Source organism: Gobio gobio (genome assembly GCF_949357685.1).
Source record: "Gobio gobio genome assembly, chromosome: 15".
Taxonomy (NCBI): Eukaryota; Metazoa; Chordata; class Actinopteri; order Cypriniformes; family Gobionidae; genus Gobio; species Gobio gobio.
Window position 1 is genome coordinate 24,569,677 of NC_137108.1, and position 121,190 is coordinate 24,690,866.

The 121,190-nt window shown below is 38.6% G+C and overlaps 4 protein-coding genes across 12 annotated transcripts; 1 reads left to right on the top strand and 3 right to left on the bottom strand.

The window, feature by feature from the left end:
- Positions 1-12,607: 12,607 nt before the first annotated feature.
- Positions 12,608-31,260, bottom strand: znf574 (zinc finger protein 574). Of its 2 annotated transcripts, none has more exons than XM_079836060.1 (7): positions 31,213-31,260; positions 28,048-28,214; positions 21,643-23,053; positions 19,766-20,213; positions 16,874-16,968; positions 14,340-14,770; positions 12,608-13,416 (listed from the first exon to the last, which is right to left on the bottom strand). In XM_079836060.1, exons 2-7 carry the CDS (start codon positions 28,207-28,209, stop codon positions 12,892-12,894), a joined length of 3,072 nt encoding a protein of 1,023 aa, XP_079692186.1. In that variant the 5' UTR covers positions 28,210-28,214; positions 31,213-31,260; the 3' UTR covers positions 12,608-12,891. The 2 variants fall into 2 exon arrangements, with proteins under 2 accessions (XP_079692186.1, XP_079692187.1); XM_079836061.1 differs by having other exon boundaries at positions 19,766-20,207; positions 31,213-31,250.
- Positions 31,261-33,197: 1,937 nt separating this feature from the next.
- gsk3ab (glycogen synthase kinase 3 alpha b) lies at positions 33,198-58,092 on the bottom strand. Its single transcript, XM_079837329.1, has 10 exons — positions 57,110-58,092; positions 51,860-52,047; positions 49,936-50,019; positions 49,689-49,799; positions 49,425-49,555; positions 39,089-39,293; positions 38,910-39,005; positions 38,270-38,456; positions 35,045-35,122; positions 33,198-34,926 (listed from the first exon to the last, which is right to left on the bottom strand). The coding sequence occupies exons 1-10, from the start codon at positions 57,282-57,284 to the stop codon at positions 34,862-34,864; spliced, it is 1,320 nt and encodes a 439-aa protein (XP_079693455.1). The 5' UTR covers positions 57,285-58,092; the 3' UTR covers positions 33,198-34,861.
- On the top strand, positions 58,037-73,369 carry znf526 (zinc finger protein 526). Of its 7 annotated transcripts, none has more exons than XM_079837322.1 (8): positions 58,037-58,439; positions 59,261-59,666; positions 59,770-59,930; positions 67,430-67,537; positions 68,921-69,711; positions 69,813-69,939; positions 70,866-72,461; positions 72,540-73,369. In XM_079837322.1, the coding sequence occupies exons 2-8, from the start codon at positions 59,411-59,413 to the stop codon at positions 72,699-72,701; spliced, it is 3,201 nt and encodes a 1,066-aa protein (XP_079693448.1). In that variant the 5' UTR covers positions 58,037-58,439; positions 59,261-59,410; the 3' UTR covers positions 72,702-73,369. The 7 variants fall into 7 exon arrangements, with proteins under 7 accessions (XP_079693448.1, XP_079693452.1, XP_079693450.1 ...); XM_079837326.1 differs by having other exon boundaries at positions 58,077-58,439; positions 68,936-69,711; XM_079837324.1 differs by having other exon boundaries at positions 58,077-58,439; positions 59,359-59,666.
- A 1,499-nt stretch (positions 73,370-74,868) lies between these two features.
- cicb (capicua transcriptional repressor b) lies at positions 74,869-117,685 on the bottom strand. 2 transcript variants are annotated; one of them, XM_079837635.1, is made up of 21 exons: positions 117,465-117,685; positions 106,850-110,684; positions 94,837-94,986; positions 94,397-94,556; positions 93,335-93,443; positions 92,730-92,912; positions 92,497-92,629; positions 89,234-89,421; positions 89,027-89,159; positions 88,760-88,857; positions 86,586-87,438; positions 84,598-84,737; positions 84,302-84,462; positions 83,929-84,110; positions 83,280-83,735; positions 82,320-82,642; positions 81,988-82,142; positions 79,905-80,056; positions 79,625-79,783; positions 79,411-79,536; positions 74,869-76,844 (listed from the first exon to the last, which is right to left on the bottom strand). In XM_079837635.1, the coding sequence occupies exons 2-21, from the start codon at positions 110,586-110,588 to the stop codon at positions 76,558-76,560; spliced, it is 7,887 nt and encodes a 2,628-aa protein (XP_079693761.1). In that variant the 5' UTR covers positions 110,589-110,684; positions 117,465-117,685; the 3' UTR covers positions 74,869-76,557. The 2 variants fall into 2 exon arrangements, with proteins under 2 accessions (XP_079693761.1, XP_079693762.1); XM_079837636.1 differs by lacking the exons at positions 106,850-110,684; positions 117,465-117,685 and adding an exon at positions 95,594-98,121.
- Between the last annotated feature and the right edge of the window lie 3,505 nt (positions 117,686-121,190).

The following is a 121,190-nucleotide window of genomic DNA, read 5'->3' on the forward strand; positions in this document are numbered from 1 at the left end:
GGTTTGGCATCTAACTCACTGTTCATGATCCAATCATTTGCCATTAGAAACTAATTTTTTTTTAAATTTGCTAATAATAAACAAACAACCATGCAACAGACTAAGGATTTGTAGCAGATTTGAGCGGACCTGGTCATGGGTTAATAATTGCCGGTGGTCATGTCACATAACAGCCTCACCAGAGCATCAAACTCTCTTGCGAGATGGACCGTTCTATGAATATGAAAGGAGCGGGTAATTAAAGGTGGATTCCAGGCGTGAAGCTGTTCTATCCAGATTCTTATTTCCATACAATTCTCCATGTCATGCTTTGATTAGGGTACCTCTCTCATCAGCTGGACTGATATGAAGCGGGGGAGAGGGAGAGGAGAGGGGTAAAGGGAGAGGAAAAAAAGAGTGTTGAAAGATGGGAGAGGAAGCGACATGGACTGTGGCAGAGTGAGAATGAGACGTTAAAAAAGGACTGCATTAAAAAGATGTGCTCAGTTAGAGAAAAAAAAGGACAGGAGAGGTCACAGAGAGGTGTAGAGACAAAGAGGAAGAGACAGACATAGACAGAGGGACAGTGAGACAAGGGTAGAGACAGAATAAGAGAATAACTAATGGAGAGGTCAGTTATGCAGCTCTTGCAGCAGAATTCATATTTGAGCAGCACACCCTCAGAAACCAATTACAGCTTCATGCCTTAAAGGGCAGGAACATAAAGAAAACTGATATTTGCTCAAACATTGGGACTCAAAATAATGTGATTTCATTTTTTCTTCACAATGTATATATGTTATTTTTAGATAAAGATGAGTTGTTTACACAAAGTAACTTTACCCAAGTATTTGCAAGGACCATTTTTCAATACTTTTGAATTTAATTTTATTCAATTCAAGCCCACTCACTATTTTTATTTTATTTCTCACTTTTACAAATAGGGGCTTGTTCGTTTTAATCCCCTGTACCTAGTGTGTAACTCGTTCCACATCATTGAATAATACCCCAACTCTTTCTGCTTGTTGAGAATTATGTGCTATAGCTGATCAGAACCAAAATATTGTACACCTGGTTTCACAGACCAGGCTTAAGCTAAATTGCATGTTTGAGGTGTCTTAACTGAAAGCTTATAATGTCAGTGCCATTCTCTTGTCTCAAGATCCAGACAAGTAATGTTTTTTTTCTAAGGCACATTTACAAAAACTATAAACGTCCTAATTTAACTAAGGCCTACCTCTGGTTTAATCTAAGCCTTATCTGTGAAACCAGGCCATAGTGTCTTAAGGTGCGGTCACATTAGCAGAAATTTGTGGGCAAAAATGTACATTGTCTATTGTCAAGAGTTTAGTGATGTAGCACATCGCACAGAAGTCAACTATACACTAAGCAGATTTCTGTTGGTCATGCGGTGAAGCCAAGTGACCAACTTGTCGAAATCTACATGAAGAAATCTTTAACCTCACATGATATTCCCCATTCTTGTGGATTACTATTGAAATAACTGGATTTTGCTATTGAAAACTCGCCGAACAACAGGAAATGTGACCCCAACTTTATTGTTGGGTTCTTTTGATTTGGCTAGGAGCAGCCAGCTAGCAACCACCCAGAGCTCCCTAGCAAACGCAGAGCAATATGCCAAGCCAACACCCATTTAAAACATTTTAGCAACAAAGCAATACCCTGAGGTCATTTTAACAAGGGAAAGCAACACATTGGGGCCTTCCTGAGGAGTCATGCACAGGTGTATCCCTCGCATCCAAAGGGGTGGAGCTAAGACATGAGGCAAAGAAGCGAAGGAAGGAAATGAGGATGCACAAACAATAATTTTGTTTTAAATAATATTTTTTCTGCTTGTTTTTTGTATTGATGCTTTGGCTTAAATTACACTATTCCACTGAATTAAATTAGTTTACACAATTTAAATTGACAGCTTAAACAAAAATAACTCATGAAAGAATTATAGAAGTGAAGAGGCAGAAAGAGCGAAGGGAAGTGAGAGGGCATCACTGTGAAAGCTTTCAGTCCTGACATCAGTGTCACTCTTGCTTATCACACATGTCACTCTCAGGAGCGACTTACTCAAATCTGTCTCTTTTCTTCTCCATTTCATCCCTTGCCCCTATTGCTTGGACCATCCATCCCCTCAGCTCTCCTGTTCTCTCACTCCTTCTACCAACACAGACAAGTCATTCTTCAAACTCACACACCTATACGCAAAAGGCTAAAGGCCCGCTGACTCACAAACCCTGTAAAACGGTTAATAAGGCTAGAAGGGGGTGAAATGCAGAAGAAGATGGACACTAAAATATGACCAGGCCTGAACTGTGACCTTTTAAAGCTCTCTAAAATGCTATAGATCAATACACCACCATCCACACACAGATAATCCCATGGGAGCATTTAGCATGTTAGCACACTGTCACTTGTGTGAAAGTGAGGAGGTGAGATCTGGTGTGTGTGTGTATCAGGTGGGAAGACACAGAGACTAAAGGGTAGAAATCTGGATCGATGTAATGTGAGAAATCCACATCTGAGGCACCAGACATGAGCTGCCATGTTCTCTTCACACACACACAGAGAAGTGCAGAAAATGTGAAAAAGAGCTACATGTGAGTGAGCTGGATCTGACTGTTAACAGTGAGCAACAGTGTCCACCACACAGATATAACAGAGAGATACACAAACAGCAGTGCCAATTTTATTTATTACTTGCTTCTGTTTATTATTTTGGGCCTTGGGTCTTCCTGACAATTCGTACATCCATTTTCTGTTACTTTGGAAATATGAATTCAATTGACTTATATTCATGTTAACTTTCTTTATATTAATAAAACATTTATTTTTGGATTTATTGGTTTAATTTTATTTTTGGTTTGATGACTGGGCAGGGGAGTCACATTTTTATTTATTTATTTATTTATTATGGTCTAACCCTAGACGGATCGTAATAGTGCAACAGGAAAGATTTCTGCATTCACCCTGAATATAAACAAAGTATGGAAAAAAAACTTCTTAATCATAATCAGATCAGTAGACCTGAGAAAAAAAACTTTCTTGAATTAAATGTATATTTCTTGCCCCATCGGTCCCATGTTGTAAGCATGAATAAAACTAGAAGAAATACAGAATAAATGTAACTATGTAATGAGGTTTATGCATAAAACAAAATTTACTTAATTCAAGACATTCTCTGAAAACAAATCTATTATCAAACAAATAATTATTTGAAATAAAATGTATCGTTTTAAGTATGTTTAGATATTTACTGAAATACAAAACAACAAATTACAAAACAAGTTTTTTTTTTTGCATTTATTTGTTGTTGCTTTAAGCATAAATCTTTCAAATAAATTGAAGTTTAGGTTAAAAACAAGAAAAACTAAATGGCAATGGGGTAAAGAAACCCACTTCAAAATACATTTTTCTTCTTGTTTTAAGGTTGTTTGAATAGTTTTCCTGGAATCCCAGGAAAAATACTGATTAAGAAAATGATTATTTCCAGTGTACAAATGAGGAAAGAATCAGGATAGTATAAAGAAGAGGAGAGAGCCAACCAACACTACCAAATTCCCTCAAAATGTGGGGAAGAGAAGAAGGCAACCAGCTCTCTCTGACTCAGACTAGAGGATGGAAGAAGAATAAAAAACAGGGAGATCAGGAAACAGGGGAAGAGGGGAGAAAATCTGAACGGTACACTGAGATTTAACGAAACAGCAAATGAGAAATTCATCAAGAGTGATGCCAGAGGACATCTATGACAGGGAGATGAAGCAAAAAGAGAGAACTTCAGAGAGATCTAGAGAAAAAGCAGAGGGCTAGAGAGCGTGAGAGGCTGTTGAAAACTCACCCCTGTGTGAGAGTGGTCCTCCTCAGGTTAACACAATCCCGGCTCTGTGGAGCCATTCTGAGCAGAGCCTGTTTGGAGCACTGCACACTGTCTACAGAATACCAATCACACGCCGGCAACACACACACACAGTCAGTCAGTCAGTCAGCGGCATGACATACTCTTTCACTCAGTATTTTAAAAGCAAGGCACCACAACACCGTAGTTGTGCTTTATGAGCTGTGAATAATACAGTCATAATGGGATAAGCTGTGATCTGACACAAACACGCACACACACACACACACACACACACAGAGATACCCACGGTGAGACACAGTTCCAATGACGACCCCAGTGATGAGGGACAACAGACCGATCTGCTCAGGAACTGAAGATGAGAAGATCGTGTGAAGCTCCTTCGGTGCACCTCCTCTTTTCCTTCTGTCTTCTCACACACTCTCTTCAGCGTCGAGCATCAAGAGGCTCTGCAATGTTTCTGTCCTTTTCTCCTTTGCTTTCCTTTCTTTTTTAAGTCCCTGACAATGTTCATAGCTGTAATTCCAACGCACAGCAGTGCAAGCTGCATTCACTCTGACTCCAAACCCCCTCCCTTCCTCATATGAGCCATCTCTCTCTCTCTCTCTCTCTCTCTCTCTCAGCTCATTGTATCCCCATACCTCCTCTGCTCTCCCTCCAATCCAATCAGCTCCTACTCCTTCCTACAGCCCATTTCTCCTTTTCTCTCTCCTCCTCCTCCTTTTTCAAAGACAAATATCAGCCAGATCACTATCTTCTCAGTCAAGTACTGAAATAAGTGAAGAAAACCGCCACAAACGTAAAACACTTGACGCAGCACAGGTAGTAGACGTCACAATGCCAACTCAGACTACACATATACTGATAGCTTTTGAATATACAGAACAGGCTGACTAACTATGGAGATACCCAACAGGTTATACATTTTCTAAAACTCATTGAAAACTAGTGATTTCTCTCATTAAACTTAATAGAATAATAATTATTATTAATTAAAGTATATTTCTTTATCATTTTAAAAGTTTAGATGTTTTATTGTTATTTAATTTCATTCAATATACACACATATATACACATACATTTGTATATTATATATCATATTTTTATAATAACCTATATAATATTTTATTTTACCTTTATTCTTATACAAAAAAAGACTCGTTTATTTGAGAAAAAAACCCTAATTCGTTTACATTCTAATTCCACGAGCACATTATTGACAATACTGACCCAAACTATTGACTTCTGACTATCTGCTAAACATCTTTTGCGTGTTGTGTCTCTTTAAGGGTTGTCATGTGCACCTGTTGTTAAGCAGGAGTCCCCCTCACTGCACCCGTTTGTCTACACACAGGAGATTCATCCCGCCCTTTCCCTCTCTCACTTTCCCTGAAACGGCTAAATATGCATTCAACAGCTGTCTCTCCACCTCTGCTCTGCTCCGCAGCCTCATCAGCACAGAATCCCCTTTTGATGCAAGCGAACACAGACTCTCCAATAAGACACGAGGCACAAATCTGCGCAGGGATGACAGCGTTTCAAAGCCTTGTGTTCTATACCTGTAACCGGTGGTAAATCCTTGAATACAGCCCTCATTTCCATAAGATTTCCTTGTTATTCTTACAGAGACAAGCAGAAACCCAAGGGTACAAGGCTGAGAGGGAGAGAGAGGAGGCACTGAATGGGAAGGGAAGGAGAGACAGAGACGGAAAGGGAAAAGGAAGAGGAATGATGGAGTGAATTGGAAGAGGGATGAGGGACTGGAGGAGGGATAGGGAGACGGAGGGAATGGGAAAAGGGAAGAGAGAGAGAGAGAATTGACATTCAGCCTGTGCACTGTGCCTCACTGGTGGAATAATGATTAGCTACTCAGTATTCCAGTCACACAGCCTCTACAATAAATGGGGGGAAAGAGGGGGAGTGAGAGAGAGAGAGAGAGAGAGAGAGGTGGTATAGCGATGTAACGAGAAGGACCGGCAGACACAGAGCGCATGTAAGAGAGAACGAAAGAGAAATAGAGCCGACTAGACCAGATAAGCATGACAAACCTTTCAACAGGAGGCTGTGCAGACATGTAGCCATTTCAAAAACACACATGGGCATAATATGGCATTTCCCAGCGCTGCTGAAGCCGGCATATGATAGCTCTCTTAGCATACCCCCACCTCGTTCATCATATTTAGCCCCTCTCTTGCTCTCAAACACACAAAGACAAAGGGTCATAAGAATCCACGAGGGCCAAAGCATCGTTTCCACATACAAACAAGCTCATGCGTCTCTTTTGCGAATATACACTGCAGCTCGGGCAGCATCACACATACACACACTGCGGTACGGATATAGCACACACACATACACAGAGGGGCAACACACAAGGGGGAACACTTTGTCAAAGTCACAGTAGGTACAGCTACCTCAGCAAAGAGACAGACGCAGAGAGAGGGAGGACTTATATACACACCACGAAAAATATGCATCATCATCGAAATATCTTTATCATTTAAACACAAAACAAACCTCATCGCAACAAAGTCGCTCACTGAACAAGTAAAACTGCTGTAGTGGAATCAGGGTCAGACGTTTGCGGTCCGTCTATACCAGACACTCGTAGTCTTTACTCACTGGTGTATTGTAAGGTCAGCAGGTTTCAGCTCAACACTGAATATGCAGCTTCACAGCTTGTACTCATGGGCTGATATTTATAGAATTTACAAAAACAAGGATAAAAGCGACCAAAATGGTTTTATTTTTTGGAAGCTTGATTTGGACCGAGCAAACTACACAGGTTGTTTTTTTTTGTTGTTGTTGATAATATTTGATCATTCATCTTCATTGCATGATTCCTAAAATGTTCTTGTATAAAACATTAGGTTTTTAAGACAAACATTAGGTAGCAAACTTTAAAGGAATATTAAAGGTTCAGTACAGGTTAAGCTGAATCAACAGCATTTGTGCCATAATGTTGATTACCACAATCTTCTTTTTTTTCTTTAAAAGAAAAATTCAAAACTCAAGGTTACGGTGAGGCACTTACAGAGGAAGTATATAGGCTTTTTTAAGGATTTTGTCAGAAAGCTTATCATTTTAATAAATACTTAACTTGTAATATTTGAGCCGTAAAGTTGTTCTCGTCATTTTTACGGTCGTTTAACATATGGCAAAAAAAAGTTTACTTTACACAACAAAGGTAAATTTTTCACAGTATATCATGTTAACACATATTATTTATGTCCTGAGCAGGGCTTGAAATTTACTTTTTCACTCACTAGACAATTTGGCAACAAAATGTTTTATTTACTGGCCATTCAGAACTTTTTAGCCAAAACAAACACATCAGGAATAAACCAGACTGTAATCCAGAAATCCCTTCTTTTTAAATATATCTATTATTACATCTGATTATGAATTCCATAAAAATAAAATGAAATTAAAAAAGTATTCTCGTCACTTCATAATAGGGGTGTAACAATATATCGTTAATCGATATATCGCGATATAAAAATGCGACGATATGTATAGCTACATGATGTAAACATCATGATTTGTGATATAGAGTTGTTTTATCCAAGGCTCAATTTGCTGTATTTGTAAGGTATAATTCACCCAAAATGTTTAACTCTATCATCATGTACTCACCCTCAAGTTGTTTCTTTAAACTTCTAAACACAAATGAAGATATTCTTTATAAAACCTGAGAGATTTCTGTTCCTCCATTTAAAGTCCATTCCTCACAAACTTAAAAGATCCAATAAATGTCATAAAGGCATCGTATAAATAACTAATCGAGTATCTAATCCAAATCCAATTCTTCTGAAGAGACACAATGGCTTTATATGATGAACAGATTTACCACAACGCGTATAATAAACACAGCCGTTCAAATGATTGCGTGTCGCGTAGGAGTGTAACGGTACACAAAACTGACGGTTCGGTATGTACCTCGGTTTTTAAGTCACGGTTCGGTACGGGTTCGGTACAGCAGTTTTACAAAATTGCTTTTTATTTATTTTTTATTAAACAGTGGTTTACTGAAGAAAAAAGTGTCTGTCCTTAAATGAATTCAATTATAACAAGGTTTATTGAAGATATTGCAGTAAACTATAAAGGGAGCCCTTACTTGCACTAAAGGTTAACAACAGAGCCAAGACTATTAGCCTAAATTCAGTTGCTATTTATTTTTAGGTATAATAATCAACACTCATAAGCTTCACATAAGGCTGTTTTTGCATTCATTTCTAAATCTAATTTATAAAATTGTTTTTTTCTCCAATTCGTTGCTGAAATATAATCATTTATACACAGTGGCTGTCATTTTCATGACAGGTTTATTTAAACATATATGAAATAATCAAGACATCACTAACAGGTTAAGTAGAATATAATGAATATATAGGCTAATATAGTGCATATATTTAGTGAAAGAGTTGATTTATCTAGTGAATAACAGCTGTGGACACTGAATGACTGCCTGGGGTAAATGTGATGCAACAAGACATTGTTTACAAGCTGTTTTAATATTGACGTCTTTCCGCGGTTAAAACACTGATTGAGCGATTACACCACATATGATACATTTCAGTGTTAATGTATCCTCAACATACCTTAATATATTAATTCATGTTTATTCTTTAGGAAGAGATGATCGGCCGCTTGAACTGACGTGTCTAGTGATCAGCGTCACATTAGCGTCAAAATGGCATTTATCGTTTGAATTACGTGATAAAATGGACAGAATACTTATTATGTTCGTGTGGGAACTAGGTCTCAAGTGTGTTCCGCGCTTAAAACAAGCCGACTGTTAACTGTTAAAGATTGCATTCGTAACCGTTCGGTACACACGCGCACTGAACCGAAAGCCCTGTATCGAAATGGTTCGGTACGAATACGTGTACTGTTACACCCCTAGTGTCGCACGAAAACAACATGAGAGTGAGAAAATTAAGAATTACAATTTCTGGATGAGCTAAACATTTATAGTTTTTGACAACATTTATTGCAACATTTACATGTTATTTATTTATTGTTAGGATGACAAAAAGGTTTAAAAGTTACATTTTTAGTCGGGTCTGCCTCAGGTCTAACGGCGCTCACCAATGTCAAAATGATTGAGATGGCCAATCAAATCAAAGTAGGTGGGGTTTACGTTCTCTTTTGGCTCGTGCACAGTCTTAACACACAGACGAGCGAGTCAATCTATCACTTAATGGCGTTGCGGACTCTATTCTTTCTGGTGAAATCACAAAACAAAATGCACACAAACGTGCAAATCTTGGATTTTAGTGAAGAAGAAAAAACTATAGGGTGGATTAGAACCCGGAACCTTTGAGAAGACCATTCTACAACCAGACCACTAGGAAATACGAATATTAGTAGCGGATCTATACATTTATTCACTAACGTGAAGAATCTCGGGACTAATCATGTATTTGGCGCTAATAAATGCAAATATTATTTGCAAATAGTCCCAAAATGATTATTTCCCAACTAGAATTAGACCTAGAATTTCATTCACCTTTCTATTTCATTATGCTTTATAAAAATAAAAAATTGTGGGGACTATATATAATGTTGAATATAATATATAATGATGCAATGGGGGAATATTTGTGGGTCCTTATAATAATACAATAATAAAAATATATTAAAAATAAAGAAAGCTATCAGATTTCATTAAAAATATCTTAATTTGTGTTCCGAAGATGAATGAAGGTCTTACAGGTTTGGAACGACATGACGGTGAGTAATGATAGAAATGTAATTTTTGGGAGAACTATCCCCTTTAATGCTTAAGGATTAGCCCCATTCACTCCCACTTTATGTGGCCAGAATTTGTATTTATATTTTTTTGAAAAATGTCAAAAGTCTACATTAATTTTTGTGGTAATCAACATCATGCCACAAATGCTGTTAATTGAGCTTAACTTGTACTGAACCCAGAATATATCCTAGTCAAAGAGGCGTCTCTCACAAATCTTTTATGTCCTGACCTATTGTTGATCTTGCTGAATCTGCCTTTCCAAAAAAACTAAATCATGTTAGGTTCATACCCCCCTTCCTCATCTTTACACAGTCTCCTCTAAAATAATAACTTCCATTATAGCCCATTCTGCATGGCTCAAAAAGCAACTGTTATTATGAACTATGTTGTTAACAGAAGGTAGATTCAATCAAAAGCATTTTGTATAAACCGATTGTCTTATTTATTTGTCCACCAAAGCAGTTCAACGGCAAAAAAAAAAACTCCTGGTGCATCTTAAATTGCATATTTACATGAAGGTCACGCAGTAATTGCTAGACAAAGTCTGTAAATTAATGAGCTGGGGAAGATATCTATCAAATAGTTCTGGGAATTCAGAGCAGGGAAGGAGAATGCTGTTATGATATCACTGTCTATCATTTATGGAACTAATCATAATGATGCAGCAGCTTTATGGGGGAGGAGTTCAACGGGCCCGGAGTAAATTGAGGGAGCAAAGAACCGAGTGCAGGCAAACGCTATGAGCTTCAGTAATGGCTCTACTTAGCCTCAATCTCTCAATGAGCTAAGGTAATGGAGCTCAACTCAAACCTCATTCAACTAGTGAAAATTCATGACGAGATTTGCAGTTAGAGCCCAAAGTGCTGGTTTCACTGCAGTCATCACTTACATCTAAAACTGCAGGATCATTTATTATGTTTGGACTCAGGGGAGCTGGTTTAGTGAATGTGATAAGAAAAATAGACATTTAAAACACACACGAAAATACACCTGATTCTCAACACACTAACAGGCTGGACAAATGCTGCCTCTTTCCTGCAGGTATCTGGTGGCCATTGTTCCGAGGAGTCGCACACCTGGGACCGCACATTCTATATCAGTGTGCCATATCTCTATGTTGCTTAGCAACCGTAATTAGCCTACAGTTAGGATAGTGAACTACACAGCTGAATAACTGCTTATTCTCATTATTATTATTATTATTATACTTTCAGCTTTTTATTGAATACCGCCTTGTTGCAGTTTCATGACAACAATACAGTAATTAAGGTGGTTTCTGTTTGTGTTTTCAACCCCTAGGAATAAAGGGCAGTGCAAACTATATTACTACCAGAAGCAAACCCTTTTAGCCAACTTATAACAGTGTGTGTTTACATTTACAGTTTTCCCTCAGTATTTGGTGTGCTGTCCCGAACCCAGAATGGAGGTAAATCTGCTGTGTATATACACCTCTTATCGTTGATTAAATTGATTAACTTAAAGTGCTCCACTCCACTGTATAATTAGGTTTAATTATCTGAACATGCTTCTCCCGAAATGTGTTAATAAAACATCAATAAATGCTAACTAGTTGTCATAAACCGTCAAGCATATTTTCTATTAGATTTTGTTTGTTTGTTTGTTTTGTAAATGCGTCCTGAATTGATGAATTGCGAAGGTGAATTTTGAATTTCAGTTTTAATATTTAGTCCATTGATTGCTATCAGGGTGTAGAGTTTCAAGTAGTATTTTAAAAAGTGTTTATAAAACAAAGTGCCTACCCTACCTTTGCTTTAAATTGAATTTCACTTACTTTCACGCAAGGTTTGATAAATCTTTCTTGAACGTCCGCCATCTTTAACGTTAACTTACCTGGTAAGCAGAAAATCACGAAACTCTATCCGTTTTCAAGCTCTCAGCTCTCTTCAACGATGAAAAGTTTGAGCGATACTTACACACACTAGTCTTGTTTCTTTCTCTCTTTATTTAACTACTACATGTAATGCTTTGGAAGACGTCGCAAGAAGGCGCGAACACTTCGCACGCTTCAAATATGGACTTCCAGGCCAGCTGTGAAAGCGTCAATCGACTCAAAAGCCTTCTAATTGGCTAAACATGCACTCACATTTTTTTTTTTTTTTACTGTAAAAGAGACTACGGCTGTCAAAGACATGAGCCTGATATTTCATGGCAGTTATTTCAGTGATGGCAGGATCCTGATAATTTAAATACTCAAACAGTAGGGTTAGCATACTGTTTTAAAATTATAGCACCTTTAAACCCTTGTGAAAAACAAGCAGGCTACACTTTAGCAGTACGTATTAAGGGAATTAGACTTTAAAGTAATATACTCTAGAACAAACAAAATGCAGTGTTTTCATACACTTAATTGTGTCCATGTTGTTTACAATTAAATGGAAAACTATTATAGTTTAAATGTATATTACATGCAATTAGTTGGTCCAGCTTAAGTAGGGATAATTTGCAATTTGTTTTTGAAATGTGGTTAGTGTGCTGCCAAATGTACACAATCATTTTTGGCAAACTAAAATATACTTTACTGTAATTTCTATTGAAACATGTATGTCATGTACTTAAATATAGTTTGAATTACACATTTGTAATGATGAATTTGCGATAATTATTTAGTACATGTAAAAATGTATTAACTTTTTATAATTCAAATTATAATCAAATGCTTTACTTGTGCTTCAGTGTTAATCAACACTTCAAAATAAGCAGGGGTTTTTTTAACAAGGGAGTGGCCTCTTTAATTCTGAATTAGGAATGTTTGTGGTGCAAGAATCAATAACAATCTTGGTGTAGAATAGAACTAAATTATAAATTTTTTTGACACCTTCAATTCGTTCAAAATGATCAGCAAAAATAATTTTTCCCTGATTGGGCAAAAGCTTCATGCGCAGTCATCAGTGAGCTGACAAGAAAACTTCTACTTTCTCAGCGATTGTATTCCAGTTTGCACGAGTAAAAATCACTTTAAATGAAACATTAACAGACACCAGCAAGCTCAAGCTTTTTATTAAAATTTAACCACATATTATGGTCCACTTTTTGTATTAAAGGCAAATAAAAGTCTCAAATGAAAAGATAAAATCAAAGCGTAATTACAGTGGCAAATTTAATTACAAAAGGCTTTGTGATTTTGTTTTCTCCAAGGTAAAGATGCTGAAACGTTGTATATCAAGATCGTCTCTCACAAATCTTTTGTTATGTCCTGACCTATTGTTGATGTTGCTGCCTTTCCAAAAAAACTAAATCATGTTATGTTCATACCCCCTCATCTTCTTTACACGGTCTCCTCTAAAATAACCTCAATAGTGTGAGGCACATCCTGCCCTGCCACTACAGAGATGTTGGGAACATTTATAGAGGGCACAGTGATGGTGGGCATGCTAAGGTTGGGGTGAAGGAAGACCACAGAGGAGCTGCCTTCCTCTGCCACCAACATGCCCTCCTGGATCACAGGCATGGCGGACGAGGAAGAGGATGGTGAAGATGAGGCAGACTCCTGTACTAAGAGGATGGTCTGTACTGCAGCATCATCATCCAGCGGTGCATTAGGATCCACGGGGTCGTTGGCGTGCAGACGCATGTGTTTGTCGAGGTTGGGTCGCGAGCGGAAGGCGGTGGGACACCGAGGGCAGACGTACGGCCGTTCGCCGCTGTGCACACGGGCGTGCTCCGTTAGCCTCGCTGCCACACTGAAGCTTTTACCGCACACCCAGCATGTGAACGGCCGCTCACCGCTATGAATGCGCTCGTGATCCTGCAGGTGCGGAAGTTGCCGGAAACGCTTCCCACAATGAGTGCACTAAAACAGATGTGAAAAAGTGTGAAAATATTTGTTGATGAAAGATTTTCTGATCTCGGCAATGATAATGTTGACAAGACGAAAAATATATGAATACATGATTCTAATTACAAAGATCTGTCAAAATTATTATGACAAGATTTTTTTTTTATAACAATGTAACTAGAAGTTTGCAACATGAAAATGTAAATAAATAAGTATAAAAGCAAATACATACGCTTTCATATTTTATGCTGATAAATGTGTACTGATTATGTTTAAAATTCTTAAATGTTTATAAAAAATGTTTGAAATATTTGTCTCTCAAGTCTCTTATGCTCACCAAGGCTACATATATTTGATCACAAATACAGTAAAAACAGTAATATTATGAAATATATTTTTAAAAAATATATATTTTAAAACGTTAAAAATGTAAATCTATTCCTGTGATGGCAAAGCAGAATTTTCAGCATTATTACTCCAGTCTTCAGTGTAACATGGTCCTTCAGAAATAATTTTAATATGCTGCTTTGTGCTAAAAAAAACCAAATCATCATTATTATGAATGTTGGAAACAGTTGAGCTGCTTAATATTTATGTGGAAATGGTGATACTTTTTTCAGGATTCTTTGATTAATAGAAAGTTCAATGAACAGAAATATTTTGTTCAGAAATCTTTACTGTTACTTTAATGCATCCTTTCTTAATAAAAGTATGAATTTCTTTCAACAAATAGAAACATTTATTAATGGCATGTACTTGAACAGTAATATCTGATGAATTATTAAAATGGACTAAAACTAATGAATGACATGACAAAATGTTTAAATTAAAGGACTTATTTCATGACAAAAACTAAACAAAAGATTGAAATAAACATGAACACTGGAACAGCACATATTTAAGCCATTCAGGTTCTCCCTTTCCTGAAAGAAACATACCTCAAAGGGTCTTTCGTTGGTGTGCGTTCTCATGTGAACGGTGAAGGTGGACGCATAGGCAAACTCCTTCCCGCAGAACTCACAGGTGAAGCGGCGTGGGGCATTTCTTTTGCCTAATGCGCCACAGCAGTGGGCCACGAGGTGCTCCCCTAAAGCAGCACTGGAGGCGAAGCGCCGTCTGCAGGGGGTGAGCGGGCACCGCAGGGGTGTCTGACCCGTGTGAGAGAGGCGATGCAGGTCGAGACCATCCTGAGTCACACAGCGATGACCGCACATATCGCATTCCAGTTGACCTCCCACCTTGCCTCTTCCCTGACCTTTATATTTGCGACGGCCCGCCTCCTCCCCCGTGCAGCGCTGCAGGTGTGTGTCCAGCACTGTCTGATTCAGGAACTGAGAGCCGCAGTTAGGACATATCTTTGGTTCTTTATCTACAAACAAAGACAGAGGGATAAGATGGGGAAAGATGTGTCACTAGAGTTGCGAATTTAACAGTGTTCAAGAAAACAAAATCAGTGCTTTCTGGGAAACTGGTGCAGATTTTCAATAATAAAATGGAAGTTGCTGCAAACGGGGAAGCCACTGTAGCAATTTTGTCTAATATAAACAAACTATTTTCACCTCAGTGCGCACAGAGGAAACAAACAATGTCATGATATCTTTCGCTCGGAGGCGGATGCCTGATGAGTGGGAACACAATTGTGTGAGAGTTCTGGGAGGTAATTATCCCAAATCATTTTGATAACAGACTTAGGATCAGACTAAAACAACACAGGAAATGCTGTGCAATGAGATTGGTCTGCTGGTTAGTCCAGTTATCCAATCATATGATCTGTTGAGAAAACAGATCTTTTTTTGTTGCACATCAAGCAAGTTATTCAGTAAATGTGTTTCCATTGTAGATTATGCACGTCTTCTTAATGGATGCAACAAATGATCTGCCACAATTGATATAAAATGCAGGAAAAGTTTTTTTGTTTTGTTATTTTAACAGTCCAGCTATCCCAAAATATGCATAAAAATACTACCACTAGCTACTGTCCAAACTTTTTCTTTTCACATATTTAGAAAGGGCCCATCAAATACAGCAGCTTGACTAAGAGATGAAAGGAGGGGGGGTGGATCTTAAGTCTTTTTTCTTTTCTTTTTTGCAGGTAAAAATGTATTTTATATAAAAGCAAGTTTATCTTTATCCATGTCTAAAAACATGTTTTAATGAAATACCAATGCATTAAAACATTTAAAAAATGTGATTATTAAATTAACAATTTTATCCAAAATGGTAGCTTTGGGGATAAGTGTGTTAGATGCTTCAGGGTAAGCTGTGCCAGTGGCTCATCTAACAAATACTATTGAAATATGAATCATTGATATTACCTAACAATTCGACATACCCCTTCACATGACATATTTTACCTCACTAATGTGGGGAAAATTGTGCCAATGGACCTTTTATCCTGAGAATTCAAATATGTAGGGCTGGGCGATATGGCAAAAAAAATTATGATTGACCGATTCATGATTTAATTTTTATTTTTACGACTTCACGCTTTTTTTTAAATGCGTAACTAGTCAACTTAAAAACGGCTGATAAACAGACAATTCACAGAATGCACAGCGCACACGCAGAAATAACATAGTACTTACTGGGGGGTCACGGGTGATGTGATGTTTAGATGCAGAGCATTCAAACTGTCAGGCTGTGACTCAGCTTCACTGACCTTTACAGGCTTTTAAAAGCTTCTACTAAGCAACACTGCACTCCCTTGTTTACACCTATATAAAAAAAAATCTATCTTGCTTCATTCTCTGCCTCTACTTAGCTGAAGTGAGGAACATCTGCAGCAGAGGACTGATACGTGTAAGAGGCTCTGATCAGAGGTGATAGTGATCAGCAGCTGATCTTATCAATACACACACAACCCATCCTGATCAATGTGACCTCTGACCCCATCTATTTACTGGGAAGGAATCGATGCAAGCTCATTCATCCGACAGGTCTGTCATAGAGTTGGTGTGTGTGTGTGTGGTCAGATACACAAACATTAACCCAGAGAAAACTGATTGAGTGAGTTTGTGAGTGTATTATGGATGTCCATGTTCATTTACTGCAATTAATATATAATATATATTGAATAACCATTAAAAAAGTAGCTTTAGAAGCCTATATACTGTCTGTATAAAAAATTATTACTACAATACTGTTTTAGTCAATCAAAAATTAAACAATAAATTACATTTTACAAACACACAATCACACACTATATTGACAAACGTTTTGGGACGTTTGCTACTTGTTGTAATGTCTATTCAATGCTTATGATATAATGCCTTTGAATCTTCATTTGGAGCCTTTTGTCAGCAAATATTGATATGCACTTAATTTAATTAATCTGTATATTGTTTAATTCATTTGATTACATTTTTTAAATCAAATGACCGCCCTGATCCTAACGCATGAACGCAAGAAATAGTGTGCGAATGAGAGCTCGTAAGGACAAAAGGCTGAATGTAATTGTTTCCTGTAGGCTGACCTTGGTGGATGAGAGAGTGGAGGTCCAGCTCCTTGCGTCGTATAAATGCCTCCCCGCACACATTGCAAGGGAAGGGATGGCTGGTGTGTAGGAGTCTAGAACAGGGAAAACAGAGAGAAGGTGAATAAGAAAGACTGCATCATGCAATCCCTGGAGCCAATCCAGAAACAACTGCTATGTGAGAAAAGCCACGTTTGAACTACCCACATTTCATAAGGCACACAGTCATGCACTCGCGTAAAGGTGTAATTAACATCACTGACAAATAATGCAGCTTCAACTTTGAGCTGAAAAAATTTCATTAAACTGAGGCGTGCAGGAGAGTTGCAGCCTCTATAATGTCTTAAACCCCACTCGCATGGATTTCAAATCACCAGGGTTCTTAGTAATTATTTCTGACATCAATAATTACTGCTCATATTTACTTCTCAGTCCCATGGCAATGCCATCTTTAACCAGTGCCCTCAGTAAAATGACTGAGGAAAAAAAAAAAAAAATCATCTAATTTCTTTTAATTATTGACATTTCAATTAAGTATGCAATTTCATGAAAATTACTGACATATGCTTATTAGCTGAACAGTTTATCTGCATTCTGCTCTTATAAGCTGTATCAGTGCTCTGGAAAATCAAGAAACGTTGATGTTACAGAGATAATAGCTCTGTACTAATGCAGCATTGTTTTTTACTCCTGTGCCACAGAGCATTATGAGAAATTCAGTAATGAAAGCCCCTCTGTGAATAGTTTAAAATAATTAGATAAGCATTATAATCTTACATAATGCATTATAAAAAGGCATTCTGCAATTCTGGTAATTTAACTTGTTTAGAATTCAACTTCTACCAGGGTAATGCTGATGACAACACCAAGAAAATAACAGCAATCGTGTAAAGGAAGGAGTCACATCTCACACTACTAGACCTATATAAGGTTTTCAGTAGAAAAAAGCATTCACACTGTTGATTTTTTTAATCTGCAGCTCCCTAAGTGTTCAACTATGTGAAAAATGAAATCTGATTTTTTTTTATTTTTTTTTTATTCAAATTATATATTAATTTACGGCTAAACAGCAGAAAAACTAAACACGGAACCATAACAAAAATGTATATGAAAAACTATTATTGGTGTCAAAACATCAACAACGGCTTACACAGATGAACTACTCTCAAATATAACAGCATGATGTTTAGCAACATTTCTGTACTAGGAACAGTCATTATTTTAACTCAGCCCTCATCAATTTCTATACTCATTTCTCAGTTTGTAAAAACACAGGAAAAATGTATGTACAATAATAATTTTTTTATTTTTATTAATTGAGACATTTTTGTACCAAGGTTAGGTTTGAGGCAATGCTCAAATATGTACCGTAATTTATACAGAATTTTTATTAAAACAATTGAAAATAATTGTAAATATAATTACTTCCCGTGATGGCAAAACTGAATTTTTTAGCGTCACTACTTCAGTCTGTGGTGTCACATGATCCTTCAGAAATCATTCTGATTTAGTGCTCACAAAACATTTCTTATTATTACCAGTTGAAAACAGTTGTGCTGTTTAATATTTTTGTGGAAACCATGTTACCATGGGTTTTTTTCAGGACCCATAGATCAATAGAAAGTTTAAAAGAATTAATAGCATTTTTTTTTTAATAGAAATCTATTGAAACATAATAATTTGATCAATGTAATGTGTCCTTGCTGAAATATAAAAAAAATAAAAATCTTACTGACCCAGTCATCTGCCACCCTTTTCTTTAGTTTTATTTTACCTTTTTTTCCAGCAGCAAAAGCAACGCCACGTGACATACTATAAACAGAACAGTAAGATGCTGAATGTCCAAGGTGACTGTTTAGTGCTCCTGTACTGATTTTTGCAAGATTCACACTGACTGGCTGCCAAATTAAGGCATTACTAAATACATCACATGAGAATCAGTGAGAAATGTCAGACGCATTGTTTTATTGATCACTTCTCTTAGAGACTAATCAGACCTCTTCCTGACGTTTTACAGGCATCTGACAGCGCACGCATTTCTGGTACAAAAAATCCTGTAGGGTCACAGACTATAACAAGGAAGGGCATGAACAGAGCTTGTTAACCAAGAGAAACATCCTGTGATTGGTCTGGTGTCATCTTTAGTTCCCACTCAAATAAATCTGGCAATAGATGCTTTGTGTTCAGACAGGCATCAAAAATCAAGAAATGTTGGCCTATCCGTTGCACACACACAAAAAACCCCACATAATCCTTTCCATGTTTACAACTGTATACATCATTTCCACTATATGCACGAAATGCATTTGTTCACGCGCCTCGTAGTTCAGCACCACAGCGAGATGTCATGAAAGACAGGAGAAGAGGCAGTTTTCTATCCTCTTCCCACACTGACTGACAGCTAGTTTGAGTTGTTGTTTGAGAAAGTCTGGCATTGTGCTGATGCTTACATCATTACTATAGCAAGCCACGATGATGCACCGGATACTGACTACACCGTCTGAACAAATGGATCAGATTTCATCACTTGCTAAATGACAGTCACTCCTAAAGATCGGACTTAAAAACCAAATCGGATTTGTAAGCTGCAGCACCAGGCAATTTACATTTTTGCTGACTACTTATACCTTTCCATCTCTATTTACAGTCAGATTTAATATCTGTCTTCTCTGGGAACAAGCTATGGAGGAGGATGAATACATTTAAAGAAACAGTTGTGTCATTCCAAACCTTTTTGACTTTCTGTCAAACACAAAAGAAGATATTTTGAAAGTGTTTTGGACCCCATTCACTTTCACTGCACAGACAAAAACAGTTAATTCTTAAAAATATATGATTTTGTTTTGATGAGCAAATAATACATTTAGATTTTTAGGTAAAACAAGCACAGACCTGTGACTCTTCAGCTGGGACTCAAACTTGAAGCTGGCTGGGCACTCTGGGCAGATGTGTAGACGCCCATCAGTTGATTGTCCCCTGCCTTTCCCTCTGCCTCTGACCCTGCGTTCCTGGGGTCGCCCCTGGTGAATCAGCATGTGGCGTTTAAGTGACGTCGGCTGGAAGAAGCGCTTTTCACAGAGGGGGCAGTTGAATATGCGTGATCCTCCGTGGGTCAGGTTGTGACGCAGCAGGTTGGCCGGAGATGGGAAGCTCTTTTTGCAGATTTTGCAGTTGAAGAGTTTCTCGCCCGTGTGCTGGAACACATGCTCACGCAGGCGGCTGCGCCGTGTAAAGCCCTGCCCACAGTGAGGGCACTCGTGGGGCAGGGCGGTGCGTGACCAGTCGCGGCTCAGCTTGGCTGGGGCCTCAATGGCACCGTCTGCAGCTGCTGCTGCTGTTGCTGTCGACAGAAACACTCTGTTAATGGAGAATCTAAACAGAAGAAACTATACATGATGTAATATCAAATTTATTTGATGAGTTTCAGGCTTAAAAATTAGGAACGTTGTGAAATACCATAATATACCATATTAGATACCAGAACTTTGTAGTGTTTAGCAGGTATCCACTTCACAAATTGTGTCTACCACTTTCATGTAGACACATTAGAATGATTTCTGAAGGATCATTTGACACTTAAGACTGGAGTAATAAATAACTAAAAATTCTGCTTTGCCATCACAGGATTAAATAAAAATTTTCTAATATATTAAAATAAAATTATATTCCAGTTAGTCTATTATTTTCTTTTTAAAGCTACACTGTGTGATATTTTCCCCCATCTATCGGTGAAAAGGTATATGACCATCCAGTGAATATTAGTTTCCTCTCAATTCTGATTTCGTTTTAACTCCTACGGTGGCCGATTTAGTCCAAGATTAACATGGCTTCCAGCTCGACCTCGTCCACATTCGACACGGTGCCATCGAGTGTTAAAACGCGAAAGGCGAAGCTTGAATTTACGGGTATGTCCCTCTTTGGCTAATGTACTTTCAAGATGGAGGGGCAACATGGCGACCCGCATTCGAACCCCTTACCCGTATGTATTTTCAATGGCATATTATAAACTTACGAGAATACTTTATTACTTGAAATAAGTAAATATACATTAATGAGCACATATATTTTTGAAAGAACTAAGTGTTTTAGCTAAGAATAAACTAAAAAAGTTACACAGTGTAGCTTTAAGCATTGTTTCCATTTTATCTGTAAAATATAATAAAATAGTTATAATTATTATTATCATGGTTTCTGATCAGTCACTATAAAGCAGAATACGATTATGTAAAATTTAAATTCTGTCAAAATCGTTTTTCACCCCTCTGAAATATTACACATCTCCCAGATACCAAACTGAAAACCTCTGTTTAAGTAATTCATTTGGTACTTTCAAAAGTAACTTTTATTTAAAGGGATAGTTTAATGTATACCTTTCTTTCTTCGGTGGAACATAAAATAATACATTAAAAAAAGAAAAACATTTCGAGAAAAGGCTCAGTGTTTTTGCCCATCCAATGGAAATCAATAGTAACTAAAAACGAATTTGTTATCAACGCTCTTCAAAATATCTTTTTTTATGTTCTGCAGAAGAAAAAGATTGTTATACAGGTTTGGAACAACACATAAGGATGAGTAAATAATGACAGAATTTTTTTTCTGTCTCAATTGTAAAAAAATTATCTTCTGAGTTCCTTAATGTACTCAGGTCTGACGATTTTAAGACATGGAGTTACATTATCGGTTAGTAAAACGCCCAAACAACAGAGCATGTACGGAAATCCTACTTAGTTAGGTCTCTTTGGAATGGTGTTGTGTGCACTCAGTCTGACCTGGTTGTCTGAGGTTCACGTTGTCTCTGGGTTTCACAACAATAGCTGGAGCTGCAGAAGGGTAGAGTCTGCTCTTCACTTCAGCAGTGGGTGGATGTCCCGCAGCTGTATTCTTATGCTCCCGGCGATGGTACAGGAACTGCGTTGTGCTCATGAACTCAGCCCCACACTCCGCGCAAGTGTGCAATGCCGCCTCCAGGCCGTGCTCGGATCCGCGGTGTGTGGCCAACTCCTGATCGCTAGTGAAAACAGATCCGCACTGATGGCATAGGAAAGCAGAGGAGGGTGCCGTTACAGATTCCTCGACCACATTACTTTCCACCTCTGTTTGGGTCTCCTCAACCATAGTGCTCATTTCCATCTGCATGTCTCCTTGTATCTTATCAATGACCACCTCCATTCCTTCGTCCTGCTTTGCTCCATCGCTCTCCTCCATCATCTTCTCCACCAAAATCTCTGTGCCTTCCACCACAGGTTCCTGCTCAGCCTGGAGAGCCTCAGATCCTCTCATCCCGTCACTGTCCAGCTCAACCTCCACATGCGCTACAGGGGTCTCAGTTATGGTCTGTTCCAGAGTGGTCACCTCCATTAGGCTCTGGCCTTCTCCCGCTGTGGCTAAAAGCAAAAGTCCCTCGCCTGGCGCCTCCAGCATGGCTGTGGAAAGCTGTGGAATAGTAGACGGTGCCTGCTTGGGTTCATCCTCCACCTCTGAGCGGTGCTGTTTGCGGTGATAGAGGAAAAGAGTGGTATTGAGGAAGCCCTCTCCGCACACTGTGCAGCGGTGTATGGCGTCTTTTAAGCCATGCTGAGTCTTGCGGTGAGTCACGAGCTCTGGAACCAGACTGAAGCTTTGTCCACACTCCACACAGAGCAAGCTGGAGGGGGGTTTGGCCTTCTTCTGCCCCCTGCGCCTTGTGGCGGGGCTGTTCTCATGAGCCGAGGTCTCCACTGGCACAGCTTCCTGGGTGGCCGAGACCTTTGGAGGTTCCTTGGAGACACTGCTGCCCTGCTGGGAGATTCCAGGTGCCGCAACTCTTTCAGAAACCTCCACAAATACTTGACTAGTTCTCTTCATCTTAATATCAGCCTGTCCTCCTTCCATCACCTCCATCTGTTCGTGTGCCTGCTCAGTCTCCTGATATTCTATCTGGCTAGGCTGCTGTTGGGCTACTGTTTCAAGACTTTCTTCACTCTGTTCTCCTCCTGGTCCTGGTCCCGTCTCAAGGCAACAGCCCATCTTGCGGTGCTGTTGCCACAGTGACAGAGCATCAAAGAGAACCTCACAGTCAGCGCACTGGTACAGAACACGCGGAGCATCGGACTGAAAAGTTTTCTTCTGTTCTAGCAGAGAAGACAAATCAACAGCTGTCTGACTCTGGATCTGAGGAATGGACATAGCCTGCATCGCCACCTAGTGAGATGACAGAAAAAAGTAATCTGATGATGCGCAAGGACAATTATAGAGGGAATAAAAGATTGTAAACGCAATTTGGGTCAAAGATCTGATGCTCATTTGTTTTGATTGAAGCTATTAGTTGTTGTTTTTCCCCAAAAACATTATTAAAAATGCTACTCATACATACAATTAATTTGATAAAGCCCTTCTAGGATTGGCATGTTTTGATTTCTGAATTGTAATTCATTTTGACATATTTGGAGAGCATGAAGTAAAAAATCTTGATATCCTAAATTAGAAAAAAAAAAAAGCCTCATTAAAATAATAATAAAACAAAAATTGAAAACCTTGTGAAGCAGTCTTGTATAGTCCTAAATAAAAATGTAACTGCTCCACGGTTAGTTCAATGCATCTCTTAAAACATCAGATGATTTGACCTTTTTGCAACAAGGCACAGTTAGTTCAGATTGTAAGGTCATGTGGTGCAACTCCCCCGAACAATGATATTTGTAAAAAATATAAAAATAAAAACAACTTAAAAGTAATTATTAAAATGTGTACACTTGCATGCATTCAATGTGTAAGGAAAATATGTATACAAGTATATATAACATAAGTAAAAAAAAATTTAAACATTATATATATATATATATATATATATATATATATATATATATATATATATATATATATATATATATATATATATATATATATATATATATATATATATATATATATATATATATATATATATATATATACACGCAGTCATTACATTTCTTTTTTTTTTAAAGAGTACATTACACACATGCGTTTAAAACATTTTAAAAAGTTTTTTCCTTCATCGAATCATCGATACTAGACAATTTGTTATAGACTTATAAAACAAATTTCTCCAGAGAGTCTAAAAACATAAGGGTTTTTTTTATTATTTATTTTCTTTCCTTTTTTGCACGTTTAAACTAGATTACATTCCCAGCTTTTCAGTGAGGACATTATTTGCTCTCTTGTACCAGCACATTGTACAACTCCTTTAATATTTTATAGACACTAAAAAGAACAAACAAGTTTTGAACTTCTCCCTGAACACAGTCACAAAAAAGGTAACACCCAGATGCCCAATGTAAAAATGCACTCAAGGAGTTAGCTCATGTCACACTCAATTCAAGCAAACATTCACTGTTACCTAGGGCACGGCGTGGGGGTCCGTGCTACCGTCACCTGACGCAACCGGCTGCGACATCCAATTGAACTGACATGGCACAAAACTGTTTGTGTTTGCCATACAATCTTTTTTTTAAACAGTTTAAGCACCCCACTTAAGCCATCTTGATGAGAGGGTATTAAGAGTAGAGAGGATGACTCAGAGAGACAGGGAGGTTTGGCTGAGGACATCCATAAACCAGATGGACAGATGCACTTATGTTGTATCTATTTTCAGTGTGGATGTTTCAAATGAGATAAGAGCAGATGGAGATCTAAAAACAAAGTCAAAGAGACGATGACACTGCGAACGGGCTGCAGCCTCCTCTCGTCCACCAGCTGATATGGAGCAGCTTTATAATCTAATACTAAAAATAATGATAATATTACTAATAATAATGATATAAAAACATGTATTAAAATAGATAGTGTAAAATAAACAAAAAGTAACACAATTAACGCCTAAAATTTAAATAATTATGTTCGCGTCACCTAAAGAGCTTATTTGGCTCTGTGTCAGAGTCCTCAGTGTGGGTCTTGTTTTTGGATATGCTAAAAATCAATAAATTGTTTTTTGGGTTGTAATTCAAGTGTACATGGGTAGTTGATAAATAAGCAGTAAAAATGTTGTTTTGGTTTTTTTTCTAAAACACCCCTTTTGAAGAAAAAAATGCATATTGTTATGTAGGGTGAAGTCTGAAGTTTGATAAAATATAAAGGGTCAATAACTTTGTCAATTCTTTCACTGTTTTTTGAATTTTTTTACTGAAATGTGTCCTATGGTGTGACATAGAAAGAATTAAGAATATAGGGGTGTTGCACCAAAGGACAACAGAAATGAACACTTTTATAGTAGTTCCAAAAAAGTTACAATTTCAAACAATTCTGAGACAAAATCTTACCATGTGTATGTGTCATGGGCTTCACAGTAACATGACCTTGAATGGGGCCCTTCAACTAATTGAACTTGTCAGTGGAATTGCCAGATTTAAAATCAGGATATGGTGTCACACCGGAGGACATGGTTTTCAGTGAAATGTTTTTAATGGTACACTTTTAGAAATATATGGATGGAATAGACACTTGTAAAATTATGCCGGAGGTATTTATTAACATTTGCATGCTTTTCTTTTAAAAAAAAACATTTATTGAACCATGCTTGAGACAGTCACACCATAGGACAGTTTTGAAATTTGGCTCAAAAATTAAAAAAACTAGACAAAGTTTAGTAAAAGTTTTTATATCAACAGGTCCATGTAAGACAAAGTAATGTTTAACAATTTACTGCATTTAAAATGATGACAATACTATATAATGAATTTTTATCTTGTGTGCAGTGAAAATGCCATGTCACGTCAAAAACCCACATATATTTAATAATAGGGCTTTCAATTGATAAAAAAAAATTATAATCGTGCAGGTTTCTGTAATTAAACAATTAAATCGCAAACATTAAAATTTGCAATCAGAAAACATTTTTCACACATTAAATCTCAAAACTCAAACACAAAAGACAGTATTTTAAATATTTTATATTTTAATTATTTGTTAAATAGTATCTTTTTACTTCTATTGGGATCTATTAAATTGTCTTTTTTTTCAATTTCTAGGTATAAAAGGAGTAATTATAGCCTTCAGCATAAGGGTATAATTAATTAAAACAGGCCTAAACAGCCAATTATATTTAACAATTAGAAAACTACGGTGACCGGGCTGCGACATGTTTGGTTCACTTAGTTTGGTCATGGCATGTCACGTGTCACGACATATTAACTCATGGGAATGTAATAATATTTAGTGTCCATGCGATGTTAAGTCTAATCACTTCTTAATTCCACCCTTATTTTGTCATTCTTAATTCAAATTAAATATTATTTCAGGCCTATCCATTTCTGATCATTTCAGGCTGCTATGGTCGCATAGGTTGTTTACGCATTTAACTCGTGGTCATGAGAAATAGATGTTGTTCCCTCAACATAGGATCTTGAGGCCACGACTTTACATCACGTGGCCATGACATCATAACGTTGTTACCTCGACAAAATTATCTCGTGGCCACAACTTATTATCACGTTCCGACGAGTTAATATGTTGTGGCTACAACAAAACTAAATGAAACGAACGTCACCTCCTGGACACTGTAAACATTTAAAATATTATAACTTCTAACTTAAAGGTGCACTATGTAAAAAATGTTCAGTAAAATATCCAAAAACCACTAGGCCAGTGTTATACATTTTGTTCAGTTGAGTACTTACAATATCCCAAATGTTCCCAACTATTCGTAAATCGTGAGAAAATTGCTATTTTAACCAAGGAACCGGGACGTGTGAGGAAGTCGCCTGTCGATTGCGTCATATGGACTGGACTGCATTTATATAGCGCTTTCAACAGACCCATGGCCATCCAAAGCGCTTCACATATTGCCTCACATTGACCCATTCATACACCGACGGCGGTGTCAGCCATGCAAGGCGCCATCCAGCTAGTCGGGAGCAGCTGGGGTTAGATGTCTTGTACATGGACACCTCGACACTTGGGTCAGGTGGAACCGGGGATTGAACCACCAACCTTCCGGTTTGTAGACAACCTACATGAACCCCTGAGCCACTGCCACCCTAATATCTGCGTTACTCCCGTAATCTAATATGATAAACAGAGCTGCATTAATTCATACTCATGACCGGAAAAGTGGAAGTGGCGCCGCCGACTGGCATAGAAAAAGGGCGACTGTGTCATAATAAAAGTCCCGCTGCTCGCTAGGCTTGTCTTGCGCTCTTCTTATTAACAATCGCTCCTGCTTCTGCTTCATACTACAGTAACGTTAATAATCGCATCCATGAACATGATTTCTGTCAGAGTGCTATCCCGATTCTTTTCCACCGGCTGTGTGGTGGAGACCACATGTCCCAAGATTCTGTGCTCAAACGTGGCGTCATCAAACTACGCCTTTGTTTTGAATAGGCGACCTCTAGTGGACGGAAAATGTACATAGTGCAGCTTTTATACTTGTACCCACGTCTGTGTAAAAACTTTTTAAAAATGTACAAATTAAAAATATATATATATATATTAAAATAAAATCCATAAAGACCTTGGAATAGAGAAATAGTTATAGGAGGCCTCATCTATAACAATGCAACAATGAAAAGGGAAAATTTTCTCATTTGATTCACCTTTTTCTGAGTGGTAATTTGCAACTTGTTTAAAAAGCAGAAAGACAGAAAATATATTTTTCAACTGTGACTAATAACTAGCTTAAAGAGAGCTACTCCAGTCATTACAAAAACAGTCAAGCATTAATTCAAACTCGACTGTTTTTATACAACTAGAGTAAAAGTGCATCCACATCAGAGCGTAAAAGACAAAATCTCAAGTGCCTAATTTCCCCCCTGTAGTAAAGAGGAAAATTAAGAAGAAAAAAAAACCTTATGCTTATAAAATTATCCTTTTACATATACTTTCAGTTCACCATTCAGGATCAGGGGAAGCTGCTCTTCAAATGTTCTAGTCTATTTTGGATAATTGTAGTTACGAGCTCAAGGGGTTTTAAGAGAATAAAATAGATTACATTATTCACAGGCTTTCAGGAACCACATGTTAATGCACCCCATTTAGAGATAACACAGAGTAACACCACAAAGAAAAATGATTTTTAATGAAAAGGAATTTGACAAATCTATCTCATGTGACTCTTAGGAAAGAGATGACTTCCTGTGGGGGCCGACGAGTTTTATAAGAAAGATACAGCTTCAAATTAGTTTAGGGTTGAAGTGTGTATGATGGTGGATGTGTGTCTATACCTGTGGCAGACCAGCAGCGGCGGCTGCAGCCTCGATAGGCGTTTCATTGGGCAGGAGTTGTGGATTCTCCGCGGTGCATGTCATCTGATGTGCAAGCACTTCCTCTAATGTGGGAAATTCCTGATAACAGGGAAAGCACATGTACACCGAAGACGACTCCATGGCTCCTTGAAACAAAAAAAGAATATTTTTAGGTAAAACAATAATACATGTTTATATAGAGCCAAGAAATGAAAACATTTGACGAAAGGTAAAATGTTAAAGGTCTGATTCCAATAACATTGCCCTTTTGATGCAACAGAACATTTTATAATAATCTTACAAATAATCTTTCAAATAAAGATCTAGGACTTAACGGGATAGTTCACACAAAAATGACAATTCTGGTATAATTTACTCACCCTTAATTTCTGGTCCCCATTGACTTGCATAGTATTTTTAACATACTATACTGTTTCCCATACTATGGGAATACTTCCCATACTAAAGTCAATAAAGTCTAAAGGTTGGTTACCATATTCTTCAAAATATCTTCTTTTGTGTCCAGCAGAGGAAAGAAACTCAAATTTAGGGTGAGTGATGACAGAATTTTCATTTTTGGGTCAACCATCCCTTTAACATTCATTTAACAATAAAAGACTGTTTGATGCATACTTTTTAGACAGCATTGTTGTATTCGACATTATTATATTAAGTAATTGTGATTATTTAAAAACTGATTTTGATACGGTCTTCATTTATTTACTCAAGGAGTAAAGTTTTTTTTACCTACAATAGTAATTTTTATTGATAGTATTATTTTATTAGTATTAGTATTAATAGTATTTTATTCAGTAATGCAATAAAATTATCAAAGAAATTTACAAGGTTACTGTTTTAAATAAATGCTGATCTTTTGAAGTTTCTATTCAGCAAAGAATCTTTTTTTTATGTAAAAAAGATTTAAGCAGTGCAACCATTTTCAAGTTCAACATTAATAATAAGAATACATCTTTCTTAGACTAAAGAGAAGACTGGAGTAATGATGCTGAAAATTTACCTTTGCATCACAGGAATAAATTACATTTTAAAATATATTTAAATAGAAAACTTAATGAAAATGTAACAGTTAATTATGTAAGGTCTTTATCCATCACTAAAAACATATGTATTGCATTTCTGTCAATAGATCCTCATAAATATTACTAACTGCACCTTTAAATATTTCACAAAATTACTATTTTACTGTATTTGTGATCAAATAAATGATCACAATCAGCCTTGATGAGTGTAAGATATACACATGCACATGCACATACATACATACATACATACATATACACATATATACATATATATATATACACATATATATATATACATATACACATATATATACATACACATATATATACATACACATATATATACATACACATATATACACATATATATACACATATACATACACATATACACATATATATATATATATATATACACTGACCCCAAACCTTAGTAGTGTAGGTAAAAAAAAAACTTTTATCTCAAAAATAAACAAATAATTAAATAAAGCCCATGTCAAGAAATCAAGTTTTTAAATAATCACAACTACTTAAATAACAGCAATGCTGTGTAAAAAAAAGAAAAAAAGAAGAAGCTTTGATGAGAGTGGATGTTTTGGGCTGATTCAGGCTACATGCCAATCCTCCATGAGGTGATAGGAAGAGAATGGACTGGAATGTTTTAAAGAAGAGAGGAGGATGAGTGTGAAATAACAGACATTCCATGGCAGATGGCAAGTGAAATGTCCTTACAGCATGTTATCAGTGTTAACATGAGGGGGCTGAGCGCTACATGACGTGCAAACTGTGGTAAAAACAAAGCCACACTCATTAGTTTCACTCAGCATACTTTATCAAGACAGCACAAAAGACTAAATAATTACAGCTGAAAATGTCACAGACAGAGCAAGCTTAAATAAGGAGTCAGTCAAGTTCATCCTGACAATCATACAATTTGAATATTAAACGGACACACAGCTGAATGTCAATGCATGTAAACGCAACAAAATCTGAATATGAAATTATCCCTCCTTTCATTAGAAGACAATAGCCTGCCCTGTACAGATGTCAGCAAGGTTCACCTGGCCAATTTATTCAGTAATAATTAATACAGACCAATATTTGTCAAAATATTCACACTTTTATTCATTCAGTAACTATTGGTTCTTCAATATGGGGTCAACAATATCAAAAATGCCTCTAAACAGAATATCACCTAACAATGGCAATGCGTGTTCAACAGGAAACAATAGTATTCATTAAGTTATTTTTTCAATTAATAAAATATTAATTTTAATATTTAATAGTTATTTAATAATACACTGTAATTATTATATATTTATATACAATTTTACATTAGTAAAACGATTACTGTTATTATTTATAATCTATATTGTGATTTAACTTTAATTTTAAACAAAACTGTAAATAACAAGTCATTATTGCCTTATACACGGTACTGTCAAACGCAGATATAAAATAATAATAACGGATTCGCATCAGTCATAGGACACTATAAATGATCGTTCATGTCAAAAAACAATGGATATTAATAAAGCTCTTGAACTTAGTCAATAGTGTATGATCATTATTACTCATGTCTAGAGCAAACATCTAAACCGGTTAATTAACTACATGGGTTTCTCTCTTCCACCAAACTTGTGTTACACTTGGAGGATCTGGATAGACAGCAGTGCGACCACAACACCCGACAGGCTAACAAGCTAACACCGGTTAGCCAACAGCCTCAACCAGCGGGCTCTTCAGGCCTGCTAGCCTGTTAGCTTTCACTGAACAACAGTTAATATGTTAAAACATATAATTACAGAAATACAGTCATTTGATTATTGACCGTTATGTGTTCAAAGTGCAGCCGCTGTGGGTGCTCGGTCGCGCTCAAACATTGAACACATAGCGCGAGCGAGCGAGAAGCGCCGAAGAAGGGCAGCACGCGCTTCTTCGGTGGTAGTTTGGAGGAACCCGCCCGTTAGCAAAGGGCGAATGTCTCCCCCAGTCGAGTCTCCGAGACATCAGGTACTATTAAATTACAGAAACTGCAGGTAACCTAGAGTTACTCGCAAAAATAAAACATTTCTCCCGTGGGATAAAATAAACAACTCACCGATAATGGCCCACTCCTTTCGTATCTGTCAGAAATGTTATTTTGAACGTCTCAACAAAGCGCGACGTCATTGGTCCACAGCACTTTTCAACTCCACCAATAGAATTCCTCTAAAGTACAGCGTACTTGCAAAAAGGCGTTATCAACAACAGACTTTTTTGCTTTAGTCCAAAATTTATACAATTTGTACAGACCTTTTATAAAGACATCACTATTAATGCATCATTGTCTAAAGGGACTTCACCATGGTCTCCATTACAATTGTTCTCGGATGCCTCTGGCCTTTCTTAGTGTTTGACAATTCATAATTCTGACATTTCAGATGTAGGCTACGTTAGGTAGCTTATGTGGTATTAAACTGAAACAATCAGATATTTTGTTTGTTTTGATTAGCAAATGTCTATCTAAAAGAGGTGAAAATAATTTCTCTAAGTTTTTACACAAAGTAAAAACTGGTTTTAATTGCTGGTCTCAGATGAACCTGACCTCAATGTGTTCTTTCCAGGCTGAAGGAATTCCGAGGCTCTCTTTGTATGTTAATCCCAAAATGTGCTGATTTGGGAAAACAGAACTGAATATGTCAAATGAAAACCTTTTTCAGAGGGTGGACTTATGCTCTTGATTTCAGCACTAATATAGGACAATATTTTTTTTAGGAATTTAGGCTAATATCTGAATGTGTGACGGGTTAAAATTTCAGTCGAATTTTTATGAGCAATATTTGCTAAATAGTTTAGGCTAATCGTAAAATTCATACTTATCAACAATTTATTTCCTTCTCAGGGATTGGGACTTCATATAGAGTTTACCATTCTCATAAATTGCTTCACATTGTGAAAACAAATCTCCATTCCAAAATGTGGAATTAATAAATAACTGCAAATGCAATAGACAAAAGACAGTGAAATTTCACTAGAACATATTCATTTATGGCCTTGGAAAATGATGAAGATTATAAGGTCACATCAACACAAACAACATTAACCTTTGTTTGGTTTTTGCATGATTTAATCTCACATCTCTACCCTCTAATATAAAGTAATTTACAAACCTTAATACCCAATCAGTGTACGACTAGAGGACAACCAAGACTTCCTGATTGGCTTTTGTTTTCCGTGCAGTGATCAGTCTAAACACTAGTTGTGCTTAATTGAAAATCTACTCAGAAATGAACATCTGCTGCTATTATTCTTTGAATGCCAGGCAATGCAAATGTCCAATCATACAAATGCAATAAGGCATTTCAAAATCATGACCCTCAGCTGAAGCTATGAGCCAATAGGAAAATAAAGCAATTGAATTTTGAACAATGTTCAGATTTGAAATGACGACCCACACTCTGGTGATCATTCGGACATCAAAAACATTGGGTGTCTTCAACCCTAATGAGCTCTAGACATCAGTTTAGTTATTCTCTCCATTTAACAAACTCTTAAAAAGGTTATTTATATTTACAATGTTATGATTTGTACCTAACCTTTAAGCCTACACTAAACATTTTAAAACGTAATTTCCTTAATGGCACAGCAGCATCATAACTCCAGTCTCCAATGATCCTTCAGAAATCATAATATACTGATTTGCTGCTCTTGTAACATTTTCTATTATCAATGTAGAAATCAGTTGCTGCTTAATATTTTTCTGTAAACCATATTTTCTTTGATGAATATAAAGTTCAAATGAACAACATTTATTTGAAATGGTAATATTTTACAACATTATAAAACATTGTCTTTTGTATAATATAATGTATCCTTGCTGAATAAATATTTCAAACTTTCACTTTTGAGTGGTAGTATAGTAGGAATGGTGTTTTCGGTTTAATAAAAGGTAACACAAATTCTGATATTTTTTTGCCTTTTGAGTAGAAGCATCTTTACATACATTTTTTCTATGCTATTAAAAATATCCAAGGTTTTATGGCCTCAAAACTTTATTAAAACAATTGGATGATCCATGAATAAATAAACAATTTAACCCAAAGAGACATTTTATAACTTTATTAATGAGTTTATTATTTATACCAACAAACAAAAACATTGTTTATCTCTCCCTCTCTCTCCCTTTAACCGTTCATCTTTTCACTGATGGGCTGAGCAGCCTGTGTGTGGTGGTAGTGTGTACCTGCCCTTTCCAGAACATTCCATCAGACATATTCCAGAGTTTGAGATATGAACGTTACACCAAATGACATCACACACAAAACCCCTCCCCCATCAGATTGTTAAAAACAGAATCAGACAGCAATACAATAAATAAAAGGATCAGAATTAACACTGATGAGGAGGGGGAAGGGCAGGCAGGCAGGTGGGTGGTTTGGGCGAGAAAGGAGAGAGAGTAAGAGAAAGAGACTGATATCAGGTAAAAACAAAAATTTGTTCAGTTTCGTCTTCCTCCCTGGACACAGAGAGAGGCTGGGTGAAATGTTATATACAGTTGTATGATGGAGGGATAGAAGGAAGGAGGGAGGGCGAGAGAGAGATCGAGAGAGAGAGACCGAAAAAGGCTGGTTTCTGCTCATACCAGCACTGCTCCACTAGGAGTAAAATCTAATTACAAGGACAATAGAATAACAATAACAAAAATAACAAAATAAAAGGTACATGGCATTTACATATTAGCAATGAGAGAGGAGAAGAGAGGATGGAAGGAAGAAGGGAAAGACAAACAGCTCTGTTTCAAAGTCTCATTTGCTAAGTGGTGTGCGTGTGGGCTCATGTATCAATGTGTAACTTGGATGAATATCCACTAAATCCACATTTAATGGGCACGCCAATGTATAGAAACACTCACACACAGGTGTAGACTCCATAATGCAAATTCTGTATTCAAACAGAACGGCTAACACAGCTATTGTTGGGATTGACCTATGCGTTATATGTGTGTGTGCATGCACATGCACAAAGAACTAACAAAATGAGCACATTTCATACTGAAACTGACAACAACAACAAAAAAAACCCCAGATAACCCTGTCTTAGCTTATCCGAATAGCTAAATATTCTCCTTAAAAAGAAATTAAAACACAAGAGTGTGCAATGATTACTTAAAATTGACATACGCACATATTAAGACACTCTTTACTCATTTTCGTCTCGGCGAAGAGAAACATCACACACCTGGAAACACACACACACGCAGACATCTCATGCTCACTGCTTTATAAAACACATCGCAGTCCTTGCTTTTGTCCAAGAACTCCTGAAGAAAGCTAAAATGTATCATTTTAAGATCAAAAACAAATTTAAATGAGCTTGATATTGTATATCATTCTTTAAAAATGTCAAATGGATGGCATCTCAGGCAGAGAGCAGTAACTGTGCGGTGCTCTTCCTGCCACTAGGGGGCAGACGTGCCTTAACCTGCCCTTCCCAGTGTTCAAATCTAAAGATGACAATCAACTCAATCATGGGTTGATAATCATACTGAATTTAAATCGACCTCCTGTGATGATCGACGTCATTAATCTGGGCATCACACACACAGAACATGACTACAGATAACACGAGGTGACGAGAGTGAGTGCTCGTGTGTTTGTGAGAGTGCGCAAGAGAGACTGTTTGGAGCTGCTGCTGGGAAAGAGAGAGGAATGAGAAAGAAGGGATGAGGAGAGAGGGGTGATGATGTCTAAGTAATGCTGAGGGAACAATTAGGTGTTGTTGCTCAGGGGTCCCGGTGCTGGACCAGACTGGGCTGGACCGTCTGAACCGCCCTCTGCAGAAAGACAACACAGAGTTCAAAAACTTCAGGGCATGTGCATACACAAATCCATACAGACTGACAGGAAGAGTAAATCAAAGGCGTGGGGTATGTATGTATGTGTGATCAGTACCGTGTGAGGCAGGTGTCGTCTGCGAGCGAGCATGGGGAGGAATGAGAATGGAGTTCAACTGTGGTTGGATAGACAGCTCTGCAGGGCGAGAAAGACAGAGGTTACCCATCAATACATGTAGGTGTCAAAACCAAGATAGCTTTGTACTTGCGTCACAGGATGTGAAAGCCACTTAAAACTGCAGGTAGCATAATTATGTTACATTCTACAATTCCTAAAGGTCAAAATGTAAGGCATGTGTTGTGACAAGTTCAATGAAAACATTTTAAATTACAAAATGTACCATTTTACCCACTATTTGCAGAGTTCTAGATCAAAAAAAAAAAAAATAGACTAGGGAACCACTGGCCCCTTAAATTACAAAATTTTTTGCTGGCAAATTACAGAATCACTCAATATAGATGGTGCTGCCATTTAGCTTAAGTTCACTTTTGTGGATTCATTTTTGAGTATCTATCGTAGCGGGAGAAAATTCACATGGCGATGCATCAAACAATCATATCAAGCTTTCTTTAGGTGTGAGTGTACAGTACATGGTTCCTATAGGCACTAGTTGTATAAATACACTGAGTGTGCACTTCAGCTCAGTAAGTGGCCAGTTTATAGTTTGCTGCCTTTTAACAGACACTACGAGGCGTGATGAAGGGACACACTGATTTGTCAACAGTCAAGGGTGATCTCAAAAGCCATTATTGTACTGAATTATACCTGAAGTGAATATGTTATGTTTACGTTAAACAGTTTTGTTTTTTTTGTATACACTGCTATTCAGTAAGTTAATGTTTTTGAAAAAAGAGCCTTATACTCACCAGGACTTAATTTATTTGATACAGTAAAAAAAAAAAAAAAAAATAATAAATAAATAAATAAATAAATAAATAAATAAATAAATAAATAAATAAATAAATAAATAAATATAAATATAAATATAAATATAAATATAAATATATATATATATATATATATATATATATATATATATATATATATATATATATATATATATATATATATATAATTTCATTAAAAATATCAGTTTTCTATTCTAATACAATATGAAACTGATTCCTGTGATGGCAATTATTACTCCAGTCTTCAGTGTCACAATTCTTCAGAAATAAATAAACATGATTTGGTGCTCATTATTATCAATATTGACAAGTGTTGTTGCTTAAAGGGATAGTTCACCCTGAAATGAAAATAAAGCCATCTTTAACTCACCCTGCTGTTGTTCTAATGCCCTATGTCCTTCTATCTTTCTCGGACCTCAAAAGCAGAAATTTTAAAGATAGTCCTGCACGCGCTCCTTCCTATAATGGCAGTGGATGGCGACCAGGCTAAAACATTACAAAAATGATACAAAAGTATCACGTAATGATACAGTGAGACGCACGTGCCATATATGGAAAGTGTTCAGGAGGCCCACTATAAGGTTTTGCGAGAAATAAACCGTATTATTCAGTCAAAATACTGGCCGTTACTCGGAGTGCGCGAGCCGTCAGCACTGACTCAGCAGCCCCTCACGCAATGTTGTCATGACAACGGTACACAATAATTCACTTCAGGAGGTTTTATTATTAGAATCACTTTATTATTTATTTTCATACCTTATAAAAAAGACGAGTCTTGTTTGTTTCTATTGAGCCTGATTTCTCAAAATGGTGTGCGTGTGCGCCTATCCTGGGTACCATGACAACAGTGCGAATTATAGTAAGCATGAGCGTAAGCAACAGCTTGCACTCTCACAGGAGCGAGCTCAGAGTAACGGCCGAAGCTCAGTATTTTGACTGAATAATACGGTTTATTTCTCGCAAAATCTTATAGTGTGCCTCCTGAACACTTTCCATATATGGCTCACTGTATCATTACGTGATGCTTTTGTATAATTTTTGTTATGTTTTAGCCTGGTCGCCATCCACTGCAATTATAGGAAGGAGCGCGTACAGGACTATTTTTAAAATTTCGGACCCACTTAATATTAGGTGGCCTTAACTACTATTGACTAATATTTTAATTAATCATTTGATACAATGTACTTGTGTACATACATGTTTTAACATTGTACTTAAATTTAAAAAAATACCTGCATGTAATTACGTCTGTAATTAATTTCTGTAGTTACATTTGTAATTACACAGTTGGCTCTTCCCTTACACCTAACCCTACCCTTAAACTTACCCATATCACCACACCTGTCCCTAACTCTACCCGTATCCCACCTCAATATCAGCAAAGGTGTTTTGCAATACAATTTGAACACAGTAAGTATATTGTACTTATTTGTTGATGTAAGTACATAGTAGTTAAGGCCACCTAATATAAAGTGGAGCCAAAATTTCTGCTTTTGAGGTCCGAGAAAGATAGAAGGACATAGGGCTTTAGAAGAACAACAACAGGGTGAGTTAAAGGTGGCTTTATTTTCATTTCAGGGTGAACTATCCCTTTAATATTGATCAAAAAAAGCTTTGAGTATATATGCATTAATCTGATATAATTTTATCAGATTTCTGCACTGCAATTAAGTATATTTATAATGCTGTGCAAGATGGGATGCCCAAATAGAAAAAAAAGAATGACTTATGAACCAGTTCTTATGCTCACGTTTCAGTCTAGCTCAATTATTAAACAGTTATTTTAAGAAACAGAGAACTACTGCTTTTCTGTGTGTTTACTTTTAGGTTCATCAGACTTAACTCAGTCTAATAACTGCCTGGTGGTTCGTTTGACAGTTCAGTTAAAGACACGTGTTCACAACTAAACAGAGCTTTACAGCAATAAATGGTATTCTAATGTAAAAACAAAAAGGTAACAAAACATTTTAGCATGTACAATTATACAGTAAGAACTGTAAAAAAGAAGAAAGACTATTAGGTTGTTAATCCTAGTGGTAGAATCAATTTGAACAAAGTAGTTTACATTTTTTGTGACCATTTTATTCATTATTGTAGCTTATTAGAATTCTATTCATATATTAGCATGGTATTGAGTGCTTTCTATATTGAACATCTCAGATCAGTCACTCACTCAACATTAGATTCTAGATAAAATACTATAGTAGACAGGTGACGACAAAACTAGCTCACTAGATAGAAGCAACGCCTTTATGTTCTAAATGGCAAGTTTTTGTGTGAGATTGAGACAGAGGTAGAGATAAAGAAAGAGAGAGCGCAAGCATCCGATTAATATGATCTTAACAGAAGTGGCAGTTCTCTCAGTTCAACTCACCCACAGGGCTGAAGTTGAAGAGTTGGGGAAGTTCTCGGCCATTAGGCAGACGTGCATTCGGCTGGCGCAGCTCGTCAAAGAAAGCGTGTGCACAGGCCTCCAGCGGTGAGAGCCGTGTCACCGGCGTGTACTCCAACAGACGAGAACACAATGAAATGGCTTCAGGAGGGGTCCTCGGCTTAAACACCTAACAAACGCACAGATTCACAGGGAAATGTCACATCTGACCAGTGTGAAAATAAAAGACTTTCATCTATAGCATCGGGTGACAAAACTTCACTAAACATAATTTGTAGTGCACCAAAAGCCATTAGCTGTGTTACCTTTGATGTACTTTGAAACATTATGAAGTCTGAGCTTTAAAATTCTATCAACTCATATGAAACTCAAACAATGCCGTTTTGACACTCTTTAATGGAGCTTAAAAGATTGCAGCAGCCACCTCACGGCTGTTTCACGCCGCAAGCTCGAGTTTCACGTCAGCCTTACTACATCGTCACTGCAGCTGCAGACTTGCGAGCGTATTCACACCGGAAGCGTTTGCACTGTCATTTTGGTGCATCACTAGTTTAACCTTCTGTAAAGACCTAAAATGTTTCTTTCTGTGAGCTAACTGACAACCAAGCAACAGGTGCTTTACCTTTGTCCAAGGGTGTGCTTTGATCTGTGGGAATTTAAACTCTGTGTAGTTGGGGTTCATCTCTCGGATCTGTTCTCTTGTGGGGGTCCCCAAAACCTGCAGAGGGTGGACGGAGAAAGAATTATGATGAGTGTCTATGCTTACTCTTAAAAATAAAGCATTGCAGATTTTCCACTCACCTTGATGATCTCCACTAGCTGGTCCACTCCACTGTCACCGGGGAATATGGGCTGTCCCAAAAGCAGCTCTGCTAATACACAGCCGGCTGACCAGATATCAATGTTGGATGTGTAATCCGTGGCTCCAAATATTAGCTCAGGAGCGCGGTAATACCGCGAACAGATGTATGACACATTGGGCTCCCCACGAACTAACTGCTTTGCACTGTGGAGACAACACGATGAGAGATTATAAAGATGTTATGAAAGAGACAAACGTGAAAGACTGTTGCTATACTATTGTTAAAAAAATAAAACTTCACTGAGAATAATTTTGGAATGAGATCAATGTTCTTAATCTAAAGCTCCGTTTCCACCGAAATTACCCAGAACAGTTTGTACCAGGAACTCCCGCCCCCCCCAGACCTGCTACTGTCTGCGTTTCCGTGAAGTACCGTGAAGATTAGGCAAATTAGTCCGGTGATGTAGGACTGTGCGCGACTGTTCCTCCCAGTCACCGACGGACAGTCAAGCAGTGCTGCTTTTGCTGGTTATGTATTGGTTTACTAAAGAGGTAAACGGCGGAAAAGAGACGACCACTGATACTAAAGCGTATTCTGAAAGCTCGTAAAGCTAGATTTAAAATAAAACAACACATGTTATTATCAGCTATTACGGACATTGACCGTGAGATTGCTGAGACGAACGCACGCCATCGGACAGAAAGAGCAAGACTGATATTTACTGAATTCAGAACGAACCTCGCAAGACTTTTAAAAATGCCGGTTGAAATAAAATGCTGCATGAGTTCAACCAATCAGCATATTCAGCGCCCAAGTCCCACCCCCGAAAGTTCCTGCACTTTGAAAAAGTGCTACCTCGGGAGCAGGGCTGTTCGGTGGGGGTAATATTTACCCGGAACTTCATTTAGACCCCGGTTCCCGCGGTCGAGACACACCGAGTACCACCCCAAAGTTCCTAGTTCCTGGGTAAAGTTCCTGCGGTGGAAACGCGGCTTAAGGGTGCTTTCACACTGGGCACGTTTGCCGCGGTTAGTTCCTGGTGCCCTCCGCAGAGTTGGGCTGGTTTCACACTCAACTTGATCCTATCGAACCCTGATGCATTTGCGTTTATCTTATGTCATCACAAACGAGCATGGCACAATATATAAAAAAGGATGCAGGTCAATATACCGTGATTTTTATAGGGCTGTCAAAATGAATGTATTAATTGAGATTTTTTTTCTTCGGTTTAACAATTAAAAGAGCATGTTTTTTCCCCCTTGCATCCTTTGGCTGCGTTACATTTAATGATCATGCTATCAATTAATTTAAGTGCTTTAAAACCATTCAAAGGTGATAAGATGCAAAAGAGAACTCAATTTGGTAGGCACGTTATCTGTGAAGCGGCTCTCTCTGACACAACAGACATGGCAGGGCTTGACATAAGCAATGGCCCGATGGCCCGGGGCCAGTAAAAGCGTATGTCGGGCTAGTTGAATGGCCAATCACTGGCCTGCGCGGGCCAGTGATTGGCCATCCGCAAAGGCAAAACAACGAGCCAACAACGACACAATCCAGCGTATGGTGAAGTTAATAAACACTGCTTACAATATCGTGAAGAGTGAGCTCCCCTTTACTGCCTACTCAACTAGCTAGCTAATATATCACCGTAACTTTGCTCATAAATGATATATCCAAAGTGTGAGTGCTTGACTTGTGTCATGAGTGAATTTGGGTGTCATTCCAAAGGCAGCGTGCGCGCTCCGAAACAGACCGAGACGAGCAAATTATACTTTCGGTTTCATGTGCACGTCAGGGATGGCTGACGCAAAACTGTAGATCCGAAGCGCAGATGTTTCGAGTCGAACGATCCGAAGCGTGATTCAAAACACCTATGTCACGTGACTACAGCTAAATGAAGCCAAAAATATCTTATATAATGTGTATCTTTGTTAATTGTCTAATATATATATAATATATATATATATATATATAGTTTATTTTTAGGTTTCTCTATGTTATTTATAGAGAGATGTGGGAGGGCTGTGTTGCAGAAATAAAATAGTTTGTATACATTTTTATATTTATTTTTCTGATGCTTTTCTTTGTCATATATAACAATAACTTGCATATAATTGGATATGAGTGTTGGTTGGACAAATATATATATATATATATATATATATATATATATTGCAATAAAAAAATCATAGTTTCCAAAACCAAAAATAATTTGGTTATTTTTGCATGTCTCCAGGGGCTCTCTAGCTCTTAATTCGTGTAATCCATTTGCTGTATTGATTAATCCTAATGTATACAATACATTCAGCTTAATGGAAAAGTTTTCCTTATATTTCTTTCAGGGCCAATAAAAATATAGAAGGGGCCAGCAAAACTCTGATATACTGGCCCCAGGGGCCAGTGGGAATTTTTTTTTATGTTGAGCCCTGGACATGGGCACAGAAAGCAACTTCAGACAGCATGCCAGTACCACATTGAGTTCTCCTTTGCACGTTAATAGACAAAAACATGCAATGATGCCAAAAAATGCCTGTCTTAAATAATTCAGCAGCAAAAGTTACTCTAGAAATATCATGATCGCACAATAATTGTATAAAATCTCAACATTTACTAGAAGAAAAAAAATCTACTGGGGAACAAATGAAAGTGACTAAGTGTAACATTAAATCTGGTAAAATGTTACACATTGTTGTAAAATAAATTCATGAAAAACAAGTAAATATATTTATAGAAATAGGGCCTATATACTAAGAAATTTAAATATATTTATTTGAAATGTGTAGCGTTATGCGCATCCCGTGCGCAGCATGATGCGCTTGATGCAACATGGTCATGGAGGCGCAGCGCTCCATCTGCATTGAAAAGTTCAAAACACAAAGGGAAGCTATATCAATGCGTAGTGTATCCATCTATGCAATATTTTATTGAGCCTTTTCTTTTAAGAGTTTAAAATTTCAGTTACTGTGCGTGTGAAGAACAATACAATCTCTAGTCTCTAGTAGGGCTGCACGATTTTGAGAAAAAACCTAATTGCGGTTTTTCTGACAAATATTGCGATTGCAGTGCGATTTTCGATTTTTGCGTTCGATACTTTTAAGTGCATAAAACCTAAAATTATGAATAAAATATGTTGTTACTTTTACGACACAGAGGGTTAAATAAACTACATACATAGTGATTGAGGTAATGAGATTGTTTGATGCTTCGTGATTATTAAATACCTGAACCTAAATACCAAAGAATAAGACGACATAATGGAAATTAACTTAACCACTTGGTCATTTATTTTGTTTTTAAATTTAACAATCTTAAACACTGAAAAATAGAAAATGAATTCTTATTAGATTTAGATTTACAATTAGAAAAACAAAATAATTCTGTAGTCCACTGCCATTTACTGAACATGAAACTGTTATATTGCATATTTTACATTTAGCACTCTTTTGCTCCACGTCGTTCTTCGCGAATCCAAAATAAGTCCAAACAGCTGAAGTACCACCCTTCTTGTTAACCAAGTGCTCCGCGTCCTCTCCCGTCACCGAAGAAGTGCCTTCGGCCATTTCTGCGGTTACAAGCTTTTTCTATTGGCACAATTCAAGGTACACGACACGTTGTGTGTTAGCTGCTTTGCTGCTGACAGAAAGCCGCCCGCCGCGCCCGGTGCATTGCATCATACAACCTTGTTTACATTGCCATTTCTAATTGGCCAGCAAGCCAAGAACGCGAGATTCAACCATTTTGATTGGCTAATAGGTTTGTCACACAAATGTCAGAGGCGGGGAAAAAACCTTAGACTCCTGAGGTTAGGTTATTGCGGGAGTTAAAACCTCAATATCGATGCCATAAAGGTTAATCGTGCAGCCCTAGTCTCTAGTGTTGTGATCTAACACATAACCGGTAGAAAGTAACACGATTTAGAAACAGCAATAAACTCCAGCAAGATAAAGTCATGTTATGCAAAACCATAGACCGTTATCTACAGATCAAGCATAATAACAGGAACATTGAATCATCTTGGAGTTTCATCATGTTGACTGTTGTAACCGAACGTGACACAGTTTGAAAGCACAACGGAGAATGACTGACAGACGCAGCGGAGGAATCATTCACGTGAACTTGAATTTAATCACTTAAATATATAATACCTGTACCTCACATTAAACTATGGAATGGCCTCAGAACATTTAATATAGTGCACGAAGCGTTGCTTTATAATGTTTTTGTGCCTTTTGTGGAGAACTGAGGCTTACCAATAACAGAAAATTATACGCACAGCATCGAATTTGGATCAGTCCTGTCTGACTGATACACAATCCAGCAAATAATGGCGGTATCGGAGCCGATACAGATACTGAGTTTTGGAATCAGCGCATCCCTAATTGAGAGCCATTCATTTGCCGCTCTGATTGCACTCGATATGTGCGTGACTGCGTACCGAAGTCTGAGTTACTCGCTCATTTATGCAAATCGCGCCAGTTCCATTGCAAATGAACTCAGTGTGAAAGCACCCTAAATCGAATTGCGAGATACCCAACCCAGGACACAAATGCACACAAGCCAAACCCATCTGTTACGAGACCCATCATTTGTGTAAAGGCATTAATACATTTAAGCGCAAGCAAACAACGAACTTGTGTGACTTCATTTTGAACAAAATCAGGCCAAAACAGAGTTAATCTGGAGTATGTTCAAGGAGTTCAAAACATCTGGCCAAAGCAAGCTATCTGGATGATAAACACTATCATTGGCCTGTGATGATTACATAATTAGGTGAGCTCTGGGGCTCCAGAATTCTTCTCAGGTTAATTTCTTCTGTTCATTTGATTGAGGTCAGATGAGAGTAAAAACAAACACACTGAAGAGCTGTAATTCTAATTGAAAGTGACACGAACACTTTTTCATGTTTAATACAGTAAAGCTGCTTGCTTTAAACAGAGCATCTGCAGGTCAAATAAAAAATTATGAATTAAACTTAAGACCTATATCACGCAAAAAAGCGACGATCGATCATGAAAACGATGATCGCCCTGACTTTAAATGTATTTGTCTATATTTCTGATTAGTTATTGCAGCATTTTGGGCGGTAACTGAGGTCTGATTGGTTAGCGTTAGACAGCACGCCTTCCAGCCCGGCTAAATAAAGTGAAACTGACGCGCACTGTAGTGATGCCTGGAATCACTGTAATCATGAAATACAGTTAAGAGCAAGATGCGCCAATCCGTCATATACATAGCATTATAAAGAGAACAAGATTGTAATAGCATGTTGAACATTCTCTGTGCTTTAGCTCCGCGTGTATCAGCTATCATGTGCACATCCACATGCTTTTCTGCAGATGCAAGTTGTAAGATTACTTTTATATTGTCTATATCTGATTAATGTCATATGGACACGTTTGGTTGAGTTTAATAACCAGTAGCACTGCAGTTACCAACTGGTGTTCATTCTCTTCAGTTTCAGCTCAAATGCAATGCCTGATATTATCGACTCTGGGATATTTGAGACGGTCATATTCTTTTTAGATAGGCTATTTCTTTTTCAAAATCATTGATGATATTAATAATGCAGCAGTGTTATTTTGTTCTCATATTTTTTAACTGTAGGCCTATGTTTTATTTAAAGTTGTTTTGCATTATGGATTCGAAAATGAGCAGTCATGTCTGTAATCACTTTGATTAGGGCTGTGCGATATTGAATAAAAATGCGATATGCAATACCTTGTTAAATAATGTGATTTCGATATGCGATACGATATTGCTTTAAGTGTGTAAAAATCGATTTAAATTATATTAAAACAATTATTTAAAAACTGAGAATGATACCATTTATGTGTTTCACATTCTTTCTGGGAAAAGACAGCATAGCTACAACTTCTGAAAGTGACCAGCAGTGTTTTAGCAAAACAATGTCACAAATCAGAAATTTTAACATCAACGTAAACAAACAAAAAATGTAATGCCAAAATTTAAATACCAAAAACTCTTTGCTTGATATGGTAATATATAGTTATATCAACCTAAAACTTAACATCAAGAATATCCAGGTAAACAAAGACACCTGAACTAGGGGTGGATGATTATTTGTCATTTTAATTTATCTTTGTTATTAAAAATAAGAACTAAAAACGGGAGTCTTCACATTAACTAAATATACACTGATACATAATAAATCTACAAAGGTTATTCAGCCAAGAGCACAGTGATTTTCTCTTTTTCTTTTGTTGTTTGACAGACAACGGCAGGTTTACTGTATTAGCAGGCTGTCACTTTAAGACCTAATGCACGGATCCCATTGACATGCATTCGGTTTCTTTCCACAACTGTTATTGTTCACTTAAAAGCATAACTGACTGAACATGAATACTCGGCAAGACAGCCATTTTGACATAACTGTGTGTATTTGACAGTTCGAGCGTGTAACGAAAACAGAACTGAAGGGCTCACACGCTTTCAGTGAGGCGGCTTGTGCGCACGTTTTGGTGCGTGTCAGACAGCAGACAGCGCGAGGCTGAGTTGTTTTTCGCAAGATATTGCGTTTAATAACTCTTTTTAACGTCAAGCAAGTCACATTCAGTAAGTAACAGTTGTGTGCCCGGTCTATTCTCTGCTTTATGTATCGACCTAAAACGTACACTTTTCACAATGTTGAAGTAGCCTATTAAAATCAATCAGATATTGCGTGCCGTTGCGATATGCATATCGCGATATGTACATTTGCGATATTTCGATATATTGTTCAGCCCTAAATTTGATAAAATAAAATTAAGTGCAAGATGTGCATCGCCAATCTGTCATGTACATAGCATTTTAATGAGAACACAATTGTAATAGTGTTGTGAATTCTCTGTGCTTTGGCTTGCTCAGTTGGGGACACTAAATTACTAAATAAATACCTAAATGAAACTAAATATCCAAATAAATCTAATTGGTAAACTAAATTAACTATATAAACTAAATTACTGATCTGCCCACATTGTCACTATGATAACTGAAATGACCTGATGACATAACCATTTTTTCCGGAGCGGCTGTGCAGCCGAATCAAATTCTGTTGCATTATTTTCCTGTTTAACACTGTGAAGCTGCCTCAGAAACAATATGCATTGTAAAAATCGCTATATAAATAAAGTTGACTTGACTTGAGCTTTAGTTGCCCGTGTATCGCTGTTGTTGTTAAGGGAAGAGCACATTCAAAATATGAGTTTCCCTTTCAAACCATAGCCTGTAAAAAAACCTTGCACGGCCAAGTTCACGTGCGCATTCGCGTCCTTTTGTGCTGATGTAAGTTGTAATAGGGATATCGATTAATCTAACATAGGATGCGTTTGGTTGAGTTTATAAACCCGCTAGCAAAGCTCTGCAGGGGGGTGTATTCACAGTTTCAACTCAAATACAATGCCCGATATTATTGACTGGGTTATTTGAGACGGTTATTTTGTTTTTTGTTTTATGTTTCTTTTTTTTCTTGTCATGCGTTCATACACATCATGTTTGTATTTTTCAACATTCATTTTATTAAGTCTTAAAATAGTTTCATATCTCCATGACGGAAATACTTTTTTTTTTTTAGACCTATCAATGATCGAAATGAGAAATTGACAACAATTCCCACCCCTAATATATAATATATATATATATATATATATATATATATATATATATATATATATATATATATATATATATATATATATATATATATATATATATATATATATATATATATATATATGTGTGGTTTCTTTTTTGTGGTGATTTTTTTAGATCAAAATGATAAATGTTTTCTCATAATTAGGATGCCACAGCCACATTTACCATATTATTATGTTAGATGCACAATAGTCACACATGGCAATAAAAAAAACAACGCATTAAGGCCTGTACACACCGGGACGAATATCGCGCGCGCTTATCGCCAGTGTTTTTCGTGCCGTTTTTCGGCGTGTCTTGAGTGTTCACACCCAAGCGATTTTCACTGGCGCTGCGCCGAGTGAACGTGCACATTCAGTAGATGCGCTCCCGGTACACAAGATGGTGCTGCGGCACTTTAAGCCTCTGACACTCGCTTGTCACACAGAAGGAGAAGAGAGACAGTATTTACGTGCTTGCCAAAACCATAGACATATTATGTATATGGACAAAACCATTCACACACTTTTTGCTAACTGGCAAGCAGCATTAGCAGTTCATCTTCTTCTTTGTCTACTTACTACTTCTTCGTCGTATCAATGTGTGCTCGGCAAGAGCGTTTTGTGCTTGAGCGCCACCAAGTCGTGTTTTACTGTCACTTCAGCAGCTCCAGGCACGTGAACAAAAGCGCCGATCTCATTGGTCGGCCAGTTTTTTACGCGCCGCGTCAAAATAAAAAAACGAACCCGAGGCGTTTTTTTTAAAATGACGCTTTTACACCTGGCGTTTTGCGTGTCGGTGTGAACACTCACATTGGCGCCCATTGTTTAGTCCCGAGGCATTAAACGTCGGCGATAAACGCGTGCGAAAATCGTCCCGGTGTGAACAGGCCTTGAATCTAGTTTGGCATTACAAATAAAAGGGTGGTCCAGTGGTGTGCTATATATCTTTAATAACATGATCGCTCAAGTAAACCACAGCAATAAGCAATTGCTTAATACAAGTAAAAAGTTCTCAAGTAATTAGGTAATCAAGTAAATGGTCAGTAATAAAATAAGAACTTATAAACAAATGACAATAGGACAAATAAATACAGCATAAAGATATATATACAAACAGTGCTTTAAGTTTAAGTAAGCTCCTGTTTGTTTTTACCCCTGTTGTTGTTTTTTGTTTAACATTAACAACACAGACAGGAGCAGGTATAGGCTATATTAGTTTGCTTTCACTTTTAGACCTACAGTAATGCGCAGATACAGTAGTTTTCACGTGACGTCACACGCTTATAGGAACGCCCACCTGGAGGGCAAAACATATTCTTGGTTCATATTCAAAACATAGTTCATATTCTTGGCTCATCTACTCGCCTGTAAATAGTAGCATCATCAAAAAGGTGTAAACTGAATTTGATCTTTTAATCACTGTTTTAGTACATTACGACACTTTAAGGGTGGGTTGCACAAATAAGGATTCTTTAGCCTGTCTTCAGTTCACCCTCCGCCTGTGCTGCTTGATCAGCTCTATAATTCTAACAGGTTTACTGCGTAATTAATCAGTTTAAAAATAAGTGGTGCAACAACTCGATTTAAAATAAAACCCAGATCAACAAATCCTTGATTAGAGTTACATTTTGCTTAATTTAATCCTTACTGGTGTTTTTCACGTTAAGCATTTAAAAAAACGTCCCACTGTTTTTAGTGACTGAAATACTGCAGCAGGTGCTGTATATGGATCATAAGTGCCCAAAACGTGCATTTTGTTCACTTTTTTTTTTTTAAGATGGAAATTCGACATGCTTGTGCTGCAGTTCTATGGCGTTTTTTCCCTCCAAGGCTCCGCGACAGTCACGTGACTGAAAACTATGAATACTGACACACATCCCAAACTTTTTTAACACACGACATAACTGCCAACTGTGTGTATTTGATCGTTTAAGGGCAATGGTATACTCGCACGAGTGCTGACATGCGGCAAATGCGTGCACAGAATCCGCTGCCAGTCTGATATGAGTCCGTGTGTCAGTACTGAATTGAGTTTGTGGTGTACATCGCTTTTATTAACTCTTTTTAGTGCTATCAGGCATATCATACTTTTATTTGGTCATTATGCGAGATGGCCGGTAAAAAAGATTCGCCTTAGCTTTCACGATCACGGAACTGGAGAACTGCTAGCTGAAGAATAAAATCAGTTGTATGCGTCTGTTGTTCAATCCAAAAGAGACTTGCGCTAATAACACGAAAGCTGATTGGCTGCAATATAAGCTGCATGGTGGTCTCATTTGTAGTTGTAATACAGCAAACTATAGTTGGACTAGCGAAAGAAAGAACTACAACACCCCGGAATAAACACACACACACACGCATTCTAAAGCGCTGCGGGAGCATTACATAGACATAGGAAAATTAAGACCCGTTTAAAATTATTTAAGACCTAGAACTAAAAACTTCAGTGAATTTGAATTTAAGAACCCGCGGTTTAAAGCCATTTATTGAATAAAGTGCAAATAATGTGACATGATTTGATGGCAGTGCCAAACGCTGCTCCTAGCGTCATTGGGATGTTCGCTAACTGTATAGGCTACCCCTGCTCAGGTATTTTTGCCCCCCAAGCAAAGAGCAAAAAAGAACTTTGTCAGGAGCACATTGGGGCCTAAAGATCAGTATATATCTTATACATGTCACACAGAGAAGTGTCAGGACACACACCTGCCAAAGTCACACAGTTTGAGTACAGCTGTGTCTGGGTCCACCAGGAGATTCTGTGGCTTGATGTCTCTATGGCAGACGCCTTGGGAATGAATATACGCCAGACTGCGAAATAACTGATACATATACACCTGAGATAAAAAGAGAAAAATAGAAAAAATGTGGGGGCGGATTGACACAGAAGAGAAAGAGATGTTATTGTTTACTGTCCATGTACATATGAATAGGCACAGTAGCAGCAGTCATAATAAGACAGAGACTTACTTTGACATAGATAATGGGGATGGTGGTCTTGGACTTGTTGAAGTGGCGTGCCACCCTGTACACGGTTTCTGGTACAAAATCAAGCACCAGATTTAGATACACTTCATCTTTCTAAGGAGAAAGAGAGAGAAGAAAATGCAGATTAGATTGGCCAAGAGAGATAACAGTCTTCAAACATATATTATTCAATATGACAAAATTATATCGCTGGGATATAAAAACAGAAAGGTTGGACAGAAAAACCAACCTTTTCCCCACTGGAGTAGAAGAAGTAGCGTAGCCTGACAATATTACAGTGGTCCAACTTCCTCATTATCTGTAGCTCACGGTTCTGTAGCAAAAGAAATGATGTGTGAAGGACAGTAAAAGCATGCAACGAAAAATCAATGCATTCATCTGTGAAAATGTGTTGCTCGGACTATGTAGCCCATTTAAAACTTGTGCTGCACAATCAAATTAAAGTGCACTGTAAAGTTGAAGGCTGTGCTCTATGCGCTCTGTAAGATACTACACACTCATGATTCAGTGTTTTCACACTCAGAGTGGTACATTTGATATTAACATGCGTCTCAGGTCTGTGATTAGACAGATTGCCATTTAAAGCTTTACAAGCGCTGTGAACGGCAAGTACTCAAGTATAACTTATTTCAATTTATTATATACGTTTATACAAAACGTAAAAGATGTAGAAAAATCAAGTTTTGCAGACAGAATGAGATGAAAAAAAAGGCTGTGAATTACATATAGAAACGAAAAGAAATTATGACAGCAATAGATTACACTACATCTCTAATGTAATAAACATTACAATAATAGAATATTTAAGTGGGAAAAATACCCTAATGGAGCCTGTGGACTGATACCCTAATACAATTAAAGGTGATTAAAAAAAAAAGACTTATAGGCATAGGTACAATGTTAATGGCAGGAAATGTATATATATATATATATATATATATATATATAAATTTGGTTCACTTTAAGGTCTATTTGAAAGAGGTTCAGGTCTTCTGAAATTGTAAAGAGCAACACTTCCTCAAGGCAGCAGAGCCTGGACAAAACAACTTACTTTGGAGTCATAAGGCATTGCTTGCTACTTTGTATTTTATGAACAAGCTGTTGAACATGAAAGGGGGTCTTTCGATGCGATCTTAAGCCTTTTTGTTCTTTTAGCTTTGAAATCCCAGCAAAAGCAACAAAATAATTACAACGTGTAGCAGCCTGATTTAAAAGGCCTGTAGCATTACAAGTAAAAACCTTTCATTTTGTCTTGTGTGTGCATGAAGGTTTTATACATTTCAGTAGGGCTGAACGATTAATTGCATTTGCGATAATATCGCGATATGATAAAACACGATTTCCTAACCGCAAAGGCTGCGATTACAGTCTGATCACATGACACGCGAGGGTAAAATCTACAGAAGAAGCATCAACTTGGCACGTTACACATATCATATGCCTGGCCTAAAAGAAAACTGCTTGTGTTTAATCTATCTAATATTGTGTTGATCATACTATAGGCTACAATAGAGGTGGGAGAAAATATTCACTCTCCAATGATTCTGGATCGATTCGGAGCTTAGATTTTAACTGCAGGTGCACGGTAATGTAAACACCATCAGTAATGTCTTAATGAATTAAACAGACAGGGCAAACCACATCTTATATTTGAAAAGAGATCTGTGCATTTGTGTGAATGCAGATCTCCCGCTGTCTATGATGTCATCATTATTAATCAGGCAACAGTAAAGCTGAGAAAGAGAAGAAAAATCACTCCCAGTTCAGATAGCCTACTCTTAAATACTGAAAGCACTTATAATTACATATATCATTTAAAAAAAAGATTGTAAGTTTTTAATAAATTAATAAGATTAATTAATAAGGAAAAAGTTCAAGAATTGTTTTGGAATCGGATCGTGACTCCGAGTCGGAATCAGATCGTGAGATGCCCAAAGATTTCCACCATACAATGATGTATTGTTGAATAATACAGAAGATAAGGAGTTAAAAAAATAATAATAATAATAAAATAAAAAAAAATAAATAAAATAAAAATTATCGCATATTAAATCGCAATATTGGTTAAAAAAAAAAAATCGTTCAGCCCTACATTTCAGGGTGTTTTATTATTATACTGACATTAACTTGCATATGCAAGTTATCATACTTACCTTAAACCTTTTATCCTGAAGCACCTTCTTTATGGCCACCATCTCCTGGCTGTCAATGAGTCGAGCCTGGTACACCACTCCAAACGAACCATTCCCGATCACTTTGATGTCTGTGTATGAAACCTCCTGAGGACGGTCGGGACCCTGCCCTGGTGTGGCTACTACCGTTGTCACTTTCCCACTATCCCCTAAAGACACACACACAAAAAAAACGGTCACTGACTGAAACATCAATAGAATCACAATGAAGATTGAAACAACACGAGCCTGTCCTAGCATGTAGAACCTGAATTAAATGTTATATCAGGGGTTGGCAACCTATGGAACACAGAGGGATAAATCACCCAAAAAAGTGTGAATGGTTTATTAGATCTGCTCACCAGCACAGGTTAAAATCTCACACTATAGCGCCTAACTTAATAAAAGAGGCAGTGTGACCATGATGAATGATTACCTCAATATCCTTATGTAATTTAGAGGGACTTTATTTAAATTAAACACACTCCTCTTTAGCTAATCACATGCACAAGCTAGTGATTATCCTTTTGCATACCAATGTTGGCATGTGTGCCATAGGTTGCCGAACACTGCTCTATATGAATGCTATGTCCCTTATTAAACACCAATGTTGTACTCAAAGTGATAAAATTACAAATTTCCAAAAAATCCTCAATACTCAAAAATAAAAAAATCCTCAAGAACCGTGGCAAACATCTGAACATTTACCTTAATGGCCATGGTTTAATCCATGTTTATATGAGATCGACTAATAATTGATTTTACTAATTTTACCTCTTTTCTACCACATTGTTTTGTAATATCAGGTCAAATGATACATTTGACCTGATATTACAATTGGTTGGTCTCTAAACAGCTTCTAAAACGAAAACTCCATTAAACCACTGTGTATAACAGGTGAAGTAACCAGTGTTAATTTTTTCGTCAACAACCTTTTTTCACTTTATTTAACTAAATAAAAACTAGTGTTGGATGACAAAAACTATGATGAAGTCAACTGTCATTTTCGTCAACAAATAAAAACGAGACGAAAATGTTAGGGAGGGACGATTAGGGAAGAGATCCAGTCAGAACTGATATCCTGCGTAACAGATGCGCACATTTGATTTGAACGTGCTGATCTAACCGCTGGCGTGTTTATAATTAAAAGTCATGCATTATATATTCGTTTTTGGTTACACAATAAACTGTATTTAATTTAATTCCCATTTAATTCATAGTCAGGAGGAAAGACCAGTATTTGACACATATTCGATAAAGTATCAGGGTTATAATAGTTAACTAAAACCATTAAAACAATCTTCATTACTTGAAATTAAATAAATGTTAACTGAAATAAAAATAAAAAAAATAAACAAACTTATTTGAAGCTTTAGCTTAACCTGATATGGCCTACTAACTAAAACAGAAATAGAAAGTTACAAAAACTATATAGATGTTTTTAAAAAACAAACACAAAAGTGAATTGAGCTCTGTTTCGTGTATTTTTAATGTCGAAAACAAAATGATGTCAAAATTTCAGTTCAAGTGACAGTCGGTTATGTAATGCTTAAATGCTTAATGTATTACAATTTAACTAAACTCATTAGATTTTAGTCGACTAAATCTATTGTAGATTTAGTCGACTAAAAGGATATTTAGTCGACTAAAACTAGACCAAAATTAAAAACAATTCAGGTGACTAAAATATGACTAAAACTAAATGGCATTTTAGTCAAAAGACTAGGACTAAAACTAAATACAAATTTGCTGTCAAAATAAACACTGGAAGTAACAAGTAATCCTTAATAATTTCATGAATAATTTTCTCATTCTCAGTTTTTCTGTACTTTAACTTCTATTCTAGTTTCTATCAAGAGAATTTGACTATTGCAGTGTATAAACATCAATGTTACATTTAATTGTTTTGCGTGAATTAACAAAATAATATCTGTGATAAAATGCAGCATTTTGGCTAAAGCCCCGTTCACACCTTCCGGCAACACGAGCCACAGTGACCGCTTTTGACAGAATGTAGGCGTGTCAAGCGACGAGAGACACACATTGAAAGTTCATTAATGTCGACTTAATACAAGTGAGCAGTGAATTTCACAAGCAACAACCAATAGGAGTCAAGAATGTCCGTGGAGCTCACGTCACCGCCTCGAGTGCAGGCAAGACACGACAGGACAGTTCCGGAGCGATTTCACTGTTTTATATGAATTGACTAACCACATACATGGATATAGGCCTAGTAAAACGATGCGTGGAAAAGAAACTGTAGGCAGTCTTAGTGAGTTTGATTCATACATTGATAGTTTGTGTTGTTATATGATGCACAGAACAGTTTAGCACTGCTGCAGTTCATTTTACAGTTTCTCCTGTATTATGTTGATTGTTAGGGACAAGAAAATGTATTATTTGCCAAATTCAAACAATGTTTTAGTCATTTTAAACAGTGTGAGAGAGTTTAATTTGTTGATTGCTCGATTATCTGGTTAATGATTTAATGTACTGAGCACTGCTGTAGTTTATATCAACACTCTCCAACAGCAGAATGCTAATTATTTTATGTCTAATTCCTAGTCAAATTAGAATGATATCCAAACGTGCAGTCCACCAATAACATTAGAGCGACAGCACTGGGAACATACAGCAACTAAGTTGCTGGTGGTGTGAATGGGGCTTAAGACTAGCAGACCATGGACATTTTTACTTGGCACAATAAATGAGTGCAAAATATAATTTGTGTTCTATGAGAATTGTGTGATGTCCATGTAGTCATTATATGCGGCAGGATTTGTGGTAGACAAGCTCCTTATGGTAAAAACACAGTAAAATGGCTGACAGTATTAATTATTGAGCTACCATGTAATTTCATCTTCAAAAAAACATGAGTAATACTTCTAATCAAGTAGGTGATTTGAAAAGACACGTCATATTTATGATTCTGTTATTGTGCTTTGCATGCTTTTTGAAGCCTGAACTCACCAGTGCCCATTTATTGTAATTGCTTAAGAAATGGTGATCAGCACATTCCTCAATTTCTCATGTTCCATGTAAGAAAGACAAGTTTGGATCAACACGAAGGTGAGTAAATAGTGAACTATTCCTTGAAACTACTCAGGCATGCCTGAGAGGCCATTAAACACATGAAAATACTGAGCCTGTGTTAAACAAAGAGCTAACCAGTGTTAGATCTACGGCAGATAGATCTTTTTAAACTTACCGGTGCCCTCTTATCCAGCATGCTATGCCTTTTTGCCACGCTGTCTGACAGGTGTTAATAGTAATCCAACACCCATGTTTAGATGCGTGTCCAAACACAACAGAACAACGAGCAGAGCTTATCACTAGAAATAGCAGAAACACCCTTAAGACTGTTTGAACACGGGTGGAGGATGAGAAAGCTAAAATCTGACCGCATTTCCACCTGTGGACAAGAGCAGACCTGGATAACGGGGATGCCTGGAGACCAACAAAGCCATAGGGTGACGTTTTGTCCGTCAATTCTTGTCAGTTCAGATTTAGAGAAGAAATGACAGATTCACCAACGCAAATGCTTTGTTTCATTACAAGGCAAAATTATTCTTTGCTGGATCAAAGCAGAGCAGACAGCTGTTGTCATTGCTGCTATTGAGATTTTTTTTCATCAGAAAAACACTTCAAGTGGGATACAGGTTAGTGGCCAGTTAATAAGGCCATCACATAAAATGTCAAGTTTTAATGACAATTTTTGGTTGGAAACACCAAAATGAAAACTTCTACATATATTTTGAATCAGGTAGACAAGCTCATTAACTATGAGGGAAACATTCACAGAATAAATTGCTAAACCAGCCATGTGACTGAATAATTATCTCGGAGTAAAAAAAAATATATCACCACATAGAATCTGAACTGTCGTGATTCTGAAAAGCCAGAACCAAAGCTAGTTATTAAAATACTGGCTAGTATTACCTCCTATGATGTGTGCGAGAGATACAGGTCATTTAACCGAACTGTCTTGTGTTCAATGATCATGTTTATGCCACTTAGCGGCTTTCCGTGACGCACTGAATGATGATTTTACCTTTGCTTCCAGCAGAACTGTGTATATACACCTCACATGCAAATAAAAATCTGATCAAATGTACATTACAAACACATAGGAAACTTAACTGCATTTTCCCAGATAAAAATGTTTGGCGAAAATGCATCAGGTTTTTGTGAGTTCAAATGTCATCAGGCCAATTTAAAAAAAATGGCTACTAGGCTGAATAATATGTTGACAAAAACAGCCATGGCTGTTGTGTGTTGTAACTACTGGTTCAAGGTTTCTCAGAGGACCATGGGTTATAGTCGTACGTCCATCCACCCACTTGATCTCCCCTCAATCCTAGTAATAACACCCATCACCACTTCCCATGGAAATCCAGCAGTCAGCACCAGTGCAGATGAACGCTGCTGCCAGCACTGCAGTCAGTGGGAATCATTTATAGAGCACCAAATGAAGAGGTTTATGCCTCTAGGGAAACCACTAGTTTTCACAGTAGTCCAACCACCAATTTACAAATGGTTATTTTTCCCTCATAGGATGCAGAGTTTAAATTCGAAGCTTTGGTATGATAACTATAATAGATTGTGATTGGGGAGTCGTTAAACATTACAGTAATAATGTCATTATATATATTGATTCTGATATATTCCCTTAAATTATATGAACAAGCAAACTCCACTTTGGTACTGTCTATGTTCAACATGTATAATATCTCGTTTAGATTAACGTTAAGGATATGTATGATGCGATTAAATGCATCCAGGGTAGCACCATGATATTTAAAGTAAATGCAAAATTGAAGATACAATCTGTTAGATGTTATGCTAACTGAGCTTTGTTGCCAAGCGAGCACATCTTGAAGAACACGACGTCTAAAGATCCTACAGACCACGAATCATATTTAAAAACAGGGCTCAATGGGCCAAAAATATGATGCACTTTTATAGATCATAACAGATGTGTTTAGTACTCGTTCTGATGAAGGATTGTCGAGCTAATGTAGTTAGCGCAATCAAAGCCCTTGATCCGTCTACAAAAACAAGCTCACGTTAGCTTAGCCAGTTAGCCGCCTAAAGTAGGTTAACACGATCGTTACAAAATAATCAAACAAATTAATAAACATCATGCTACACGGACTAGCACTTCGGCTTTTATTAGTCTGCTTTCATCACATTTATTGTGATTGTCGCGGGATGTCATTAAATGATACTCACTACTCAGCTTTAGGTTTCCGAAAGCAGACGAACTCCCGGCTGAGGCCTGCGCGCCCCCCGTCTTTCCTGTAGAGCTTCCACCGGCGACGGCTGATCCGGCGGCGGCTGCAGCGGCTCCCGGGACCCCCGGAGGCTCAGCAAACGAGCTAGTCCTGGGCCGCCCGCTGCCGCTCATATCGGGTTTCGTGTGTGCCAGAGCGGGGGTAAAGAGTGCCGATAGACTGGCCCAGGCGCGTAGTGTATATGTCAATTTAAACAACAATAATCGTTAAAAAAAGGATCCCTGAACTATTCTATCGGTAAGGTTGTGCGCCTCCTCTTTCTTCTTTGGCTGGGCAACTGGGGCTGACGCACAGTGACGCTCTGTGGACATTGCCTTCTGGGTAATGAAGTTCAACAACGCTCTCACGTGCATAGATCCTGCAGCACAAGAATGACCAGCTTTTGATTATTCCTTCATGCCAAGGACCCCACAAATATAATAATACAGTTGTATGCAAATTTAGTTAAATGCCTTTTATGTTATCTTTGCAGTAAAATAAAAATAAATTATTTATAAATACAAAATATACTTCGTACATGACAATAAGTTGACTATTTGCATAAAAGTAGAACAGTGCTTTCCCCCTAATAATTTTGATGTCGATGTATACAATTTGTGGGACTAATCATAATATTTGTATGTGCGGCTTACACATTTCAAGAACACAAAAAAATGGCCATATGATTTTCACTTTCTGTAAATGTTGTGTTTTGAGATGTTTCATTATTAACGAATTTATTGGTGGTGTAGGGGCCGTTACATCAGCAGATCTAGCCCCACATTCACATACTCCAACTAGCACCCAAAAATGCTTCAATGATTAGACTGTCCATCACAACAGCTAGAGTTTGACTGACAGTCTTTCTGTCCAATCACCGCCTTGCACAAGCCACACGCGAACCCCCATGGGGCGGGGCAGCATGCACAGAGCAAGGAACAGAGGCCAGACAAACGGTACATTTCCATATCCACGATCGTGTTTACGTCAATATACGCAACGAGCAGTGCGCCGCGCTGAATAATACTGGTTCGCCGCGGTGAGAAACGCATTGTGAACACCGTAAAGACGAGCGCTGCACGAGGAATTGACCATCTGCAGCGCGCGAGGCGAGTTTCGGAAACGGTTGGGGAAAGAAGGCCTCCCCTCAGCGTTCTTAGACCTGCGGGAAAAAGTGAAGAGCGCCGCCTGACGACCGCCGTACAGCGGGGTGGCTCGCTCAGGAGACAGCGGTGCGCTGCATAAGCTCTGGCAAAATCTGAAGAGCGCCACCAACTGCTCGCCACAAGGTAAACAACTCGTCTGAAACCTGCTAAATGATGTAGTCTGTGTGCATTAATACTATTAATATTAAGGCGTATAATCAATCAGTTGGGTTTTAACATATGCATTAGTAATATTCTTGTCGTTTATGATGGAGAGCAGATTGTGGACTCTTTATGTTACACAACTGCCATATGTCATGCACGGATTAGGTCAAATATTTAAAGTATGAGAAATCCACATGATGTGCTCAATAATATTAAATACATGTTTTCATAAATATCTGACAGTGTTGACAAAAAGTATGGACACAAGCTGTGAAACCTTATGGAAAAAGATAAAGATATATAACTAACCGACTTTTCTCAGGAACTAGTTGTAATATTAAGTTATTGGAAGTCTGTCCTTGGTACGCCGGGGTACATATCAGTTTATGACAGACTTTGAATATTAAACGTAATATTGCTACTAGTTTGAGAAACACTGATATAAACGGAGTACTGAATTATGGTCTGAGTTGGTTTTATGGCTGTTGAATGATGAAATAAAGAGAAAATCAAATAAAATTGTACAGTTGTGTTAAGAACATTATAGCGAGCGACAATCTCTAAGTGGAAATGTTGTTGTTTTAAAAACTAAATGGCAGATAAAGTGGTGACATGCTTTGTCCAATGTGTCGATGATTATATAAATTATGTCTGTAATATCTATATAATTAGTGGCCTGTGGGAATCTGTTCCTGAACGATAGGTTATGGAATCTAAAATGAAAGTGCAGGGCCAGAAAAATTGTCTGGGAGTCTGTCTGACATATCTCTATAAGTTGGAGTGTTTTTTGTTTGTTTCAGGTTGTTTTTAGGCTTCGGATTCATTTCTGGCATGGGAATATATACTAAACGCAGTGACTGTGACTCCTCATAACCCCAGCACTTTATCTTCTCTTCAGCACACCAAAAGTCTTCGCATCTTAATAGGTTTCAAACTGTTCTGCAGTAACCATGAGTGAGCAGGAGTATGTGGAGCATCAGTACATGTGCAGCGAGTGCCAGCAGCTCTTTAATACGCTGGAGGAGGTGCTGGTGCACCAACAAATCCACACCGGAGCAGAGGGGGACGAGGTGGAGATCCTGCCAAGTCTTGAGGACTGTGACACTGGGGAGAGCCAGTATCAGTGCCTGGAGTGTGGAGCCATCCTCAGGAACCCTGACGAACTGCTGCTACATCAAGAGCTGCACATGAGAGAGGCAGGCCAGGGTGAGTGCAGTGCGTAACATGTGTGCTGTACATGTCAGATTGTTTTGTTTGGAGATGATGTTTGGAAGTGCATGTAATCAGCACCTTAATGCTTTATTTTCAGAGCTATGTGAGGTCACAGAGGTGGATGCTGTCGACGCAGACGTGCCAATCCAGTACCAGTGTCTGGAATGCCTGGCTCTCTTTGACACACCTGAAATGTGGTTGGCACACAGACAGACACACAGCAGAAGCAGCACCCACAGCAGCCTGAGCACTGACACAGTGAGTACACACACACACACACACACACACACACACACACACACACACACACACACACACACACACACACACACACACACACACAGACACACAGACACACACACACAGAGACACACACACAGAGCTGGGTATCCATGCTTGCAGATCTGATTCTCTCAGCTTTTTCTTTGATTAGATTATGGTTCATTTGGGAATGTTCCAGTTCTAATGTTCATTTGTATATGAAAGTAATTCTCTCTCAGTTAATTAACCTTTTGACTTAGTATATTATTATGAAAATGGATACTCACATTTTAAATGAACAAACTATGCAGTTCTGTGGATACCAGCAAAAAAAAAATACTTAAGGAGCAGTGTAGATATCCAGTATTGACAGACTAAATAAACAAAACGAATCTGTAATATCAGATTCAAGCAAATAACTCTAGTTAGTTAGTTAGTTAGTTAGTTAAACCTTTATTGTCTGTTCAGTTTGATGCTGACACTATACATCCACACTTCCACATAATAAAATCACATAAAACACACAAGTCCCTATAAAGAACAAACAAACACACACATATATATATATATATATATATATATATATATATATATATATATATATATATATATATATATATATATATATATATATATATATATATATATATATATATATATATATATGTGTGTATGTATGTATGTATATCAATATAACACATGCGTTCTTCTCTCATATGTGTACAAGCACCCGCTCATATAAATACATAACTTAATTAAGAATTTGGTTTAACATAGTCACCACCAAAGGAACAAATGATCTTTTATATATATTCTTATTGGCTCGCGGTACACAAAAGGAGGGCTTCAAAGCAAAAATGGAGTGGATGGGTTTGGTCTGAAACTCTGAATACACTGCAATTGCCTTTTTTTCAATAAAATGTGCGAACAGCTCTTGTATTGTACTCTGTTTCTTGTCGGTAATCTTACTTGCTTCTAAGGATGCCACAATTCTCAATATAATATTGAACCGTTCGGTACGGCCTTCACGGTTCAATACGCGCCTGTGAATTGCGGTTTTTCGGTTTTGCATTTAATTAAGTATTTTTCTACAAATTCTATCATTTGCCTCCATCCCAATATACTGAACAACGTGACATACATTCACATCACACGTTAGTGGTGGAGTTATACTCACGAAACACTATAGTTATTCACGATCACAAAAGTTCATTATTTGCATGCGTTTTAAAGCCTTGCCGGCTCATTCGTGTGGATATGCACGGTTTTAACATGCACTTTTCAGAGCGCGCACACTAAAAGCCTGTCAAACACGTGATTACTGGACTAAGTAGTCTTACTGCGCTAATACTGTCAAATACACACAAGGTTAATATAAACACAGTCGGTTATGTCTATAGTGAAAGTAAAATCGGCGTGTGTCTGTATATCAGATGCACGTAGGTCTTAAATTGAAAGCAGCGCAGCCTAGTGAACACGCTGTACTTAAAGGGACAGTTCACCTCTAAAATTATGTCATTATTTACTCACTCTAATATTGTTCCAAACCTGTATTTATTTCTCATTTTTGAGTGAACTATCCATTTAATGTTAATACAACAACAAAAGACAAAGAGAAAATCACTCACTGCTCTTGACTGAAAAACTTTAATACAGTAGCTTTAATAAGAATCAATGTATATTTTATAGTGAAGTCTATGTAGTGTTTTATTTTTACATTTATTCATTCAATTTCATACTTAAATGCTGCTGTACAGCTCTGAGCTACCAGTGTAAATCTTTATATATAAAGATTATATATATATTTATTTTATAGTATACAATACACTAGGAATGTGTACAAGGGTTTTTTTAAAGGGTTAGTTCACCCAAAAATGAAAATTCTGTCATTAATTACTCACCCTCACGTCGTTCGAGACCCGTAAGACCTCCGTTCATATTCGGAACACAAATGAAGATATTTTTGTTGAAAGCTGATGGCTGAGAAAGGCCTCCATTGGCATTCAGTACACTTATACTCCCAAGACGGATAAAAGGCACTCAAAACATCGTTACAAAGTCCATCTCACCACAGTGACTCTACAATAATCTTACGATGCGACGACAATAGTTTTTGTGCGCAAAAAAAATCAAAATAACACCTTTTTCCAACTTGTTACTGTCTTCCGTGTGTGCCTCCACGACGCATGCGCGAGAATATGACGCAGATCCGGCGTTCGGACAGATGACCCAGAAGTGATTTGTTTACAATCAGAGGAAGACGCGCGTATCTCAGCTGTTGGATTCTACATTGATCGTGCTTTAGGTCTCTGCATAGTGCTCAAAATGGGGTTAGAGTGTGCATTTCATGGAATCCCGAGCCCCGGCGCTACGTCATATTCTCGCGCATGCGTCGTGGAGGCACACGCGGAAGGCAATAACAAGCTGGATAAAGGTGTTATTTTGATTTTTTTTTGCGCACAAAAACTATTGTCGTCGCATCGTAAGATTATTGTAGAGTCACTGTGGTGAGATGGACTTTGTAATGACATTTTAAGTGCCTTTTATCGGTCTTGGGAGTATAAGTGTACTGAATGCCAATGGAGGCCTAACTGAAGCCTTTCTCAGCCATCAGCTTTCAACAAAAATATCTTCATTTGTGTTCCGAATATGAACGGAGGTCTTACGGGTCTCGAACGACATAAGGGTGAGTAATTAATGACAGAATTTTCATTTTTGGGTGAACTAACCCTTTAAGTAAAGTTTTAAGTTAAAGTAAGGTTTTTCAATTATTTTAAGTAAAATAAAGAAAGAGTCAGGGTACCCGCGGGACCTTAAAAAGTCTTAAATGTCTTTAAATTCAAAATCAAAATTTTAAGGCCTTAAAAGTCTTAAATTCGCTGAAGTATTGAGTTCTAGGTCTTAAATAATTTTAAACAGGTCTTAATTTCCCTACGTCCATGTAACGCTACTCCATTGCTCATTGAAATGCTCCCGCAACGTTTTAGTGTGTGTGTGTGTGTGTGTGTGTGTGTGTTGTTCGTTTTTTCACTAGTGAGAGACCAACATGCATCTTATATAGCAGCCAATCAGCTTTCGTGTTATTGGCGCGGGTCTCTTTCGGATTGTACCACAGACACATCAAACGGATTTTATTCTTCAGCTTCAGTTCTCCAGTTCTTCCAGTTCACGCGATCGTGAAAGCAAAGGCGAATCTTTCTCACCTGCCATCTCGTATAATGACCAAATAAAAGTATGATATGCCCGATAGCACTAAACAAAGAGTTTAAAAAGGGATGGAAACCCCGAACTCATTCGCTACTGACACACGGACTGATGTCAGACTGGCCGCGGATTCTGCATGCGTTTGCCGCCTGTCAGCGCTCGCGCGAGTGTACCGAATCTAGGCACATTCATAGATATCCATATCTATGGGCTCATTACTGTAGCAATCCAATATAGCCTAGCCTATACCCACCCCTGCCTGTGTCGTTAGTATATTAATCACACAACAACAACAACGGGGAAAAACAAACAGTAGCCTACCTAAACTTAAAGCACTGTTTGTATCTGTATATTTAAGTTGTATTTATTTGTCCTATTGTCAAACAAGATTCATGCATTTTGTTTGTTTTATTGCCATGTGTGACTATAGTGCATCTAATATAATGATATGGTAAATGTGGCATCCTAATTATGAAAAAAAGAAACATGCACATTTCTGAAAATGACCACCACAAAATCAGTAATTTTGATCTCACAAAAAAAAATGTATATACATACACACTATCGGTCAAAAGTTTGCGAACGGTTCGATTTTTTAAATGTTTTTTAAAGAAGTCTCTCCTGCTCACCAAGGCTGCATTTATTTGATCCAAAATACAGCAAAAACAGTATTATTGTGAATAATGTTTTTTTTTTTTTTACAATTTAAAATAACTATTTTATATTTCAATATATATCTTAAAATATAATGTATTTCTGTGATTCAAAGCTGAATTTTCAGCATCATTGCTCCAGACTTTAGAGTCACATAATCCTTCAGAAATCTTTTTTTTTTTTTTTTTACTTTTTTTTTTATCCATCAAAGAATCCAAAAAAAATGTTTTACACAACTGTGTTCAACACTGATAATAATCATAAATGTTTGTTGATCATCAGATCCTCATATGAGAATGATTAGTGATTTAGTGAAGGATCATGTGACACTGAAGACTGGAGTAATGATGATAAATTCAGCTTTGATCACAGGAATAAATGACACTACTATATATTCACATAGAAAATAGTCACAACAGAACTGTCACAATATTACAGCTTTTTGTATTTTTAATAACATAAATGCAGCATTGGTGAGCAGAATGTAAAAACATTAAAAAATCTTTCCGTTCTCAGACTTTTGACGGGTAGTGTGTTTGTATATTAATCCTGGTGGGATTGAGCTATGAGGAAGTGCAAGATTACTAATACTTACTTAATTTTGCAAGTAATTTTGTGATTCTGCATTTCCTTTTGTACGTTTTTTTTTTTAATTGCGTGATATAGGTCTTAAATTTAATTCATAATGGTCTTGAAAAGGTCTTAAAAAGTCTTAAATTTGACTTGGTGAAACCTGCAGATACCCTGAGAGTATTGCAATTAAAAAATCGTCTTTTTTCTCCTTAACCTCTTGCGGTTCCTGTCGCTTAAGAATAGAATAGCAAAAAACTGATGTGACAAGCCATCAGAACCGAACCGAACCGAAAACCGTGGTTAAAAACCGAGGTATGTATTGAACCGTGGACTAACTGTATTGTTGCATCCCTACTTGCTTCATTAATTACTTGTGACAATTTATTTTTCTGCCTTGTCGTTAAATTTCCAAAACATGAAATTATATTATATGTTAAGATACTTTCAATGATTGAGCTATAAACAATAGTTCAAATCCTCCTATCAATATTAAAATTCCTTAGTTTCCTAAGTAGACCTAAGCGCCGTTTTCCTTTTTTGTGTATATGGTCTACATTTTCCTGGAATGAAAGTTTATCATCAACTAGTAGTGTCAGTAACACAATATTGCTGTCTAATAGAGAAATCAATTATTAAAATAATTGAAGCTGTTAGCTGTCTACACTGCGAGTGCCACTGCCAGGCTCTTGAGGTACTCAACAAACAACTTGTATGAGTACATACTCAGAGAATAAAAGATTTGTCTTGTCATTTGAAGAATCATTATCAAGATCATTCAAATGAATCAGAAACTCAGTATTTTTGCCCAACCTTAAGGCCTGTACACACCGAGACGAATATCGCACGCGCTTATTGCCAGCGTTTTTCGTGACGTTTTTCGGCGCGTCTTGAGTGTTCACACCCAAGCGATTTCCACTGGCGATGCGCCGAATGAACGTGTACATTCAGTAGATGCGCCATTACCATTTATCAAAATCCACTTACACTGTAATTACAATTGCCTAAATAATGTAGGCTAATGAGATTTTTAGATTTATGTTCTAAATATAATATTTTAATTATAGAAATATGAAATTTTGGGAAAAATTTTATTATTCCAGGCCTATGTAATTATCAGAATCAGAATCAGAATGAGCTTTATTGCCAGGTATGTTTACACAAACTAGGAATTTGATGTAGTGACAGATAAATTGACATATAAAACTGCCAGTAGCTATAGTTGGCAGCGTAATGGATTCTAGAATCATCCAACTGTTCAAAAACGGTGAATTATGCAAGAAAGAAACCTATACTTTGTTTGAAGCTATTTTTGTTGGAAAAATAGAGAAAAACTGTAAAAAGAAATGTGCATTTAAATAGAAGAGAAAATCATAATTTTATAGATGCCATTTAGCAACGTTAAAGTTGGATATTTTGATTAATTGTGACAACAATAACAACCATAACTTGTGTTATCCATACATTTATCAAGAAAAGATTTGTCAATGACGTTCAGCAGCTGTAGTGGTTATTTTGATCTTCCTCCACTCTTTGAACAAAACAAACATTATTAACATTATATACTATTATTATATATATCGTTATTAACAAAACGAATAAGCAAATTACATGATACACCCGCATACCATGAATTTCCATCATTACCGGCATTACCATTTTTAATGAAAACTCAACTACAAAAAAATTGTAGGCCTACAATAAAAAAAAAAACCTACATATATTAAACTTTTATTTAAAAAAAAAACGGATGACACAAAATACTCACATTAATAAATAAAAAATCTTTGGAAATTCCTCTTTAAAACGAATGCTCAGTTTGTGGTTCACTATTATTTGATTGAAAACAACAACAATAAAACAAAGACAAACTCTTACATTGAACAAATCAATATTTTTTATTAACAAAAGTTATCTTGCGCTTGCCTCCGCTATCGTCCTGTCAGTCATCTCCTTGCTTCGCGGCTCTGATTACAGTTACAGTAAAATTTAAAATCACCATCATCGCTACCCACCCTCTGCCGATATGTATTAGGCCTACAGTATTTGCAATGCCCATCCCTTGTCCAAAACCGAGCGTATTGTAAAGAAAAGTTATGACTGCTGCGTATAACACTTGTCTGAACATTGCATGGTCACACCCGCTCTTCGCTGTCTTGCGCAGCTTCACCACACATATTTAGCCTACTCCACACAGCTAAATAAATCAGGCTGGGTGCAGATTAATATTTCATATTTCTGATGTAACTTTTTCTGTGAAACGCGTTAAGTTGCATAGAAGAAAGCCCATGCCCTGTACAGTTTAAGAAGACTATTATTTTGTTACACAGAACTGGGGAAGGGCTGATGACGTCACATGCTCAGATTTTCTTGACCAATCAGCGGAAAGGGGCGTCTCATGACCGCCCACATGTGGGAAACGAATTTTGAAGTAATTTATCCGTTTTTTACCCGTGAAACGAAAAACGAAAAATCAAGCCGAAATCTCGTTTTTTTTTTAAACGAAAAAACGAATAAAGGAGCCATTTTCTCATTTCTGCTTATTTCATTTCAAATAGGAAATCAAACGATCAAAACGTACACGGACCATTTACGTGTTGCCAAAACCACAGATATATTATGTCTATGGCAAAACCATTCACACACTTTTTGCTAACTGGCAAGCAGCATTAGCAGCCCATCTTCTTCTTTGTCTACTTACTACTTCTTCTTCGTATCAATGTGTGATCGGCAAGACCGATTTTGTGCTTGAGCGCCACCAAGTTGTGTTTTACTGTCACTTCAGCAGCTCCAGGCACGTGAACAAAAGCACTGATCTCATTGATCGGCCAGTTTTTAACGCGACGCGTCAAAATAAAAAAACGAACCCGAGGCGTTTTTTTTAAAATGACGCTTTTACGCCTGGCGTTTTACGCGTCGGTGTGAACACTATCATTGGCGGCCATTGTTTAGTCACGAGGCGTTAAACGTCGGCGATAAACGCGCGCGAAAATCGTCCCGGTGTGAACAGGCCTTTACTGAAGAGCTGTCTTCTAAATAGTCTAATTTCATTTTGTATTCTGTTTCAGGAATATGTTCTTCAGGCAGATGGTTCAGTCACTCCGGTTCAGTTGCTCAATGTGCAAAATCTAGTTCTGGATGAACAGAGGGCAGGCCAGATCCTGACTCTAGCCCAGGTCTGTTGCACACTACATACATTTATATACACACACAACAAATACATTCTTTAAAGGGGGTTTGTTTTACACTGATCTAACCAGGTGTGATGCAATAAAAGCAAAGTTTGATTTCTATTTCTGTCGCTGAAAAATGTTTTTGGGAATACGTTACAACATGGATCAGGGGCCAGATTAAAGGGCCCCTTTAAATTAAAGTTGAACCACTGGAGTCACATGGACTATTTTAACAATATTTTTACTACCTTTCTGAGCCTTGAAAGTGTTTATTAAATTGCTGTCTATGGAGGGGTCAGAGAGCTCTAGGATTTCATTAAAAATATCTTCATTTGTGTTCACTGGTCAACACCATTGCTTAGTATTTTCTTCTTAAAACTGCAGTTTACCAAAGACAGTCTCAAAAGCGCGGATTGAAATCGTTGGTGTTTCTTAACGTCACAAACTACCTTGTAGCCAATCACATCAACGTGCATGCGGGCGGGCTTCAGCATATATGCTGCGAAGCAGGGGAGTCTCAAGAGAAGCCAGGTTATCCCGGTATATTTTTCTGTTGATATGAAATTCATTAATTATGTAGTACATGATGTATATTATAATGTTATAATGAACTATATGCCTTTCTCCACTGACGTTCTAAGTTGTTCAACGCATTTCTAAGGATACTCATTTTTAGAAGGCGGCTGTCTGACTCTGAGATGGCGAACAGTAACATGGTTAGTGTTGCAGACTAGCATTAGCAACACATTGTTAGCTGTTTGATAACGGAGTCAAGAAAAAGGCTAATAATATTAATTTCCGTTATGTGTCCGATGTTGTAAAGAGCGATACCATTGTGCAGCGTTTACTACAGTAAAGTTGACCCGACCGAGTGGATCTCTAAGCCGGTGTGAGTGAGTGGAGGAGGGGCTAATTAGCATATACATTATACCGCGTATACTTAATGAAGCAAGGGTGTAGAGTTACATTCAATCTATTTAAGGCATGGAAAAAAAAGTTTAAATGTGTAATTTTGGATACAATTATTGACTACAGGGGGACTTTAAGATAAATAAAGTAAATTGTAGCCAATCAGCAGTAGGGGGCGTGTCCACTCATGATAGAAGAGGAGGGAAGAAGATTTGAAGAAAGACTGTAGAAAGAGAGATGGCTAGGAGACATTACAAAAGAGAAAAGCTCAGAGGAATATCACTGGGAAAAGAAGGACCCGTTCTTACGAACTTCCTGTAAATTCTCTTAAGAAATTTCTTGAATCTGGCCCCAGGTTGTTCCCAGCTTATTCATTCTGAAGGTTCAGTGTGATAATGTCTGGGCCTATTGCCATATTGTTTTAGGATGCTGTAGGTCCCTATTTCCTAGCTTACCTTTGTTGCCTTTATTTTTCAGGCACTCCGCGAGCAGGAAACCCCATCTAAAACTGCAGCCACTCCCAGAACTATGCTAGTACCAGCAAACGCTTCCCTGCCCGGCTCCACCTCTGCGATGCTTCGCCTACAGTTCTGCTCCGCCCAAGCGATCGCTGATGGTTCTGCCTCAGCTACTCTTCGAAAAGCTAAACTCCTCGCCCCTCTCTTACCTGCCGATCCCATCCGTCTGGACAATGTAACCACTCTGAACTTTCTCCCTTCCTCTGGTCAGGTGAACACGCTAAACAAGGAAAATGAGGAAATTTTAATTATCCATCCTTATGAGTGTTCTGAGTGTAATCTGCTGTTTAGCACACCAGAGGATTTCCTTCAACACCAGGGGGAGCACTTCTTAGGCCAGGACAAAGAGAGTGGGGACACAGGGGTGATGGTGGGGTATGAAGACAGTTCTGGCGGTAAGGAAGATGAAGGAAGAAGCGACGGATCAGAAGAATGCAGCAAAGTCGGCAAAGTTAGTAGTGGGAGACGTACATACACTGCACGCTCGGCTGCTTTAGGTTTGACGTCGTCTGTCTCATCCAGCAATCTTCAGTGTGAGGAGTGCAAAAGAACGTTCACCTCTGCCAATCGGCTTGTGGCACACCTTCGTGTGCATGAACAAGGAACACACGAGTGCCCAGAGTGTGATAAAGTGTTTAAGAAGTTGGTGTCCCTTCAGACACACATGCGCACACACTCTGGTGAGGCCCGTTTTCTGTGTGTGGACTGTGGACATGGTTTTACCACAGAGATGACTCTTATGATACACAGGTACTAACACACACAAACTCTCTAGCCAAACGTCATATAGCTTGTGATTTGCATACTCTCTAATCAAACATGGCGGGTTTTTTTTTTTTCCTCCACTTAAGGAAATCCCATACTTCTGAGCCACTGCACAAATGCCCATTTTGTGCCAAAACCTTCACCAACATGACCAAGTTCTTGTACCATCGCCGCACTCACAGAGTACGTGAGCCGACCACGCCAGTTTCTCAGGTAATAGTTGGTTTTAGGAAATTAGCGATGCATTTGATCGGTATCATGTTGTTTATCTGTCGATATTAGAGATTAAATGTATTGTTTAATTTATCCGCATTGGTCAATATTGGCTATATATCGTGCAATATTTCCTGTATTATTTTCCTTTAGATTGTCTTAGGCCTTCACAAAATTGAACATGATCTTTAAAAACACTGGGGATGCACTGATATCACAATTCTGTCCAAAACTGATATTCTGATATATGTATGAGATGTTCATTTTTAATGCCGATATATTAAAGCCGAAAATAATGGATTATTTCCTTCAGCTGAGACACTTCAGATGCGCACTGTTCACCATGATGGTTTTGAATTGCTTGAAATGATCCCTACAGATAAATTATTAAATTTTTGGCTGATAACGATAAATACCTCATATTAAAATTGTACAGTATTTTTTACAGTATATTCTACAGTATACATTTTATAGTATTATTAAATAATGACATCGACTAAGCGTTAGATTCCAAGCAAATGTGAAAACGAGCATGAAATGAGCATGTGCAATTGAATATTCAGTATTGGTGATGCATATCCAATATTTACATTTTTAAAAATGTATAAATCAAAAAAATTTAATAAAAAAAACATGCTTATAAAACTGCTTATATTCAATATTGTAGATGCATCCATAAAAAATTTGAATGATTGTCTAACTTTGCATTTGCCTCTTTTCCATTGGTAATTAGATACAAATTTAGAAAAAATTTAATTTTTGTATTAAAATAATTAAATTTACAGTGCTATTGTTTGTTTTATCCACATAAACTGCAGAACCTAATAATTACATAAAGGCCTATTATATACTTTTCTTTCCTTAAAACTGAATGTGTTAACAACAACAACAAAATTGTGATTAATTCAACTCTCTCCCCTCTGCAGTTTGTACTGGCACAGCAGTCACCTCTCTCTATCATCCAGAGAGCAAGAGAACGAGAGGCTTCTTGGAGGAAAGAAAGACAGGCAGTGACGATTCCTCATGTGAAAGATGAAAGAAAAGAGTCAAGCGACACAAGCCCTGTGCTCATTGAAGGCATCGCCGTGGTCTCCCAGTCTTCAGAGCCGACAGAGAATGGGCTGTATGCTGAACACTCGAACACAGAACAAGTCCAAAATGGAGGGGAAATGCTGACAGACAACTCAAACCATTCAGCTACTGCCAGTGTGGAAGGAGGAGTGGGTGAAGAGGAAGGTAAACACAGGACTCCTGCTGTTGAGGAAGATCCAAAGTTTCAGTGCTCTATTTGTAAAAAAAGATTCTCCTCGCAGGTCCGTCTGTTGCGCCATCGCCGAACGACTCATATGACCGAGAGGCGTTTTAAATGCAACATCTGCGGGAAACCGTTCAAAAAGCAAATCCACCTGCGAAACCACCTGCGCACACATACGGGCGAGCGGCCGTTCCAGTGCAGCGTATGCGGAAAGACCTTTTCCTCTCTCGCCAATCTTTCCCGCCATGGACTCACACACACGGGAGTTCGCCCGTACCGGTGTGACATTTGCCACAAAGCCTTCAGCCAATCGTCAAATCTACGTCAACACCGTCAGCATCTTCACAGCAATGCGACGCCCTCCCCCTGTCCGGACTGCCCTGCCACTTTTATCCGTCCCGCTAAACTCGTAGCTCATCGTTTTCTTCACCACCCAGGGTCACCGGCGCCTTACCCCTGCCCGCACTGTCCCGAAGGGTTCTTGCGCAAGCGGCAGCGAGACATACATTGCCTGGAGGAGCATCCCGACCTGACACAGCCGCACTGCATCTCCCAGGACTCCCAGGTCAGAGGTCAGCAGGGTTCGACAGATGACACCGAGCAACAAGGCGCTCCTTCAATGGCAAAACCCAATCTGGATTGCACTATATGCGGCAAGCGCTTGAACTCTTCTGCAAATCTTCGCCTGCACCAGCTAAGTCACGGACTTGGGCCCGGCCGGCCACGAGGCTCCAACTCCGCCCTTGGGAAGTCTCATCCCTGTCCGGTGTGTGGAAAGCTGTTCGTTTCAGCCTCGAGCGTCACATTACACCAGAGAGTTCACACCGGCGAGCGTCCGTATCCTTGCGCGATCTGCGGGAAACGTTTCCGCCAGAACACGCACCTGCGGGAGCACCTCCGCACACATTCGGGCGAGCGTCCGTTCCGGTGCGAGTTCTGCGATAAGGGCTTTGTGCAGAGCATGCATCTGGCAGAACACCGGCGCACGCACACGGGCGAGCGGCCGCATGCTTGCGCAGAATGCGGAAAGACATTCAAGACAGTTTCGAACCTTAGAAACCATCGCAAGACTCACGCTCGCTCCCAAAAGCAACAAGAGCCGGAGCACGGCGGAGAAGCAGTGCCCGCAGAATCCAACACGGCAACTATTGCTGTCGTGGAGGCTTCTGAGATGGACCTAGCAACAGCTATACCATCTTTCTGCCAGCAGGGCGTGCAGCTCGGACAGCCGCAAGTCATTCAGATACAGACATCTAACCTGACACAGGTCTGTATGCTAGTTCTACTGTGTTTTGTTACAATTGCTGCGCATTAACTAACGGTTTATATTTTCTCACCATCTCAGACTCAGGGCACTCCCACTATCATGTGTAACGAGTTTGGAGAGACTATAGCCATCATTGAGACGAGCGGAGACCTGGCAGAGGCCATCGAGCTGTACCACACTGCACTGGAGGGCGGCATCAACATGGAGGCCATCACTGTGGACAACCTGCAGTTATTGTGAGAGAAGTGAAGAACAGTGCAGCATTCCAGTGACCATCATCTTGGAGATTTGAATATCACAATTACAATACGAGCATAAGTAATGTCAGATGGGTCAGAACAAGCATAGACACAAAAATTAGACCGTCTGAGATAAAGTGTTGCAAATTCAAGACATTGTATTAATTTCCATTAAAGTTCTTGAATGTGTGAATAAGTCTGCCTCAAAAAGCCCCCTCTAATGGATCCATTCAAATATTTTTCAGCCTTGTTTTGACTTTTTTGAGACAAAAAAATAAGGCTGATTTTAGAGGATGCAACTGCAGTCTGGCTTGCACTGATACACTGCATGACACTTGTACTGACAGAGCCAGATAGAAGAGGCATAACGGCACAGATTTAGAAAGACACACCCATGGACAGCGGCGCGAGTTCATACCACAGGATGGGTTCAAATGATTCCTGGTTTACGTTGTGACCTGCAGTTCTTGCGAGGGCATTGAGCTGAAGAGGGAAAACGACACATGTTAGTGCTCATCATGGACAGACATTATGCACCATCACTGCGATGGACAAGGGATCCATGTGTTGCATACATCACATTTCTCGGTCTGTACACTGAATGTTTGTAGCTTTTTTTAATGTTATGATGCTGATTTGGAGAAGTCTTGCAAATAAACTTAAACAGTTCGTCTCTGTCTCTCTGTAATTGCTTTGAGGAAGTGTAGTAATAACAGAACTAGCCAGAAATCATGTCACCTTAAAGGGATAATTAAAGGTGCTGTCCGTAACTTTTTTTGTGTTCAAGATTTACAAAAATTATAATAATGAGGATGTACAACATGAATCCATTTCCCAAACCGTGTTTTTGTCTTACCCTGAATCATTATGGCACAATTATAAGTGTTAATAAGTGTTTATATTGGGACTATTTCAGACCGGTCTGGTGGGAACCGCTGCGGAGGAGCACAGTCCCCTACGTGACTCGCCATAGACATAAACAGAGAAGTAGCTCCGGCTGCAATGTTCTTCCGCGAGACGCATGCAGTTTGTTTATTAACCGCTAGAGCGCCAAAAGTTACGGACTGCAGCTTTAAAATATTAACATTCTGTCATCATTTCCTCACTCTCATTTTGTTTTAAATCTGTATGACTTTATTCTGTGGAACAGATATATTTTGAATATCATGTTTCAACTGTTTCGGTACATACAATGAAAGTCAAAGGTGGACAAAACAACATTGGAACAAGCTGACTTTGAACAAAAAAAACCCTGAGAAAATTTGAAAATGCTTTTGTGTTTCCACAGAAGAAAGTCATACAGGTTTGGAACAATGTGCGGTGAGTAAATTAACTTTTTTTTTCAGTCGACTTCAATAAATCTCTTACAATCTGTTTTGATGTTACATGGAATCTACTGTAATTGGCTTTGTAGATTGATTTCCTGTACAGCAGCAACTCACAAAATGTGATATAAAAAAGACAAACCACAAAATACACGACCACGACAATGTAACTAAAAAAAATACCTCGTCATCCCTTTATTCTTAAAAATCACATGAAGCATCTAATAGCTTGAACTATCAAAGCCTTCCAAAAATGTCCGAACTCGAACGATCTCACATTATTGTTGCATTCCAAAAATATAAAATATACATTTAAAATACACGTCTATGATATCACCCAATCACACTCCAGTGAGGAGGGTAAGGGCCAGATTTACTTGTGCCAGCGCAAACCCTTTTATAGCTTTAAAAACCTACTGTAAAGATTTTCTAAAGAGGTGCAGTGAAAAGGTGTGGACAGTTATTTTTGCAGCTGACCTTATTGTATATGCATTTGTAGGAGTTTCCCCTTTCAGACTCAACTTTTGGTAGGGGAATATTGAAATGAATCAAGCAAGATGATTTACTAAGGTTTGTGCTCTATGTACTAGTATTTGCGACATTATTTAAAGGCCAAACCAGCATAGCTGAATCTGAAATGGCCCCTATACCCACAAATAGGGGATTATTTGAGGGGACAGCCATTTGTAGTGGTGTCCGAAACCATAGTGGATGTTATCGAGTGCACTCATTCAATCCCACATTGCACCCTCACAATAATTTGCCTTGTTTAGTAAATCTGGCCCTTAGTACCGTACTTACTCTTTTTTTCTTTTGAGTTATAAAGGAGACGTCTGTTTCTTTGAACATCTATTTATTTGTATACTGAGAGATACAGATAAATGATCAGTATAACGTCTTTCTCTGATACGTAAATCAGCAAAACAAAGTAACGCAATAAGAAGAGTTTATAACCATATTTCTTTATTTATCCTTTTGTTTTACAATTTCATTTCCTGTTACTGGCTTTGTTTCTTCCAATGATGCTTTTGCTCTTTATTCTGATGGTAGAGTCTTTGGACAATATACAACAAAGACCAGCGTGCAGGAGAAGATCACCGTTGATGGCCTCCCAGTCCCACCTTACAGCCTTAAAGTGATTGAGGAAAGAACTATAAAGTGACGGGAGGAGGAATGAAGGGGAGGAATGTAAGTGGCAAATCAAATAATAATCGTAATAATAATAATACAAGTGTACAACTATCAGAAAGATGTTTGGAGTGTCTTACAACAAAGGCCTATGTAATTTCTTCCTGGTAAGAAATAAAACATTGTGAATACCAATATAAAGAGCATAAGAGAAAAATGTTTTAAAAAAGGTAGTGGAAGTGCCTCTAGGAGCGAGGGAAGAGGGGGAGATGAACTCATCCCTCTGTTTCTGCTAAAGAAAGAGTATATTAATAGGAATACAGTATATATAGGTTATAAGGATCAGATCCACAAGAACAACAAAGCATTAATAAGAACAGTAATAATGAGAGATTTTATAACATAATGACCTGTAGCATTACGTGTTGAAAAATCAAGTTTCTTCTCTAAAAAGTTAATAAAATTCTTATGGTAAATTCTTAAGAATATATTCCCAACATTCTCATTGCTCTGTGCTTCACCAGCTCATGAAAAGTTGAATAAAAAAGGCAGGGAAAGAAATGTTTAAATATGTGGAATCTCTTAATATATGGAAAAAACATAAAATCAATGGCAATAATGTGCCCGTTGACTTCCCTTCCATGACCTTTTCCTTCATGGCTGGCCAATCAGAGGCTTTGGAATGACTCCAGTTTGATTGACAACCACTAGGACGAAAGGTTTCTGAATGGCAGCGCACAGTTCAGAGTCCCTCACCGAAGGTTTTCAGTGCCTTAACAAAGCTCTCCGTGAAAAGTCTTCAAAAATTAAAACACCACAGAAGAAAAAAAAAAACTAAAAATATCAAAAATAAAAGTCAAACAAGTCTTCATTATCACTCAGCCAATGGAGGCCCGCCTCTCAATGACCGACAGTAACCCATGAACCAATAATAAAAAATAAAAAACACCTGTGGCCAAGCTACAGCCAATCAGGCCATACGAACACAACTCAGTCTGAAAATGGATTGGGTGCCCTCGTACATCCCGCCTTTCTAGAGACATCAGCAGCACTGTGACTTCACTGGTGTACAGGACAGGCCCACTAGTTTCAAAGTCCAAAGGAAGCCTAATGACTAGGATAATGCTGTAAATTCAAGAGTGTCTGTGTTTATGTAGGCAAGTGTCTGCGTGTGTCGAATGTAAAGTTTTCATAATGTCACGTAAAATACTGAAAAGTTTCAAAACCCCAAAGCGTTTCGAGGCGTCTCCCCTCATCTTCTCCATACACATGAAAATTTTGCTCTTGCTTCTTCTCTCTATGTCCTTCGGAGGCGGTCATAGCAGAGACAAGACAACAAATGTAGATCATGCAGACGTTGAGGGGAGACATCTGGTCTTCAAGCCACCCGTCTGCCCGTCAACCTCATCTGGTGGAGTCCTGTGAATCGCCAGCGTTTCTGGGCTCCTCCGGGCTGTTCTGCTCGCCCTCTCGCTCAGCATCTTTTTCCTGGAGGTCTGCCCCCACAGACATGTCGCTGGCCATCACCCCAGAAGGTCCCGGTAATGACGAAAGATCTGGAATGCCGGCTGTTTCCGACGGAGCTGCCGTTTGCATGATCTTTTGCCGGACCTCACGGATCTTGAGCTGTAAGCACACCTTAGTGGGGAAGATATCAGCGTATCGGGCCTGGAACGCAGCAGTAGCTTGAGCTATTGATCGACAGAGAGAGGGGGAGAGAAAAACAGCATTAGACAGAGACAGGACTGAACAGGAGAGGTTAAATACTATTGGACTAATGCAGAGATTTTCAATCCCAGGGATGTCCAACTCAGGCCAACATAAAGAGGAGCTAAAAGTTTAGTTCTGTCTCTCACACAAAGCCATTGTAATGCTTCAGAAGATTTATAATGTTCATGGTGCATGGACCACTTTTATGGTGATTTTGCCTCTTTTTTATGCTTCATTGTAATTTTTTGTAATTGCATGGAAATTAGTAATTAGCATAGCATTCATAAAAAGTCTTAAATTAACATAAAGAGTTATGAAAATGGGATGCGTGTCAGATCCATGTCATGTGTGTCAGGTCTTAAAGGGGTAGTTCACCCAAAAATGAAAATTAGCCCATGATTTACTCACCCTCAAGTCATCGAGGTGTATATGACATTCTTTCAGACGAATAAAATCGGAGTTATATTAAAAATGTTCTGGCTAATCCAAGCATTATAATGGCAGTAATAGTTGCTCGGTTTTTGAAGTCCATAAAAATTTTCCATTAGTCCATAAAAATAGTCAATTTTTTTCGATGGCTCTGCATCAGCCATCCCCGCACCATCACTTGCGAATAAGGTGAAAATACATGGAAAAAAATCCCGGCGCGATCATAGATATAGATAGATTCCTCATTAGTGCCTGCGCGGATCGGTCGAATGAGGCATCTACGTATATATATATCTTTGATCGCGCCAGTATTTTTACCTTATTCGCCGGAAGTTATGGCGCTGGGAATACTAGATGACATTCGTCTGATAAGAGGTAAAAAAATAACATAAATACTGTTCGGTTTCTCGCAGAAACCGATCGTTTCGTGACTTAAGACATCGATGTGTGGCCGCCACGAGCCGCATGGTTTAATAAGGATTCGTATGTCTGTGTTTTTACTCATATTCTAAAATATCCCCATTGACATGCATTATATGACTATCACACTGCAACGGTTGGAGTTAAAAATCTTCATTTGTGTTCTACTGAAGAAACAAAGACACCTACATCTTGGATGCCCTGGGGGTAAGCAGATAAACATAAAAAAATCGGTTTTGGGTGAACTATCCCTTTAAAGAGACAGCAGCCTAATAAACTGTCTGCTGTCTGTCATTAATGTAGATCAAAAGAACAAAAGAAAAAGAAAATCACTCACTGCTCTTGACAATCACTTTTATAGCTTAAATTATAAATTAAATATAGATTAATTTTTATTAATGCAGTGAAATGTTTGACAACTTTATTCAATTTCTGTATATTTTCTACCAGTTAGATCAAATATTTAAAATATACTGTCTTTATGTTGTTTCTACATTAATTTGGAGATTTCATGTGAAATTAGAATATACAAATATATAATAAACTTTATAAAAAAACTTTTGCGATTAATTAAAAGGTGTAATTAGCTAGTTATTTTCTTTTAATAATAAATTGACAGATATATACTCTTGTGACTCTTGAAGGACCAGCACCACATCCTCTAGTACCACTGTTTGAAGAATTCATCTTCCAGAATCTGGCAGTACGTTTTGGGAGTTCATTTTTAGTCCATCTCTGCAAAACGGACTTCAGGATGGACTAAAATGAACTCCCAAAACGTACTGCCAGATTCTGGAAGATGAATTCTTCAAACAGTGGTACTAGAGGATGTGGTGCTGGTCCTTCAAGAGTCATTCTCAACCTATCTGTCCATAAAGCCTATAAAAAAACCTTCTTCATGTATTTTACAACACTTCAGCTTGTGATTCTTATCTAGTGGGGGTCATTTTTTAGGATTCTTTACCTAACTGAAGTCTCTGAGATCCTGACACCTTGCACTTCTGGAGACTCCAGGTAGGTTGCAGCTTTGGAAAATGGTGGCGCTGGAGACTAAAGGGTTCCTGATGGTTTCACCCTTAATTCTTCACCTTAATTCTTAATTATTTTGCGGTTAATAGGTGTCTTTTCTTCACCACCTGTTTTTGTCAGATCCTGCTGACCCAACGAGCATTTCACTGTCCAATGGTCACGCCTTAACTGCAATGTCTAGTATTGCATTAGTATTGCATCCTTCTCATGGGCATTTAATACTTTTTGACTTTTCAGTCTGAGTTAAATCTCTTTTTTGGCTCAATTTATCTGTAAAAGAAAACATGCCTAATAATTCTGCACACCTGAATATAAGGTGATTTTCATTTCCAGCCTTCATGAACAATTATGTATCACTTATACATTATTAAATACTAAATCAATAGTAGTTATTAGGATTACTGTGTATACTCCCTGTATATATTTTTTAATTGGACATTTTTTATTATTATACTTTTAATATTACATTCTATTTTTAAAGAAAATTTCATATTTTTAATGAATCTGTCCAGGGACCCCTTGGATGAAAACTGTGGGTCAAATGAATAATGTTATTTCCATGACATTAGATTAGTGCTGTGAATGATTGGTATTTCATTTCACTTATGAGCTGTATGTGTGCAGTCTGTGAGCTGTGTGGGTGGTACTCTATACAAGTGTGTGCATTACCTGAAGGGAAGAAGCCATGCTCCTGGAATAGCTGCATGACAAGAGCTCTCCTCTGATCAAGAGTTCGCCTGAGAGAGGAGTAGGGCACCTTATCAAACTCCAGCTCCCCCAGTATATCCTCTCCATCTTTACCAGGGAGAGAGAGAGACGGATAATTATAATGCAGTTGAATCAGTGTAACATGGGTTGCAGAATCATGAAGGTTTTGTTTTACCTGGAGTGTTACCTGGAGTGTTACCTGGCCTATCAAAGGTGAAAATGTCCCCCTCGCACTTTGCAGCACTTTTAGGTGTGCTGGGCTCTGAACTGCAGCTAGATCTGCGGCGGCTTTTCCTTTTTGGAGAGATAGGATCTTCCGTGGACGAGTCCAGGTCTGCATACAGAAGTGGGATTGAGGGCTAGATGATTTTTGATTTGATATACAAGAATACATTTACTGACCCAGCACCCATCTAATTGATCAGTCTGTGGAGAGGTCTGAATGTTAGTCTCACCGGTGGAGTTTTTCCTCTTTCTGCGGTAGCTACCTAGTATGGCTCGTGGGGAGGTGGCCAGACTCTGAAGGGTTGGAGAGGGCAGCACCTCCTCTGGACGGAACTCTGGCAGCTCTGCGAAACGCTCCTCAAAGTACACCTCAGACAGGACCCTGCACACATGACCAATCACAAGATTCTGACCAATCTGCACATGCAGTGGGGTCCAAAAGTCTGAGAATGCTGAAACATTTTAATTTCTTTATAATATAAATAGGAATGCAACAAATACATTTTTATATATAATATTATGATTGTGCACTATTTCCAAGTCACTAATCAAATTTGTGACTTATCATGTGAACTCCTTTGTACAAGAAGTACTACGAATCACTAAGAAATTCATTACATTTTTTATTTCTGAACACACTTTATTAAAACGTTTATAATGATAGCATAATTTCTTTCATAATGAACCGAAAATATTTTAATGTCTCTAACATTCTTGTTTTATGCATTGCTTTGGCAAAGTATCTGTCAAACAAACTAAAATCGCAAGTTAAATATGGCTTTGTGCCCTTACCAAATTGAAAAATAGTGCGATTTAATTAAATAAGTATATAGTCTGTTTGCGCTTTATGTTTCAAAGCGAAGTGCACACTTTGCTCATGCCATCCAGTGTTTTCTGTCAAACGAAAAGCTCAAGGATTTATCTCTTGCAAGTGTAGAAATTAGCACAATAGTAGCGTAATTTCCCTACTGTAGTGTCATATTAATTTTCGTTTATTTTACAGTGCATTTGCTTTACAATACTGTATATGGCTACATTACTGTCATGCCCCCTAGAGGTACTGAGGTCTCACAGTCGCACAAAATCCTGTGGGAAACGCTGTGTTGTTCAGCAACTTTTAATGAAATCCAGTCATTTCAATAGAAATCCACATGATTAGGATTTTCTTGAGAGGGCTAAAGATTTCCACACGCAGATTTTGCATCGGGTTCAAGTTGGTCACACAAATTTAATACGTTGACCAACAGAAAGCTGCTTGGTTTAAAAGTGACTTCATTTGACAAAGGACCTTTTTGTCTGAGAAAAAAATATTATCAATATGACTGCACCTTAAAGGGTTAGTTCACCCAAAAATGAAAATTCTGTCATTAATTACTCACCCTCACGTCGTTCGAGACCCGTAAGACCTCCGTTCATATTCGGAACACAAATGAAGATATTTTTGTTGAAAGCTGATGGCTGAGAAAGGCCTCCATTGGCATTCAGTACACTTATACTCCCAAGACGGATAAAAGGCACTCAAAACATCGTTACAAAGTCCATCTCACCACAGTGACTCTACAATAATCTTACGATGCGACGACAATAGTTTTTGTGCGCAAAAAAAATCAAAATAATACCTTTTTCCAACTTGTTACTGCCTTCCGTGTGTGCCTCCACGACGCATGCGCGAGAATATGACGCAGATCCGGCGTTCGGACAGATGACCCAGAAGTGATTTGTTTACAATCAGAGGAAGACGCGCGTATCTCAGCTGTTGGATTCTACATTGATCGTGCTTTAGGTCTCGGCGTAGTGCTCAAAATGGGGTTAGAGTGTGCATTTCATGGAATCCCGAGCCCCGGCGCTATGTCATATTCTCGCGCATGCGTCGTGGAGGCACACGCGGAAGGCAATAACAAGCTGGATAAAAGTGTTATTTTGATTTTTTTTTGCGCACAAAAACTATTGTCGTCGCATCGTAAGATTATTGTAGAGTCACTGTGGTGAGATGGACTTTGTAATGACATTTTAGTGCCTTTTATCGGTCTTGGGAGTATAAGTGTACTGAATGCCAATGGAGGCCTAACTGAAGCCTTTCTCAGCCATCAGCTTTCAACAAAAATATCTTCATTTGTGTTCCGAATATGAACGGAGGTCTTACGGGTCTCGAACGACATAAGGGTGAGTAATTAATGACAGAATTTTCATTTTTGGGTGAACTAACCCTTTAAGACTAAAATAAATGAGAACAAACATATGATGACTATAGTTACATTAAACTGGAAATAAATCAAATCAGTACCACTGATGCTATATTTCAGAAAAACATACTTGTCAACAGAATCAAATGGTCGTTTGAGTGGTGGAGGGCGGGCCTTGATTTTTTTAGGTGGCGCATCTTTATCAGCATGAGACTGAGGTGGGTTAGGATCTGATCCAGAGGGAGGAGGTAATGGAGAAGAAGGGTGGGAGTCCCTCCATTCGGCCTGAGTAGAGTAAAAAAATAGAATGAACGTTATAAGAAAATTATAATTTTTTTGCCTACTGTACATTTAGTGATATCTGATATTTAAAACCTAATATTTTGATATAATAAATAATATATAACTACTATTAATAATTCTGTTTATCACGTAGTTGACAGTCAAGTTAATGATCCTAACCTCCTTAGCGTTTGCTTCTTTGCCACGCCCACTATGGGTACCACTTTCCACTACAGAGTGGGTGGGGGCTTCTGTGGACCCCTCCTCTGGTGCAAGGGTTGCTGGGGAGCTCGTTTCAGCTGCCTTGTCGATCTCAAATGAGAACCGACCACCACTCTCTTTGTCCTTTTCTCGCTCTTTCTCTCTCTCCCTGTCCCTCTCCTTGTCTCGTTCTTTGCCTCTCCCTCCTCCATCATAACTGCCCACTGGGATGTTGGCCACTGTGGCTTTCACTTTCTGAGGAGGCCTTGCTGTGATCAGTTTGGGTGTCCCCGGAGCACTGCCTGTTGAAAGAGAAAAGAGGGACTGTGTGTAGTCTTAAAGTAATCGCCACTGGGCCACAACCCCACCATGAAAACAGAGTTTATGATGTTAAAGAGGACCTATAATGCTTTTTTACATTTGTTGCCGTTTGAGCATGAAAAAGATCTGCAAAGTTACAAAGTTATTATCTATATCAGTAAGCACTTTTTCTGAACTCTGTGAAATGCCTCGATTGAAGTCTTGGGTTTTCTTCCAAGAACACGCACATCACAATATTCATCATTTAAATAATTCCTGCCCAAGCCATTTGCAAAAAATGGGCGGGGCCTGGTTGAGTTGCTTTAGTAGAGTATTGGAACTCCCAGTTATGTTACAGGGTGAGACAATTCAGAAACATGCTCAAAGCGGTTAAACAAACACACTGGTCCAGCCGACCAATTACAGTGTAGTGCGCTTTTTATAGAAGGAGGGGCTTCACAGAAACCAGAACTATACAGAGCGTTACTGACTGGGTCAGGTGCTGCATCATTGCAAAATATGTGAAAAATAAGGTGCTTTTTGAACATTCAAGCATGAAAACCTATTCTAGTAGACCCAAAAAACAAAATCGAGACTTTTTAAAAGGGCATAATATGGCCTCTTAAAAGTGTATCATACCAGAATGAGAGGGTTGAGCGGGGCTTCCAGGCTGCAGTGGCACTGAAGTGCCCTGTGGAGGCACAACTGAGCTGCTACTGCCCTTACTCGGGACCTGAAACTGTAAGTGAGAGACCTTCTCTGTCTGTCTCTCAGAAGACTGGGTGTAGACCTGACTGTCCATGTGCTGCCGGTCAAGTGTTCTCTCCTGGTGCAACTGTCTCTCAGAATGTACAGACACGTTCCCCTGCCTATCCGAGGTTATAGAGGTCATGGAGTTTGTTGTGGTGTGTTTAGGAAGGATGTGTGAAGATAGGCTAGAGGAACTGGACACCGTGTAGACCACACTTGGTGACACCGTCGCCATAGACACCACCCCAGTTGCCAAGGTCACATTTGTAGGGGTGTAGATGGCGGTGATGGCAGGAGCGTGAGGGGCACTGGGAGACTGGGCTGGCGCCATCAGCGACGGCTGACCTGGGGAAACAGAAGACAATACACTTTACAAACGTTCAATATGCAAATTAACACAAAAAAGACATCACAAATAGTTTTTTTTAATTATTATTTTAGAATTGATCAGGATCAGACTCATGTGACACTGCCCTAAAATTCGCTAGACATAAAATGCATTCATTTATTAAATTATATTAATTAAAAGTCAACTGACCTGCAATCAGAGGCTGCACTAAAGTTTGTCCTGGATGAGCGATCGCTGCAAAGGTTGCTAGGGGTGATTGCACATAAGTAGATCCAGGTGTTGCTGAAGCTGTCTGAGAAGAGGAGCCTGTTGTTGTGGAAACTAGTGGCAAAGGAGAAGGAACCCCAGGAGTGGACTGTACATAAGTGATTCTGTGGGAGAAAAAGTAATATTCAAAGAAACCAGATTAGACAGCTTTTATAGAGAGAGCAGCATAGCAGGGTTATTCTCTAGTGCTGCAGCACTTCAGGAGTGTAGGAGTTGTTAAAATAAGAGTGGGGGAGATGTTTGTGCGTAAGCGGCTAGGTGAGTATAAGTATGCCTGTGAGAGTGTGCGATCTACCTTGTTGGTGGGGGCGGTAGCAGCACGGTCTGAGACGGGGTAGAGCCTGGGGCAACCACTGTAGCTGTTCCCATAGTAACAGAAAACGGGCTCCCAGGTTGCACTGGTCCCGTAGAGGGAAGTTGCGACTGGACGACAGGCATCGGAGCAATCTGAATAATCTAGATGGGAAGGAAATCATGCTGATTAACACAGGAAACACTTACAAATAATAATAATTATCACCTTTAATGAATGGTTCTATTGGCTATTCAGTGTCAATTTGTTATTTAATAATTTCCCATTTGAGATCTCACCTTGCTTCCTGCCTGTGCTCCATTCTGAACAGGAAGAGGAGGGGCTACCAAGGGAAACTGCTGAGAGGAGGCAGGAGCAGCCCTCACTGTTGCCATGGGAACCAGCATCTTGCCCTGCAAGACTGGTGACTGTGTATGCACTGCAGGAGGGGAAAAAAAAAAGAACAGTGTGTTTAAAATAATTGGGTCTAGTACAGACTGTCTTATCTGGCATAGCACAAAACTATGGAGAACAGTACATGTAAAACCCAAAGCTAACATGATGATACAATGTAATAATACAATGAAAAAGACAATAGGCACTTTCACACATACAGACTTCTGCTGAAAATCAACAGCATTGTTCAGTTTAGAGATCATGTGTGAACAGCTCCAGCAATTTCCTGGATTAAGACATTTTGACATTGTCAGTGCATCGGAATTAAATCCCTCCGATTATAATTCATAAAGCATGATTCTCGCACATACAAATTTTTCTAACTGCACATACTCATGCCCGGCTTGTATATATGCCTAGAATGTTTTTCGCTAATTAGCTTGTCCACAATACAGCAACACTAGCTCAGCTGTAGCGCACTGTTCTGTAAACTTTCTCCTCCAGCTCAGGCCAACTGGCTTTAAGGTGAAGTATGTAGGTTCCTGTGACACTACTGGCACCTATGCTCAAACTGATTTGTTTTTCGCCCGTATTTGTGTGCGTGTACGTGTACTCTATAGCCCTTCTTCCACCATCGGGCCAAAACGTTCTCGTTGCTTAACCGTTCCATTCCATGCCGTTTCATTTTCCACTGTGGGTCTGATAACAAAGCTCTTTGGAATGTAATACAAATGTGTCCGTCGTTGCCTTGAAAAAAAATAAACTTATTTTGCGTGCTTGACGTTAATAGCATTATACAAGTTGCTTCGGAACAGAAGTCCCAGAGCGTTTCAGATTATTAAAAAAAGCTAGTTTTAGAATTTTACTGCAATTTAACAGGTTTCATGTGTGAAAGTGGCTATTGTTTTCAAATGTAAAAGTACAGAGTGCTGCAGGGATGACGTAAAAACCCGGAAGGATAATTCACCAGTGGTTCCCTCAAAATTTTCCTATGAATGTTTATAACGTTTTTTTTTTAATTTATGAGTAATTTATGAGTCTGTGGTAAACATAACTTGATGATACTTGCACATTTTGCTCTAAAACGTAAATTACATGCACTCATATAAAAAGAACGTGAATTTTAAAGCTGTTATGATTATTTAAAAAAAAATGTATTTCTATATTTCTGACAACTATCTGAAAGACTGGCATGGTAATGGATACAGGAATGTTAATGTGTATTGGTGGAATGGATATGCTACGCTGCTGCTGCTGCAGAACAAGTACAGAGACTTGCTACTGCCAATACATTCACAGACATTGCTGTGAGCATGGGAGACCTGCTGCTGCACATGTAACATACATGAATTAACCCCCGTAGCAGTCTAGCAGATCTATACAGGTGCAGCTGGAGAAGGTGGAGGGATTTTGAAAGCGCGCTGCACTTTCTGCTAACAGCAATCAACCAGTATTTGAATGTTGAGCTGCAGCTCATTGGCTGCTGATGCAACAGCAACCAATCAACTGCGCTATGTAAATAATGATGTAATCGCTTCTAGCAAATGAGTTAAGGTATGCTGATAGAGTAGACCTGTGCCATCTAGAGTTTCATGCCAGAACTAGGTATGTATTTAGTAAGTAACTAGATAAGAACATTTGGGGTGTGAGTGTATGCAGTTCAGAACAAAATGTCAGTTGAAGAATGAAAAGTATTGTCAAGTTATGTTTACCACAGACCTTATTTTACTCATAAATTGAAAAGTCCCATTGGAATATCTCAAACGAACCACTGGCGAAATTAGTCTTCCAGGTTTTTGTGTCATCCCTCCTCCCCGTTCTAATAATAAGGCAATGTATTTAACACATATTACAGTTCTCACAATGTTTTATTAAATGTATGTATCCTCACCTCTGGCTCCAGGGCTAACCACTCCCACAGCAGGACTGGAGACGTACCCCGACTGCTTCCCGTTGGCCAGTGAGGCGTGAGTGGGCAAAGCTGTGGGTAGGGTGAATATACTGGTTGGCTGACTGGCTTGCTGAGGGGAGGGGCTCTTGGGATTGTTGGCAGAGAGGGTAGGGAGAATGTACTGGACCTGTGTTATCGGTTTTTGGCCTGATGAAGGCGCTAATGAGGCGGAGGGAAGAATGTGCGACTGCAGCATGGGCAGAGGCAGTGGACCATTACTATGAGTAAGCGGGGCCGATGCCGGGGAGGCTGGGTTTTGTGGAGGTGTGACAAGCTGTACAGTGGGCGGAGCCTGGAATGTGCCTCCCAAAACTAGATTGGTCACCAGCCCCCCTTGACCTGCAGATGCACTAACAGGATTGGGCGATGATGAGGAATAGTACCCACCCCCTCCGGCTGAAGCTGTTGCCGCGTTTCCTGTGGCACCAGGGCCGATGAGAAACTGTGTATGGGGCGGAGCGGTTTTCCTGTCATGTGGGGACTTGCTGGCGATCGGCACTGGTGTACTGACCACAGGACGCACCACATTAGTGACGACAGTGGACGCCACTCTCACCGCTCCTAAAACTGACGACAGTCCCCCGCCAGAGCTGACCAGGATGGACTGACCTGAAGAGGACTGGGAGACACCTCCTTCACCTTCTCTTCGCTCTCCATCACCTCCATCCATTGTTCGTTTTCTTTTTGAGGAAGTTTCGCTAAAGCGTCTAGAAGAGGGGTAGGAGGAGAGAGACACGCTCCTACCATGACCAGGGCCGTAAGACGAGGAGCAAATCACTGGAGCAAAAACTCTCTGATGAAAAAGAATCAGAGAAAAGTGGCACATGCAAAAATAAGAACATAAATTTGCAGGCAGCAGGCAAATGCACTGACACAGATCCTTTACCAGTTAATACAAATATGATATAATAGCCTTCTGTAAACCTCATTAATAATTAACTTTGGAAAAAAGCTTAAGGACAAGCAATTTTCTAGTTTTACACAGAGCAAAGTGTTCTACAATTCATACTATTTTTTAGTATAGCATACTGTTTTCATCTTAAAGGGATAGTTCACCAAAACGCTGCCATTATTTACTCACTGTAAATATTTACTTAAGGCCTGTTCACAACCAAGACAACAATTGAGTGTGATTAACATTTTAATTTGAATAAACGGCTGTTAATGCATCTGTTCAGATCAACACCAACATTTGCTTAGTCAACGCAGCTGATTTTTTGTTCTAATCTCAATTGAAACCAAAAATACTGTTTGACATCATGTCAGAAACAAAAAGATTTTTACAGAAACACTGAATGATCAACGTCTCAAGCCCCACGCGCCTTAAGTTCTGTTAAAATGACAAATATGCATACATTTTCATTCATTCACAATCACGTTCTAGTTCGAATTACATAAGTTCTATCATGAAACAAATGCTTTATTGGCTGATGATAAATGTGTCATTGTTTTGCTTTCAGATCAGTCTGTGATCAGTCCAATTTAGTCTGGCGAGTAAACAAAAAAATGTTCTAGCCAAAGGCAATTCTATAGCCAAGGTATGCGTAGAGGGTTGCACTGAATCTTTCTTCTTCAGACTGTTGACTTAGAAGTTGAATAGAAGTTCCTGGCCACAGAAAAGCACATCTTTAGCGAACGGCATCACAAGCTGCTATTGTGAACGTGCCGCTCCGCTTCCACCAAGAAGACGTACAAGAAGCTGAGCTTGTGAGGCACAAAAAAAAAATCACTGCAGTCACTGAAATATTAAAATTAAAGGTTATGTTCTAATCTATTACTCTCTTTGAATAGGTGTGTTCCTATTAAAAAAAGTTTAATAGGAACACTTTTTTTTAAAGGGGGGCATGACCAAAAAAGTTTGAGAACCACCGGCTTAAAATGAAGCACAAAAGTCGTACAGACTATAATACTTTTTTTGTTTTTTTGTAATTTAGTTTAACAGTAAAAATCATCCTCCACTTTCACTGTATGGAAAAGCAGTTTTTCCCTAATTGTTTTCAGCAATATGAGGGTGAGTAAAAGATGACAAAATGTTGTTTTTAGGTGAACTATCCCTTTAAGGAGCACATTTTTGTACAAATGAATACAGACAGATATGAAATATGAGATGATACCTTGCGTTCTCCTTCATCTCCAGATCCATTTTCACTGTCACTGTCTGTCACCCTCTCCTTACACTTCAGGTCAATGGAGCTACCTGGATATGAGTCCTCTGTATAAGACATGACACAATAACAAACAATAACGATTACAACAGAATGACACAATTGCTAATAAATTATTAAAAACATGTACACCATCTGCACTTACGAACGTATTTTTAAGACCCTTATGTATTCAAGGACCTGAGAAAGTGTCTCAGAAAATGAATTATGACTCACCAATGACATCATCATCCCCCTCTTCTTCACAGATGACCATACGCTCGTCATCACTTGTCATGTCCTCACTTACCCCCCTCTGTGTCTGAGTGCGAGCCCCCCGCCCTGTAACCTGACCACCATCACCACACATCTAAAAATACAGGAAGAGTTAGTTGAGTATAAATCTCTAAAAATGTGTCACTTGCGTAAGTGTGCATCTAATACCTGTGCGAGCTCAGCGAGTGCCTGTGGATTGCCTCTCTCGCTCCTCTCCAGATTGTGCATGGCACTCTGAGAGAAGGCACGAGGACGGGGCAATTGACCATGTCCCTCACCTCCGCCTCGCTCTGACACACTCACCATGCCAGGCCCCACACCTTTGAGCTCCATCCCCATTGACACAGATGGAGGTTCTGAAATAGAAGAATTGGATATATATTTTGTGCATTCTTAAAGGGTTAGTTCACCCAAAAATGAAAATTCTGTCATTAATTACTCACCCTCATGTCGTTGGACACCCGTAAGACCTCCGTTCATATTCGGAACACAAATGAAGATATTTTAGTTGAAAGCTGATGGCTGAGAAAGGCTTCAATCAGGCCTCCATTGGCATTCAGTACATTGACACTTCCAAGATCCATGAAAGGCACTTAAAACGTCGTTACAAAGTCTATCTCACCACAGTGGCTCTACAATAATCTTACGATGCGACGACAATAGTTTTTGTGCACAAAAAAAAATCAAACTAACACCTTTATCCAACTTGTTCTCGACTTCCGTGTGTGCCTCCACGACGCATGCGCGAGAATATGACGCAGATCCGGCGTTCGGACATATGACCCAGAAGCGATTTGTTTACGAGCAGAGGAAGACGCGCGTATCTCAGCTGTTGGATTCTACATTGATCGTGCTTTAGGTCTCGGCGTAGTGCTCAAAATGGGGCTTAAGTGTGTATTTCATCGATTCCCGAACACCGGCGCTACGTCATATTCTCGCGCATGCGTCGTGGAGGCATACACGGAAGTCGAGAACAAGTTGGATAAAGGTGTTATTTTGATTTTTTTTTTGCGCACAAAAACTATTGTCGTCGCATTGTATGATTATTGTAGAGCCACTGTGGTGAGATAGACTTTGTAACGATGTTTTAAGTGCCTTTCATGGATCTTGGAAGTGTCAATGTACTGAATGCCAATGGAGGCCTGATTGAAGCCTTTCTCAGCCATCAGCTTTCAACTAAAATATCTTCATTTGTGTTCCGAATATGAACGGAGGTCTTACGGGTGTCCAACGACATGAGGGTGAGTAATTAATGACAGAATTTTCATTTTTGGGTGAACTAACCCTTTAATGGAAAACAGGCCACAACAAAAGTGCAACAGTGCCGTCCCCTTTTTCAGCGGTCTTGGATCTAGAAGAATTTTTCCCATAGGGATTTTAGAAAATATCTTTGTTAAAGCCTAGTAAGCCATGAACTAAACCAAATAGCTATGAGGTGAACTACAACGTTACAAACTTTGGCACGCTTAACGGCTTTAATGAGGGAAATAACTAAAATCCCATGAAGAATTGCGCATGTCAATCACAAATCAAATAAAACACTATGGAGAAATATAAAACTATTCATTTAAAGTGCCCCGATTATGCTTTTTCAGATATTACCTTTCATGCAGTGTGTAATGTGTTAAAGGTCTGCAAAGCTTTAAAGATCAAAGTACACGATAAGAAAGTTGTCTCCCAAAAGAAAGAATCGATTCTGAACTGCCAAAACGAGTCTTACTTCCATAACTTTCCCACCTATGGTCTTCATTGGCCGCCCAAGAACCAAATCTACTTTCACCTGCCTCAAACACTGTTGCTGGTTTGTGCTGTGGACATGTCGAGAAAATGCCGTTTTCTATGCTGCAAAAGCATATTCTCTTTGTAAACACTTCCAAAGGATGAGGATGTGAAGAGTCAGTGGTGAAATTACCACAGCAATACAACAGCAGACGATTCTTTCTCAAATTTTTGGATTTGCAAAAGGCTCATCCATTTAAGATGGTACAGAACCCACTTTATTTGGTCCAAATGTGCTCCTCTGAATCCCAACCTGTAAGTGAATAATTATTGATGTCTATATTTTCTACCAGATGTTCAAAGCACGTAGTTTTGTGTTTTATATTGTGCATGTCTCCGGCTAACTGGCTGAAATAGTTCTGCTAATCTGCTGTGGGCAACTGTTACCTAAAACTGTGTCTATTAATGCAGATTGTATGTTGTTCTTACTATGAGTACTGATAAAGGTTGGAGCAAGATTTGTTTAACAAACTTTAATGTTAGATCAGTCATTCACATTAGAGTTCAACTAACTGAACTAACTCTATGCACCGTTATTGAAACAGTTAATAATAAAGTTCCCACATGTGCACTTCAATAAATTTGAAATATACACATCGGTTTGTTGATGGACATACTCTTGTTAATGCTTATGTAGAGGAATTAGAGTTGCAATATCTCAATGTACGTCAAACTGAGAAGCGCATCACTGAGAACATCCTGCTCAAGTCGTCCTTGCGATGGAGGTTCGGGTTGAATAACTAGTTCTTCTGATGTTTTATCATCGGACTTGCGCTCGGATTGATATGGTTAAATCAACGCCATCGTTGCTGTCTTTACAGTGTGTGCGATTGCGGAGCTTTAGAAAGCCTCTGGAGCTGAAATTCAGTTATGGTGATTGGTGTTTTGTTTCTGCTGTAAGCCATCACAACAGACTGAGCCATCTGACCAATCAGAGCAGAGCAGGTCCGTGGACAGGAGGAATTTAGAGAGACTGAATCATCCGATGAGTTGTTTTAGAGTCTTTGAGAAATGAGGTGATGTGCAATGTGTATTATGAGAACAATGAAAGTGTTTTTGACCTTTGATGCATGTAAAGCTGTCGTAGGAGACCTTCAAAACAAAATTAGGAACCTTTAAAATAGTATAATAGGGGCACTTTAAACTTTTAGGGAGACTGACTCTATGTCATTCGCAGTGCTTCATGGGAGTGGGCAGTCACTGAGAGCCCTTTTGGTGCATTTGCTCTACACAAATGTTCTTATTGGTGGAGACATTGTAGCACAATCATGGCTAATGTAGTTTTTCACCAGGTAAAAACTGATAAATATGATTATTAAAAAAATTGCAAATTTAATGCACTAACTAAACTAAAAATAAAAAGCATTTACCATTGATTAACAACCTCATAACTCACAGTAGGTTATCGTTAAAGAGAATGGGTTGAAAATAAACTAATCTACAAAATTTCCCAAATATTCCATAATTTTTCCCCAATAACGTATTGCTGTCTTTGAGATTCTTGGAAATATTGATTTTGAAATAGCAGCTATCTTAAAAAGGCTTATAAAATGTTGAACCAAGTAGATCTCAATTACTTTAAAAAGAACATCAGTTGTTAAACTATAATTCACATTAACAGTGATCGCTGCACTGCTTGTCCTGTTCCACACCTGTGGTTTCTGACATGCTCCTCTCGCGGATGTCTTTGCCCCCTGGAACACCACGTCCCTCGCTGCTGGATTTCTTTCTGTCCTTATTACACCATTTCCAGTCAGGATGTGCCTTAAAGTGTGCCTCCTTCACCTGTGAATGTGTGGCAGAAACATTTACAAAGGGCTGGAATGACTTAATGGGGTTTATTTAGGCGTCCCAACATCTGAAAGTGTAAAACCGTTTGAGTAACCTGAAATGCGAGGTCGTGGTATTTTTGTTTTTCTTTGGGTCCCAAGGCATACCACCATTCTCCAAGTATCTTGCTGACAGTGCGGTTGTCCTGGTTTGGGTGTCTCTGATGAACCAGTGCACGATGGCGCTTGCTGAAGATCATAAACGCATTCATGGGTCTCCGGATATGGTCTTTTTCCCTCTGTAAAGTGAAAGGGTAAGAAAGAATGAGTGAATGTGTCTGTGCGAGAGAGTGAGACATTGTTTGTTTGTTAAACTGATCAAAAGCAGAAGTAAAGACACTGTTACAAAAGATTACCATCTCATATAAATCCTGTTGTTTTGAACTTCCCATTAATCTAAGAATCCTGAAAAATGTTTTACGGATTTCACAGAAATACTAAGCAGCACAACTGTTTTAACATTCTTGAGCAGAAAATCAGCATATTATAATGATTTCTGAAGGATCATGTGACACTGAAGGCATCACATTTTTAAATATTTGTAGTATTTTTGATCAAATGAATGCAGCCTTGGTTAGCATAATAGACTTATTTAATCCACATTAAAAAGTCTTAGCGTGCCCAACATTTTGAATGATAGTGTACATGTGTAAACGTTTACCTTGCCAGGACTGTTTTTGTCATCTTTGGGCAGTGCACTGAGGGACTGAGATCTACGCTTTCCAGGAGACGCAGAAATCGGCGGATCAGGAAGAACACCGGGGAAAAACCTAGACACAAAAATCCCAGTTAATATGAAATGTTAACAGAGAAGAACCAGCAGGGATCCAGAAGTATGCGTTGATTATCCCAGTATAATACTATACTGATCATCCCAATTTCATCTCTACTAAACATGCAAACAGCTCACTCTCTTTCTTGTTTACAACAAGGAATATTATTCCTCACACTACAAGCCTCACTGCAAAGGAAGCATTTGATCCCAGCTGCCTATTTCAAACAAGCATGAGAATCCGTCATCCTCAAAGTTATTTTATTACCTGCAGAGACATTAGAATGATGTATTTCTACTTGCATGCACATGATTTTGAAGATGGATTTTTCTATTAAACAAGCATTTGGGTGTTATTTAACTGATAATTATTACACTGTCACAACCGTCTAGCTACTGTGGCCCAAAACAGGCTCAAAAGATCCTCCAATTTCACTCTTGCAACCCTCAGGGCCCTTCACTGTGCCGTGAAACAATACAGCAGAAAGCACCGAGCCAATTACTGAAAACTGCAATGCACAGTGTCAATGAGCTACTGCTTTGCAGCCCACCGCCAAAACAGAAAGCACAGAGCTGTACAGAGTACGTCTGTAATATTAAAGAGATGAATGCTTCACAAATGTCAATAACACCTTAATGCAAAGATAATACAATAAGCTTAATGGGTGAAACGCATTTAGGAGGAACTGTACCAGATGACTTGATTATAAATGGAGCAGAATTGTATATATGAATTATAAGGGAGAGGGAAAAACAAGTGAGGGAAGTGTATTCAGATGACAGTTCATTAATGTAAACGCTGCTGTCATTCATACACAGACACAGGAGAAAGTGGAATGCTTTTGTTCTCTCTTTCTTTTGTGGTGCCATTTTGCTGTTCTTTCCACACACAGGAATACCAGCAACAAAACACATTCAAACAAAATGACGCATCTCACACACAACACTCACGGATCATCCACGTCACTTTCTGTTTCACTGTCAGGTCTCTCTCGCTCCGCATCCTTCTCTTTCTCCGGGGGCAGTTCATCAGCGGAGGGAGTGGGGCGTGAGGAAGGGTTATGTGCTCCCTCTATAATCTCCTTCAGCAGCACTGACCCACTCTGAGACTCTGAAAGTGAAAGACGAGTTATTCATTAAAGCATCTTTAATGAAGCCCTCCAATCTGGCAACCTCGGGGGTCAATCGTTGCACTGGGTAATGGCTAAATTACAGAGGCTAGAGTTACAGAGAGTCGCTGCAGATGTGACAGGGGAGGCTAAATACATAACAGAATTCGGACTATCCCAGGAAATACGTTTCCAAATGTTTTTAATATTGACCACAAAAGGTTAACAAACACATTTGTAGCTCATTTTGGAATCAGACGATGGCTGTGAAAAGTAAATTACCTTTCTTCAGAGAAGCTGTCTGCGGATGACTGACAGTTTGTTGGCCCTCACCAGGTTGAGCCGATGGATCTGATTGGGTGGGTGCCAGGAAAGGGACCAATGAATGCCAAGGAAACACTGGAACCGATCTGGGCTCAACATTAGTCCACACTACAGGAGAAAAATAACAAAGTATGCATTCAAGCCAGTATTGTCACCAAGCAATAAAGCATATCAACATACAAATCAAAGCCTGACTAGACGTATATGAATATAATAATATTTGTACCATTATCTGCTTGGAATAAATAGATGTCTCAGTATTTACTTATAATGTTGATGATATGTACACATTAGTGTCACTCTCCATAATATCCAAACCATTAGTAAATTTACAAAAGCCATCAAAATGGAGGAAGACCAAAACATCTCATATTATTTAAGATGCAGGCTAACAAGTAATATTATTGTTGTTAAACCAAGCTATCACACATATTTAAATAGTATAAGAGTAAATAATGTAGCTTCAGCACAATTTTGTTTCACGAGTGTCGCACATTACAAAAAAAAAGCCTGACTGTCATGAATACAGTAAGTGCATGATAAAATAACTTTCAAATAAAATGATTTAGCAACAGAATGTTCACGCAGTTATTTTGTGATGACGTTACAACTACATAGCCACTATTTACAAATACTTTATTTCGGCTGCAAAACAGTTAATTTTTTCTTCTATAGGTGAAAACAAATTCAGACACGTTGAGTAATAACGACTGACCAAACATGCTGAGTCCTTGGCGAAGATACTGCGGGCTTTCCGATGAAAACATGGTTGAATAAGAGGCTTGAAATGCTTTTTTTTAACAGGAAAAACTTCACAAACATGTAATATTAAATAGAAGTACTGTTTCAAACGTGCATCTGGTATAAGGTAAAAACAAGTCCTTGCGATTAAAAATGAAGTATCCACATGGCGCTTTTCCCAGACAGGTGATGTTGAGTCCAACGATGAAAATAAACGGCCATAATCGATGCTGCCAGCATCCGTCTAACGTTACTCGAGTTTCATGTTGGTACCAAATGTTCTTGTTATTATGACATGCCGTCGTGTATTCACACTAATCTTTAGTTCATGATCACGTCCTTCTGTATTCTCTGATTTATTGGCTCAGACACCACATCACATTCGAGTAAAAATGATGACAGCGTGCTATCAGGTATCGCGGCACAGAAGAGAGTAAAGCGACGTTCCACCTCCAGGCACGCGCAGATTATAACAAATGATGATCTTGGCGTTAAAACACTTTCGTGTACACGGTCACTATTATATTGACTGCTGAGGTTCGAAACGCGGAAACGAGTTTGGTTTTATTAGGATGATGTAGTTTATTTTTGGTCCCGTTTGCCCCCTCCTCGTCCGAGCTTGTTTACATTGAAGGATAGCTGCGGTGGCGAAGGAGTTAAGTAGGCCTCTCGGTCATCCTCGGGCTCGAGTAGTGCAACAGTCCGCGACCTGAGCTCACCTCAGCCCAGGGGGATTTACATGTACAAGATCACGATTAATAATTTGGCAACAAAAAAAATATTGAAATGTATAAAAATAAAAGACTAATACAGGCATTAAGTAAGCAATGCCTAAAAACGTGAACACGGTTATCTCAGTAAGTCGTCGCGAAAATGGGAAGCCCAAATCTGCCAATTTAGCAGGTTAGCATGGCCATGGTGCTACTACACCCGCAGTACGAGTGCAATTTATTCTTTGGGTTGCGACACAAAACGGAAGCGATTTTCTATTTAAAAAAATTAACGAAAGATGATAACCATCAGGCAGGGATGTGATACGTATCAAATGCTTAACAATAAAAGGCCATATGTAATACACATCTGTCTTTTTCACGTGGTCACTATTATTCTCCCGGGCTGTCAGTGCACTTTATCAGATCCACATCCTGTTTCACGTCGGATCCAAATTCATCAGTTTGGCGCACAAAGCCTGGTTGCCCGACTATTATCTGATTGATAAACGCATAATTACATCCTGCATAGCATACAAGCAACCGGACTCATTCTGTACTGCCACTTTGGTTTAGGGGCTGCATTTGGGAGATCCGGACCTGGTTTCAGCAGTTCAGTTCCAGATGGGTCCGTCCCCTCGGGAACGCCCCTGGTCTCGCATCCGCACCGCCGGCCGCTACCACAGAACCTGTCCTCATGTCACGGCGCCAAACTGTAGCACTACACGAAAACACCCAGGTTTTAAAAAAAGGAAGAAACGACCGTGTCCAGCAGTGAGAAACTACCAAAGCCAGGGGTCTCGGGTAAGAAGACAGAGAAATAGGCAAACAACACCTGTGCAGTGAGCCAGACCAACAATCATTAGTTACACTGTAGTAGCACTGTAGCTGTTCGTTGTTATTACTGTTCGTGATGAACAGAAACTCTTCCTTTTCCCCTAATTTTGAGCTAGTCTTCGCTCCACTGAAATGCTCTACACTTTGCTATAAATACTAGTTTGCCACACAATTCCACTTTTGACTATATCCAGAATAACAGCAGCATCTCACATTGTCAAAGAAAACGAAACCCCTGTAAGTTAGATTGTACAACCGCACGCTGATCCTCTATTCCTTAACGCAGAACGCATCGTTTTGTCTTTCTCTCCTTTATCACTTGATCTAGTTCAATCTGAATCAGGGCTTAAATACGAAGCACGTTTCTCTCAAACTGAATTCTTGTTGTAGCGACTTCTCTTTTTAAATGCCTGCTCCGACACCCCCTCCCTCGCATACACCCCGGCCCCAATAAGTCTCATCCAAAAGGCTAATCGTGCAGTAAACTCCTCGCCTTCGGCTCTGACACACTCGTGGAACTAGAAAGAAACCCACTAACAGATGACCAGTGCGCGACACGGTCAAACTCCGCCGTGCCCTAACCCGCCACGGACAACAGCGGGGAGATACAAAACAGAGAAGAGGTGATCCGGCGCAACGCTGTTGTGATGAAATGACGGGTCTTAATTGCAATAACAGCCCCTAAAGTCCAGCGCGGTTCTCCTGCAGCAGGGTCACTTTCCGATCCGAGGCGACCCGCGGCGGTTTACGCGCGCGCTCCTCCGTAGGTGTTCGTAGTAAAGAAGTCGTTGTCTCATAACATCATTCCGTTGGCCACGACTCTTCCCTCGATTTCGCTCTCCTCTTTCATTTCGCAAACCCGTTCTTTCTTTCTCTTTCCCTCCCTCTTCCTCCTGTTGTATAGTAGGCTGCCCTCTTTCGCTCTATCAGCGTGTCAACCTCGCCCAGCCCGTGTGACCCGCCTTTTACTCTTCGAATGCTTTCTTAGATTGGTCTACGACGCAACCTATCGTAAGACAATCCGATACGCTGATTGGTGGGAGCGTGCGGTGGAATGTCAGTCATATGCAAATCCAGCTTTGCCTTTCGCCGTCTCACTGGCCGCGGCTGACAAACGAGCTAATGAATATTTAACACGCGAGAGAATCTGGGGCATGACTTTACGTGGGTTCTCGTGATATTTGGTCCCACGTTGACGCTGCCGCGGTAAAAGAAGCATTCAGGGATTTGTGTTTATTATGGGTTACAACGAATGCGTTATTTTAGGACAGATAAATAAGACTCAAAGGCATGTGACAACAAATTCTTACTAACCTCTTCATAACAGTAGTTAAGATGTAATACTGTTTTTGTGGTGATTTAAAAAAAGAGGGCGCCATAAACACGTAAATATTACATCTATTTACTAGTACTTTTAAAACAGGCAAATTTAAATTCTGTTCATCCACATTAAAGTAAATAAAACAAATGAAAACCTAAGTAACAAAATACATTTAACTTAAATTTGGTGTTGAAATAACTTTTTTTTTGTTGCTAAAAAACATACATACAATAATGTTTGAGAAACTTATGCAAAAAATGACTTGAGGAAACTGAACATGTCAACTTCCTCTCACACTAAAGCCACATCATCTGCAGTCAATGTGAATCTGTCACAAGCATTACCAACAAATGCAAACTGATATCATTACTCACACAATAAACTCAACCTGTATAGCAATGCATTTCACACATTTTCTACACTTAAGTTCACAATATACAAGTTAGCTACGGTCATCAAATCTGATTGACTGAGCTGATTACCAAGAGTGATATTTAATATAGCAGCACTGGAATGTAACTAGTTTGTATCGCTCTGCTGGTTTGTGTTCATGACGTTTGATATTAACTTATCGTGTGGTATAGAACTGTTGTATAATAGCAAACATCAGACTTGTGCACAATTGTGCCGATTGACAGCTGTAATTTCTTGCAGCCGTGCTTATATCATGTGAATTAAACACCTGCCTGCTATTATGCTTCTGAGTAGTGAAAAGTGAGGGCAAGATGGTTTTGGCCTTTATTGCCTAGTGTGTTGGGTTAAAAGAAAGCAGGACACAAATAAGATTTGTCACTGGTTAGAGCTTTTCTTGGAGACCATACAGCTGTACATACGTCACAAATGTTAAGTAAACAAGAGAGAAGTATTCTTCGCATACCATTGTGTTTTCCCCAACTTACTAAAACTTACTAAAAGCACAGCAAACTTTGTTTTGGTTGTGCGCAGTAATATAGGTCAGAGAATAAACTCTGTGACCATGGTTACTGCCATCAGGACATTGACCAGTGAATTGACTGATAGTGGTTATGTCACAGACAAAGGTGACTGTAAAAAACACTATTATCAGTGTCTGTATACAGCTCTCAGGCAGCATGACAGGGGCATGCTCACAGTGCCTGTAAGTGTCAGCGGGCCTGTGTAGGTCTATGTGTGTGTGTGTGTGTGTGTGTGTGTGGAGTTCAGTGACTGGTTTGTTTGTATGGGGCAGAGGGCTATTGGCCTTGTGCCCAGTGTCAGCCAGTCCCCTCACAAACAGTCACGCTACAATGGGGAACATTTGTGTGTGAGAGCGAGCGCAAGACATGAGCATGAGACATAAGCGTAGTAACATTTTCCACACAAACACAGTGGCCAAATAATATTAATCACATAATATTACCATCTGAGTAATACACTCCACTCTATATTTATGCCTGAAGATTATCCTACACATTACATACACCAGTATGAAACTGAAAGACACTCAAAAGTGGATGAGAGAAAAAAAAACAGTGGTGCTGGAATGTTTGAGAAAAGAGAGGGAAAATGGGTGGGAAGGGGAAACTGTGCAAGTCAGGCGAGTAAAAATAGAACAAGAGTCATTCTATGGAGAAGGAGGGGAGGAGGGAGTTGTGAAAGTTGTGAAAACAGGGCCTCGCTCGCTGTATGTGGGAAGATGGTAATCGAACGGCAGGAAAGGAGAGACAAAAAAAATCTGCAAATTGACTAAGAAATAAGGAAGGATGTTAGAAAACGTGATGATGTGGACACACATATTTACACAGTCTCAACTAATGTACTGAAATCCTTGCACTTCATAATCAAGTGAGAAAGGGTTATCAAGAGACATGTCCCCTCTATATAACCCAATGTCAGAGCAATGGGAGGGGCTACTCATTCTCAGCCACTCAGCTTGTACTGAGCTCCTGGCAACAGCCAATGAGGTGAGGCCAAAACCTTCCAGCTCAGACTATGATTATAGTAAACAAGTTCTTAACTCTTTCCTTGCTGACTCCAGCGATAATGACTCGCAGCAAAATATAACATCACTGACTCTACTTCTAACTTTTAATAAAAAGGACGTATCTAAAGACATGAAATGCCAGTAAAATATCAATAATCAGCAGTTATTCAGTTATGAGCGACAGTTATCACAGAGATGGGTGAAGCTGATTAAGGGTTAATAGTGTAAACCCAGTGCTCCAAAAACCTTTCCTTTCCTCTTATCCAATCATTGTTTTTATGTGATTAAAAGACAATCTCAAAAAGCCCTGTTTCCATGGCAACAGCTTTATGGGTACTGTTACTCATGCCACTTTGGTGACCACTGACCATGGCATCTACACACATGCACACACACACACTGCCCTTTTGTAAGATATTTATATCACTGCTGCCATCTGCCAGTACCAGCATTCCAGCTATTTTCCAAAGGACAAATGGAGGGGAAAATAAATGAAAATGGTGGCTAACCAAAAATCCATCATGTTGGATTTCTGCATTTATATCTGTTGATTCACTTACACATAATATTTTTTACCACAGCTAGGAATGTCTGATAGAATCTGGTGTAGGTCCATGAAATGCACCACAGATAAAAAAAAAAAAAAAAAAAAAGGGAGTTATGAAACTGTATGCAGGTACGTTTCTCGAGTGCCTGTAATAGCACACTCTTCTCACATGGGGGCAGCACCGTTCTATGAAAAAAAAAACGAAGGCAATCACAGCTCTGGCAGACACACACTTGAGTGAAGGAGAGATTACAGCCAGAGACGGGGGCTTTTATGTGAATGTATGTGCAAGAGTCTTACGAGAATACATTTTTAGATCCTGTGATCTCCCTTGAGATATAACATAGAAATCATAGAAATCAAAATTTCCGTGAATACTAACATGCACATTAAAATCTAGAATGTGAGGGAAAATGGCACAAAATAAAGTAATGAAAATATACTGTATAACATGCTGACTATATGTGTAATTATATAATTGATATGAATGTATGCATGTTTGTGTTGTCATGGAGAAACCTTCTACAAAGAGGGAATGGCTGGCATTCCCGGGAAAACTCTATGATCAGAGAAAGAACAGCGAGACTTCTGCACTGCACCAGAGAGAGAGAAAGAAAGATAGAGAGTGAGAAATAGGTGAGGGAAAAGAGTAGAAAAGGCTGACACAAATAAGTGGGTGAAAAGAATAAAGAGAAAGAGAACGAGAACAGCAATGATGAAAAGGGAGACACTGTTCTACCATATTAGTGATAAACATTGCAGAGTTAGACTATACGACAGATGGCAACTCAAAACTCTGCACGTAAATGGGAGAGATCCTGTTGTACGTGCTATTGATGCAGAGACCTATCGGAAATGCTGTATCAAATACGGATCAAATTATACTATAGCTCAAAATAAAAACACAGTCTAGAATACATTTAATTAAAGTGATGAGTTGAAGTTTGAAATGTGCAACATAAATCTGATGTTTACAGTAACTGCTCTCAGAATCTGTGTTATAGTACAGTTTTCCAGTGATGGTAAAGACATGCATATTGTTAGTATTTGTGACGGCTCTGGTGAGAAGTACATCTGTGTTTGCAGAGAGTGTCGATTAAATGATACTGTTAATGTTAATGTTTGGGCTTTTTGCCATAGTAAATGACAGATGAGAACAAACTTGCAATTATTGTGTTCAGTGATTCAAATACATTGATATAAAGATATTTTATCTTTATATGCAAGTAATATTTTTTGTATATTCAAACCTGTAGATGGGAATGGTATTTCTTCTCTCCCAAATCTGTTGTATTTATTTTTGTAAATTACATTCTACATTATACTCAGAATCACTGTATTCAAACATATGCCCTGTTATTATTATTAGGTCGGCACTGTCATTTTTTTTCTTGGGCCATGATTATTGCATTACTAGCATAAAACTCTAAACTACTTGTCAAAATTTATTTGTATGTCTTTCAAGATAATGTAGAATATAATCCATAACTGGTAAAAAAAAAAACACACACACAAAGATCTGTTCACTCATGATGCAGTGATGGGTTGGTAAAATGTATTAGAGTATTTTTTCTAAAATAATTTGAAAATGTTTATTTTCAGTTGTGAAATAAATAAACTAAAAAGAGCTTTGCACTTTTGGGGAAAATAACAAAATTAGGATGAAGCATAAATATGGACGCATCTTGTCTTTCATCCTAAACATGCACATTCACTTGCTACGTAAACACATCTGAAATAAGATCTCACACACACACACACACACACACACACACACACACACACACACACACACACACACACACACACACACACACACACACACACACACACACACACACACACACACACACACACACACACACACACACACACACACACACACACACACACACACACACACACACACACACACACACACACACACACACACACACACACACACACACACACACACACACACACACACACACACACACACACACACACACACACACACACACACACACACACACACACACTTATGAGGACATTCCATAGGCATTAAGGTTTTACTGTACAAACTGTATATTCTATACCCTAACCCTACAAAAAAGAAAACTTTACGCAACTTTACATTTTTAATAAAACATTGTTTAGTATGTTTTAAGATATTTTAATTATGATGACTCAGGAAATGTCCTCATAAATGTTTACCTGTAATCCCAGTGTAATACCCATGTCATTATACAAATGTGTTTCCTCATAAATCATATAAACGCGCACACGCACACACGCGCGCGCATGCACACACACACACACACACACTGTTGTATGGAAACGTTCCATAGAAATAATAACTTTTATAATGAACAAACTGTATATTGTAACCATTAAGAATAACCCTCACAGAAAACTTTCTGCATTTTTACATAAAAATGTCTGGTATTACTATACTATATTTGTCCCCATAACTTAGGGTTTACCACACACACACACACACACACACACACACACACAGCAGATAACAAAAGTCAAAACAAACAAACAAAAAAAAATTATCTTCAAGAAAAAAATAAATGCTGACTCCTCAGTCAAACAAACTGAATAATACAAATGTCTTTTTTAAATGTATGAATTTGAAAAGATTGCCAAATATCATAAACATTGGCACCGTTGCAAAATGTAATTTATATGTACCACAATCAGCTGAGCAGCTAAAGAAAAGCATACAGTTCAGTATATTCTGTAAAAATTTAGCATGACATTAAAAATATATTAATAATTGCTATTTTCAGAACAATATTTATAATTTACATTTTAATGATTACATTTCAGGGTATTGGTCCCCTGTAATGCTTATAATCCTTTGTAGGTTAATTCCATTAAAAAGATAAAGGGAAGATACTATGAATTTAGGGATTAATTTTCTTTTCAGCAGGTCTGCAGTCTTGTTATACAGACTATGCTGTGTGTGTTGTCTCTCTGTGTTAACGTCCTTCTTACGAGCCTGCGTGTCAAGGCAGGCCTACAAGATCAGGCCTAAATCTTTACAAAGGCCCTCTTGTCATTTCACAACACACACTCCATTTCCCTCCATCACACCGTGATCACAGCTTAAACACCACACATTATATATTTTAACCCACTAGCATACAAGATACATACAAACAACTTCCACCTATAATTGACACACTGTTATGTCTGTATAACTGACATTCTCATTTCTTAGCAGGCACATAGACAACTGAACACGTAGATAATTCATAAACACTTCAGGTTAGTCTTTTTTATCACTTTACTTCACTTTCTCTTTTTCCCATGTAACATGTAATGACCATGTTTTGAATATTGTGCTAAAGACAGGACTGCAAATGTCACAACCAGTGCAACGTCTAAACGAACCCACCATTACAGCAGCTGATGATTACAACCACTGCAAAATTTAAGACCCAGCAGAATACCACTATACCTACTTTTAATGCCAAAGCATTCATTCCTGAAAAAAACAGACGCTGAGCTCAATTTTAAGAGGCAATATATATATTAATCTAGGAATAAAGAGTCCTGAAATATTTTCAAACTTCACTTAAATTCACTTAAATATGGAGAAATATAGTTCTCTTATGTATATATATATATTTTTTTTTCTTCTTCTCTGAAACTTGAGAAGTCATGGAAAAAGAGGTAAAATAACGTCTTTCTTTCTTTTTTATCATTATGCAATTTTAGAATCTGAAATACAGCTGTGAAAATAAAGACTAAAGAGCATTTCAAATAGCTAGTAAAACAATTGCATAATTTAGGGAAAGAGTAATGTGTCTGAATTTCCAAATGGGGACTGTTAGTTAAATTATCAGGATATTACATGAAAGTTACATTAAATTACTTGTGAACTATAGGTACACTAATTCTGTACCTGAGAATGGGTCAACCACATCAGGGTTCCAGCACAGGACTGGCCTAAATGTAATTTTTTTTAAATAAAAAAACAAAACATAAATAAATAATAATAAAATACCCAGGCCAGCAGCTCTGTATGAAAAGATTTTGACCAAGATAGAGTCTTTAAACCAGATTTCAAAGGAATATATGTGGTGCAAAAATCTAACAACTAAACAATTAACAATTAAAAAGATACCATATGAGGAATGGTGATAGAAAGTCAATGCTGTGGGACTGCTTTTCATCAGCAGAAACTAAACGTCTCTGGTGAAAAATACAGGGAAATGTAAAAAAAAACTACTACGGTACTACTACTAATAATAATAATAATAATAATAATAATAATAAGTTATATGAACATTTTTAAAAACTGAAGCAGGATCCTCTTTGTAACAATACAAAACATTTATGCAAGCATATTTTAAGCATTTTCTTTAAAAAAAAAATGTTTTAATATATAAACATTTTTAATAAAACAAAATAAATGTTAAATACAATTATAATGTTCAGTGCTTTCAAATAAAAATATCACAAAGAAAAAGATGAGGAAACCAGTTAGGGCAGATAAGCATAAATATCCTGTTTAAAAATATCCTTATTTTTCAGAAATATACTGTTTTGTAATGACAGGGGTCTCAACTAATTTCCAATCTATCTCTGCTGACAAAAAAAAACATTCTTGAATATTATTTTGTCGAACCTAGGTGCTTTAACCAAGAACCAAAGAAACATCCATATTACAACACAAATTAAACATATACAGGTATATTATGTAAGGAATAATGTACAGTTAGCCAGTCATTACTGAGTGAGAAAAAACTGACAGAGCTAAATAATTTTTATGTAAAAGGAATAGTTTGTGGAGTGAAACAAGAAGCTTGAAACTACCAGTCGCCTATAGGACAACAATCAATTATACAGTTTAACATATTGTTAATACATACAAAACGTTTTGCAGAATGAGATGAGTAACTACTCAGAATCCAAGTATTCTTGTATCCTCAATATTCTAGAGAGCCATGTTTTATACGGAATTTGATGAGAATGAATGTTTTACAATATAGTAATGTTTTTTGTCACACACAGTATTACATTGATCTTATTCCATGGCATTGGTGAATGTTTGGTTCTGATTAGTTAAAAGGTCTGGTTGGTATTGATTTTGAGGTGTTAATTAATCTCCAATAACTGCAGTATCTTCTATAACTTAAAGAGAGCACCCAAAAATGAAAATTATTTCATCTTTTACACACCCTTTTATCATTCTAAATCTGTATGACTTTCTTTCATCTGCGGAAACAGAATGTTGGCAAGCGAACAATTTCGGTTACCATTGACCTCCATTTTATGGACAAATATATATATATTTTTTTATGTTCTACAGAAAAAGGAAAGTCATACCAGTTTAAAACAACATGAGGGTTAGCAATTTACATTTTTGAGTGAACTCTATAACTTACTACAGTTATTGAAGATGAATTAAACACCACAATATCAAAACCAATCAGACCAGACACACCAACAGTGTGGTAACTGTGTGAGTGTGACCAAAAAAAAACTATATTTATTAGTATTTTACTTCAACAAAATGCTTAAATCAATAAAACAGTTTTGCTACTGAAAAGTTACATGAGTTCAAGAAGAGCAATGTTAACCCTTTGCCATTGATAAAATTAAACTAATAACTTCTACATTAATTAAGTCTTTAAAACACATTTTGAAAAATGACATTCAATTTGTTGTGACATTTTGTGTGCATAGACAAAAGTTGTTAAATAACGGTGTATCTTTATTCTCTAAATTGTTTTGATTTTACATTTTCATTTAATCGTTTTGACATGGCATTTTCTCATGTGTTATTATATAATTGAAGTAAACCAACATCTGCCCAGGGAATAACAACTTAAACTTTGGTGTTAGCATTAAATGTAAATATAGAATTCTCTTACCAGTTCCAGGTCGCCCCATAATGATGTCTTTGCATGGCACAGGATGCAAGGTCTCTGTGGGAAGTATGAGCGGCAGCAGGGCAGTGGGAGCAGGGTGACAAGGGACAGGCTGCTGCAGCGTCACTGGGGCACTCTTATCTTGTCCCCCTCCATCACCCGCACCAATGAGACCAGGCCCCTGGACAGGGCTAGGCACTGATATGCAGGCTAAAGTGGCGCTGGATTGCGTAGGTAGACCTGCAGGGGTTGGGTTTGGAATGGAAGAGGTAGTAGACACTAGTACAAGAGTTGAGGTGGGATTCTGCAGTAAGACAGATCCATTAGTGGAAGCAGCGTTAATTGGAACGGGAACCTGTAGTCCTGTCTCTGGATGTACACCAATTTGGCTGTTTTCTGTGGAACTGGTCCTGTCCACCGCTGCAACTCTAGCCAGTGGGAGTTCTGTAAACTTTATTAAAGGAACCTCAGGATTTCTCACTATTACTGGAGAGTCTCTCAAAGGCTGCTGGGAGACTGTACACTGTGAACCTGATTCTAAGCCTAGGGGAGAAGCTGGTGGGGAAGAGGCAGTGGTTGAAAGCAGTCTTTGGGGGTGTGTGACAGTAGTGGTCTGTGGAGAGATAATGCAGAGATTTGTTACAAGGGAAGGGTCACGACAGCTTGGTTCCTGATCGGGTTTGGCATATTCCTGCATCAATGGAGTTGGGGGAGGTGGGGCATCCGTCCTGCGTTTGCCTGGGCTCATAGGTACAGTGAAGGTTAGACTGGTGTGGAAGGATGGCACAATCCCAGACAAATGTCTGTCTTTCTCCCTCTCTGTGCCTCCTGTTCCATGTTTTGGGACACCACTGTTGGTACCACTTGCGTGTTTGTGGCGGCGAGGTGGCAAGACTGGAGAGGCAGTAATAGGACTGAAATTTGCAGGGTGAAAGCCAAAAAGTGGTGAAGCGGATGGGGAAGGTGTAGGTGAGAATGGGGACTGATTTGAAATTGGTGAGAATGAGGGTGTTACAGACCTTGAGCCTAGGGATACCAGCATAGTTGCAGCCTCACATTCATCAAAGTCAAAACGAGAGTAATCTTGAGGAACCAGTGATGGCAAGCCAAGACGTGGACGAGAGTCAGTACCTCGGCTGCTTGTCTCACTACTGTCGCGAGAAGTCTCATCCCAATCAAATTCACTGCTAGCTCGACCCCGCAGATCTGAAGGGGTCACGGTCCCTGAGCTACTCTCTCCACCTCCTCCACTCCCTCTCTCTCCCACTGCTCCTTCCATTTCTTTGGTACGCATGGAGAGGTGACGAGAACAGTAGCCACGACGTTGGGACTCTTTCATGCAGCCTTCTCGTGAGCACAGGCGCCGCCACTGCTTTCCATTGAACTTCTTACGAATTCCATTAGGTGTACAAACCACATCGCCTTTCTTGTATTTCTGTTGGGCAGCTGACAAAGGTGTCCTTGATCTTGAGGAAGAAGCAGAAGAAGAGGCAGAACTCCCTGGAATTGGGGTAGAGGTCTGTGAAGGAGTAGGAGTCTTTTCCAGAGGTGTCAGAGAACCCCTGGAGCTGGGGGAAGGAGGCACAGAGGGTGGCATAGGGTGAGAGATTCCTCCATCAGACCCTAAAATTGCAGGTGAAGGGGTTGGCTGTGGACTTCCTAAAGATGTCCCGGAGATGCCTCGCACCACTGTAATTGGACTTGGATACCCAGGAGGTTTGGAAAAAATTTGTCTGTGCTGATTAGGCGCACAAGCTTTTGGTCCCCCTGAGACTAAGTGTCCTCCACCATCTCGAAGTGGTGCCATGTTAAGCCGCAAAACCTCCATGTCCACCTCTGGAGTCTGCAATTGCTTTCGCTCGTGTTCTCTTTCTCGAACTCTTTCCCTATTCCCAGTTCCCTCATCCTCCGTTCTAGCTGATAAAGTAAACATATTGCTTGCTACCATCACAACTGCAGGTGAAGATGACAGATGTGTGCTTCCATAGTGATGAACCCCTGTGTGTGGGGATGGGAATCTGCAGTTCTCCCTGGGAGTACCTGCAGTTACCAACTCCATTCCCTCACTTAACTGACATAGTTCCCTCTCCACTTCTATCTCCTCTCTGTGCTCTCTCTCTTCTCGTTCTTTCTCTCTCATAACCCCATCCCATGGCGGAACAAGGAGGCGCAAGTGTTGGCGGGCAACACATACAGTCTGTGCACTTGATGTCTGTCGCGTCTCCTCATTGTTACACCTCTCCTTCTCCTCCTGCAAAAGTACCATGTAGGGGCAAGCTGAATGAGAGTCTACCTGAGCAACCACACCTTCTCTGTAGCACTCCCTACCGTTATTTCCTCCATAAGGCACACAAACACGCGTCCCAACCTCCACAAGTTCATTTCCTGGGGGCGGGGCGTCTAAAATGAGGTCAATGGGTTGGTGTGGACGACTTACTAAAGTATGAAATGGATATGAGAGCAGTGTCCCATCCCCATTAATCTGCAACTCTACATTCAGCTGCTCTCTACTGGACCCACGCACCACACCACAAATAAATACACATTCCTTGATCAGCTTCTCTTCTTCCTTTAAATTTGTTCTTGGTTGTCTACGTGCTAGCACCCTTTGGTTTTTCAGTCCTTTAGCTAGTGCTTCTGCTATTGTTGCAGACCCTCTCTGCTCAGTTTGTGTGTGATTGGGGGACAGGAGGACAGACAGGGTTGAATTGTTGGACAGGTTGAATTTTCTCGACACCCTTACATGGTTACCTGAATTTAGCTGCACACAAGAGGACTCAGGTACTTCGAGATCCACAGAATGTTCACTGGCTGTGTCTGTGGATGAGGAGCGCACAGAATTTGGGGCTTGCTCCCCATATCCATCTACTTCCACCGCTTGGATCACCTTTTGTCCTTCAGAAGGCACCTCACTTTTCAACATATCACCCTTATTTCTATCTCCTTTTGGAGCTTCTGTGCTTACTATTTTGCCAATTTCTCTCCTCCTATTCTCACGGTTGTCAGAATCTGCTTTAACCAAATCATCTCTGACCACGGGAGTAGTGCTCTGAGAAATGGAGTTGTGTGGAGAACTTAGATGATTGCTATGAAGAGTGAATTGGGCTGCAGGGATCAAACTGATGGGAGAGGTACTGGAAGCTTGATGTTCATACATGTATTTCTTCTTGGGCACCCTGGCTTTAAAAGTGGCTGTTTTTCGACTGGAGGGTGTGGTAGAAGTGTGGTTGGCACTGAAAGAGTTGCTTTTATTTAAACTATTGGCTGTATTATTTGTGTTTTGTGTGTTGCTAGGAGTGCTGTTTGCATGTTGGTCGCTACCTTTACTGTTTGTGCTAGTATAGTTTTGTGTGTTTGCGTTACAGATGTCTGTGCTATTACTGTGTACATTTTCATGTGCGTTGCTGGCTATCTTGATTGAGTCTGCATTATCTGTTAAATTGTTAGTGTTAATGTTCCTGGGGCTTTTTGCTTTATTCGTAATTACTGCATTCTCTTCGGATTTTGATGTTTCCATTGTCCTTTCTCTTATTTGCTTATTTAACCCCTCACTGTTTGAGATGTTGCTACTGTTGATATGCTTGTCCTGAGAGCTATCTTCTTTGGATGGAGTGCATTTCTGGAGTGAAGGTGCAGGCGGTGTTGTTTGTGAATGTCCTTCAAGCTTTCCCCCTCGTTTTCTGCCTCCTTTTGCTCTTGTTGATAAAGGAGAACGTCCTCTCTGTTTCTTTGGTGGCCTCATCTTTTTTTGGTCTGGCAACTATTTATTTTTCCCCCTTTTGTATTTTTTCTCTTCTTCCGTTTAATTGGCTCTTTCGAGGTTTCTCCTCACAACAACCTGTAACAAGAAGGAAAAGAGTCAAAGGGAGACATTTCCTTTTTATCAATACATAGTGATTGGGAAGATACTGCTCCGAGTGTATGAATGTGACCAAACAGTAAAGGTAGTGCTGTGTACACAAAAATGTAAAAGACATCAAGTCATCCATCTAATGTCTATATTTAGGCAGATATTTAGATAAGATTAAAATTATTTATACAGGTTTAAAAGCTACCGCAAAACAGAAGACTGAGAGGGTGCTAAATAATAACACAAGCAAGCTTTATGCAACAAATAAGTTATAAAAAAAAAATATATATAAAAAAAACACATTATAAGGAAACCTTCAGCAAAGGACACACTCTCTCCAGTACACCAAGTACTGAGGTTAGATGATCAAAGCGTATTCATGTAAAGTTAAAAATGCTTTGATTTTTTTAAACAAATTAAACAATGATTGAAGGACACGCTGAAAGTCAAAATTGGTTAAAGTCACATTTCAATCAGTGCCATTGTGAATAACATTTTATGGCAAATTTAGTCTTGATGCATTGTGATTGACATATGACCTCCATGGTGTGCAGAAAAGATATTAAGTCTTTCTAGATATTTTGCCTATTTTACTATTCTGTTCTGAAACGGTGCTGTAAATTTTCACATTATATGGGTAAACAGTTTGTAGGTGGAGGTCAGTGTTAAAGCTTTTTTACGATTCAAGGTTATGGTTTCATATTATATAGAATTTAATCAAATGTACATTTAATAATAACAAATGTATAATTTAGACGTTTAAAAATATTAATCCACTGTTGCCATTCTCAGGGACAAAGTCACAAGGGCCCAAAAGAAAACTATATCCACGACCACATCAATAGGAAAAATTTATTAGCTGACATGCATAAAAAAAAATCTAAAATGCTTGTCAAAAACAAAACACTGTTGGCATTTTAAATAAATATAGTAAAAACTATAAATGTTTATCATTTGAAAATAAATGTTTCACAAATATACAAAACACATTCTACAGAATATAATTTTTTTGTCCATATTTGTCTCACCCATTTATTAAATATGGTAGCATTAAAAATTCATCAAAGTGTGCAAAATCATTTTTTTAATTACAACCAGTCACATTTAAAAGAACATGGGACCCTCAAAAAAAAAAAAAACCCCTTGAAAATTAATCCACCATTAAAATGTCGGATTTTTTAGCCCAACTTCCAAAATCAAGATAACCGGATTTTATGGCATATGATGGCAGTTTAAGCTCTGGATTCTGCTGCATTAGGCACGACAGAGGTTACTCTTATTCATGTTGGCTGCCGAAAACAAATACAGCATATATTTCTGCTCCTGAGTGTCTTTAAATTAAAAAAATTATCAATATGACGTCAGTAGACCTGTCCTGTATGCTTGCAGTCTAAATAACGATAATTATAAATAATTTGTCGAGAATGCTTTGTAAGGGATGTGAATATTGTATGTCCTATAATGTGAAGATACACCAAAAGCAACAATCAGCGTGCACATGCAGTGAGGGGGATCCTTAGCATCCTTCTGCGTATTGGGATACTGTGGGCGCCCCAGTGTGTGTGTGTGTGCGCGCTTCTTCTCTCATACCCACATCACATACTACACACACAAAACAGACATATTTAGCATCTGCTGTCACGCTACAATACACAAACCTGGGGAAAATCAGGCTCAGAATTCAGCAAGAGAAAAAAAAAACACAAACATTCGCTCCTTTACCAACCAGTCCTTATGCATTCGTACACACAAACACGTGTGTGAAATCACACTCCTCTTCACTCAGATTCTCACTCTCTCTACTATTGCACACTCCCACCCACTCACAAAAAATGTGCAAAACGACACTCCCACACAAACAAAACACGCACAGGATTTTCCTGTGAGAGATGGCTTTAAAAGGAGAATTGGGGAATTCTTTGAGTCATTCCAAGAGACACCCCACCCACTGTTCCTAGTGACCTTATACTGTTTATTTGCAATGGAGAGAGATTTCCTTCCTCGTTACTACATGGAATATTATACAGAAAAAAAATGTATTAGGCTTAACCCGAAAATCAGGATCACAGTATAAACAATCTTTGAACATTCAGATGGTGAATTTGAGAGAAAGTTTAAATGGTTAGTTCAGAGTGTGACTGTGACAGCATATTATTCTGGGATTTTTTATTTATTTAAATAATGCATAGTTTTGAATTACTTAAATGCACACATCAGAACACAATGTACGAGTTTGTGTGGTACCAACTGTCAAACAATTAAGCCAGATTCAGAGTAAATTCCACTATTATCAGCTTTTTTTCTCTCAGTGTAATTTTATATCATGTTTCTCCTTGTATTCTCACTGATGAGTCAGAAGGTCTTGGCAATGTTAAAACAATAAGGAATGTGTGAGTGTTCATGAGTAGCCAGTGTCTTTTTTGGGACGTCATAAAGAAATAATGGTAAGCAAATAATGGCAAAAAAATACCCAAGGGCCGGACCTGATTCAGAAACTAAAACAGCTTAAATTAAACAAACACGCTAAGAAACTGTCAATTTAAAATAAAGTAATTAAGCTTATATGGTAATAAACTCGTATACTACATGATCAATCTTTAAAAAGGAAGTTGCTCACTGGCAACATACCCCAATTTCACCTCAAAAAAACTTCTTTATTACATATTTCAAGGACAATATTCAAATTATATAATATAAAAATGGAGTTAACCTTTGAAACAGTTGGTTGTGCATCACAATATTGTTTTAGAAGTTTATATTCAGTGAGAGTCACCCAAATATCATTTAAAATAAATGATATATAAAAAATAATAAAACAAGCATTAAAACAACTATGGGGATGCACAACATTCATGTTAATAAATATGAAAGCATAACTGGGTCTCCCAAGCAATAAAGCTATTGTATAGTGTAAGTGTATGATCATCTTTTACACAATAAACTCGGAACATGTCTCACTTGTCCTTGGTCTATTAATATACGATAAGGGAAGTTGTTGCCTAACTGATGTAGAGCCAACATGACCCCTTACGTTTGCATATAATTTAATACCGCAAATCATCTTTCAACTTCTTATTTATGGCTGACAGAATTCTGAAAATTATGCCATGCCCATGATCAGAAATGTATCACAGCAATCTGAAATATCACATGGTCATATATATTCTTCTCAGCTGTAAAGCATAAGTGTGTTGTTAAAAAGTGTAGCTCTGATTGCATAAATTCAGAAAAACCCTGCAGCTTCTAGAAATTCCTGCTCAGGAAACTCAAAACCCCATGGATGATGTCAAACTGCACAACCTACAATCTGGGAAACATGTGACCTTGAACAATCCACAAAATCACTATTTAGCCAGAGATTTACGTCTTTTGAATTTGAACCACAGATAATTAGCAGGAAATTACATTTGATCATTTAATCACTATCATCTCAGGCCTTTATAGCTTCCTTTGTTGATATTTCACATAGAAGAAATTTGCTTTTTAAAATCTGCTGCTTTTCAAATCTGTATTATAGAATGTGCATGCTTGACAACTTGCCAAGTTGAGAGCGATACTAGAAGTAGTACGACTGCTGCAGTACTTCTCCACGAGTTAAATGTAGATTTATATCAATTTAATAGCTTCACATCATTCAATTTTTAAAACACTGGAGCAATAATATAACGTTCCTTTCAAAGAAATGTAAATAAAGGCATGCCAAAACTTCTAAATATATAAAAATGTCAAGATAAAATTATTCAGATGTGCTCATTTCTAAGTAAATGGGGAAAATACAGACTAGTGAAGTCGTAATTATGAAGTATCTAAAAAGGATTTTAAAATGATATCATAGGACCTACTCTTAATAATACAGTAATCAAATGTAAAAAAAGATTCTAACATAAAACTACAGAAATATGTGATATCCATCTATATGTTTTATAATTATAACTAGACAGGTTAGCATATTTTGAAAAGATTTATACTACAAATGAGATAAAACATTCAGATATTTAATTTGTGCAACAATAGTCATGCAAAACGGCACGCACACACACACACACACTACTCCTAGGTCCACTGCCCGTGACTGTGACAGCTCTGACTCTTATGTATGTGACTAGTACAGCTGGTCAAACGAGGTCTCAGCATTTTGGATATTAGCATGATACCTGTATTAAAGGTCTAACTAAAGCAAGAAAAACTCGGACGTCAGCCATATGACAGACGTCCAATCCAAGCACACACTCCGAGCGGAGTGTTTTCAGCTGAAACGTTGCTGTGTTATACTGTTATGTGAACATTGTAAAACCTGCAATCCTCATCCTCAGGCCAACAAGAACTGTATTCATTACAACCTTAATCCACTTCAAAACAATTGAAACACGGATACGCTTGACTTAAATTGATAAGATACATTCAGCTGTCACTGAACTACCTTGATCCTAAAAGGTCAAATGATAAATTTCAGAATTAACAAAAAATATTTCTCCTTTATAAGACTCTACGAAGCCATTTGTTTTCCCTTCTCAGTCATTATTCAGAGAAGCTATACATTTATTAAGGTGAATCAACTGAGCCAGAACATATTTCAATTCACCCAGATTAAAATGTGATATTATGAATTTAATATTGAGCTTTAATACTGATATTGCACCATTATTAATAAAAAAAAAAATCTAAGCCTAGATATACTGTGCGTCACACACCAATGCCATGCACAAACACGCAAGATCACACATACACACTCCTCACGGTGCACCAGTTGTCAATAGAGCCAACTGTTTGTGTAAAAAAAAAACAAGAAAATACAACCGTGCATCATCTATACACTCTTTGCCCTCAGGGGTCAATGAAGCACCTGTCTATATATTCGAACTGATGTGCGACAGGGTAACAGAAAAAGGGGGACACAGACTCACACGCAGTGGTGATGCCAGTATGCCAGCCTGTCACACTACTCGGATTTAATTGAAGAGTAAGTCTTACAGTGCATCCCTCCACCGCAGTGTTACCAAGCAAAATAAACATAAAAATGCAGATTACCAAATAAAAACAACAAGAAAACACCCACGACAGTGACATACACCACAATATGTGCAATCTTCAAGTCGACGATCTTCCCACTCCACAAAAACACATAGCGTATCAACACTCATTTTGTGCTCATTCACAGATTGTTCTGCAAATGTGCATTCTGGGGCATACAGGAGGGTGCAGGGCTGCAGCAGTGCAGTGCCGTGCAGCTCAGGGGCATGCATGGGTGCTATGACTTCCTTCCTCCAAAAAAAGCCTGTCCATTTCCAACTGTATTACCTGCTTTATTTGGACTTTCAAGTGGGTCACCAAGGGGGTGTTACAGTCACCCACATGAAACAGTAAAAACATGGAGAAACTCAAGAGACGACATGCACAGGGGCATCAGGGGCACACGCCACGCTTTTTGAAAAATCAGCAGTCGAGCATCCCAAAAAAATACCCTGCAAAAGAGTTCTTCAAACAATTTCAAATCAGTAGCTAAAAACATGTACGGTATATGGATGCTGAAGCAGTACATGTAGTGAGTGACGTAGAAGCAAGGCTGCCCAAAACAACACTCCACCACCATCAGTCAGACATGGAAGCATATCACTCATTTATCCACCATGACCAAAAGTGGCCAATGTCTCAGTGGCACAAACCTACCATTACCAAAAGCATACAAAGTGGCACACATGACCTGATGAAAAATGAATTGACGGATGGTGTTCATGCATGCAGGCAAACTGAGCCATCATTATGGACACTCTCTTTAACAGCAGAGTGCATTGTGTTTACGTGCATCTCTTAAGATGACAAAATCTCAGAGTAACATGAACCCACTTGTGTCAACACGACTCTATTCAAGGAGGCCCGTGAGGGCTGAATGGTACTTTTAAAATATTTATTCCAATATTAATTGATTACAAAATTGTTGTTCGGATTAAAGCCTGTTTTATTATTCTATAGGGAGGTATTCCGAAATGTAAGGGCTGTGAGGGGAGACGCTGAAATAATGCACAACAATAAAAAGCGTATACCGTCCGAGTGCGCACGAAAGCCGCCGGTGGTAGTACTAGTACTCGCAGCGGTTCGCAATGTCACGGCACGGGAGTAGTACTATGCCAAGGACTCGCAACAGCTAAATTAGACACGCAGGGCCTTGTAAGAGAGTAAAAGAAAGATTTCAAATGTGTTCAAACACACTCGTACTTACGTGCACACTACGCAAAGGTTGTTCATGTTAATAAGGACGTACCGTGCAGCAAAAGTTGCAAATTATCCACCTTTACGAGCCGTCCTAGTAGTGAGCCGATGGCAGCGCGTAGTAAGTCCGAGTAATAGTGTCGGAAACGGAGTGAACTATTAATTTGTTTGTTTTTACATTGACGCCGTGACGTTGTTACTCGCTAGTACTGTAGGTAGTGCAATCCTTCCTCGAGCGTAATCCTGCCAGTGCGTAACGCAGTGCATGAGTGCCAGTCTGCTCAGCTCAAGTTGCTCAAACTCATGCCATTCAGTCAAAACAATTGGGAAAGGGATGAGTTTTTGAATCACCCAAAAGCTTGGTTTGAACGCGGTGTTTAAAACATTTGACGAAGTTTAACTCTGCATCCCCACCCCCTCCCTTCTTCTTGCTCTAGGTCCTTCCTTGATATTTTAGTGAGCTGGTTTGTTCTCCATTTGTCTTTGCACACAACAGTCCTTTCTAAAACACGGGTTGCCACTCATATTAGCGGTGGGTTCCTTTGAGTAATAACTACTTACCAAAGCAGCAGAAATACTCAGGAGGTAGCCGATGAATTTACGGTGCAAATTGCAGATGGGCTCTCTCCTTTCGTCTGAAGTGGCGTGCAGCATCCAGCCATGTCTTCTGTCTGTCTGGAATTTTACTTTATATCGGTCCTCCGTAAAACATCTTCGCCCCCCTCCCAACAGCAACTCAGACAGGGATTAAAAACTATATGAATCCCTTTTCCACTACAGTCACAAAATGGTGAATGAACCACTAACAGCTGGCCAGCCTGGCCAATCAGCGCGCACTGACAGATACAGTAGCCTATGGATGTGACAGCACAAACTCAGAGGCGTTGCTCAGTGGCTTATTCCATTTGATTGGCAGGCGCTTTGGGCCAATCGCAATGAGGCTAGATAGCAAGCCGGCGCTCGCTCCAAAAGTTACAGTATCCAATGAGAGCGCTGGGAACCATAGGAACAGGGTGTGGGCGGGCAAGAGGGAGGTGTTCGAGAAGCGCTGGCCAATAACGCGATACGAGTCTTCGCTCCCTAAATAAAGGTGCGTGTTTACCAGACACGAAGAATATGTTTTTGCGACAGCGCAACACATCACCCTAAAATCATTAGTTTTATACTTCCACTGAACTGCAAGAGATGTTTCGAAGTTATTCAACTCGTATTGTTTCATTGTAATACTGTTTGCTAAATGAAACAAATTTAGTCGTCTATCAAGTTCTGAGGATGAAATTGAAAGTCAAAACCAATGAGCTGATTCGGTTAATCTCAATAACGTTCCCCTTGAGCGGGTCTCTGACTAACCATTTCACTTTCACACTACTATGAATACGGGATGGACACTGTTGACGCTCTTGCTCTCGCTTTTTTTCCACTCTGCCTCTCTTTTCTCTCAGCAACAGCCCCTCACCTCGTGTGCGAGAGCCAATCGTTGCGCCGTACTGCTCTGTCTCTAACGTATGTGCGTTTGTGCCACGCCCCTTCCATACAACCCTTGCAGGATTTTGGAGGTGACGTCATCGTGCTGCTGTTCGATTGGCCAGAAGGGCCGCGACGACGAGCCAATGATCAAACTCAGCGATGAAGTCATCAAGCATGTTGCCACCAGCTGGATGGTAGGGGCGTGGCCTGACGTACTCGCCTAACCCCACGCTTGATGCGTAGTAGGACAACATAGTGACTGATGAAAGCGACATAAGACACCTTTTTAAAACACGTAGAAAAATAAGTAGTAGGCCTATACTTAAAAAAAATCGTTGAAATACAAATACCGTTTTTAATCTTTTTTCCCCCCCAAACGTTTAGTTAAATATAGAACGTCGTATTCCGACGCATTGAAGCGTGTTCACGTCTACAGAATGAAAGTTCGTTGTGAATTTCCTTCGAGAAGCAAATAAGTTACATAATCGCTGTTGTAGACAGAACCAAGTACTCTCAAGCGCCATATCCTGAAACGTTAAAGCAATGTACAGCGACCTCTGTCGGTTTTACGTTGACATGCACAAAACTATCAACAAACGTGCACGCGCCACTGTGTGGTGGTGTAGTATAGGGAATCAAATCAAATAAAACTACTGCACATTTTTCTTTCTATTTTCACAGATAAAAAGGAAATGGATCATTTAAAATAAAAGCACGTTTTGCAGCACTCCAGTATCTTAAAGTGCCATACTCCTTTATTAGCACTTCTTCTCCCCAGAGAGCTGCCCTTTGACCTGATCCCCACCATGATGATGACCCCTTTATTTTGCCTCTGCAATGCTGTCAATCAGCTGTCATACATCTATCCCTCCACCCCACACTCCCACTGTGCCACAGGGAGCCGCATTCACTTGTCTAGCTCGCTGAAATGCAGACAACAACTGAGGTGATAAAAGAAATAAAAAGGGCGAGGACAGGCAGAGAATGTGACAAAACAAAACATGACAGGGATGATGAGATGAACCAGGAGCAGAAATATGATTACACTTTCATTTGAAACACACAACGGGTCTATTGAAATGACTGAGGAACGTACTGCATGTTAAATCAGTAGTGGATACAAAAAGTTACTCGTAGGTCAGCAGACAATGTCAAGTTTAAAATTCACTTAAAATGGTCAGTTTGAACCTTTTTCACAGACACTTACAATTATAAAATAGGAATAACGAGAGTGAAAAACTGATAGAAGAAATGTCCACAGCTCTTTAGTAGACAAGAAGTGACACATATTTGACCTTGGACCACGAAACCAGTCATGAGTCGCACAGGTATATTTGTGGCAATGGCCAACAACACATTGTATGGGTCAAAATTATCAATTTTTCTTTGATGCCAAAAATCATTAGGAAATTAAGTAAAGATCATGTTCCATGAACATATTTTGTAAATTTCCTACTGTAAATATATCAAAAAAGTATTATTAGTTGTAATATGCATTGCTGAGGACTTCATTTGGACAACTTTAAAGGTGATTTTCTCAGATTCTCAGGTGCACCCTCAGATTCCAGATTTTTAAATAGCTGTATCTTGGCCAAATACGAAAGCTTATTTATTTATCATATTTCATATGATGTATAAATCTCAATAAAAAAAATGGACCCTTATGACTGGTTTTGTGGTCCAGGGTCACATATGTGCCCTTAATACAATCACAATAGAACGTGTTTCTCTTGCTTTTGTCAACAGATGGGCTTCAAAGTATTGTCATCTTCTTATATCCCTAAAATTTTAAATAATAATAATAGTAATTGTTTCAATTACATGGTCGTTAATGTTTAGAATATATACCATTAGCAAAATGCTTTGAGGGAGGTCTCTGAAAATCAATGGTGATGATTTTATGTGGTTGAAAACGCTTGTACTTCTGCTCTTCAGACAGCAGAGGTCAGTCTTAAGGAGTCTATGTTATGCTGCTTTTACGTGCTATCGGAAATCTCCTACTTTCCACTTTTGAAGTCGTGATTACGAGCTCAACGCATTCAAATTTTGACTTGAGAGGGCGTTCATGTCCAATTTTTTAAACTAGGAAACTAGTATTTACGATAATTCCGATAGCACGTGAAGACAGCATTATATCATGTCAACAGGCCGAATACACAATATGACTTTATAGAACACTTTTCAAATGCACATTGCTTTGCATGGAATTCTATGCATTTACTTTTCATTTATATACTTATTTAAAATAGTACTTTTGTCATGTTTGTATTGCAAGCATCTGAAGTACAGTACCTGAGGTACAGAAACATACACTAAAGACAAGAAAGAGACTTACAAAAAAAGTAAAAAAGATTTTACTTGTATAGCTAGAATGGACTAATCTGTGTTGTGAAGAAAATTTGCAGAAACCAGATGGCTTTTAACCAGTTTAATTGACCCTGATTACATTTTAATTACAATTCTGAAAAAAGAACACAAAAATGAATAAAATGAGGAATTAAAATGTTACATCATGGTATTAAAACCTGTTATTATGAATTATGGAACCACAGAAATAAATTTCAAGAAAGAAAGTGAGAGAGATAGAGACTTTTACACAATAAAACAATACGCAATATATCTTTTAAAATCATACAATCCCCCGATGAAAAAAATTTACAAGAGCAAGAAATCAGTAACACTACAAAATAACAATTACATGACATGACTTGAGTACAATTCATAAGCCCGATCCTCCCCTGAATGCCCTTCCTCCATCCTATATCTCTCCACAATAACCGCCCATATTAAAGTTACAGTTGTACGTTAATTTACAAAAAA

Excerpts from the sequence above, each read along its gene's own strand:
- znf574 (XM_079836060.1), bottom strand. The coding sequence starts at position 28,209 with ATGGAGTCGTCTTCGGTGTACATGTGCTTTCCCTGTTATCAGGAATTT. Across the intron at positions 16,969-19,765 it reads TCCCAGCTGAAGAGTCACAG|ACTCCTACACACCAGCCATC; the intron begins GTCTGTGCTTGT and ends TCCCTGTTCTAG. Across the intron at positions 13,417-14,339 it reads CCAACGAAAGACCCTTTGAG|TGCACTCATTGTGGGAAGCG; the intron begins GTATGTTTCTTT and ends CATCTGTTTTAG.
- gsk3ab (XM_079837329.1), bottom strand. The coding sequence starts at position 57,284 with ATGAGCGGCAGCGGGCGGCCCAGGACTAGCTCGTTTGCTGAGCCTCCG. Across the intron at positions 52,048-57,109 it reads CGGAAACCTAAAGCTGAGTA|GGGATAGTGGGAAAGTGACA; the intron begins GTGAGTATCATT and ends GTGTGTCTTTAG. Across the intron at positions 50,020-51,859 it reads TTCAGGATAAAAGGTTTAAG|AACCGTGAGCTACAGATAAT; the intron begins GTAAGTATGATA and ends CTTTTGCTACAG.
- znf526 (XM_079837322.1), top strand. The coding sequence starts at position 59,411 with ATGAGTGAGCAGGAGTATGTGGAGCATCAGTACATGTGCAGCGAGTGC. Across the intron at positions 59,667-59,769 it reads CATGAGAGAGGCAGGCCAGG|AGCTATGTGAGGTCACAGAG; the intron begins GTGAGTGCAGTG and ends CTTTATTTTCAG. Across the intron at positions 72,462-72,539 it reads AGACATCTAACCTGACACAG|ACTCAGGGCACTCCCACTAT; the intron begins GTCTGTATGCTA and ends TCACCATCTCAG.
- cicb (XM_079837635.1), bottom strand. The coding sequence starts at position 110,588 with ATGAGGCCACCAAAGAAACAGAGAGGACGTTCTCCTTTATCAACAAGA. Across the intron at positions 94,557-94,836 it reads GACAGCTTCTCTGAAGAAAG|AGTCTCAGAGTGGGTCAGTG; the intron begins GTAATTTACTTT and ends TTTCACTTTCAG. Across the intron at positions 76,845-79,410 it reads GCATGGCTTCTTCCCTTCAG|CTCAAGCTACTGCTGCGTTC; the intron begins GTAATGCACACA and ends GTCGATCAATAG.